Here is a 121896-nt window from a genome sequence, read left to right as displayed (position 1 = left end):
TGCTTTTGTTACAAGAAGTCTCGCTTCTTTATTAATAGTCTCTGCCCACTGAACACATTTCTGAAAATGTCACATTTTTGCAAAATGTGTAAAATGCGGCCTGTACGTTTCCCCATAAGAAAACACATTTCACACATTTTTCAAAAATGTCACATTTTTCAAAAATGTGTAAATTCGCCCCGAACATTTCTGTATTTTGCGATGATTAATCGAGATTTCTATCGATGTTGTGAAAAATGTGAAAGTATCATAACCATAAACAGCTGATACATCAACAAAGGCAAGTGGTAAATTTAAATTTTAATTTTTAATATTCCCACAGTTTGTAACATTTAAAGTTGGCCAAATCCCGCAGAGTCCATTAAATGGAGCCCCTCCTTCGGGGCCGTATTATTTGACTTTTAGGAGGAAATCTGTGCGGCGCTTATGTAAATTAAGGCAACTCGATCAGCTGTTTATTAAAATAAGCGGTACTTTTCCCACTCACATGTTACCGAAAACCGGTGGAACACCAATATGTAAAACTTGAAAATGTGACATTTTTAAGCCCAGTGGAGAAAGGCTATAACATACAATCGATTTTAGCGACACTATCGACGATAATGTGATAATATATCGTGATATACCGAAAAATGCCCATAACTAGTATTGAGTAACGCTGTGACAACTTGGCGCCACTAAAATGTTTTTGTAGCCTTGCAGAGGTAATTAAAATTTTTTCATGAAATGTGTAACGCTTATATGTAGACATTTTGAACCCATAACATAAATACACTCTTGATTTTAGGCATTTAATAGTTTTTGCTCTTTATATAGCACAATTGTATTATTTATATGTAGCTATGTACATAGGAACAATTAGTCAAAAATCAAGTTTTTTTTAAATTGTTGGAATTCTGTCGAAAAATTTATTTTTGTATGGATAATGTTCTGATATTCGAGATACATACCTTGATCACACTATTTGAAATGCTTTCTTGAATAGGTTCTGTCATTATTGTCCGATCTTTATGAAATTTTTGGGCCGTCAATATGGCATCCAAATGTGTGTAAGTATCAAGGCCCAAGACTATTCCTCAAAAATATAAAACAGTTTGTACTAACTGACTGATTGGTTATCAACGTACAGCCCAGACTATAATAAGAGCCAGGAAGCTGAAAGATTTACTGTAGTTACCCTATGTGATGAAGGTGCAGCTTAGACGGGGTTTTTGGAAATTTCACCTGCAAGTGTGAAAAAATCGCGAAAAACGTTTGTATGAAACTTTTTTGCTTACCATTCGATCGACCCTAAACTTATTATCAAATATCTTTGTTCAAAATCATTTGAGGAGTGTTTCCCTCTTATTGTACATCAATCTTTCTATAGTGGATATGGGGGTCAAAGGTTTGGTATTATATTCGGGTTCAAGTTCACTTCTAAAATTATGTAAGAAAATTCGTTTGAGTCCTGATTCACACTTTTTGCAGAATTTCAGCTTCCCCGGTGGAAAATGCCGATCATTGTTTTTTTTTGATAAAGTTTTAGAATCGAATCGGCTTAAAACTTATTTTCAAAGTCCTGTTTCACACTTTTTGCAGAATTTTAGCTTTCCCGGTGGAAAATGCCGATCATTGTTTTTTTTTGATAAAGTTTTAAAATTTAATCGGCTTAAAACTTATTTTCAAAATTCTACACCGGAGGAGACAACAAATTTTTTTTTCGCATTTATTTTTATTAACCCTAGTATTACGTTTGCTTTTAGTAGAAGAAGGTTCGGGGTATCCTCTAGTCGGGCACTGCCGACCAGAGAACTCAAACATTTTTTTTAATAATGTTAATTGTACAGCTTTACTCATTAAATGGGTAGTAAATCAGTAGATAGTAAAAAATGTGTGTTTATATTTTTTGGCTTAGGCCCGAGCTGGTTCTGCCTAGTGCTACTGTGTATGTATGTGTGTATGGTATTCATGATATACTGAACATCAATACGTAAATACATGTTTAAATTAAAACTAAGTTGCTATTTATGCGAAACATCAATTAACGTTATCAATGTAAAAGGGGTATTTTCTCGACTAGATCAGTCGCAGTTGATTTCTTAGACCCATTGCGGAATTTAAAGTTTTGAATATCTTCGATATTGTTCATTAAATTTTAGGGGCTTAAATAAGGCCTATATAAGTATGTTCATCCCAAAACGCAACATCACACATATATAAATCAGTTTATTTTTATACCCTTGCAGAGGGTATTATAATTTTGTCGTGAAATGTGTAACGCATAGAAGGAGACATCTCCGACCCCATAAAGTATATATATTCTTGATCAGTATCAACCGCCGAGTTGATATAGCCATGTCCGTCTGTCCGTCTGTCTGTTTCTATGCGAACTAGTCTCTCAGTTTTAAAGCTATCTTTATGAAACTTTGCAGAATTTCCTGTTGCACGCAGCTCATATGTTAAAACCAGCTGGATCGGACCACTATATCATATAGCTGCCATAGGAACGATCGGTCGAAAAGTAGGTTCTTGTATGAAAAACATTTTTGTTTATAAAGTTATCTTGACTAAACTTGGTATTTATTAGTTTTACTACGCTCCCCATATATATGCAAAATCCTATTAAGATCGGACAACTATATCATATAGCTGCCATAGGAACGATCGGTCGAAAATTAAGTTTTTGTATGGAAAATTTTTGTGTTTTTCAAGATATCTTGACCAAACTCGGTACTTATTAGTTTTACTAAACTCCCCATATATATGCAAAATCCTATTAAGATCGGGCAACTATATCATATAGCTGCCATAGGAACGATCGGTCGAAAATTAAGTTTTTGTATGGAAAATTACTATGTTTTTCAAGATATCTTGACCAAACTCGGTATTTATTAGTTTTACTACGCTCCCCATATATATGCAAAATCCTATTAAGATCGGACAACTATATCATATAGCTGTCATAGGAAAGATCGGTCGAAAATTAAGTTTTTGTATGGACAATTCTTATGTGTTTCAAGATATCTTGACCAAACTCGGTATTTATTAGTTTTACTACGCTCCCCATATATATGTAAAATCCTATTAAGATCGGACAGCTATATCATATAGCTGCCATAGGAACGATCGGTCGAAAATTATGCTGTTATATGGAATTTTTTTGGTTTTTCAAGATATCTTGACCAAACTCGGCATTTATTAGTTTTACTATGCTCCCTTCACTTATGCAAAATCTTATTCACATCGGGCTACTATATCATATAGCTGCCATAGGAACGATCGGTCGAAAATTAAGTTGTTGTATGGAAACCTGTTTTGTTTTTCAAGATATCTTAACCATACTCGGCATTAACTATTTTCCCTGTGCTTCTTAGATACGGGCAAAGCACTATGAGCATTTTGAAAAGGTTGGGTCTGCAAGGGTATTAAATCCTCGGTGTGCCGAAGATAGCACTTTTTTCTCGTTTTAAATTTTACATGGAACGAGGTGAGGTATTCAAACTGATGAGGCAGGTCACAATGGCTACATCTATTTAGTTTTGCAGGGCATATAGACTTTCGGTGCCGAAAGGAAGACATATTGCCTATAAACATTAATAATAAAGAAATAAAAATCGTCTAATTGAGTGAACTATCGGTAACTTAATGATGAGCCGATGATCGTTTTCGATTAAAAATTAAGATTACGATCGATTTAATTTTCCATTTGACTTAAATGTTATCGGCTAACAAAAGCTATATACACATTTTTTGATTTTGGTTATGCATGATACAGGGTACCAAATATATTATTTTTTAAATAAGAAATTATATGACATGTATACTTTACAAATCAAGGCGACATTTTTAGGCCTATTGAACGATACTTAGCTCTAAGTCTTATAGATACTCAACACGTTCTGTACAACTTCTATTTTCTATTTAAATCTACGAAATATTGTATAAAATCGGGGTTGGGGATCTACATATGTATATTCACCGAGTTCATGACAGGTTTGGATTGCTTGAAACAAATTGATTAACTTGATCAACAAATTTATTTGCTAGTTTTGGCATTGTGGATTTTAGTCTTTTCTGCACAATTGTATGATTCTAATTTTAAATCTGTTCTAGCATTGATAACGGATGAACATTTCATTAAACTTAGTATATACCTACCCGAATGTAAAAATATTTGAAGCTAAACTCACACAGAACAAAAATGTGATATTCACTGTGATATTTAACAAAACATGAAAAAGGGACTGCTACGGTTTCCTGAAGATTTTATACGTTTGTAGACATTTGGTTACGGCTTTGAAGATATGTGAGAAAATACCTTGAAAATAGACTATTTTTTCAAACAAAAACTCCCTTTTTACCGATTTTGCTTATGTAGCTATATAATATAGAAGTGCGATATTAATAGGACTTAGTCCATATGCAAAGACCAAAGTGAAACTAATAAATTCCCAGTTTGGTAGATATTTTGATAAACAAGAAAGTTAATCATATAAATACTTATTTTTCGATCGTTCCTTTGGCAGCCATATAATAAAACGGTGTAAAGTTGTTAGTATTTTGCATAAACGTAAGGAGAATGGTTTAACTAATAAATATCGATTGTGAAACAGATATTTTAAAAACAGAAAATTTGTTTTTGAACACAATTTTTGACCGGTCGTTTATATGGAAACTATATGATATAGTGGTCTGATGTTAATAAAATTTTACATATATGTAAGGAGCATAATAAAACTAATAATTTACGGCCTTGGTCCGAATTAGGTAAAAATATCACGATAAACAAAAAGATTTTATATATTAACCTACCTTTTAACCATCCGTTTCTATGGATGATTTATGTTATATTGTGGTCCTATTGGCCGGCTCCGACATACATACATACATATGTACTACCTGCAACAGCAAGACGGACTCATGCAGAGTTTCGAGGCGGTAGCTTTAAAACTGAGACACTAGTTTGAATAGAACAAGACAGGAGGAAAGGCGGACATGGCTACATTAGCTGGGCTGCTGATACTGATCATGAATATATGTATGTACATACATACATATGTATATACTTTATGAGATCGGATATATCTTCTTCTATGCGTTACATATTTCCTGACAGAGTTATTTCACAATCTGCCAGGGTATACAAAGATTTCTGATGTCACCAGCTATAATTTAAGTACATATATACATATGTACATATGTATGTATGTATATACGGTGATGCCTATGTATAAATGTATAAGTGCTTATAAAAAATATTAATAATTGAAATTTAATTAGTTAAAATCAACTACAAAAACAGTAAGTAAGTGTACATCGACATTTTTAAAATAGATATATGTGCATACATGCACATATGTATGTATGTACATAAGTAAATATGTACACATAGCGGTATTTATTACGGATCACATCTTTTTAACAGCTAATCGAACTGTCCCTTAATCGGTGTAGGGTGCTTAACGCCGTATATTAAATGCGCAGAACATCGGCACTTCTACCAACCAACAACAAAACGAAAGGTCCACTGTTGAAACAAAAACAATAATAATTAGTATAACAAAAACAACGCAACAAAATGCCAAACGAAAACAAACAAGTAAAAGTGCTCTAGTCGATAATGTCCCACTAGGAGAGATACCCTTCCCCCAGCTACGGGTTACCATACATACACATGTTCTCACTTATGTACATATGTATACATACATATGCGCATACAAAATCGAAGCGCACGCCGCACATTTAAACAGCAGCTGTGTTTCTTCGATTTTTAAAATATTCACTTGATCATAACTTCTGATACATCCAAAATAAATAGACACAGTTATCAAAAAAGTAAGATAAACGTTAACTGTGCTGTATTTGTGTCTGTATAACAAATTTAGTGTTCTTAGCTTTAAGAAGTATTTCCAGAAATCTGGTCTAAAATCAGTATTAATTAATGAGACGGAAATTTTTTACCGCCGCTCAATCGAGTATACTCCTCTTACTAATTTGGGTACAGGGTATGAAAAGCAGGCAAAGCAAGCAATTGACGACCGGCTTCTCTTCTTTTCATGCTTTGCAGCTACACACAAACGACTGCGCGTCAGCAGCTGCGCCACGCATGTGTTCATTCAATAGCTCCGCCGCCTCTCTTGTCTATATAAAAACACTCACACAAATATGAATATTTCGAATGTTGCCGATGGCAGCGCAGGCGCAGCTCATAGACGGCAGCGACGTTGGCTTCTTTACTGTCAATGCCTTTGCGTCGCGTTTAAAATGTCGCATTCGCCGACGCTTAGAGCTCAGTCTAAAAACAGCAGTTAGAGCGATTGACCAGTCAGCTGCTAGTCCTGCTACTAAAACTAATTACAGGCGTTTGTTTGTGTTTCGAATTTTGTTATTTTGCTTATTCGTGTTTGGAATTCGAACTTCTGTCTTTCGTTCGCGTTTTGTGTTGCGCCAGCTTTTATCGCTGCAGAAAAAAATCACAGAATTAAATAATTAAGTCATAATTATAGGACAACAAAAACAAAATGACGCAACCGGTAAAGTTCTATTTCGATTTTTTGAATCAGTCTAGCCGATCTCTCTACATACTTTTGGAGGCATCAAAAATTCCATTCGAAGCGATACCTATTTCTATTGTCAAAGGTAAGTTGAGTACGTGCCCAAATGCTCGTCATCAACCTTTACCAGCCCATAGACACACTCGCACACAAATGCACACTCACACACATACAGTTTACTACTTAATAATCAATTCAAATACAATATATGCATATGTATGTAAGTATATGCACTAAAGTCTATTTCTGTCTCTTTCTTAGTGAGTCTCTGATATTTTATGAGTATTTTCAAAAATTTTCCACTTGTTTAAAATTCCTCTTATCAAGTTCTCGAAAGGGAAAGTGCAAAACTTGTCTACATACATAAATATGTACGTATGTAATAGACAGGTATGAACGTTTAATGTCACTTTTAAAAAATATTGTAAGCTAATCCATGATAATCTATTATAATTGAAATAGAAACATAATTTATAAAATTTGTTTTGTTAGCCATTATCATACTTGTTGTAAGAAGTAAATCTCCATTATTCTCATATTAAAAACTTATTAAAAACTTTGAAACGTTATTTTAAAGTGCAAAGTTCAACAACAGCTATCTTCTGAGTGCTGAAGATTATATACCTATGTACTCACATAATAGATTGCGGTATATTTGTACATCACCGATAAAAAAAATTAAGTACTTAATCAATCTTTCATATTTAGGTTATAACATATAGTAGTACGCTGATGATGCGACTTTGCTTAGGCGGCACAATGAAGTTAGAAAATTGTTTGTCACATATATGTATAAAATACAGTTCAATTTTTAGCAGATTGTTCCTATGTGAGCTAAATGATATAGTTATTCGTTATTGATAAGATTTTGTTGAACTTTTATGTTGAAAACATATAGAACTTTCAAGGCTATATCAACTCGACTGTTGATACTGAATGCATATAGTAGTATATACCTTAAATGGGGTCGGAGATATCTCCTTCCATGCAAAGTGCACTTCCTATAAACATTTCATTAATTTATTATGTATCTATGCTCACTAGTCAACCATAATTGTGGCTTTTGGAAATAATTATTTATACATATGTATGTACATATGTATGTAGGTCGCCAAAAATGTATTACGCTTGGTGTGCTCACATAAATACATATGCATATATAATTTGTATATTTCAGTTCAAATTAATTGTTTGCACCGCCATGATTAAATTTATACATACACATATATATATATATATACATACACACATATATATATGCGAAATGCATTATAAACCGATACATTGGTTACATACATACATATGTACAGCTTGAGGCGAATGTTTGCACTTATACACATATGTACACCTGTACATAATATATATATACTAGCGGGTATAACCCGGCCTTGCCTGGGCACGTATGTTATAAAATCAATGTTCTCAATCAAATTTGAAATGATTTTGAAACTGATCGGACGGTAAACAAATAACTTTCATATAAACGTTTTCCGCCAATTTACTACTGTTGCGAGTGGAATTTCCCAAATCGCTGAAACACGTATTCATTACATTCATATGTAGAGCTTTGAAAATAAGTTTGAAGCAAATCGGACACAATTTAAAACTTCGCACAAAAAATCTTTGAGTCGCATTCCACCCGAAAAAGTTTGGATTCTGCGAAAAGTGTGAAACACGTCTCAAATGATTTTTCTTATAGATCTTTAGAAACGAATTTGAGCGCGAAACGTCACCCACCAAATCTTTGACCTCAATTTCCACCAAGGAGGAACGGATTTTTCGAAAAGTGTGAAACACCCTTTAAATGAATTTGAACAAAGATCTTTGAAAACAAGTTTGGGGCCGATCGGATGGTAAACAAAAAACTTTCATACAACCGTTTTCCGCCAATTTACCACTGTTGCGGGTGGAATTTCCCAAATCGCTGAAATACGTATTTATTAAGTTCTTATGTAGAGCTTTGAAAATAAGTTTATTGCAAATCGGACGCAACTTAAAACTACTCCCAGAAAATCTTTAAATCGCATTCCTCCCGAAGAAGTTTGAATTCTGCGAAAAGTGTGAAACACGTATCAAATGATTTTTCTTATAGATCTCTGGAAATGAATTTGAGCCCGAAACGTCACCTACCAAATCTTTGACCTCCATTTCCACCAATGAGGAACGGATGTTCCTAAAAGTGTGAAACACCCCTCAAATGAATTTGAACAAAGATCTTTGAAAATAAGTTTGAGGCCGATCGGATGGTTCCATACTTGCGGGTGGAATTTCCCGAAACACCGTCTTAACGTGCACCTACATCACATAAGGTAGCTACAGTCAAAATTTCAGCTTCCTAGCTCTTACGGTTTGGGCTGTGCGTTGATCACCAATCAGTCAGTCAGTCAGTCAGTGAGTCAGTCAGGACAAACAGTTTTTTATATAGAGATATATTTGCATGTATATATATATATATATATGTGTATATATATATATGTGTATAAGTGCAAACATTCGCCTCAAGCTGTACATATGTATGTATGTAACCAATGTATCGGTTTATAATGCATTTGGCACCCAGCTGCAAAGTTTTCTTTTGTGGCAAAAGTATGAAACGCGTTTATAAATAGAATCAGAAATATTGACACACTTATGATAAATATAACAAAGAAAAACAAGTATAAGTACTTTACTCGGTAGTGCCGGACTAGGATATACCCTGTACCCAGCATCGAGAAGCAAATGCTACTAGTCAGAAACGTGATTTTTAAATTATTGATGAATAATTACTAGCTATGTTAGATTTTGTTATTGGATACAAATTTTAAATTCGTATCTTGCGTATTTTTAAAATGAGAATATATTAATTTTATACCCTGAACCCATTGAAAATGGGTAAAAGGGGTATTATGTATTTGTGAAAATGTATGTAACAGGCAGAAGGAAGCATCTCCGACCCCATAAACTGTATATATTCTTGATCAGCATCAATAGCCGAGTCAATCTCGCCATGTCCGTCCGTCTGTCCGTATGTATGAACGCAAGGATCTCAGAGCCTATAAGACCTAGAGACTTTTTTATTTTAGCTGTAGGTCCTCATAGTCCCCGCGCAGATCGAGTTTGTTTCCGATAGTCGATAACTTGCCCCGTTTCCAAGTAATCGATAAAAATCTATATCGAAATTCTTTTTTTGGAGCAATTTCGGGAAATAATAAGAGCTAGAGTCACCAAACCTCACATGTAGCTTCTAGAATAGTATATATATATCAAGTGTCTTTCATTCTATTCCTATCGCCACCTCCCCGGTACCACCACAAAGCTTTAAATCAAGTTAATTATCAAACTTGTATTGCCTATAAATTTCAGCCACAATCTATATGCAATTGACTTTTTGAGAATACACAATTATTCTATTCTACAAGAAGATGTACTGTCGAAAATTTCATTAAGATCGGTTAAGAAATACAAAAGTTATGTGCGCACGTGTTAGCAGCAGGTAGCGCAAATTCCGAGAATTTCTGTATACATGACACACACACATTCATGCGCGTCTGCTTTGAATTCTATCAACAGCATTGCAATTGCGACTGTATTGTTTTCTTTGCTGTTATTTTAATTGGTTTTTTTCTCATTAAAACTCAATTATTGGTGTGGCTCTGAGTAGACGCGGCGGCTAGTGGTGCGGTTAGTTGCAAGTTCGAACCCTGCCAAGGGAACAATGTTTTTTTTATTTTAATTTTTCTTTATTACTACTAAAGCAAACGAGCGCGTAGCGGGATCTGCATTTGGTGTTGGAATAAGAAGGTTCAGGGTATCCCCTAGTTAGGAGGTCCCGACTAGAACCTTGATTTATTTGCAGAAAAGTGCAAATTGCCCAAATCATTATAAAGATCTTCCAAGAACAATTTGTTTACCCTGAACCAATTGAAAATAGGTAAAGAGAGTATGATGGTTTTGTGCAAATGTGTGTTATTTTGTTTATTTTATTTTATTTTGTTTATTTAAAAATGATTTTCCTATTTATTTTAAGTTATATTTATACCCTTAACCCATTAAAAGGGATAAAAAAAAGATTTATTTTACATGTATAAATAAGCATGTCGAACCTAAAAAAAGTATATATATTCTCTTTTCGTACGACGAGTTAGCCCAATTTAGTAATGTCCGTCTGACTAAAATATCATGACTTTAGATTTAAAACTGGTAGATATCGATTTGCTTAGTTTTTCCGCCCCCTAATAGGTGTGACTTAAAAATTGTTACACTTTTACGCGAATATACACGAATTTATACATCAAGTTTCAAATATCAATCTTGAATAGCGACGAAAAAATTACGTTCATGCGGGCATACGGACTGACTAGCAGACAGCAAGACGGAATACTCAGTTGTTGCTTCTATTTTTAGATAAAATGTAACTAAGGTCATTGAGTTAGTACATTTTAAGCATTAATTGAGCCAAGCACTGTGCAAATTAAGACACTCAACTCGTGCACATACAACCGAGTCTGCATCTGCATAAGGCTGTCTGCTCTGTAGACAATCTTCAATGCAGTGTTTCGGGGCCAGTGGCCAGTCGCCAAATAAATATCACTCGCAAAAAGTGAGCTTAAGTGGCAAAACTATTTAATAAAAGTCGTCGTTTTTCGAAACTATAGAGCTTAAAGTCCAACTGCGAGCAAGTTTGGCTGCACTTGGACTACGACAACAAGGAAGCCACCGGGTAAGCTCTCAGTTTATCTGCAATTTGCATGTAACAAATGCGGATGTTAGCGATCGGAAAACTCGAGATATTCATTTCTTTAAAATGCCTATTTAACTTATAAGTATATAAGTATTTAGGGCATAGTTTAATGCTCGATCTAACAAAGCAACGTCATTTAACTTGACTAAGTCTATAACTACAACCATAGCTTGGGCCATGTTTGACTTGGTTCAGTTTGCTTTTTATTTGGCAAAGCGGTGAAAAGTACAAAGAAACAGTATTTTTTCGGTAATTTTTAAATACTTTTATATACTGCTTTCTTTATACCCTGAACCATTTTAGAAATGGGTATATTGGTTTCGCCCAAATGCATGTAAATGCCAGAAGAAAGCAACTCCGACCCAATTAAGTAGATATATTCTTGATCAGTATCAATAGTCGATATCAGAACCTAACACATGGGTCCTCCTTATGCCCGCGGAGTACGAGTTTTTTTCTTTCGATATCGATATCATGTTTTTGAGCATATCTTAAAGCTTATAAGAGTAAGAGACACTAAATTTGGTATATAGACTCTTGTACAATATAAACAGTAGGATTATACATTTGGATTTCCCCCCCAGTTCCTTCCGAAATTGATAAAACGCAGTTTTAGCGGTATATTCTTTGGCTTTGGAAATTAGACACATTTAGATTTCATAAAGATCGGACAATAAGCACCGAAGTATATCGGGAAAGATTTTCCCATAGTATGTGGCTAAGAGAAGAAGAAGCGCAGCTGCAGCGTAAGCTTCGTAGCTAGCAGCGTGCGTGCGTGTGTGTATACTTGTGGCATAGGAAGTTAAAATGCATGTGACGTCAGCTCGACGTGGGGTATCGGGAATCTCTTAGTTTAAAGTAGTCTTAGTATTATTGTATTAATATTGTGTAAAAAGGTATAATCGTTATTGCAAATGTATATAACTGGCAGAAAGGGCATGTCTGACCTTATAAAGTTTTTATACATAATCAGGCCGATGAGCTGAATCAATTTAGCCATGTTCGGGTGTCACTCCGTCTGTATCTGATACTACACAAGCTAGAGACTTAAATGCATAATTCTTCTATAGCATACGCAAAACGAATTCATCAGTGTTTTCAATAGATACCAATCTGTCTGTCAGAAATATATATTATCGAGTAAATAAGTAAGTAATAAGTATAAGTAATAAGTATGTTTGTTGTGTTTTAATTTTTTAAGGCGAGCATTTAACGGGCGAGTTTCGAGACAAAGTCAATCGGTTTCGCAAGCTGCCCGCAATCACCGATCAGGGATATCAGCTGTCCGAGAGTGTGGCCATCTTCCGTCATCTAGCTCGCGAGAAGCTAGTGCCCGAGCACTGGTATCCGCACCGTTATCTAGGTCGCAGCCGCATCGATGAGTATCTTGCTTGGCAGCAGTCAAATATGGCAGTGGCCTGTACCGATTATTTTCAGCAAAAATGGCTGGTGCCTTACCTGCAGAAAATACGACCTTCCGATAGTGCGGTAAGTTTATCTTCTTTCTTTGTAAAAGGGTATAATGCTTCTGGGCCAATGAATGTTGTGTAACATGTTGAAGAAAGCACCTAGGTAGAAGAAAAAGACCAAACCATACTCGTCTGTCCAGAACCTTTAAAAGCTAGAAAGCTGAAAATTTGAACGTAACTCCCCCATGCCAGCACAGTAGAAGTTTATTTAAAAACAGCAATTGCTCCAGTTCAACGTCTATAAAAGTCGATATCAATATCCTGCTTTTTGAGCATATCTCAGAGCTTATAAGAGCTAAAGGCATCAAATTTGGTATACAGACTTTCGTTAACTATACTCAGATCTAGAAGACCCAGATCCTTCGTCTCCACCTAAAGTTGTTAAAAACTCATTTGTGGAACTATAGCATTGGGAGCCGGAGCACTCTTACTTGTTGTAAATGAATGCTTAAAAGCAGTCTCGAATGCTTCCGCTTTCCGCTGGGTACGCTGTTTATTATATAGATCGGACCAAAATAAACGTTCGTCCAAACAAACTTTGACATTCATTACTTATCTGAAAAGTGAAAAGCACGTTTGAAATGAATTTTCCCGAATTATTTTGAAAATGAGTTTGAATGGATGTCAAACTGTTACAAGTGGTACGAATGGTAAACAGTTACAGGTGGAATAATTCAAAATCCGTCCTTAGTATGCAGTTTTAATGTAAGTCTTAGATCACATAAAGTTTGGGCTGTCTTTGTTTCAGTCTTTTAGGAATAACAGCTATATATGTACATACATATATTCATAAAAATATATAACACACCCCAAAATTCATACATTCTATGTGCAGGTTAATGTAGCTAGCAAGCAGCTGGAGCACACACTTAACGACTTTGAGGAGCTGTTCCTGAATTCTCGAAAATTCATGTTGGGCGATAACATATCCTATGCGGACTTGAGTGCAATCTGTGAAATTGATCAGCCCAGTAAGTATTTTTTGTACAAGTTCTGCTTGCCACAAATAAATCTCGCATTCACTCATTCTCTTTTATTTCTTCTTCTTCTTGTAGAGTGCATTGGCTTCAATGCCTTCAAAAATCGAAACAAGCTGGCGCGCTGGTATGAAATGGTGCGCGAAGAGCTGGGACCCTATTACAAAAATGTCCACGAAGAGTTCAAGTCTAAGTTAAAACTGAACAATGTACAGCAGCAGCTCGGCGAGGCGCACGCCCTAAAGCAATAACCAATTACTAGATATATTTTATATATATATCTTTATATATCCTGTACACATTAAAAATTGTGCTTATAATATGTACCAGAAGGAGGCACCTCCGTTCCCATAAAGTATTTAGTATAGCCATGCTTGTCTGTCCGCCTTTTTGTCTGTTTCTATGAAAACTGGACCGCCGGTTCTCGGGCTTTCTGGATTAAACTTTGCCTCGGTCTATCAATTTAATTAAGTCAGTGTCTGTACGTTGGTCGAAAATTGAGTTCATATGAAAAAAACGTTCTGGTTTTTGAAATATCCTAACCGACCAGATTAAATTCTAGATAAAATGTTAGCGTAACTGTTCATTCATATATATACCGTAGGAATAATCGGGGGAAAATTGAGTTTTAGATAGAAACATAACGTTCATCTAAATATGTGCTATATGTGTGCAAGGATAAATATTATTCGGCCTCCGAAAATAATTGTTTATTTTTGTTTTTTTTTTTTATTTCCTTATGTAGAAGATTATTTAATAAAATGTTCACTAAAGACGCGTTAGCTGTTAGTTATTATATCTGTAAATACTTAGAAAATAATGTTCAAATACGATATAATATTCCGAAAAAATTAACCTAAGATGGCCAAGTGTGCTTTCATAATTTTTTACAAGTGAAGTTAAAGACTAAAATTCCAAAATATATTGACATACTTTTACCACAGTTTAAGTGTTCGGCTTAGGACTGAAGCTATAGAGTAACTAACCCCAAATAAATAAAGGCTCTTTTATACTTGTTTCAGCTTTTTATTCCACTGTAATTAGAGCATTGTGCAGTTGGTTGCACCCAACTGTAATGTAGTACTTGTTGCAATTTACCATTAAATTTGTTTTGTTTTTATTTTTATAGTTATACTAAAATACCTTATATGTTATTGTACTAAGTGAGCCGCATCTAATAAGATATATGTTCTCAAATTTAAATTCAAAATAAATTGGACTTTAAGCAAAGTTTATCTATTGTTCTAATCGAATGCATTGCTTAGCTCAGTTTGCGAAGGGAAAACTAGTATATTGGTTTTGTGCAATGTCCGTCATGCTGTCCGTTTGTCTGGAATCCTATCCAAATGAACGCAACGTTTCCAACGATATTTTGAAATCAAAGTCTTGAACTCGTATATTTATTTACATCCGTGCTCGATAAAGTGTTAAAATTGGTTGGCCACTTATGGGAGGGCAGGCACAAAAATCGATCCCACAGTTCTTCAGTGGAGCCGTCAATACGACAAAAAAAAGTATTGAGTATTTATTACTCAATGGAACAACATTGAGTAATAAGACTTATGTTTACTCATTACTCTATGGAACAAGATAAGAATATGGCGTCTCATACACCGTAGTATAAACAAGTAAGAGGTGTTAGTCGGGAGCTCCCGACCAGGGGATACCCTGAACCCTCTTTAGTAGTAATAAAGATAAATTTATAATAAAAAGTTCCCTTGGCAGGGTTCGAACTCGCAACTGACCGCATTACTTGCTGCCAATCGTAATTGCAATGCTGTTGATAGAATTCAAAGCAGACGCGCATGAATGTGTGTGTGTACATGTATACAGAAATTCTCGGAATTTGCGCTAGCTGTTGCACGTGCGCAAAAAAATTTTGTATAATACTATAAAATATTCGTGTATTCAAAATGACAATTGCATTTAAATTGTGGTTTAATTAGGTAGGCAATACAAGTTGGTTTACTAACATGATTTATAGCTTTTTGGTGGTAGCGGGGAGGTGGCGATAGCTATAAAATGATAGATACTTGATATATATATACTGTTCTAGAAGATACATGTCAAGTTTGGTGACTCTAGCTCTTATTATTTACCAAAACCGCTTAAAAAACAGGATTTCTATATCGTTTTGTATCGATTACTTGGAAACAGGGCAAGTTATCGAATATCGGAAACAACTTAGTCGCATGGACTAAGAGGACCTACAGCTAAAATTTCAAGTCTCTAGCTCTTATAGGTTCTGAGATCCTTGCGTTCATACATACGGACGGAAGGACGGACAGACGGACAGACGGACAGCCGGACAGACAGACGGACATGGCTAGATCGGCTCGGCGGTTGATGCTGATCAAGAATATATATACTTTATGCGGTCGGAGATGCTTCCTTCTGCCTGTTACATACATTTGCACAAATACATTATACCCTTTTTACGCATTTTCAATGGGTTCAGGGTATAAAAACCAAAAAAAAATTAAATATAATATATATACTAGCGGGTATAACCCGGCCTTGCCCGTGGCACGTATAAAATAATTTTTCTCAAAAAGCTTTGAAAATGATTGTGAAACTGATCGGACGGTAAACAAATACCTTTAATGCAACCATTTTCCGCCAATTTACCGCTGTTGCGAGTGGAATTTCCCGAATCGCACACGTATTTATTAAACTCTTATGTAGGGCTTTGAAAATAAGTTTGAAGGACCAAACTTAAAACTTATTTACAAAAATTTAAATTGTTCTTTCCACCGAGGATACTGTGATTTTGCGAAAAATGTGAAACACGTCTCAAATGATTTTTCATATAGATCCTAGGATATGAATTATGTATATATTTTATTTTTTATAATTTTTATTTATACGTTGAAATGAGTCGATCTGTCCATGTCCGCAGTCTGCCCATCTGTATGAACGCGTCGATCTCAGAAACTACTAAAAGCAGATGTTTGACATTTGAAACATTTGAACCATAGAACGAGTTTAACAGGCAGAAGGAAGCATCTTCATCCACATAAAGTGTAAATATTCTTGGTCAACACCAATTGATCTAGCCATGTTCCTATGTCTGCCTGTCCGTCCGTCCTTATGAACATGTCAATCTTAAAAACCATAAGAACTCGATATTTCAAATTTTGAAGGAACTTGTGGCCATGCTGTCCGACCTGCTCCGTTCCCATGAGATCGATAAGAATCCATATCGAAATCCTGTTTTTTTAAGCTTAGCCACCCGATTTGGAATGTCGATTGGTATGGTATACGCAGATCTTGAATGTTTCAGTTTTTAGACATTTCCCGACAACATTGAAGAGATAGGCATTTATAGATGTATAGTCTTTGTATTTACACACATTTAGATGGCATACTCATGCCCTAAAGATCCGACAATAAACTCCGAAGTAAATCACGAAAACACATTTTGTAGTGTGGTGGTATGGAAAGAAGCAGCGCAGCCGCTGCGCAGCCGTAGCGTAAACTGTACAGTAAACGGCGTGAGTGCGTGTGTGTAGAAGGAAGCTAGAATGCTTGTGACGGGAGCTCTCTTTTACCCAAGTAGGGCACTCCCGACTAAAGCTCTCTTACTTCTTAAAGTTAGAGCCCTTGGAGCTCGCACACATTTGGAAGCCGTATGTATGCCCTGAATTTCATTAAGATAAGACAATAAACACTGTTGCTACTAGTTAAAGAACACATGTATGAATCATAGTGCATTTTCACATATGGAGTGCAGTAAGTGCCGTGTGTATGTGTGTGTGTATATGTGTATTTTTGTGTAAGTGTGTATAGAATAAAGCTGAAAGGTTTGTAAAGGTACAAAGCTCGGCGCGTGGCTCAGAATATCTCCTACTCGAGCGCACCCGACTAGAACACTTTTGCTTTTCCTTCTTAATTCCCTTATACTTTAGATTTACATTTAAACTTGAAACATTTACAATGTAGTTTGAAGCACACAAAAATTGTTGAAGTCCTTTACTTGCACAACGAATCTTAATTCATACATCCATATGTACATACATATTACTTAATTTCATCAATGATACATTGTTGTTATAGCTGTTGCTGTATGCTTTTGTGCAATAGGAACACGGTCGGCTTGCTTATTTACTTCGTATTAGCCAATAATTTTTTTGGAATTGTCTACCTAATTATATATAGTACTTAATACGTACGAACAAATCGATTCATAAACCATTTTCAAGTGTGTCTTTATTTTAGTCAATTTGCCAGAAAACACCAAAAAAAAAAAACAAGTGAGAATATTGCAATTGAAATCCCCGCTTAATCTTGTTTTCAGTCAAATGGGGTCGAGCCTTGAAGATTATGAGTGCGATGTGGAAATGACGACATCGTCTGTTATTTCACGATGTGGTTAGTAATTCCAAAAACATAACATGGCCACTCCAAAACAATGAATTTAAACTTGAAAACATACAAATTTTGACATTTTTTAGTGGAGAGAATGGGGGATGTTGGATCAATACAAGAATTTTATAGGTAAAAATACGAATAAAAGCGACTTTATTTTAAATTTTTGTATGGTTTATACTTAGATGAAGTTGAGATTAACAAGTGCTCTGAAGATCTCTGAAAATCAATAATATTCAGAGTTAGCCTATAAGTCTAAGATGTGTTTTGATATTAATTTTTTTTTTGGTATTTTTTGGCACTTTGATTTCAGGCGATCTAAGGATGACCTACTAAGCTGCAGTTTGATTAAAAGCTTACATCTATAGGTGTTTGAACTATCTCTGCCGTTTTGTGGGGGCGGCGTGTATTATTCCAGTTGCTCCCCGTGCCCAGATTCTTCGATGGTATCCTCATCGTGCTCATTCAATAACGGACTGTCATCACCTAATCGGTTGGGCGGGAGTCCGCTTCCTGGCGTTGTTGGTGCCGAGCGAGATATCCAACCCTTACGGGCCACCCGTCCGCGGTTAACAAAAAAGTTAGCACCGCTGACAACGCTACTAATGGGGCTCTTGAGCACACAGCGTTGGGCAGGCGGTGGCGCCATTACGGCCATAGGTATATATAAAGCCTTGTTAGGCAGCTTCGACGCATAGAACTTTTTTCCTTTACTGGGAGTCGCTGATGTCGGCGTTGTTGACATTGGTGTTGATGCGGTATGTTGCAATGTGGCGGGTCGTGTTATTGGCTTGGACAGCGTGTGCTGCAATCGTGGTTTAGCACCACCGGTAAGCAGCAGCTGTTCGTAGCTGACGTCCGCTTGTAGCTTACTTATTTGGTCGAGTATTTCGCGCACCTCGCCGGTTGGGCTAGTAGCTTGAGGTGGAGAGCCAGGCGTGCCAATATTTGAGAGGCTACTTACTCCAGACACAGTGCTTGCTGTTGTGGGTGCCGTTACCGCTGCAGCCGCTTCGTCCGCTGACACTAACTGGCAGCAGTTTTCTAAACTGTGCAGCGGATTGGACTGTATGCAAGCATTGTTGTAAATGGCTGGTGTGCCCCCGGCTGCTAATGCCAGGCTGCACAATGAAGATGTCTGTGTGGCCCCTCCACTTTCAGCTCCACCCACATCTAGTTCAGCCACTCCTAAGCCCGCCGCACAATTGCTATTCACAAATATATCACTGAGGCTACTGCGGCTGTTTACCATATAGCGGAAATGTTGATCGCTCTGCGACTGCAGAAAGCCTCCTCCAACGCCACCGGTATGCATAAGGCCAGGCGAGTCAACGGACGTCTCACCCGGCGAGAAGTGTCCGCTGTGCGAGTTATGTAGCCGTGTACTATAATGCGCTGTGCCAGCGCCAAGTCCTATATTTCTGTCCACTGCAACGGTAGCATAGTGAGCTCGTGGCTGATATTCTGGCTCTACCAGCTGGGATGCAGAGCGTGGCAAGCCGTATTGCGGCGCTGCTAATTGCGAGTTGGGTGGAGGCTCTCTGTTTGCACCGTAATGTAGGCTTAGCTCAGGGCTGGCCGCTCGAGAGTAGGGTGGCGGCACCAATGTGTTGGCCTCGTTGATATTGCAAATGAAGCTGGAGCTAAGCGAGTCAACAGTGCTGGCGGCACTCAGTGAGCCCGTTGGACGCACAATGTAGTTGCGAAAATATTGCACCATCAAATAGCTGGAGCTGGCATTTCCCTTGCTATTTTCGTTGTTGCATGTAAAAACGAGCGGATACAGATCCGGTTTCGATGCCACCTAGTAAGTAAGTGAAACTCATTTTAAATAAAAAACATATAAGAAACTGTCCAGGTAATTGAAAATCGACTCCCTCAAAGTAAATTGAAACTTACCTCCGTGTACGGCGGGGGCGGGTGATGAAACGAATTGCAGCGACTGTATTGCGGCGGTGCATAGCAGGAGCCGGCCGAATCTCCCTCGGATTGTGTGTGATGCTCCGTAAAGCCCCAACCGCAGAGTGTACGTCGCTTTTTCCACAACGAGTAGGCACAAAGTATGGCTAAAATGACGGCCACCACGACGCACCTAAGAGGGAAATAACGTATAATTACGATTGCTGAGAGGTATACTGAATTTATAGGAAGCTCTCTTACTGCTCCGTTTGCAGCTGGCGTGTCTGTATGAAAAAGCCCATAAAAAGAACAGGACCAGGCACAACTTTAGGAACAAGAAAAGGCGCGGTAAGAGGGCTAAGATAGTAACGGCCGGCTGCGTTCGTAATCGAATTCCAACTAAATGAGCTGCTTGTTTCTTGGCTTTTCGGCGACGCTACATTTGATTATGTGAACAGGCGTCCGACAAACAAAAGCGAAATAGCGGTAGGAACAGTGACAGACAGTGTCTCATTAGTTGGCAATGCCATTTGCCGCTTTCTGTCTCGTCTGGGGATCCGGGGCTGACTTGCATAAGGCGTTGTCTTGACTTGACACAACTCAGTCAGGGGCCAACTTGCTGCCAATAATAATACTCATACTCGTGTTTATATTGGTGTATAGCACACAATGCGAATCAGCCCCGGCAAAGTAACCTTGTACGCTTTGCAGAGCTTCTCGTCACAGGGGACTGTGACTGCAACCATGATGATGATATATATGTTATTTTCTGAACTTTCTACTTACCAAAAGAACCAATGGCTGACAAAGAATAAGTTCAGTACATTCTCCGACGGTGGGGGCAGCTGTCGCGGTCCACTTTGATATGGTGGACAACAACCCTGGGTGCAGCATTCGCGTGGCAGCGAACATATGTGCCCGCCCTCGCAGAAGCGAGCCGCGACCTGCAAAGTGCAATAGAAAATAAAGGGCAATCGAAGATAGGCTTGTTTGTGACCATTGTATGCTACAAGCAATAATATCTATTAATAAACATAAGATCTCAAAGAAATAAAATTAGTTACTAGAATGACCAATTTCAATGTAAAATAGCCCAGAGCTTAATGACATTAGCAAAAAAAGGAACCAAAACAAAAACATGCTAGAGTGCTCTAGTCGGGAGTGCCCGCCTCGGAGATACCTTGAACATTCCATTCAAACATACACAAAAAAGCGCATACATACGCAAAAATAAGCACGCAGTTTCTTCCCTTAGCCCCAAAATGCATTCTTGATTTACTTCGGTGCTTATTGTCGGATCTTTTTCAAATCAGGACATTAATTTGTGTAAATATCAATACACAGAATATACATCCTAAAATAGGTTTTCTTTAATTTGGTTGAAAAAAGGGAACATATCCAAAAAATTAAATATATATACTATACGAGTGCCTTATTACTAAATTACTACTACTACAAGGAATGGTAAAAAGTTAGGATAGCTATATCGATTTTTAACGATGCAAACTGGGCACTAAGACGAGCTACGAGCTAAGTATGTATATAATAGGTATGTATTCTTGATCAGCATCAAAAGACAAGTTCATCTAAACATTCCGCCTGTTCGTAGATATGAACGCGTCGACCGCAGACCGCTATAGAATCCAGAGCAACCAAATTCCAAATATAAGTTTTCAAATACCATACGCAGCCAAGTTTATTTCAAATTTTTGATAGTTCTCCCCGTCGAAAATCTGGCCAATGTTCTTATGGACTCAAAAACTATGAAAGCTAGATGAACCAATTTTTGCATGTTGCCGTTCGTATTACCCTCAAAATTTAATAAGAATCCATTGGATTTTAGGTTTCTTATATGGACACATTTAATGTTTTGGGACGATCAAGAAATGAGTAACAGTCTGTAGTAAGCATCTCTGACCTCATTACGTATATATATCTTATTTATATGTCTATCCATCTGCTCGTCAGTAGGTATTCGTCGATCTATGTAACTAAAAGAATCTAAAATATCATTCTGACACAAGATTTCGGAGCCTTTAAGAATTGGAAACGCAAAATGTTGTAAATATGTTCTTGTATATATAGGTTGCGTATATTTATTTGTTATTTTTGAAGCTGGAAAAATCGCATTTCAAGGGATACAGCCAAACAAACGTGTGACGGTTGCTCGGCACCATTCAGGTAGACGGTATCTTTTAGTCGGGCACTACCGACAGCGCACTTGCACTGCAACACTTTTAATACCCTGGATCTATTGAAAATGGGTTAAAAAGGACGATGGTTTGTGAATATATGGTATAACAAACAGGCACATGGAAGCATCTTCGACGACATAAAGTGATTATATTCCTGATCAGCGTCAATAGTCGAGTATGTAGCCGTGTCTGTCTGTCCGAAACCATAGCAGGTGGGCTTCAAATTGTGAGTGTAGGTCCTCCTGGTGCCAGTGCACTACGAGTTTGTTGCAATCCATCAATTTAAAATAAATCAAGAAAGCATTTTCTTAATCTTGGGGCTATGGAAGAAGCAGCTCAGCCGCAATATAAACTGGGCAGCACGCGGCGTTCGTGAGTATGTGCAATGTTTATGCTCGGTGTATATGTGTGTAAAAGTAAGCTAAAGGGAATCTCCTAGTCGGGCACTCCCGACTAGAGAAATCATACTTTTTTTTTATAATTTGGCAAAAGTTACGTGAAATAAGGCCACAAAATCATTGCGCTAAATCAATTTGTTTGGCGACTTACTTGGACGGGCAGCCATAGTAGAATGAAAAACATTGGAAATAATTGGAGCATCGTTGAAGCATGAAACCACATGGTGGCCACACTGTTGTCCGACTGGCGCCAAATGTCGATTGGGGTGGTTTGCTTGTCTGGGGTTGTTGTGTAGCTGCAGCCTCCGTGGTTGGTCGTGTGATTTGCTTTTCTGTTTTGTTTTTCTTCAGTATTTTCGCTGCTTGATTGTTTGAGATACTTTTTCGTCTTAAAGATTTTGGTGCCGTTTTCCTTGAAAAAAAAACATACACACGCACGCCCACACACACAGGCAAGATACACGCCAGTCGCTACATGGCAGAAAGTTTTGTTTTGTCCTTGACAGAAAATTCAATTTTTCGCTGCATACTTTAGGTCGTCGTCGAATGAACTGCTTGCCTTTGTGCTTAGATTTAACCACAGTTGTTGTTTTATGACGTTAACTGAATAAAATATTTATTGCAACGTTATCTACTCAGCCATTAAAAAGTTAGTGTGCGTGCAACAGACAGATATGTTGGTGTGCAAATAGATGACAGCATAATAGCACTTACGCGAACACACACGCAAATATTCTGCAAACTTTAATTTGTTTTTATTTTTTCTTGGTTGATTGTGTTCATCTTAATACACACAAAAAGTCACACAATCGCGAAAATGAGAAACTTTTCTTGTTTTCGTGTAACAACACTTAATGACCGTTTCTGTTTTCTTTATTTTTTTAGCTTGCTTTTACTGGGCAGAAACAGTATCTGTTCTCGCTGTTGTTAACATGGATACAATTCGACGAGTTTGCTGTTGTTGGTAGGCAGTGTGCAGTAAACAATTACAGAATACTAAAATATTTTTGCGCACCAGGGAGCAGGTGACTGTCACTCAGAAACAGGGATGTTGAGACTGCGACAACAGTGGAGTGTCAGTGCAAAAGTGAGAGCGAGTATAGGGTCGCAGTCGAAGTTGTGTTCGTAATCGGACTTGGAATTAAGACTTCATTGTCGATTGTATAAAATCAAGTATAGAACGCGCACAGCAACAACTGGAAATGGCTAACAAAATAAGAAACAGCGACAGGCTTGCCAAGGCAACTAGGTATGCAACCAAACTTGTATCTTTTTTCATAAAGACTGCCAACCCTTACAGCTGACAAAAGCTTTAGGTGAGCTTTAAGCTAACAATAACCCCCATTCATTATTAGGTATATAGAGACGAAGAGACACTCTGAGCTTTTATTGCCACTTTAAAGAATTTGCGTCGTACTTGGGCTTGGTTTGCAAATGCAAAATCAAACACAAAAACTCAAGAACATTTGCCATAGCAAGCGACAACAAATCTGTTCAAAAACAACAACAATGCGCATGAAAAGCGGGTTTGTTTTAGTCCTTTATTTTGATATAATGGATGTTTGTGTGCAGGGTTTCGGATCATAGAAAACAATGTGCAAGAAACCAGAACGAAGAATGCTGCTGAGTTTGTTGCAATATTCTGTGTCTCTCCGTCTGCTATTTTGCCATTTAAGGATGTTGCTGCAGAGCCGAGTCCTGGCGGCATTAGGTAGACTATTTTTTTGTTGCCAGAAGGCCGTATTCAAAAGAAAAGGTTACGCACACGTTGCGTCTACACCATATACAAATTGTGACGTCACAATTTATCATGGATTTTTTTCCTGTGTTGTTTAGTAAACATTCGTACATTTATTATGTAAATCACACGATTTTCACAAATATATGTGTGTTAAGGCAGACTTCCCAACAACTATTTGGTACGTCGGGACAAAGATACCTTCATTTATTGTTATAGTAAATAATGTTTTAAAGAAAATTGGAGATTAAGTTTGAAGACAAAACCGGTTTGAAGCCGATCGATGAAATTTGAACTTTTGCCCTTATAAAATTGTATCCCCTTTTTCCACCCAGCGGGGGTTTTTGCGGAACAGACCGACAAACAGACGAACATGGCTTTATTAACTTCGATGCTGATACTGAGATTAAATACATCAAAGATGTGGAGATAGCTTTTTCAATGAGGTACATATTTTCTGGAAAATGTAAACTACTTAGGTATTGCATCTGATTGACACATTTCCACTCAGTTGTTACATCATTTATACACTCTCAATAAGACATCAAAAACACTAGAGATTCGCCGTTCATAATTGTATTGTGAATTTTGAAAATGGTTAACATTTTTATACAATTTGTCGTTAAAAAGAGTCTGTTTGTATAAGCCATTAATTTCGCATTTAATGTATTAAGAGAAATCGCCAATTGTTGGTTCTTAACATCTAAGTTCAATATAAGAAGCGGTTAATGTTGTCTTTTTAGTTTCGCCTAGTTTTCAGTCTACGGTGGTGGATCTGAAAGCCTATTAAAAGTCCTTGTTGCTTTCCCAGGCATTGTGCACACCATGGTAGCTGTTCTGCTTCTGAGCAGGTGCGTTACGACCGAAAGGGCTCTTAGGATTAACCTGCAGGATGTAGTCTCCCTCGATGTCGTAGGCAGCGTCAATGCCCATGTATGCCCGCTTTCCAAATCCATCATTCTGCTTGTACTGTTTCAGCGAGTTTGCGGGGACAGCGGGGAAGCTACGCTCGTTGCCAGGGCGAACAGACTCGGCAAAGTAGCGGGTGGCACGCATGGCGGCCTCCACAACGTTTTCAGCACCGGGAACACCAGCTCCCAGTCCATTGGGGTAAAAATCAACATCACCGCTGCGAATAGGCGTGCCCATGCCGTAGACGGAAGTGTGGATGGCATCAACGAACTCGGCATCGCCACGGGCCAGACCGGTAAGTGTGTTGCGGTTCTTTGCAACAATGTTGCTGGGGTCCAGACCAGTGACACGGCGGAGCTTATGGCCAGTCAAGCGGGTGAACTCGTTGGCAGCAGCGCCAGCAACATGAGCGCCTACGTTTTGACCGATCATATGAATGGTCTCATGGGGCAATTGCAGTTGGCTGGTCAGCTCCACAATCCACTTGCCGATCTTAGCGCCGGTCTTCTCAATGTCCAACATAGCATAGCGCTTGTAGTTGGTCAGGGTAGAGCCCAAGTCAATAACCTGTCGAAAATATTAACGTTTGTTTAGTTCAGTAAATGTTAAAGGGGTTTCGCTGTTGTGCCAAAAAGCATGTTCTCACAATAATGTCGCCGGTGTTGGTGTTGGCGTTCTTGGCCTGCTCGCTGTAGTCCTCCTCGCTGGAAGTGCGCTGACGCTTGTTGTCCTCATTGGATTCACTGTTGTACTTTTGAGCTTGCTGCTGCTGTTGCTGCAGATTGTATCGTTGCATGTAAGCCTGGACGAGCTTGCGAGTTGCCTTTTTCACAGTCTCGCTTGTCTGAGGAAGTCCAGTAACAATGATGGTAACCTCATCCTGTCCGAAGTTCTGTTTCTGCTTTAAACGCTGAATCATTTCATTAATTGGAGCTACGATCTTGTCACCATTGGGCTTGGGCACATAGACCTGAATATTGTTTGGCACAAAATTGGGCTCGACGTCGTGATTGATTTGCGATAAATGATCTATCAAAGATCAAGAAAGGCATCAGCACCGCAAATAAGTTTATAGGTTAATGTTTAAATACATACACACTTGCTGTAGCAGCTCAGCGCCCTTCTCTAGGGACATGTTCTCCAATCGCTCCAGGGTTAGCTCATCGACAGAGGGAATGGCCTCCAACTCTTGTACAGATAGCCACTGCGATGGTTTCAGCGCCTGGTTAACGGTATTGTCGTGCATACGGGCGGTGGGGCTGGCCATGGCAGCTACAGCCAGGCAGGCCAGAAGGCTAAGCACTCTTATTGGATTCATGGTATTCTAGATCAGGCGCAACTAGGACTTCAACTACTGCAGAAACTACTATGAGCTCTCGATGTTGCTGTGAGTTGAACTGTCTTCTAGTGTTCCGAGCTCCAGATTTTATAGCATTTTAAGCCATTCATATTTTGCATTGTCAGGAAATTCGGAACTTGATTGATAACTGCAGCGTTGCAATTTTTTGGTATATTCATATAAATACGTACCAAACAGGCATGAGATTACCCACAAATTCGCATACATGAAACTACGTGTGCACCTATATGTATGTATATACATATGTACATACTTATACATATGTACATGCACGTATACGTATATGTAGTTTGATAGCCTTAGGCTATCAAGTCATTTGTTAAACATTGTTTAATGCCTGCAACAAATATTAAATGCTTGATAACAAAATGCCTAAATGGGCAAAATGTTAATGATTGCAGTACGAGCTATAAATACAAAATAATACTGGCTATTATTGGCGGGAGTACCCGGCGTTCCCCAGCTCAAGTTAATAATTTTGAGCATTTCGCTGGCAGATGTTTGTTTAGCACATTGCTAAAACATATCAACACAAAACTTTGTAAGTGTTTTGTTTAAGCTCGCTTAAACTCGCGACGTGCTTAAACAATTCAACAAATGTTTTATGTCGACCCGTGGCCGACACTTGACCTTGATATTTCTTATCATTATTCCTGTTGGTAGCCTAACAACAAATTATCGTCAAGTAAACGCAACAAACTTCAAGGCAAGAAACTCAAAAGCCGTGTGTATAAAAACTGTTATTTTTTGTCAAGTAAGCTAGAAATTTCTAAAATTGCGAAACTGGCGCCAAGTTACACAACATTAACGTTAACGTTTGTTTATAAGCACGCACAAAAGAATATATATGAGCATTATCTTTTATTTAAAAATAACATGATTTCTTTTTAAAAGCACAAAAAAGAAAACAAAAATAAAATATGAATTGCTTCAATAAATATATAATTAATATCAACAATGACAGTAATCAGCAACTAACATTACTGTTATACCCTTAGTACGGATGGTATTATAATTTGTTCATGAAATCTGTAACGCATAGAAGAAAACATCTACGATCTTATAATGTGTATATACACTTGATCAGTATCAACAGCCGGGTCAGAATGGTTGGGTCCGTCTGTCTGTTTTATCCATACTAGTCTCTCAGATTAAAAGCTACCGTCATGAATTTCTGCATAGGTACATCTTTCTTTAGCAAGCAGTACATATGTCGGAATTGGTCGGATCAGACCATTTTATCATGCAGCTGCCAAATGAGCACTCGGACGAAAATTAATTTCTTGTATGAAGAACTTTTTTTTTATTAAGATCTTATCAAATTCGGCTTACTGAATCATATAGCTACCATATAAACGATCAATCTAAAATTAAATTTTTGTTTGAAAAACATTTTTTATTTTTCAAGCACGTTTGACCAAATTCGGCATTAGTTAGTTGCACTATGCTTCTTACATTTGAGTAAAATCTTATCAACATCGGCTCAGTATATCATACAGGTTACCTAAGAATGCTCGGTCAGAAATTAAGTCATTGTCTGATGAACTTTCTTGTTTATCAAGATAACTTGATCAAATAAGGTCATTATTAGTTTTACTATGACTTTTACATATTAGGCAAATCCTATCAACAATGTATCAACAATTATTCCACAAGAGTATTTAATGTTCGGCGTGCAAAAGGTAGACTGGCCATATTCAAACACTAAAACGTTCACTGAGGGTTCATGTGAGTTTTTGTGTTTGTACCAAATATTGAGTAAGTTCAATATATATATTTAATATATATTAAATATAGTCAATATATTATATATTAGTTGCGATCTTTCGACTCGTTCTTATTTGTTGTTTGTTTGTTGTTAAATGGTACTCAGTAAAGGCAGTTATTAAATCGTAAGTTCATTGTCTCATAGTTACAAAAGAAGCACTGTGCAGCACTGCATTTACGAGGTGCAACTTTTGAAACAAACAGCACATCAAAGTTGCCAAATTGGCGGTGTCGATTGCTGACTTTAGATTGATAGGGGCAGCCAATTGACGATCACTGATAAAGCGAAAAATATGAATGTGGAAATTACCGCGTCACCAAATCGATGATTGCAGAATTTCCATTTTTCATATATTGTTGTCTAGAATTTCAGCTTCGATTCCGAAAAGTGCTGAGCAAGATGCAAGCACCATGCACCCGTCAGCTACCTAGTGCTTCCGCTGGGCGACACGTGTATGCTGACAGTCAATGAATGTGTTATCGTCAAAACAAATCTGGGGCTATAAAACCGATGTCTGGACAGCTCACTATATGCAGTACAGCTTGGTACGGCGTCTCGACAATAGAACTACAAAGCTTTGGTAAAAATGAATCCTCTGCGCTCTTTGTGTGTTATGGCCTGTCTTATGGCCGTGGCTTTGGCTACGAACAACCATAAGCACTCCAACTCGCTGAAAAACTACGAGGATCCCAGCAACTGGGTCAGTCCAAGCGAGATTGAGCAGCTGCCAATCCTCAAGGATGTCACTCTGCGTCGTCTCGAAAGCATGACCGTTGATGAGGGCGCCACTTTGCTGGACAAATTGTGTAAGTAACAGACTACAATGTAAGGATCGAGTGATTTTCATGACACTTTTCAGACCACTTGGCGCAATTTAATCGCATCTTCAAGCCTGATTACGTTCCAGAGCCCAGCAAAATCAAGGGCTACATTGTTGGCGAGCGCAGACAGAAGATCGAGTTTAACCTAAACAACTTTGTGCAGACAGTGAAGCGTCAGTCGAACTTTGGTAACGATGAGGTGACCATTTTCATCGAGGGCCTGCCCCAGAGCTGGAACCACGTGAACAAGGCCAACCGCAAGCTGGTCCAGGCTTTTGAGCAGCGTTACAACCTGCAGCCCTATCCCGGCCAGCAAGAGAGTTCTGAGCAAAAGACCAGTAGCGAGGAGCAGGGACAACAGCGCCGCAAGCAAAACCAAGAGCAGGACGACAACAAAAACGGCGATCTAGTGGTTATCACATTGGGCGATCTCATCGAAGATTTTGAGCAGTACGCTACCCTGAATGTTGAGCGCATCGGCGAGATTATTGGCGATCTTCTTGTGCAGCTTACCAACGAAGTGAATGTGCCCCAGGAGATCATACATCTGATTGGTCAGGGACCCGCTGCACACGTTGCCGGAGTTGCTGGTCGCCAGTACACACGCCAGACTGGACACAAGCTGCGCCGCATCACTGGCCTGGACCCCACCAAACTGTACGCAAGGCCGGAGAACAAGCTGAGCGGTCTGGCTCGCGGTGATGCCGACTTTGTTGATGCCATACACACCTCCGCTTATGGCATGGGTACCCAGGAGCGCCTTGCCGATGTTGACTTCTACCCCAACGGACCAGCAACTGGAGTTCCTGGCGCTGACAACGTGGTGGAGGCATCCCTACGCGCCACCCGATACTTTGCCGAGTCTGTTCGCCCAGGCAACGAGCGCAACTTCCCAGCCGTCGCCGCCAGTTCTTACAAGGAGTACAAACAAAACAACGGTTATGGCAAGCGCGCTTACATGGGCATCGCCACCAGCTACGACATCCGCGGCGACTACATGCTGCAGGTGAACTCGAAGAGCCCCTTCGGCCGCAACACCCCTGCCCAGACACAGAGTGGATATCACGCTGTCCATGAAGCCTGGAGGCAGCAGCAGCAAAAGAACTTCGCTTAAGCGGAATCTGCTTTCGAGCCCTCGAAGCTAACATCAAAAACTAGAAAACAACAAGACGCATTTCCTTTCATATTGATTGCCTATATTACGCATAGTTTTCAAATATAATTTTGCATATTTAAAAAACCTCAATTTTCCTTGTCTATTTTCTACTTACTTCCAATATTTCTACGTGTTTTCAGCCTTTTTAGTGGATAATCAAAACTCTCTCTTAACGCACTTAATTTTACATACTGTCACAAATATGGCTCAAGAAAAAATTGCAGTCGGGTGCAACTGGCTAATTATAGATTCATATTCATATACTGAAGAAATATAGACTTCATTATATATATATATCTTTATTGAGCAAATGCCTCTTCGTAAAACGTTTAATTAAATATTACATTCATCGTAATTTCTGTGTTACCAAGCCCTTCGTTTATAACAATTGAAAAAAAGAACAAATAAAAGTGGTTATTCGTGGTGCCGGAATAACCCTATATATGTAGCAGGCTTGCAGAATATTTCTTTACTTATTTACAAGGTATTTCCATATAAAGGATCGTGTGCCGACCAATTATTACTATAGAAGATATGGGAGATATAAGTAATTTGATTTTGATACGAATTAGTTCATTTATTAAAAACAAGAAAGAGCGGACTTCTTCGGCACGCCGAAGATTAATTACCCTTGTAGAATTGATTGTTGGTCTGATGTTGATTAGGTTTTGCTCATATGTAAGCAGCATAGTGAAACTTATCAATGCCCAGTTTGCTCAAGATATCTTTATAAACTAGAATATTTTTCAGCCTTGAACTTAATTTCCGTCTGAGCTTTCGTATAGAAGCTATATGTAGCTTATTTGTAAAAAGCATAGTGAAACTAATAAATGCCGAGTTTGGTCAACCGAGAACTTAACTTTCGCCCGATCGTTTCCATAATAGCTATATGATATAGTAGTCCGATTTTGATAAAATTAAGCTTATATGTAAGGAACATAGAGAAATTAATAAATGCCTTGCTTTATGAAGATATCTTGATAAACAAAATGTTTTTCACAGAACCTACCTTTGGACCGATCAATACCATGGCAGCTATATCACATAGTGGTCCGACATATTTACTGCCTGCAACAGAAAGACGGACCTCTGCAAAGATTCATGACGAACGGACAAAAAAGCAAACAGGCAAAATAAAAGTATCATAAACAAGGGGATATAAAGTGACGATATGTGGCTCATTCATTAAGAGCTTAATGACACTTATATTCGCTGGGTGGCGTTTGAAAAAGAAGCAAACTTTGCATGTACAAATTTGTTCCAATGGCAGGTTTTTTGATCCGCCCAGCTGATATACATATGTATAATAGTCTATTGTGCCTAGAAATATACAGACGAACAGACTGACAGATTCAAGACCTTTTCTAAAGGTATAATAAAACATAATACATGTTTAACGCCTAAATAACATTAAAATATCTATATAATTACTTGTTACACACATATATAAAACTATTCACAATAAAAAATTATGTGCAAACATGTGCAAGAAAAAATCAGTTAACTCTTTTTGGAAGTGCCGTTGGGCCGCAAAGGCGTGTATTCAGTCATTGACCCCTCCCAGGCGCTTCAATTATAACAGGCTCTCTCGCTGGTTGCCGCCCAGGTGCACATACCGCTGTCGCCATCGTATCCGAGACCCTTGGGGCAAGTGTACTCCCAACCTACAATGCCGCCGGTCTCATCGAATTTGGCACAGGAAATGAATTTACGACAGCTGAGCGGATGAGGAAAATTGCCTTGGTCCAGGCACTCGATGATGCCTTGCCCATGTACAATTACCTTCGGTAGCGTTTGTGACTTGGACTGGGACTGGCTCTGAACATGAAGACGGGCTTGTTCATTGCGGCGTCGCGACTGCTTTGTAACGCTCGCGCGGCTTTGATCATAGATCTCGTAGTCAACAGCACCTGATCGACGGTTGGAAGCAGATGTGGCCGTGGCCAGTTCCGGTTTGGTAGGCGGCCGGTTGTATACCTCAATGTACTTGTGCGGCCGTCGACGGCTCTGCTGACGGCGGGATGCTGGCGGCGATGATGCCGACGTTACTGCTGCTGCAGATGTACCAGGTATGGGTGTGGTGGACTGTGGCCGACGTGGGCGTGGTATCATCTGACGACCTGCATAGTAATTCAAAGAAAGAATGAGTTTCTAAAACTAAAAGTATATTAGCAAAAGCGACTCACGTGTGGTATTGGTTCCGTCAACGCTACTGTTGCTGTTGGGTAGCTCAAAGCTTAAGCCTGGACGTAAATGTTCCGAGATTTGATTGAAGCGACTTGTGTGTATGCTGGACCTAGCCACCTGATCATCATCATCCTCCATGCCAGGCAAATAAGTAGTCGTATCTATCGATAACGCTGTGGTCGAAATTCGTGGTGGGGTTGCAGTAGAGGTTAGCGTTAGGCGGCGCTTAAAAAGCGGGTTTTGTGTGCGCGGCGCATCCGTGGCTAAACAATAAACATAACGAAAGTGTAGTTTTTTACTAAGCTATAACATTGGGCATCGAACAAAATATTCGAAGGTTGCGTTTACATTAAATTCAAATTGTTGGGCTTCTTTCCTTAAGACGAGAAGAGAGAAGAATGCTGTATTCGGGACACGTGCACACGCACGCCGTTTGCTACGCAGTTTCTTTCCTTTTCACCGCTCTATGCGATATAGCTTCGGTGTTTATTAAATTTTCTGGTCATAAATATGGCATCTAAGTACTACCTTAACAAGTCTAAGTGAGGTAACACCATAGCCCAATACAATATTTGTAGTATTGCGATTTTATCCCATGTTTCCCACATTCAATATAACACTTTTTGTTTTCTTTAAATCATAAGATAGAACCTAATAAAATTTCAAATTGTCTTAAAGATACATATGTACATTTATGCACAACATATAACCACATGTGCGGCCAACTGTGTAACTTACCTGCGGAACATTATTGTATATATAATAATGAATAACTTATATTTTTGTTATCCGATCTTTATGAAATGTTAAGGTAGTAAATATGGCATTCAAATTTCTGTATGTGCCCAATTAAAAAAGTTTAAAGCTCCAAAAATGAGTTGATTTTTGTTTTGAGGGGTGTCCCAAAAAGTGAAATATTCCTAATCGGTGTACGAGACCCCATCAATTTGGCGAATCGCTTATATCATTCTTACTTGTTGTTTGTATATTCAATTTTGTAGAGGAGGCATCCAAAAAGGCAATTATTTTGAATCGGTGTATACTTTTAAATATCCTGGATTCCAAGTTTGACATCTCTAGCTCACATATTCAATCGTGAGTTGATATAAATTTGATATTTTCTTGATCACGTATCTAGATCTTAAAATCTCTGAGAACGCCGTATTCCTACATATGAACAGACGGATATGAGTAGATCGACTCGGCTGTTGATGCTGATGTACATAGTATTCCCCGGCTTTACCCGAGGCAAGTTTTTTTAAGTTTAACTCGGAGTCTTAAAATCCGCACATGTTAGCCTTGTGGTAAGAACCTTAAATTTATATAGTTGCGGTTGGAATTTCCGAAAACACTGAAACACATTATAAAACCGATTGGATGAAACTTAAAGCTTCTCCAACCATCTTTAAATCGCATTTTCCAAAGAGGAAAGTTAATTGCTGCGAAAAATGTGAAGCACGCCATGAAGAATTCTTAATAAAGATCATTGAAAATGCGGTTGAACCCGAATCTTTACCCACCAAATCTGTTGCCCCAATTTACACCAAGAAGGCATGGATTTTCCGAAAAGTGCGAAGCACTTCCCAAATAAATTAAAACAAAGATCTTTGAAAATGAGTTCGTTGCCGATCGGATAATAAACATAAAAGTTTTGAACAACCATTTCGTTTCACATTTTCGAGTGGAATTTCCTGAGAACCCCGTCTATTCGTGTAAAAGTACAAGCTTAACTACCTGGTTCATACGGTTTGGGTCGTGCGTTGATCACCCATAAGTCAGTCATTCGACAAGGACAAACAATTTTATATATAGAAATATAGTCGGGGAATCTTTTCTCTGCCCTTTTTTATATGTTCGAATAAACACATTAAACCTTTTTCATATCATTTTATATCTTTCACAATTTCAAGGTAAGAGTCACCAAACATCTACAAATCTGAAAAAAAAAACAAAATCTTAAGTCACAGCATCAAAGTGATTGCTGTGGACTCCTGAGTCAACATACGAATATTAAAGAATAGTCTCTACAACAAACTTGAATCGTTAATAAACTGTTAACAGAGTATTGTTTAGTCGATTGCATTAGAGTGCAATTTTTTTAATTGCTCTAAATTGTCAATGTGCTTCATTATAAAAACATCTTATTTCAAAATCATAAGTTTTACTAATCGTCTATTTAATTGTAACCGAAAATATTTGTCATCTTTGAAAGAACACCCGTCGTGAAACCCCATAAACCTTCGTTATACATTAACAGCAGCTAACGATATGGTCTTGCAGTTTTCCCAAATTAAGTTTAGGTCATTTTCTCTGCCATTTCTTACCGTTTTCATCGCCACTTGTCGAGGATGCCGTTGTCGTCAATCGACGCGTCTGAAACTGACGACGCAATGCATAGCTGGCTGCCTGGAATTTATGTTGTTTTTGCGCGTTGTCAATGCTGCTGCTGTTACTGTTGCTGCTAGCTGCAAGCGGCAATGTGGCTGACGAACTTTTTAGTTTGCTTAGGTTGCTGTTGCTGCTTTTAGTGGTTGCTGCTGCTGTCGTAGTGACTGGCTTACTACGCAGACGATTATATTTAGAGGTCGTCGTCAGTTCTACAGTTTGCGTGGTTGATTCAGACGCTGCCGTCGGCGTGTTGATTATTCGCCGGCGCACGCTTAGCACGGGACGTCGCGAGACACTGGTGACAGCGGCAGCAGCAGCAGTGGCAGTTGATGTCGAAGGCACAGTTTGTGTTCGCAGCTACCAGTTGAAAGACGATCATCCAAGTTGTTGTCGGAGACGGCGGTTTGTAAAGTTTGGTTTGGTGGGCACATGAAATGAAGCAAGCAATTGGCATTTAACATTTTATAATTAAATAAAATTTTTTTTTATTATTGATAGATCAGTTCTCTTTTTTAACTTGCGTGTCTGTGCTTGTCGTGTGTGTTGTGCGTTATTTTATTTGCTTCTGTGATCTCAATATCATGATATCCGCGATGTGCAGTCACAGTCAACAGCAATCTAAAAGCAAGCTACATGCTCAACAGTTAAAGAAATATGTGTACATGCATTTGCACATAAGTATTTTACATTATTAATAAATAATTAGCATTGGTATTAATACTAGCAATGAAGTATTATTATATGTATATACTAATATTTCTGTTTATAATGTGCAATAAAGTGTTAGGTCTTGCGTGTGTGTTCTTTCTTACTAAGACGGGGAATTGGAATATTTTTAAATATTTGTATTAGGAGATGCCAAAAATTTACTTATAACTTACAACAAATTACTTATATATTTCTACTCTAAATCCTTCTGCATTTAGCCTACCCATTTTTTGTTTTAGAAACTTCAGTGAACGGTCAAGAACTAGCAACTCATGAGTGATGGTTAAGTGTCATAATGAACAAATGTACATTTACTCATGAACTCAATAATCTAGACAGACGTAAAAATGCAGTCAGGCATTTTAATTGAAGGACGTTAGAATGCCAGAGACTATATTATATATGTATATATAAGATCACTGTGCACAAGATGAATCAGTATGCCATCAATTTGATACCAGTTTGGTTAGCTGGCTGTTGGGTATTGTTCAGCGACCACTGTGCATACATTATGCATACATGTAGCCATGAAACTATACCTATGCATAAAAAAAGTTATACAAAAACTTATGGAATAAAAGCTGTGATGTAAGACTTGCCAGTATATGGAGCTTTTTTAATGTCAATGTCGCCTGTATGCGTATGCGGTGGCACGCCCTAGAGCCGCTTGCGCAACGAATGAAACTCGATATGCCGAGATGAAGATGAGCCCGTATCAGCTGGCCGGACCGGCTCATTTGGCAACGGCGACTGCATGCCATTGTGATTACATAAGACTCTTAGCTCTGTTGCCGTTAAAAGATGTGCTCTTTGCTTTTTATGATAGCCTGTTAGCTGGTGCTTTTGTTGGCAGTTGCTGAAATGTTTGCTACCAAACTGGTTATATTTACTTAAATACCGTGCAGACGATCGGAGCTAGATCAAGACACAGCCAGAAGTGTATACGGTGAATGCTTGTCAGGGCGTCGTCATTGTAAGACGAGAAAGTTGCTCCCAATACAAAAAGTTGTTTGGCTGAACACCCAAAGCAGTGCCAACTTCGATGCATGTGTTAGGTGAAAGATACAAAAATTCCAAGCCGCCTTAAAGTGGCTATTAATATGGGGATTCATACATGCTGATGGAAATTTGAATAAATACAAGTGACTACAAGAATCCAAATTACTTAGTGGGTATGGCAACAGGAAGGCCGAATACATATTTTATGTTTTAAGCAAACTAGGTAGAATAATTGTTTAGTTATATACCAAGATATAAGTTGCGTTCTCGCAAACCGAACTGCACTTGAAAAGTTCCTTAGGTTAGAGAATCCAGCCTCGTCATGTTTGTGTAGGTAAATTAAAATGTTTGCAAAAATAAATAAAACGAAAGCCAAAAGCCACTGAAAAAACAGCCACATAAACAATATTCATTTTTTATTATAATAATAGATTATTATAATACATCTTTTTTGACTCCGTAATAAGATCTTCATTAGCTCTTTGGGCTCTAACCAATGAAATCAACTATGGATTTCCAAATAAAAATCTGTCAGGGAGCGCATTTTTTAAATGTTTGTATACAAGCTTTATTGGCCTGTTTGCCTTGGACTTTTATTATACCCTGAACTTGTTGTGTAAAAAGGGTATAATAGTTTTGTGCAAATGAATGTGGACTGCAGAAGGAAGCAACGCCGACCCCATAGAGCACATATATGCTTGGTCAGCAAGAATAGTAAGGTTGATCTAGCCATGTCCGTCTGCCCGTACGTATGAAAAAGTTAATCTCAGAACCCATAAGGGCTAGAGACCTGAAATTCTGAACGTAGATTCTCCTAGTGACCGCGCGATTTTGTTTCCGATAATTGATAGCTTGCCCCGTGTTCAAGTATAAGAATCGATTATCAATATCAATATATATTTTTGCACATTTCTAAGGTTTTAAGAGTCACCGAATTTGGCACGTAGCCTCTCGTATTGCATACACAGACTTAGTATATTTCATTTTTTGGATACAACCCCTTATCCCGCACTACATCCACACTACAATTTTAGGGCTTTTTACGAAAATACGAATATCCTATATAAAGATAATTCCTACTAAGGAGCATTTTATCAAGAATGGTAACAAAACACAGAAATTATTAAAGAAAACATTATTAAGCCAAGAGGCAGCTCACGAATGCACACATACCTTTGTATGCAATTGGGATTGTAATGTATGCTGTGCTATGTGTAGTGCTGCCTTAAGTTCCGCTCTTCCGGAATAGTAGAATTCATGCCATGACTGTAAGGTATGAGACGATAGCAAGTAGTTCGCTCGATTGAAAGTGGCTTAAAGTTCGTTCGACACAGGGCATACATATATATGTATATATACATATATATATCTCTATATATAAAACTGTTTGTCCTGACTGACTGACTAATTGACAGACTGATTGGTGATCAACGCACAGCCCAAACCGTAAGAGCTAGGGAGCTGAAATGTCCACTGTTTATATATATGGAAACCAGTAGGAGTACACAAGATGAGTTTTCGAAAATGTAAGCAATAAAAGCAGATTAGTTTTTGAAAAGAATCGAATCATTTATGGGCTGGGCCCTTGGTTTGTAAACTTTTCTCGTGTGAGTTTAAGCGAGTTCGAAATATGGCATCTTTATGAGTGTAAATACCAATTTTCAATACTATATCTACAAAAGTTCTGTGAGGAACGGGAGGAGGTATTCAGTGAAATATTCTAGATCTGTGTAAAATATACCAAATATATACCTTTATACCAAAGTTGGTGCCTCTTTTATCAACTCCGATTTCTTTTCATAAGCCAGGATTGGGCTTTTGGTCGATTTTATGGAACACGGGGGAAAGTATTGATGAATTGAATGAAACTCTTACTGCGCGTGCCTGTTCTGGGTCCGACGCGTTCGTACAAGTGACGGACGGACTGATACACAACCGGACATAGCTAATTCAACTCGGCTATTGAAACTGACCAAGAATTTATATACTTTATTGGATCGGAGGTGCTTCGTTCTGCCTGTTACATACATTTGTGCATAACTATTAAAACCATTTTTTATCAATTACAATTAGCTGAGGGTATTGAAATAAATGGTTCGTTACGGCCTCAAACTGATTATTTTTGAGACAATTGGTTTGATTAGTTATTCAGTTTGCAGCCTTCATGTGAGTATATATGTTTTTATTAAACTCAAGAGTCATTAATTTTGTATTAATGAACTCGCGGATTCGTTCTGATATTATTTTTTTTGTATGTCGACTCTTTGTTCCTAATTTATAATATTCATGTTTCAGTCTATTTTTAATATATTAATAAATAGTCCTAAAAATAAAATCTTGTGATTCTTTGAAGGAATATCAATAAAAATGTAACTAAAAGCTTTCTAAAAATATAAAAATGTGCTGTGTAATAAGTATGATTTGTTTATGTATCTATATTGTTGTGAGTCTTCTGTATGTACAAATAATTTTTGGATACTGACGCTGAACATCAATATATGTACGCATATGGTCTATTGTATTTGCATATAGCTATGATATGCGTATATGTTATTTTCTGGGGTTTTTATATACAAAATAAGTATGTTTGTTTTTGGGTTTATTAAGGTTTATTGTGCATAAATATTTAACGACTAAAACTAAATGCAATAAACTCAAAGTAATTCAAAATAAAAAAAGATATTTAAAAATTTTTAAGCGAAATTGATTTAAAAATGAAGGGACTTAAATAAAATAGAGTTTATTTTACAGTTTTCCGCTTAGGGTCGTTAGAGATTGCATTGAACCAATTGGAAAGGCATTGGATTTCATACTGCATGTGATTGTGTGGGATTGTATATGTGTGTATGTTGTGTGTGTGTGTTAGAATATATGTTGGTGTGTGTATGTATATTATTGTTATTATAAATGGCAGCTTGAAGAATACAAAGTTTAAGTGTTCAAAAGCAGCAGGTTTTTACCACGAAACGGTCATAGGCTACCATTTGGTAAAATTTTATGAGAAACTATTTTTTTATTATTAAAAATGGTTCCAATTCTGAAGGACAAAATTACGCCGATTATTTACAGGGCGGCAAGAGGTTTAACTTAATGCGTTTGTCTCTGTACAAAATAAGACTAGAAGTAACTAACTACGTTTGGTGGTGCAGCAATTAAGGAGCCACCGTGGTTGTTGTCGCTGTAGTGGTTGTTGTTTTTGTTTTGCGATGACGTTGCAGTGGTCGTCGGCCACGCCCACGACGCGCCTGCTTTCGACGCACCACATGCGTTTCGGTGCTGTAGCTGACTTTCTCGCTAATGTTGCTAATGTTAGTATGTGTGGTTGTTGTTTGTGTTTGGCTATTGTTGTTGTTGTTGTTACTACTGCCACTAATAGCGCCGTTTGTTAGTGTGAACGTTGTCTGTGCATATCTGTTATGTTTATCAGATAGGTCCGAAAGCTGATTACTGGGCGCCTGCAACACTGATGCATGGCGCACAGAAAACGCCGAATTCGAGTCGGGGGCGAGGCTGGGTGCGTTGATAGAGCTGGGTGGCAACGGGGTGCTGCTGTCTTCGATGCCGTTTCCGGCATTGGCATCTGACTCGCCCTCCGACGCTTGCACCTTGCTTAGTATGACCTTGTCGAGATTGGCTATCGAGATGATTAGGGGTGAGGATTCATTGGATTCGGGACGAAGTAGGGGTACAATGGGTCTTACGTATGTGGCTGGCAGGGCAGACGCAGCTGTTGGTGGTACAGTTGTATTAATTGTATCCAGGTCTGAGTCCATGAGGGGCGTGGTGTCGGCATTCCTATCGACGGCGTTATTGCTATCGACGCTCAGCTGTTTGGCCTTACGCGCCGAGTCAAACAGCCCTTCAAGCGAAATCGTGGATGTTTCGAATGCCCCACGGATGACCTCCGGTAGCAGCGATTTGCCGCTGCGATCCAACTCGAAGTCGCCTTCAGTCTGTGGCAGACTATTGCGCACTGGAGCTGAGCTCTTGGGAACGCTAGGCTCAGTAGGCGTGTAATCCGCTACGGTACTGTGGCCATCGTTGATTTGGATATCACTCCCATCCACCAAGTGCACATACTTCACTACACTGATCTCACCTAGCTGTTCCACATGAGGAAGTGACTCGACGCGCAAGGCGCCAAAATCTTGATTGGCCTTGGATTTGCGTTGGGCGGCCTTGGCTTGCTTCGAGTTAATTTCTACAATGCGATTGATTTCGATAAGCTTATGCTTGGGCTCCACAGCGGTAGTCTTACTGCCCAGCGGTCGCCCTGTAGGCTCCAGATCCTCTTCATTTTCACCTTCAACCAGGGTAAATACGTGCAGTAGCGTCGTTGTTGGCGGTGGTGGTAGCGTTGTCAAAGACAATGTTGCCTGTGCTTTGTCCTGTGGGGGTGAAGAGATGTTTGTGGCTTCATTAGCATATTCATGGAACACAATTTGTGGCTGTGCAGTTTCGGTTTCAGTGTTTGTGGTGTCTGTTGACTGTGTTGATGTAGGATTTGTTGTTGGTGTGGTTGGTGTGGTAGTCAAGTAGCCCTGCCTCTGTAGCAGATGATCGTAGGCATCCTCACTTTCAACCACTTCGGTTTCTAGTTCTGCGTCAGTCTTAGCGGCTACCTTCGGCTTAAGGGTCGTATGCTTCTTGCTGTGTATGTCAAAGATCTTTTTATTGCGTGCATTAAGCGCATCAATATTAAGATCTTCAATCAGTGGATTCTCGCTAGTGATCTCCGGTGTCTCTGTTGAAGGACCCGTGTATTTGCGCTCGTAACTGCGATTGTTGCTGGGAATGAACGGAGCTGGTTTCAGAGGTGTTAATGGAGTCGTGCGCTCATAATTGTTAGCCACAGGGCGTAGAGTCAAATTGGGAGTAGCCACGCCAGGAGGACGATTTACCACACGTGGGCGATTGCTTCCACCAAAGCGATTGACAGGCGCAGAGGAGGAACTGCCTATAGTACTGAAATTGGTCTGGCGATTGCGTGGATTGAAAGGTACATTACCACTGCTGGCATTAGCGCCACTGGCGGTGGGTGCAAAGTTTGGTCGATTACCGGGCGGCACACGATTGTCCTTGGGCCGATAGGTGGGCGGCGTATGGAATTGTGGCTTGCTGGTACTATCCCCTATCTGCTGCTCCTGGCTGGAAACAGGTTCTTGACCTTGTTGTTTTCTTTGCTGTTCTTCTTCCTCGTCATCATCCTCATTATCTTCGTCCTCGTCTTCGTCGTCATCATCATATTCTTCTTCGCTTTTATCATTCTCCTGATCTTGCTGATGTTGTTTGTTTTTGGGAATAAAAGGTCTTCTCACCGCTACCTGACTGCCCAGCGGGGTAGTATTTATCAGCGGCTGTGGGTGCTCTTGCTGTTGCTCGTAATCCACATCGTCTCCGTCGCCTTCAACCTCCTTCTGCTCCTGCTTGAACCGATCGGCACCTGGCAGTCGTGCACCCCTAGGATCGCTACGCACAAAGCCCTCGCCTTTGTTTCGTACGTTGGAGTTAAAGGGATCATAGCGTCCGTTTTTGCGACGCACAAACTTAGCTGTGGGTCGTGTGCTGCTAAAAACTAGAGCCGCTTTAGTGGGTGTGGTGGCAGCTGGTGGGGCATAAGGGCGCTTGGCTACTAGCTTGCGTCTAAAAACCGGACGCTGCGATGACGCAGGTGTTGAGCTTGAAACATTAAGCTCCACATCATCAATGTTGACTGGAGTGGTGGTGTTCAAAGGCGTTCTTTCGACTAGCAATTGCTTAAGTCTATCATTGATGACACCCTGCTCCCCACTACCACGTGCTTGCTCTGCCTTTACTTTATCGCGCAGTTGCTGCAATGTAGAGTTACCGTCACTTTCATTCTCCTCATCGATGTTTTTTTGGTCTTTTCCCCGCAGTCTATTGCTTATGACACCATCAGTAGGCTCGCCACGGGACTGTTGATTTTTGAGTCGATTTCGAAGCCTCTGTAAGTCAATAGGTCGCCGCTCCGGCTGAACCGACTGTTTCGGGGAATCTTTATTATCTTCGTCCGCATCCTTCACTAGTTCAACATGTTGTGCAGATCCGAATCGTGAGTGGCTGGGTAGAAATGGCTTACGCGTGGTTGTAGTTGTTTCAACAGCAACTGTCTGCTGATCTTCACTGCTTGCTTCTTTTGTGGCTAGCTTATTAGAATCGTTGGTTGTGTCAACTGGCCCAAGTTTCCGCACAATCTTTCGGAATTTTTTCGCAGGCGTGTTGTTGATTGGGTTAGTGGTATTGTTTGCTATTGTGATTGTGTGATTGGTGTTCTCAGAGTAAGTGGAACTGGCGCTATTAGTGGTGCTGGCTGTACTATTGCTACTATCAATGGGCTGAAGTGGTCGCCGATATTTAAGTACGCGTATGCGTTTTAGTTTTGGTTTGCCGGTTGTTGTCGTTGCTGTTGTGATTGTTGTGGGAACGGTTGTAGTCTCAGTTGCATCTTCATCTTCTTCGCTCTCTTCTGTTTTTTCAGTTGATACGTCATCGATAATAGATATTTTAGTTACCTGTACGCGACTGCGTGAGCCGAAAGATAAACGCCGTGTGGTTGATTTTGCCGATGTTGTTGATGCTGTTGGTCTGGCTGTCGTTGTAGTTGTGGGCCCTCTTGTGCGGCTCACTTGAAACCGATTCTGAAAACGTCGTTTAGAATTAACGTCATTACCTATGTCATTTAATTTACGCTCTGGTGCCCCACTCTCATTATCATTATTATTCTTATCCGTCTCCTCAATATCTGCATCTAGACTATCTTCATCTTTAGTTTTATCGTTATTTTTAACATTACCGACTGTGACTTGAAATTTATTGTTTGTGTAAGTGTTTTTGCTGTCGGTGCTGTTGTTGTTTTTGTTAGCATTAGAAAACTTAAAAGAATTATTTAAATAGTTAGCTACGGTGCTATTACCACGTGGTGTTCCAAAATTATGACTAGCTACTTTATGTGAGGTGCTTTGATATGTGTAGTTGCTAATATTAGGCTGTGTGATATTATTTTCAGATACGTGTACTATAGTGTCATTATCCTGAATGTCGTCAATATCTGCATCATCGTCTTCGTTGTCGTCGTTGTCTCCATCTTCGTCTTCGTCATCGTCATCGGTATTGTCGCTGGGTTCGCTTTGGATCAAAGTTAGTATTTTTGTCGGGTTTTTAGTCTTTGCAGTTTCTGTATTCGTGTTAGCAATTCGTTGTCTACTGGCAAGTAACTGGCTTAGAATTGAGCTGGAAGTTCTGCTGCTGGGATTATGATCAACGGCCTCTTCGAACTCAACGTCATCTTCTTCATGGTCTTCGACATTGTTGTCGTTATCGTCTTCCTCTTCTTCTAACTGCTGATTTTCATGTTGGGTGGCATCCTCACGATTATATAGATTTTTATTGACTGCTACTATACTGCGAAGTGTACTAGAGCTCAATCTTGTCCGAGGCGCTGAAGTCCGACGTGTCCCAAAATTGGGAGGACTCCGCCCAGTGTTTTGGCTGTCCTGTTGTCCTTTTTCGGAAGCAGGTATCTGGCTTAGCTGAGGTCTAATTAAGGCCCGATGACGGTTCGTTTGCAGAAATCCCCCACGTACTGTTATGCTATTCGAGTCAGGCGTTTTATCGTCAGTATTATCATCAATGCTTGCATCATTGTCGGTATCACTATCAGTATCGCTTATTAATTTTTCAGTTGTTGTTGGTTCTCTGCTGACTGAAAAGCGACTGCGTGTACGGCTCAGTGTCGCATATGGACGACGTGTGCTTACATCGACCGCTTTATCCGTTCCAGTCGTTGTTATTTCTTTTGCTGAGCCTTCTGTGGACGTTTTATTAAAACGGCGTTGTTTTAAAAGATCACGTGGTGGTGTAGGTCGGTTTCTGTTGTTTCTTTCCACTGAAGTTGTTATTTTAATATTTCCAAAACTACTTATTTCTTCAGAGTTAACTTTATCTTCTTGGATATCGTTAGTATTTTTTTGACTCGCGGCTGTGGTTGAATTATACCGTCGACGTACCAGACTCTGGCGTCGTAGTGATGATCTTCCACTAATAGTAGTTGTGGCTAAAGTTGTGGAGCTGATACCATTAACAGAGATATACTTTTCTGTATTTGAATTCTGTTCAGCACTGCTCTGGGTTTTTGGAGTGGGTTCCGTTGCATTGAAACGGCGGCGTATCAGAAGATTACGTCTTGATGTGGTGACTTCTATAGTTTCACCGATAACCTCGCCATCTCCGGAGCTACTGATTACATCAGAAATGTCTTCATCCTCAATGACCTCGCTGATTTGATTAACTGATGCGGTTGATATTGTTGTAGTGTTGCCACGGCGAATTAAAAACGGATAACGTGTATTTTCATTGCTTTCTGTTTCTGATGTTGGAGTTGTATATTCTGTACCACTTCTGGACTTTTCCCCATCGTCCTTGGCTTCGTTACTTCCTTCATACCTTGTGGATGAAGCAGATTTCGTCGCATTCAAGCGTTTGCGTATTATGAGTTTTCTCTGATATGTAGGTCGCTCAGAGGTTGTGTCTGTGATTGCACTCGTGGACACACCATGATCGGGAGCATTAATTTTGTTAGAGCTACTCTCTTCTGCATTAACATCGTTGTACATACCTGTATTTGTTGTTATATTGTGTACATCTGTATTTAAGCGGTTACGCTTCAAAATCTGACGTCGTGGTGTGGGACTCTCAACAGTTTTGACTGTTGTTGTTGATGTAAGGTCCTCAATATTGAGACTGCTGGTAACGCCAACATTGTCTTCAAATTGCTCGATTTCTTTACTCTCTTCATAATTTGCATTTCTCATCCCGCTGGTTGTTGTATTAAAGCGGTTGGGGAGCGTATGTTCCTTGCTGATGACGGCAGTACCGATTCCAGTTGTCGTAGGACTGGTAACGGTAGTCATGTCTACATTACTGACAACTTCATTTTCATCACCCAACTCAGCCAGAAGTTCGTTTTCGTCACTATGGTCATCACTTGAATATGTTACACTATCAATATCGGTTGCACTATTTGTTGAGTTTTCCTGTGACACTCTTTGATTGATACTAAGATTTTGACGAGGTGTCGCCCTAGTCGTCGATGTCGTTGCCGACAGCAGTTTATTAAAGCTACCATAAACTCGTCGCGTGTTGCTATCTTGACCTGCTATGGTTGGTGTCTTGATTCTTCTGCCCCCAAAAAGCTGAGAGAAACTAGGGGCACTCTTCGTGGTTACCTCTAACTCATTTACTTCCTTTGGTTCATCATCCGAATCTGGACTAGTTGTCTGCTTCGGACGCTTGGGATTTAATCGGCTATAAGTACGTAAGGCATGGGAATCATTTGTGACTCGCTGCGCATCCGCTAATATGGACACCTGTATAATGCGTTTAGTTTCGTTTCGACCTGCCGTTGCCAGCTTTGATTTGAAAGTTTTGCCTTGTCGATATGAATTTATATCCAAGGCGGCGTTCGTTTCCACGGAAAGCTCATTACTATCATCTTCACTATCTTTGTCCATGGGGTAAGTATCCGTGGTTATCTGCTGCTTTTTGCCAAGCTTACTTTCATTGAATGTTTCCTCAGCATTTTCAGTCAAGTTAGCCCCCGGGTGGCCTACACTGACCCGGGGGTTTTCAATAAAAAATGACTCAGTTCAGAATTGATTTCGCGCGCCTGCTCCATAGCCAAACGATGGTCATCATCACTGCTAATGTTTTCATCCTCCTCTAGTGAATTGGTCGGCGTCCCATTGTCACTTACATTAAAAACATCATGAATTTGCTGTTGTATGTTTACCGTGACGTTCTCGACATCAGCTGGCGCTGGAGTCTTGTCAATGTATGTAATGGGCGAATCCTTCACGTATTGATAGTATTTTCGACGATGATAAATTGGCAGTGAGAGCTTGTCGTCATGGCTAGTTTCCTTGCCAGGTTCAGACTCAGGCGTGCTGCTCACTATGTCAGTTTTGTTACTATCCGTTTGAATACTGTTCAATCCATTTGTTAAATTACTTTGTAGATCATTCAGGTTATCACTGATGTCTGTTGTTGGAGGTTTATTTATAGTTGTTGTTGTAGAGCTGCTGGTCCTTAAACGGAAAGAGTTTTTTTTAGCAGCTAGCTGCTGCGAACTTGTTGTTGGCTCTTCTGTTGTTGTTAAAACGCTCGGTATAGTTGTTGCTATGGGTCGCTTGAAGGTCAGCTTACGTCTGGTCGAAGTCGTACGTGTAGATTGCTCTGTGGTTGTTTTCGAAGTTGGTCGCTGGAAATCTTTATTATCAACTAATATAGATTGCGGGGTCGTTGATGCTATTGTTGGCGGACTTATGGTTGTGCTGGGTCTTGTGGGTCTCAAGCGTGGGCGAACAGTAGTCACCGCACTTTGCCTGGTTGTAGTTTCTAAGTCCGAATTGTCTACATCATAATCGCTATCGTAAACAAACTCCTTTATTTCTTCGTGCTCTATAGTTTCTTTAGGCTTTTTCAACAAACGTCTGCGAGTCTTTGTCACGGTCGGCTGCGATTGTTTAGTATGCTTTCCTTTCATAGCAAAGTCCAAGGACAATAATGAGGACAGATCATTACTACGAAACTTTACTGAGCCACGATTTCGTGTTACGGTGCGTGGTGTTGTACCGGCCACCGATTCACTGACCTCATCAGAAATATACTCATATTCGGCCGGCTTCTCTTGAACAGTTTTGGTGTGCACACGCTTTACGACCTTTCCATTATCAATTGTACGCACGTAAGTTGTACGCGTGCGTGTTAAACCATTGCCCAATGATTCAGTTTGGCTGGAGGTGCGATTGCGCACAGTTCCAAGTGAAGTGCGATTGATAAGCTTTGCACGCATTAAGTTCTTATCGGCTATACCACTTATATCCTCACTATTTGGCACCGCAGTCGTGTTATAATTTTTCTCCGTAACTTCTTGCTTTTTAAAAGCTTGCTGTGGCGCCTGCTGGTCGTTGTTTCGTACACGCTTGTTTTCATCAGCTGCTAACAGAGATGAGAGATCCCCTTCCTTGCGGGGTCGATAGTTGCCTCTGACAATGACACGCCGCCTTGAAAGCGGCGTGGTGTTATTAATAACAAGATCTTCACTTGCGTCTGTCGTACTGGCTGTTGTTGCTTTCGCCGTTCTAATTTCGTTGCGAACGGGTGGACGTCGGGTGTACGTAGTAAATGCTGTTGTGGTTGTGGACATGGTTTTCGGAGCCGTCTCTGTACTGCTTGTCATTTGGACTTGGAATGAAGAGCGGCGTGGGTGTTGGTTAACTGATTTAGTGCTAAGCTTCTCAGTGAAGCTCGTTTGGGTCTCCACTTTAGCTATATCCTTATATAAGGATTCTATCTCAGACGTATTAGTATTCTGTGGCATTGCTGTGGTTGTTGTAAGGTTCGTAGTATATTTCGGTTGTTCAGTTGTTGTGGTGGTGCTGCTTTTAATATCGGGCACAGATCGCGTTGTAGATTCTTGAATGGTTGTGGCCATCTCAGAAGACGTGCTTACCAATTTGGAAATATTATTATTTTCACTACCAGCTTCAACATCTGTTCCGAGGGTGGTTACCTTTGAAATTTCGACATTATTTGCAAGCAACGTTGTCAATAAATTTTTTCGCAGAGTTGCACCCTCAGTGGCTACCTCCCTTGATTCTTGCTCAGTTGCTGTGTTGCTATCGTCAGAGCTGTCATTTAAAGCAGGCGCTATAGTCTTACCACGAGCCACTACAGGGGGCTCATCGTCAATTATTTCAGCTGCAATATTCTCATCTTCAATCGTTGTCTCCGTAATCAGACCTCCTCGTTGTATGGGCAGATTGTCTTCTGACTGCTTCACTTCACCTAGGTTGCGCATAAAGCTAGAACTGCGATCTTCACTCAAATGGGCTCCACTGCTATCGCGAATTATTGAAGTGTAGTGTACCTGTTTATCGACACTGCCGCGAATAGAAGTACGACTTATGCTTTGGTAGTTACGTTTGCCACTTGAGTTTGACGCTGGGTCGGTCTCATTGGTGACTTTAATTTTTGAGTCTCCATGATTAGAAAAGACAGATTCATCTTCAGCAACTGTTGTCTGTTTTATTGCCCCAACGTCGTTAAATAATTTAGTGTTGTTTCCTATTTTCTCTTCCACCTGGTTGTATGTACGAGCGATGTCTTGATAGCTGCGACTTGTTGTTATCTGCGAAGTTTGTGGCGTCGTGACTAGTGCCTCGATTTCATCTTCATCTGTATCGTTTTCTTGCTCCGATGAAGTCGAATAATCAACCGCTAAGCGCTTGCCAGCATACCTACGTGAATCTTTATCTTTAGCATTGAATGAATTGGGCGGCTTGACCGTACCTGCTGAAATTGGCGTAGGTCGGCGCGTATATTTAATTTTTTCAGTGTGTTGATCGTCATCTTGAGTACTTAAAGTAGAGGTGCTAACTACATCATGCCTTATTATATTGCCACCATTACCAGCTACGTCTAAATCTACTATATTTTGAGTGCGTATTGCGTTTGTTGTGTTAGATTTGGGTGTTGTTGGTTGGGTTTTTGTGCTAGGGTCCAACAACGTTTGAGTATTATTGGCACTCACCTTGGGCCTATCCACTTTGGATAGACGCGTTTTGCCTATTCCCGCAACATCATCATGTCGAGTATTGTTTACGTTATCGCTATCATTATCGTAATTATTAACAGTACTGTTTGTTGTTATGGTAGGAAGTGGTTTAGTGGCATTGGGACGTGTGCGACGTCGGGGATAACCAAAGGGTCTTGGACTAGATATGCCGCCCAGCGTGTTGATGTTAGTTGGGCTTACAGGTAGTTCGGTTGTATTCAGTTCAAGTTGTGTTCTTTGTGGTTGCCTTCTACCAGAGTAGGTGCTTTTAATGATATTTACAGTAGGATCAGTGCTACTGAAAGTTTGAGAGTTACCAAAGTAGGGACTAGCATCGTTGACTGCTGCTGCATTGCTTTTCTTTGAGTTGTTGTTGGTCGTGTTTATGCGTCTTTGACTGGTTGTATACTTAGTCTTAATTGTTGTTACCTCGTTATCAACATTGGTTATTTGATTGTCGTTGTCGTCTTCGTCGTTGTCAATGTTGTTGTGTTCATGATTGCCAGTGGTTCTTATTTTGGCTTGTTCAGACTCCGTCGTAGTTACTGTTGCGGTTGTCGTTGGGGCCGCAACTTGTGATAAGTTGTTAATTTTTAAGTCAAGTGCTGGTAGGTGGACTGCATCGCTTGGCTCATTGGCCGGTGGCAGTGTGGTAAATTGTGACTCTAAGAAATCGGTAATACCATCAGCCACGCTCAAGGAGTCGATGCTGGTGGTTGGTGTTTGGATAGTGGATAATACTGGGGGTGTGGGTGTGGGTGTGGGTGTTGGTGAGGTAGTGGTGGTAGTATGGATGTAAGTAGTGCTAGTGCTTTCAACTGGTTCAGTGGTTGTGTTAATGATAGTGGTTGTTATAGTGGCTATATCTGATTGGATGCTGATTGATGCAGTTGTGGTTGCTGGTACATTATTAATTTTCACAGTGTTGCTTCTATTGTTGTTGTTGAGGGTGCTGGCCTTGGCAGTCTCAGCGCCTGTAATTGTTGTTGTTTCTGGTGGTGTTGTTGTTGTGATTGTTGTGGTTTTGGTTCTGCGGCCAATGCTCGCGTATTTACGTGTATTTGATGTTGCAGTGGTGCTTTGATTTCTTGGTACCGTTACTTTTTTCTGTTGTGGCTCATCCTCGTATTCCTCCTCGTCTTCAGCAGAATCATGATCATTAGCATCAACTGCGACATCAATTGCACCGCTGCTCTTTGTGGGCTGCGTCCGTTCAAGGTATTTATAGCTGCAGATAGAGAAAAAGTGTGTGTAAGTGGAAAGCAACAATAATTTTGTCTGCATTTAGTTACCGATAGGTGTTCGAGATAATTTCTGACTCAGAAGCTGTGCTTTGCGGCCGTTCTGTGCTACGTCCACGAGTACGGCTTAATGTCGCATAGTGTTTAGTCTGTGTTTGCTCCTTAATAACAATGGGCTGTTCGGGCTCCGTCACTGATTCAATGGGCGCTGTGGACGTTGTGGTAGGTCGGGAGCGTCGTAAACTAGTGTACGATGGCGTGACAGAGCTAAGCGGACGCCTCGTTGTATTCACCGGATCTTGCTTGGAGTCAGCCTCTTCCTCACTCATACTGGCATCATCTTTAGAGGTAACTTCATCTTCTTCCTCATCGCGCGTGGTGCCTCGATTGCGATTAATAGTCACATACGGCTTACGGTCCTTAAGAAAGCCATCAAATTCGGCAAGCTTTTCCAGGCCCTCGTTTTGTGGTCCCTGACGGCTGTTGCCGCGCAGTACCGATGAGTATTTTGAATTGTTTGTTTGCGAGCTGTCATCGCCGGCGACGGCAGCGCTGGTATATTCAGCAGATTCAGTAGGCTTTATTTTAACAACATTGAGGCGTTGACGTGTAAATGTGCCCAATGTTTCAGGACGATTTAGAACACGATCATACAATGACTTGCTAATTGTGGAAGGTGTTGTCGGTGCGCCGCTGGCCACGTTCTCTTTCAGAGTTATAGAGCCGTCTTTATTTCGCAGTAAGTGTTTCTCCAGCTGCTCCACGCCACCGACCTTACGTATAAGATCAATTAGCTCCTTTATGACTTGTGGATCCTCCTCAGCATCGGTGGACTTGCTTAACGTCTGTGCGTTATCGTCGTCCTCTTCGTACTCTAGCGAATCTTCCGCTGACGCTGCGGTAGTGGTTGTTGTGGTGGTGGGATTTGTGCTAGTGATACGTGGGTAGACCGGTCGAGCCACGGGTGCTGCTGTGATACGATTGTAGCTACTGGTAGGGCGTAGTGTTGTTGTCGTTGTACTGCTTGTCGAGCTTATAGGGCGTGCAGTTGTCAGTCTGTGATTATACATTTGATACAAAAATATTTATTTTATATATATATATTATATAGACATCAGTCACTTACTTCTGGGTCTTGCATGGCACATTGCGTGCAAAATCGCAAGAATCGGCAGCGGGATTAAAGTAAAGCCCAGAAGGGCAGGTGAATTGATGAGCCACAATGCCCAAGCCAGAAGGACCGCTATCTAAACACCAGTAGTACTTCTTGCAGTCGCGAGGATGCTGGAAAAAGCCCTCCTCCTCGCATTTGAAGTCAGAGCCGGGATCGGGCGTTGTGGGCGGTGGTGGCGTCGTCGATGCTCGTCCACCAATGTACAGCGAGGGTCCCTTAGCATCGGTCAGTTTTATAGTGGTAGTGGACGTTGTCTTTGTGGTGCCTCTATTCCCAGGTCGTCGAGTTGCACTGGGCTTTCTTGTGTTTACTTCGGAGGTTAGGTGATTTCTGGTGCTGGTGATGCCATTGTCCCGACTTCTAGAGCGTAACGGCTTTTGCGGGCCATTTGACTTTGCTACTTCATTAATGCCCAGTCTGTGACAGTGCGAAAAGGAAATGTTAAGTGTGTTAGATCAAGTGAAGTTGCCAAATTAAGATTGTAGCAAAATTATTGCATTGTTTTTTTAATTTTTTAGAAGCCCACTGGAGGCGAATGGGAAAAACGATATCAACAATACATTTTTGCGGGTAGACTTTCTAGCTTTTATTGAATTGTGAACGAGAATTACGCAGTCATTTCTACCCAACCGAACACTCTTACTGCCAGCATTAGACGAAGCTACATGTCATGAAAAGGCGTTTAAATATTTATTGGGTGCCAGACTACGTGGTACTCCAAAAAAGAGATTGCTGACGAATTAGCAAGAAAGCCCAGCTCACTGCGGCGTAAATAGGATGACGTTCGAAAATTAAATAGCAAACGAGTATTACTGACAACTATTCCTGTGCACAAGACATAGATATGGACTTTTAGGTAGCTATGACAAGAAGCGAACGGTCTGAACATGAGCAAATATTCACCTAGACTTATCACAGTCCTAACCGGATATTTAAGATTGTACAAGCACCTATACAAGCTCAAAATTGAGGAGAATGAAAGTGTGGGCTCTGCAGAAGAAGAAACTCCAGAACACGTTCTAGACAATTATCCAACTATAAGCAGGTTAAGACTCCATAGCTGGCAGGTAAGAATATCAATATTAGAGAGGTGAAAGATTTGAAGCCTTGGAAAATCATTGAACTTTTACATATGATATGACTGGACAAAATTCTATAAAGACCCAGTTTATACTTGACTCAACCAACTAACAATTATAAAAAGTAATGTATGGAATGAAGTCGAAGGGTAACATGTCAACATGCTGTTGGGTACTCCTTGTCGGGTACTCTCGACCATACCTATCTTACTTTCTTTAATCAATGCTAAGTAAATATCACAAAATATTGCATTGTCGCATGATTTCTTATAAAACATAAATGGTTTATTTAGCTTTTTTATATAATACTTACCCAAATGCCTCAAGCATAGCCTCCTTGGCAGCCTCAATCAAAGGATATGGCTTTCCAGTGCATGTCCCACGGAAATCATCATTATCTATGGCCCAAAACATAATACCACCCAATCCATGGGCGACCACATACTCTGCTTTCTTACGCACAATGGCCTCATCATCGTAACCCACCCATTGATTGCGCCTATAGGCATACGGACCCATGACATTTTCGTTGGGCTGCACCACAGTCCATTCGGGATCTTCTTTAAGTGTTTGACAAATCTGTAATATAATTTATAATATAATCATCGGCATAGATACATTTGGAGTTCCTGTGGAATATCTACCTCATAGTATGCCAAATATCCCTTTTCTCTGGTAGCATCACCCTGTTCGCCAGGTCCCTCCGAAGGGGCACCGAGCTCAGTGCTCTCCTCATTAATGAGCGTGTAGGAACGTCCGTAGGTAGGTATGCCCAATACCAGCTTGTCACGATCGGCTCCAGCTTTTAGATAATATTTGATAGAATAGTCCTGTTAGGTGAAAATATATTATTATGTGTATATTAGAGTATATATATTAAACTTTTCATCCGGACTAGCTGACTAACTGATTGGTGATCAACGCACAGCCCAAAGGTCTAAGGATCAGTCCGGAAATTCATTTGAGATATGTCTTAAAGATTTTGCAAAATATACACCTCTGGACTGGAAAAGGGTCAACATAATACTTGTTTCAACGATTGGCAAATTCTACCTGGCAGAAGGAAAACGGTTGTATCCGGTCGGCATTTAATCTATTTTAAAAGATCTTTGTGAACGTCTATGTGTGCCTAGTTTCAGACGGTTGCGGTCTTAAGATAGTTTGCAAAGATGATCATGCTTTTTTTAGACAAATTTTACACTTTTTGGAAAGCTCAAAGTAAATATTGATTCCAAAATTAGTACTTAATTTAATGGGCTTCAAACTAATTAAAAATTAAAGTTTTCCATGAGCAGTAAATGAATGAAAAAGTGAAGCCTGGGATTATTATACATATATTTATTTATATGCATTTAGGTGAACAAAACTATTTCGTGGCACTTACAATATTTAACTCTGCATCATAGTTATATTCGGAATCATCCTCCAGAGAGTAAAGAGGCGCATGATGATTTACCGATGGTTCATGCGAGGAATGAAAATCATAGGTTAGGACGTTAAACCAATCCAGATATTTGTTTAGCTTGGGCACATCGTAGCCCTTGTCAATATATTCAATGCCGGCTGGCACAGCCATGGTAAGCAGCAGCCTCGAGCGTCCAGTCTTCTCCGCCTCGCGTTCAAACTCTGATCTTAATTCCTGTACAAACTGCGCATAGTTATCCCGGTCACGCGACTTTCCGCCTTCACGATGTGCTGGATATTCCCAATCTAAATCAATACCATCGAAATGATTCTGGCGCAAGAATTTCAATATATTCTTTATGAACTGTTGTCGCCGATCGGCACTAGCCACCAGAGGTGAGAAGCGTGAAGAGGCCTCGTTCCAGCCGCCAATGGCAATCATCGTTTTCAGCTGCTTGTTGTACGTTTTTAAGCCGGTAAACTTAGCATAACCACCTGATGAAGTTGAAGTGAAAATTTGATTTGAGATGAGTTCGATTTTGTTTCAGTAATGTAACATGGGTTTACCTTGTTCTATATCCTGATACTTGTCAAATGGCTTCATTTGATTATCCTTGGTGAATCCACCGAATGCGTATACCAAATGTGTACACAAATATGGATTTATATTTTGAGGATTAAATTTAGCAGTGCCTGGTCGGTAGACACTCCAATTCGTATAGTAACAAACCACTCGACCCTCACTGCTCGCAACTGTAATGTTAAATTAAAATTAATTGCTTTAGTTTTCCATCGATTGAAATGACCCAATCTTTAAATCTTACCATTAATGCAATAGGCCAGTGCGCACATGAGTAAGAGCGATTGCCAGCCTACTCCAGGCCGAAACTGTATAGCAAACAACAGTAAAACGAATAAGTCAAAGTCGGAAGTGATAAAGGTGCACATTATTGTAAAAATACTTTAACATTGACAACGGCTTCAATGGACTGAGATGCGGATATACATGTGAGACAATCTTCAGTGACAAAAAATATCAAAGCAATTCAACCACGACAAATTCGCATGAAGGTCGACGTGAATACTGCATTCATCAAAACACGTTACACAACCTCACGAACTTAATATGCTAATTAATTAATTAATTTAATGAAAAACAGCATCATCTTAAAATCAGTTTTTATACCCTGAACCCATGAAAATGGATAAAAAGAGTAAAATGGTTTTGTGCAAATGTAGCTAACAGGCAGAAGGAAGCATCTTGACCCCATAAAGTATATATATTATTGGTCCGCATCAATAGTCGAGTATCTAGGTTGTCCGTCCGTCTCTCCGTATGTATGAACGCGTCGAACTTAGAACCTAAAAGAGCTAGAGAAATTTTAAAAATAGGCCCTCCTACTGCCCGCGCAGTATGAGTTTGTTTTTGATAATCGATAAATTGTCCCTCTTCCAAGCAATCAATATCGGAATCATGTTTATTTAAGCATATCAAAGGTTTTAAGAGCTAGAGTTACCAAATTCGACATGTGGCTTTTCGTATAATAAATACAAATCAAGTTCATTTAACTTTTTTTTTTTTTTTTGATAACACGATGGGGGGTCCCTTAAGACACAACAATTTTAAAGCTAAGTGCACGCTCGCTTGTTCGAGCCTAATACCTTTTTACCTATAGACTGTGTAATATCCTTTTGCCCAATAAATTAGTAAGATTGCATGCTGTGCTGTGTGTACTATGTGCTATTTTAGTTCAATTTTTTTTCTTAAAAACAAAATTCTTGATATGGCTGTAAGCTATGAGTCTTCGGCATGAGAAGGTACTAGAGGATTCCTAGTCGGGCACTCTCGAAGAGATCACTCTCACTTGTTTGTGATTGGTTTGCAGTTTTTCTTTGATGTAGTGGGAGGGTTGGGTGGAATTAGAAATTGTCGTTTAGGGCGTTGTAAATGAGGAAGTAGCGCCACAGACTCCAATAAATACTTTTAACATGTTATTTTTTTAACGTTTCTAAAAGAATTTTAAGGCATTGAGGGCAAGTAAAAATATTGAAATCGTAGCCTGTTAGAAAGACTCTGACTCTTAAATATTTATACCCGTTAACAAAGTGAAAAGTCTATTGGTTTTGTGCAATATCCGTGCGTCCATATGAACGCAAAATTTTTTGCCGCTATTAAAGTTAGAGACTTGATATTTGGAATATCTAGTGCATGCCCGCGCTGGAGTATTAAGAATATAACAGGTACTCCGTTTTCAGCGGTTTGGATCTATGTACGAATATTAAAAAGTCGGTTGCACCCGAGGCAATATTCTTATTTGTTTTATATTTATTTAACCGCATTTTTTAATCAAAATGCCAAAGTTTGGTAACATCATAAAAACAACAACGCGAATGGTTTAAGTTACATGCATATATATATTACACAGTCTACCTTACAAACAGTCGACTTTTGGCCAGCAGCGCACAATATAAACCTGTAAGAGTGCTGTATACGACTGTGCCCGACTAGAAAGTACCCTGTGCCTGTCTGCACCGAGATGCCACAACAAACATTGCAATTGCAATTAATTTCTTATATTTTGGGAAAAAAGGAGGTATTCTAAAAGTGGGAGAATCCATATTTGTGTATACGAATCGAGATCCTGCGTACCATAATTATAATATTCAATCTATGCTTAAAACTCAATATATATATATATATATATATATATATATATATATTAACAAAATAGAATTTGATATCCACTTTTAATCCGTTGGACTTCATAGTTTCCAAGATGAATATATAATACAGACAAATATGGCATATTATACCCATTTACAATAGGTACGAGGTATAATTATATAAGCAAACCAAACAGCAACAAATGGTAGCAGCTTGTTATGGAATGTGCGTGTATGCTGGCCATGCTGGTTTTAGTTCCACACACATAAGCCGACTCTTATTCATCGAAGCCACAGTAAGTTTTACACACACCCTAAAGAGAAAAAACTTGAAAGATTTGTATTTCAGCGAAAAGTAGTAAAAACGCCAAGTGTGGATCATCATCATATGCAATATGCTGATGTTGTTTTAGGCTAATGGGCACAGGTAGGAGTATGTAGGTGGTTCACAGCATTGTTTTTCATGGTTTTTATTTATTTATTAAAGCTGCTGGAGGAAATAGCAGGAAGCTAACTCTTTATTTTATGATTAAAATATCTGCTATTCAGCTGAAAATTATTTCTGTTGAGTAGCTACAATTTATAATTATCTTGCCGTAATATCGATTCGAAACAAAAACTTTAATATAATAACAAGTCTCATCTCAATACGTACTAACACGATTGCTCCATGTGTATTTGTGCGACCCAACTTGCACTTCATTTATTGACTGACAAATTGGATTATTTACAAACAAAACACGTGAAAATAAAACCTCTAGAAAAAAACCACAAGTGAGAACTTTTAATCTGAAGGCCTTGGGCAACCACAAAAATAGTAAGTACTAACTTCAAATGAATAAGGAATATATGCTTGGTGAAATATAAAAAGTACTTAAATTGCAAATTTTTATTTTTTATTGAAAATGGTAGTTTTTCGTATATTTTTCTAATAAATTAACTTTTTTTCACTTTTAACTTTTTCTGAACTTGTATGAATTGAATAAGTTAGATGCATATTAAAATTTGGTAATTATAAAAGGTACTTTGGGTACGGCCAATAAATATTCCTAAGTCATGCCCACCCAAACGATTGTTCAATATTAAAGGTTACTGCCTTGGTTTTTAAAATGCAAAATCTAGTTAATTGATATAAACGGGGAAACTACTTCATATTTAAGCCACATTTGCTATAACATTGTTGTGCCAACGGTTAAAAAAAAAATGTTATTGCGGCTCAACAAAAAGCCATCAGCAATACTTAAGCCACAAAGCTTTCCCCTTAACCCAAAGCCGTAAATCGTTAGCCGTATCCATATCCGGCATAAGTTGGAGTGTGCCATATGTTAGCCACTTGGGGAACAAAACATTGAAGTAAACATTTTCTCGATTGACGTAAAGGGGTTGTGTATCAATGTATGGATATGTGAATTTGGGTAATGGTATATTTACTCAGTATCAGAGTGATGACCAAAATACATTTGATCGGGCCTTTGGCCATTATTGAAAATGGCTAAACACCTAGCAGCAGCAGTGGCAACAACAACAGCTACAACAAAATATGTCTATAAGACGACTTTTAATTTACATTCCTACATGGCCATAATTTACATTGGTTGGTGCTGTTGTTATTTTGTTGTCACACACATTGCCTAATATTTCTTTTTATCGATGGCGAAATGAAAAGAGACTGCAGGTTGCAACTTGCAAAAAATTTATTGCGTACATATGTATGTACAAATTTCAGTCCGAAAAAAATAAAACAACAAATATCTAAATAAAATGCCAACAATTCGGATTGCACATTGCGCATGTGCATTGATTGGCCCGACTGTTGACAAATTTGCCGATTTGTCGCCAAATGCATAACAGACAAGGCAAAAAGAAACCGATTTATGAGAGTGTGTATGTACTTAAGACAAGTGGAACAATTTCCAAATAGTTTGCGAACCAAAACCGACTCTAATTGAGTGAAGACCTTTGCAATTAAAAGCAATGTAATGTGATGTGTAATGTGTTTGAGAATCACTTTCAATGAGATACCCTTAATTGGCGAGGCGAAGAGAGCTGATGATGGTGCTGGTAGCTCCCAATCCGCAATTTTTGCCAGTAAGTTTGCCGATGATGTCGATAAGTTGCAACACAACGAACAAACGGCCACACAACTGTGCCAATTTTTTTTATTTTCGAGTCTACCCAAAGCAGCAACTGCAACTGAAACTGCAGCTGGAAGCCCGTTTTTTATGTAAACGCCAGCAGCGATGGCCGTTATTGCATTGTCTCATCTAAAGTTGTCTCTGTTGATACGCTTGTTGCCGTCGCTACTGCTGTTAACTTAGTTACTATATCTTCAGATCTGGTTAGTGCTCCTACTTCTTGGACAGTATTTGCTCCCGTTGTTTTGGTTTTCACCTTACATAAAACCTGTGTCGTGCTAGCCTTGACAAGCAAACAACTAGTCTGGAATGCCCGACTAAAAGATATCCTGAACCTAGAGGCAAGTTGCCTTAGTAAACACTCTAAAGCAGTTTGTGTCTCCCTTTTCCCCACGCTATGCGAAATGCCTTTTTTAATGATGCGAGCTAAGATATAAGAAAATAATAAATTTTCAATTCTAGGGAGAACGGAAGGACGTATCCAAAAAGTGATATTGTATACTTTAACAGCTTACTCACTAAATCATTATAATTTTCATGTTCTGTCCAAAAGTACAGAAAATGTATTAGTATCACAATTTTGGAAATGCGGCAAAATATTGAAATATGTACTTTTGTATGATAATCGATCATAATTGAAATAAACTCAACTCGTCGTTCTGATCAATAATATATGTTATATATATACTATTTTATGCGATCGGAGATACTTCCTTGTGTTACATATATTTGCAATAATCTATTATACCATTTTCACCCGTCTACCATTTTCCCCGGACTACAACTAGAGGGCTCAAGTCGGGAGTGCTTGACAAGAAGAAACCTTAACAAACTTTCTAACTCCTTTCTATACATAACATATGTACATACACAAATAACATACGCACACGCACCTACGCCGATTGAGGATCAGTTTCCGCTGTGATTATCATTAAATCTTAAAGGCTTAAGAAATGTATGTATACCAAATCGTTCAAAGTTCCCATAACCGGACACCCGTCACGGTGGTGTTTTTTGTCTGACTGAAATGCCACTTATAGGAGAGGCACTCTTTTTTTATAATTTATTTTATTGCAGTAAAAAACAAATAAGCGGCTCTAGTCGGGAGCTCCCGGCTAGGGGATACCCTGAAATTGCGATGCTGTTGATAGAATTCAAAGCAGACACGCATGAATGTGTGTGTGCACAGAAATTCTTCGAATTTACGCTTGCTGCCGCTAATACAAGGAAAGTCAAAACACGTTTTCCTTAATAATGGTGTTTCTTAACCGATCTTGGTAAAATTTTCTACAGTACATCTTATTGTGTTATAGAATATTTGTGTATTCTCAAAAGGCAATTGCATTTAATTGTGGCTTATATTGGTGGGCAGCATAAATTGGTGTTTTTACTTGATTTATAGCTATGAGGTAGTAGCCAGGAGGTGGTGATAGCTATAAAATGAAAGATACTTGATATATATATACTATTCTAGAAGTTACATGTCAAGTTTGGTGACTCTAGCTCTTATTATTTACCCAATTTGCTCAAAAAACAGGATTTCGATATCGATTTTTATCGATTGCTTGGAAGTGGAATAAGTTATCGATTATTGGAAACAAACTCGTACTGCGCATGGACTAAGAGGACCTACAGCTATTAAATTGCAAGTCTCTAGCTCTTATAGGTTCTGAGATCGTTGCGTTCATACATATAGATACATTATACAGATACATTCATACAGATACATTATACCCTTTTTACCCATTTTTAATGGTTCAGGGTCTAAATATATATACATTTAAAGCACATAAAATTATAAACATATAACGCACATTAAATCTCAAATCTTCACATCTTCAGATTTTCTTTAACGAAATCTAATACTTTTTCTCTGTGACACTTAATTGCGTTCCTTCTGCCTTCGTATGAAAGATATTTTGGACGCTTATTAAAATGTATTGTCCGCATCAAATTATTAGAGCGTCATCCGCAATGCATTTCGTATGAAACCGAATCCAGAATCAACAAAAAATTTAAAATACCCGTACTATCTCGAACTCCATGTACAAAGTTATGTTTTAGAAAGATATTCGAAAGTGAGTTTAAAGTCCATTGAACAAAGAGTTTGAATCACCTGCTTACGCTCATTTTAACTCCGTGGTAAGAGACTTGAACTTTCGGTTAATTAATCTTTAACCCGAATTTTATTTTTAAAATTGGTGGATTTTATGTAAACTGTGAAGCACGTATCAAACCAATTTTCCCAAAAATCATTGAAAATAATGCCGCTCGGACAAAACTGAAAAGATGCATATAACCTCTCACATATATTTTCTGCACAAGAAGGGTGGAATTTCCGAAATGTGTGAATCACGGCTCAAATGAATTTTCATAAAGATTTTTGAAAATGATATTACACCTGAAAATTCGCCAATTCAACCTTTTTTTTTGTTTTTTAAATGTTTTTGCTTTTATTTTGCATTTATCATTCAAGAGAGGTGGATTTTGCGAAATATTTGAAACCAGTCTCGATTGAATTTGAAATATCAGCTTCCTAGTTCATACGGCTTAGCTGAGAAAAGATGCCTTCATGCAAACATTCTTAGTTAAGAAACCTGGCCCACATATCTACTTAAGTCTGGTGCAGGTTAATCTCCATCAGTCCAGGTATACCATTGGAAAACTAATAAATGCCGAATTTGGTGAAGATATCTTGAAAAACAAAAAAAAAATTCATACAACAACTTAATCTTCGACCGATTGGTCCTATGGCAGCTATATGATAAAGTGGTCCGATGTTGATAGGATTTTGCATATATATGAGTAAAGTAAAACTAATAAATGCCGAGATTGGTCAAGATATCTTGAAAAACAAAAAAATGTTCCATACAACTTAATTTTCGACCGATCGTTCCTATAGCAGCTATATGATATAGTGGTCCGATGTAAAAAAGATTTTGCGTAAATGGAGGGAGCATAGTAACAACTTAATTTTCGACCGATCGTTCCTATGGCAGCTAATGATATAGTGGCCCGTATAAATAAGATTTTGCATAAATGAAGGGAGGATAGTAAAACTAATAAATGCCGAGTTTTGATCAAGATATCTTGATAAACATAAAAATTTTCCATGCAACAACTAAATTTTCGACCGATCGTTCCTATGACAGCTATATGACATAGTGGACCGATATTGTTAGGATCTTGCTTATATATGGGGAGCATAGTAAAACTAATAAATGCCGAGTTTGGTCAAGATATCTTCATACAAAAAAATGTTTTTCATACAAGAACCTATTTTTCGACCGATCGTTCCTATGGCAGCTATATGATATAGTGGTCCGATCCAGCTGGTTGACATATGTACTGCGTGCAACAGAAAGAGGCACCTCTGCAAAGTTTCATAAAGATAGCTTTAAAACTGAGAGACCAGTCCGCAAAGACAGACGGACATATAATTTGCCAAAATTGCTCAAAAAACAGAATTTCGATATCGATTTTTTCGATTACTTGAAAACAGGGCAAGTTATCGAATATCGAAAACAAACTCGATCTGCGCGGGCACTAGGAGGACCTACAGCCAAAATTGCAAGTATCTAGCTCTTATACTTAGGTTCTGAGATCCTTGCGTTCATACATACACACAGACGGACGGACGGGCAGACGGACGGACGGACAGACAGACAGACGGACATAGCTAGATCAACTCGGCTATTGATGCTGATCAAGAATATATATACTTTATGGGGTCGGAGATGCTTCCTTCTGCCTGTTACATACATTTGTACAAATACATTATACCCTTTTTACCCATTTTCAATGGGTTCAGGGTATAATAAACGTGTTAAGTACATATGTATGAAAAAGATTGAATTAAAATAGCAGTATATATACACAGCACATCAGAAAATACACATGATTGTACATATATGTATATAAAAGAATGTACAAAAATGGCGCGCACTTCTCGCCAACAGTCACGTGTTTGGCAAATATTATGACACATGTTCACTAAAACCTTCTGTAGCTCTTAGCCGATCATAGCACAATTTGCTGCGATATTCTTACTGTGCCATGGAATATTTGTATTTTCGCAACAACGCAATATCCTTAATATTGTGGCTGTAGTTGCTGAAGAATTTTTATTGAGTCCAGAGCAGAACTGTCGCTACAAACACGTAAGCTTCCTTCTATACATACCATATGTACAAATAAAAATCAAAACAGCAAGCTGGTATTTACCAGCCGTATCCGGTCCAAGTTTTATGCTTTAAATTTTAGACATCAATTTTCCACCCATGTCTAGTCTATTGTTAGTCTGAAAATTTATATTTAACGTAGATATTTGAAAACAAGTAACAGGTTCTAGTCGGGAGCTCCCTACTATGGGATACCCTGAACCCTCCTATTCCAACATCAAATGCAGATCCCGCTACGCGCTCGATTGATTTAGTAGTAATAAATAAAAAAAGAAAAAAAAATTGTTCCCTTGGCAGGGTTCGAACTCGCAACTAATCGGACCAGTTGCCGCTGCCTGTACTCAAGTGCCACACCAATAACTGAGCTTTAATGAGAAAAAAAACCAATTAAAATAACAGCACAGAAAACAATACAATCGTAATTGCAATGCTGTTGATAGAATTCAAAGCAGACGCGCGTGAATGTATGTCTGTGTACATGTATACAGATATTCTTGTAATTTGCGCAGCAGCTATGCTGCTAACACGTGCGCGCATAACTTTTGTGTTTCTTAACCGATCTTAATGAAATTTTCGACAGTACATCTTATTGTAGAATAGATTAAGAATATTTGTGTGTTCTCAAAAATGCAATTTCATATAAATCGTGGCTTAAATTGATGGGCAATACAAGTTGGATAATTAACTTAATTTATAGCTTTGAGGTGGTAGCGTGGAGGTGGCGATAGGTATAAAATGAAACTACTTGATATAAATATACTATTCCAGAAGCTACATGTCAAGTTTGGTGACTCTAGCTCCTATTGTTTGCCGAAATTGCTCAAAAGACAAGATTTCGATATCGATTTTTATCGATTACTTGGGAACGGGGCAAGTTATCGAATATCGGAAACAAACTCGACCTGCGCGGGTATAGGAGGACCTACAGCTAAAATTTCAAGTCTCTAGCTCTTATAGGTTCTGATATCCTTGCGTTCATACATACGGACAGACGGACGGACGGACGGACGGACAGACGGACGGACGGACAGACGGACAGACGGACATGGCTAGATCGACTCGGCTATTGATGCTGATCAAGAATATATATACTTTATGGGGTCGGAGATGCTTCCTTCTGCCTGTTTCGATAGTACATCTTATTGTAAAATAGAATATAGAATATTTGTGTATTATCAAAAAGTCAATTGCATGTAAATTGTGGCTTAAATTGATGGGCAATACAAGTTGGGTAATTAACTTGATTTGTAGCTTTGTAGTGGTAGCGGGGAGGTGGTGATAGGTATAAAATGAAAGATACATGGTATATATATAGTATTCTTGAAGCTACATGTCAAGTTTGGTGACTCTAGCTCATATTATTTTCCGAAATTGCTCAAAAAGCAGGATTTCGATATCGATTTTTATCGATTACTTGGAAACGGGCCAAGTTATCGAATATCAGAAACAAACTGGATCTGCGCGGGGACTAGGAGGACCTACAGCTTAAATTTCAAGTCTCTAGCTCTTATAGGTTCTGATATCCTTGCGTTCATACATACGGACAGACGGACGGACGGACGGACGAACGGACAGACGGACAGACAGACAGACGGACATGGCTAGATCGACTCGGCTATTGATGCTGATCAAAAATATATATATATATATACTTTATGGGGTCGGAGATGCTTCCTTCTGCCTGTTACATACGTTTGCACAAATACATTATACCCTGTTTACCCATTTTTAATGGGTTCAGGGTATACAAAACTTCACTAAAACTTCGCTCACCAAATCTTTGAAGGCGTTTTTAGCACGGAGGAATGGATTTTCCGAATAGTGTGAAACACCGCTCAAATAAATTGTAACTAAGTGATTTGAAAATAACTTTGAGAAAGATCGAATGGTAGACAAAAAAGTTCATACATCCATTATCCGCGATTTTACCACACTTGCAGGTGGGATTCGGCAAGCCCCCGTCTTAGCGTTCACCGTCATCCCATAAGGTAACTATGGCCATAGCTGTGCTTTGCTCACCAATCAGTCTGTCAGTCGGGGCAAACCGTTTGCCACACACTATGGTATATGATATACGAAATATAAAAATTATAAATCTAGCTTTTGTTTTCGAGATCAACGCGTTCACATAGATGGACAGACGCACATCAGCTTTTCGTCTAGATACTTCACGGCTACTTCTGTTGGTTAAATAAATTTGAATTAAATCATTGTACCCGTTTTACTCGTATTCAGTGGATTTAGAGTATAAAAATGGCCAACATGATTGGATGGTCACGGGCGATAAGGTGGTGCATTTAGCTTTGCATTTTGTGCAGATTTATGCCGTGTGAATATTTAAGTCTCATTGTTGCACAATCACCCAAAAAAAAATGCAATGTTATCGTGAGAAAGTTGGCAGGCCATTCTAAATTTTGACCCAAGGTATTTTTAATTAAGTAACAATGAAAAAGAGTGCTACATACATATGTATGTATACATGCACAAATGCATAAATACACACAACATATGGAAGTATGTATCTACAAAATTAAATTTTATATAAGAACCAAACGAACGAAAACGATCTTATTATTTTTCCGTCCTAATCTGCCTGTCAAATACACTTGCAAAAAGCTATTATACCCTTTTTGCTCATACTCAGTGATAATAGGGTAAAAAAAAAAATGGCCAGTGTCTAAGCAAAAGTCTTAAGCAATAGCAGCGTCTGCGTCAACGCCAATGACTCCGACGATGCCAAAACATCACCACAGATCTAGAAATCTGCAAGCGCGTTAACTTTCATTATTGGCCGCCGGTTTGCCATATATACTGCTCGTGAAATGCAGCTGATCCTGTCTTCTCTAGATGAACACCAAATAAAAACACTTGCAATAGCTAAAAAAGCCAATCATGAGCTAGCAAATGCTGCAGCTGACAACGACCACGCAGAAGTCACTGAGTCAATGTCAGTGGAGTGCAGTCATTGACTTTGGTTGGATGCAACCCGGTTTATACTCCTTGACTTTCTTCATCGCATATTGGCGGTACTGTGAGCCGAAAAAAGCGAAAGTTGCCATAATCTACGAAAATTTTGATGTCGCCGGATGTCCAGCAACTAAACAGCCAACACACAAACGCGACGCGGTTAGTTTCGGCGAGGATAAGACATGGGGTTTGGGTCAACGTTAGCAATGGCCAACGACGCGCTCAAAAAAGAAATTACAATTTTACGTTTGGCAAAGCAGTTTTTCTAGACAACTTGTCTGCTCGGCTCCTTATCATTGATGTGGGACATTGAATCTATCTATAGACTGCGAATTAAAACATGTTGCTGTCGACAGAAAGTTGGTTATGGTTGTTATTAACGACGACCAAAACCAGCAACTAGTCACATCAATGCCTCGCTGGAAATTTATACAAAGCCTTGATATCTGACTAAAGTTGAACAAAAATCTACCCATATTCTAATATCTCATACCAACCCGTCGACTCAACAGAAAAGAGTGAGATCCACTAGTGGAAAGTCCGTCCGTTTTTCGGGGAAGGGCTAACTAATCAAGTGGTTTCGTTCATCAGATTTTGCTCATATCAGAAGCATAGTGACGTCTGCTTCTATGCATGAATCTATTATAACACGCTCAACAGGCCCTTTAAAAATGCCCAGATTCAACAAATTTGACAATCTGTTAGTACGTTTCTAGTGACACTGCGTTTGCCGATTGCCTCCACAATCTCTATAATTAAAACTATTAGTTCTGAAAACCGATAATGCTATGGAGCTGAAATAATTACTCTAGTTACCTTTCGTTATGGAAGTGCACGCTAAAACGAGGCTTGAGAAATTCCATAGCACGTATGGAAAAATCGAGAAAACGGTTATATGAAATGCATCCGATCGGGCGGAAAACTTTAATTCCAACTTTTCGTTCTGTAATCGATGGACTTCCAACTTATTTTAAAATATCGTTGAGTTTTGCATGTGGAAATGGTTAGAAATTGAATGTGTATTATTTGAAGCAAACAAAAACTCGTGCAGATAAGGCAGAGAAATGCCAGATAGTTATTAATAAATCTCAAAAGGTGTTTCGACTTTACGTTTGCAACCATTGCATAATCTTTTTCTCTACACTACATATGTATTGTGTGACAATTCATATTGAATTTTACAACAAAAAATTTGAAACCAGAGATTTTTTTCACTTCTAATGCATGAAAATGATAATAAGAATTTACATTTGCATAGGAAGACTGTTTGGAATTTGCAAGGCAATTATTACTCCCGAGTAGACAAACCAATTAACCAATGATTGGTGACTGTAACCACTAACCATACAATACAATGCATTGTATGGTTAGTGCTGTAACTCTAAAGAAGTGATAGCCAATATCGATTATTTCAATTTTCAAATTCTGTGGGTGTATCGGTTTGTGCCGTTTAGTCGGCCTTTGTGAGCGTTTATTAATCTGGTTGGAAGTAGAAGCTGCATTTCTGTGAAACGTTTCTTGTGTACCATCGAATTGGTTTTAAACATTTTTCAAAGATATTTGTTAAAATTCATTTGAGACGTTTCTTACACTTTTTTTATGTGTGTAAAATGATAATTAAGACGTGAAGTTCAAGGTAGAGAAAGAATTTTAATATTTCCGCGGCATGGAATGGTGGTTAAAGTTATAGCTCAGGCATCAAGTAAGGTAGATATATAGAAATACTAGCGGCCTAGTATAACCCGGCCTTGCCCGTGGCACGAATGTTAAAAATCTACGTTCTCAAAAAGCTTTGAAAATGATTTTGAAACTTATCGGACGGTAAACAAACAACTTTCATGCAAACGTTTTCCGCCAATTTACCAATGTTGCGAGTGGAATTTCCCAAATCGCTGAAACACGTATTCATTATATTCTTATGTAGATCTTGAAAATAAGTTTGAAGCAAATCGGACACAACTTAAGACTTTGCACAAAAAATCTTTGAGTCGCATTCCCCCCGAAGAAGTTTGAATTCTGCGAAAAGTGTGAAACACGTCTCAAGTGATTTATCTTATAGCTCTCTGGAAATGAATTTGAGCGCGAAACATCACCCACCAATCTTTGACCTCCATTTCCACCAGGGAGGAATGGATTTTCCTAAAAGTGTGAAACACCCCTCAAATGAATTTGAACGAAGATCTGTGAAAATAAGTTTGAGGCCGATCGGATGGTAAACAAAAAAGTTACATACAAACGTTTTTCGCGTTTTTTCCACACTTTCGGGTGGAATTTCCCGAAACCCCGCCTTAACGTGCACCTACATCACATAAGGTAACCACAGTGAAAATTTCAGCATCCTAGCTGTTACGGTTTGGGCTGTGCGTTGATCACCAATCAGTCAGTCAGTCAGTCAATCATTCAGTCAGTCAAGACAAACAGTTTTATATAGAGAGATATTTCTGATATATTTTTATTGCTGTACTGATTTATATATTTTGAATGACAAGTATATAGATTAATATGTTAGACCTATTTAAAACAACTGATTGAAACATTGTCATCACATTAATTTAAACTTCTTTCGAAACAAACTCATGACACAAAAATAGAAACGTTTAATGTCTAAGCTGTTGCAGTAAGTAAACTTATTTATTCAAAGCAGAAACCGAGACCTAAAGAGAACTCAAAGACTTGTGACTCACGGGTGAGGAATTTCAACGACATTGACAGTATCAAGTTAACTTTAAAATTAAATACAACAGCGAAGCCAAAATAAATCAAATTGTAAGACTTTTAATAAATAATAAATTTTGCGTTAAGATGCAATGCAAACAATCTTTAAACCATTTAACATTTGGATTGAAAATAGTTAATAAACCATTTGCATTGCTGCCCACAGCTTCCCTTATACATCCATATTTAACAAGCGAGCATTTAAAGTGGTAAAATGGATCGAAATTAAAACCCAGTCGGCTTAAATAAAGTAAAAAGGTTTATAGTTTCGTGCAAATTAATGTAACAGGTAGTAGAAAGTATCTCCGACCACATAAAGTATATTTATTCTCAGCATCAGAAGCCAAGATGGTTTAAGGACTTAGGTCACCAACTTTTCAGTTAGTATACACAGATGAAGATGATTTAATTTATGCTGTGTGTGTGTGTTTTTTTTTGTGTATGTATGTATTGAGGGAACCTAGACCACCTTGATGCTGGGTATTGGTATCTCCTAGGGGCCACTTTCAATTAGAGCTCTCTTACTTGTTTTCACATGCGCACGTCAACGTCACACGTGAAATTTGAAAAGTTGAAATATTTACATACAATTTGTCAACTAGTCACTGGATTAACGGTCTTTGCATGGGCCAATAGCGATAAAGTTACGTCAAACCACGGATGGCTTAATGAATACATCATGATTAGTGAAAGCAACAGTAAACAAAAGTGTGATACGAATGAAAGGCGAAAGCCAGGTAGAATGATTAAAAAGTGCGAAAATTTCATAAACACAAATGGATCTGAACTAATGCAGTCATGATGTTAATTATAAGAGCTCGTATAAATTCTATCAAAGTATAATCGATTGTTGAAAAAAGGAAAGCCCACAAGTCTGCAAATCTCTTGCAACTCAAGACAGTCGCATCATAGTCTTAACTCGAATTCAACGCCTACCAAGCTGATTAGCAACCGTAAAGGTTTGATGTTTTAAAGTATATTGCTGAATTTAAATATTTTATAAGCTTTTCATTGAAAAGGCGTATCTACTAGTTATGTAATATTAGCAAGACGCATGTCTTACATACAAAACTATAGAAATATATAGCGAAGCAAAAACAAAATAAAAGAGATGCAGAAAAGGGTTACGTAAGCTTCAATGTGCCCTTTTAAATTCACGAGCAGGTTTATCTTATATTTATGTGTGTGCCATTGTTTATTGTTGTTGTATTGACCACATTCAATTATGTCTAAATCATGTCGCTGACAGAAATGTGAACTTAAGTAATTTTTGGGCATCGGAAAGACATCATGATTCAAAAATATTTTTTAAAAGCTGAGATTAAACTGATTATAAATGAAAACCATCCAGTTGTGAAAGAAGTATATTTACTTTTTGTTAAAAGTTGAAAGCTGTCTCGCAAGTTCAGATAGCGTCTGGGAAATCTACGACGTTAACAGTAATGAACGAAAGAAAGAGCGAGGTGATATTCGAATAGAGCTAGAATAAGATAAGGGTTTTCATTAGGCCCAACAAAGATGCCAAACTGAGAAAAAGAGCTTTTCCGATCATTGAAAAAATTGTTATGCAAAAAATAAGTGAGAGTGCTCCAATGGGTGGTGCGCGACTATCAGATACCCTGTATGTATACCCACTAAAGCACACATACACACACACGCCGCTGCAGTGCATTTTATGCTGCGGATGATGCTTCTTGATTTTACTGCAGACTATGGCATATGTATTTTTGATAAAGGCGGTGCCTATAATCCGGTCTGTATGAAATATTAATGGAATATATATCGCATACAAAAGTGTATTAATACCAATCGCATGCGTCAACCTTTACAAATGAAATGGGGGATCATTCGAAAAATCTATGCACGTTTCGTAAATCACAGTGCGATATATGATGTTTCAGGATTACATTGTGAAGACAATAACACAGTCGGTTCCATCCGACTGCAACTATGTTGTGCCAACTTTAAACTTACAACTCGATAATCAAATGTCATAAGTCATCTTATTTTTGCCTATGACAACTCGATTTACATAAGTTGTACAGCTTCAGAAAAGTTTGAAGTAAATAGTTGCAAAATTTATATATATATTTTATTTGCAATAGTTGCAAAATCCCAATAATTAAAAATCGCCATAATTATTGGGATTTTGCACTATTGCAAATAAAATATATATATAAATATACATACTTACTGTTCAGTCATTATTTAGTTCGTTTAGATTGATTCATCGTTTGTGTGAAATAACATTCTTTAAGTAAATACCAATTGAGGGTCAGTTTGACTGTTGTTCAGCTGGCACTATAAGTCCCTGGAATTTCAGCTGTGTGCTGCATGGCAGTTGGCGTAGACAGCGAAACCAAAACAAGTTTAGAAACCAACAACGAGGCAGTACGGCGTTTATATGCTTTAAACGATAATTTATAACTTTGATTTTGCTTTACTTTGAATCGCGAAGCATGTCGACCTTCAAACTGACATGAAAGAGTTGCACACTTACAGTTACGAGTATCGTGACACAAATACAGCTGTCCTCTCTTTCTTTTCTCCCGCTCTCTCTCTCTCTCTCTCTCTCTCTCTCTCTCACACACGGTCTCTCTGCCACTATCTCTCGGACCACTGAGGAGGTGTTCTCTACCTACCTTGTAGGTAGCTGATCAATGTTATAAAAATATATATTTACATGGACACATTATGATGATTCCGATCCTAAAAGAATATATGTTCTTAGTCAGTATCAATAGCCAAGTCGATCTAGAGAAATCCATCTGTCTGTCCGGTCTGGACTAGAGTCTTGAAATTTTGAAATAAGTTAGAAGCCAATCGGAGAAAAACTTAAAGTTTTGCTCAAAAAGGAGGGTTGGAGAGTTAGATTTTACGCAAATTGTGAAACATATCTCAAGTTATCCCGACAGTTCACACACCAAATCTTTGCCACATTTTTACTAAGTAGCGATGAATTTTTCGAAAATTTTAAAATAAACAGAGATCTTTGAAAATGAGTTTGAGGTCAATCGGATGGTAAAGAAAAAGTTGTATAAAATTATTTCCTACGATTTTTCCACATTTGTGTGTGGAATTACCTAAAATCCCGTCTTATCGGAAATTCCTTGTTCTGTGACATACATTAGCCAAAAATCAATAAGCGCTTTTTCAATGAGTACAAAGTATATAAAAAACCAAATACCGTTCCATTTGCTATTCGCCCACGCATTGAAGAAAAGATCTCGGGCTCGCGATACAGCTTGGGACTGATTGTTCTTCTCTAGAGGCTCGGCGTGCGGTTGATACTCAACAACAAAATGGGAGCAAGATATACTGGGGCGCCTATACGGCAAAAAAAACCGTCAACCACTTTTTGTTGATTTGACGACTCTATGCATTGGATACTTAGTGATTGTAGGCTAATGTTATCTACCCGATCGGAGCAAATTGGTAACTTGTTTTTTTGATTTAATTAATTTATTATTATTATTAATTATAGATTTGCGTGATAAATAAAATGCCTGTGTTTTTATTCCATATGTTTTTACCATTGTTAATAATTATTAATTAAATAAAATTAAAAACTATTCACATTTTGTTCAAAAATATTGATAGTGAAATCAAAATCAGCTGCAGGAACGTACCGAACTTTGGCAAAATCGAAAAAATGATGAAGTGATGTCATACCGCAATATAATTTTCAACCCATCTGCATACTGGTTGAAGAAAGAGAACGCATAATAAATTTAAAAAAAAAAACACTATACCAGTTCCATTATACGCATACTGAGTGCATGTGCAGAAGATTGAAAAAGATAATGTTTACCAAAATGTTGTTTATTTATTATTATTATCAGTTAAATGTCGTCACATTTTAAAAAAGGATTTTTGGTATAACCAAAAACAAAATAACTACTTAGATGAGTAACCTCCATACAAAATTTGTTCTGTGGCTTTTCAAGTGAATTTACGCTCTTCAAAATCCAGCCGAGTGGCTTTTCGCGAATGTTTAATATGAAAAATATTATATATATTAGATACAATTACTTAATTGTAAAGGCAAAGTTTAAAATAAAATAATTTTAAATGACATAGCCCGCATGCATGCAGTAGCTCACGTAAATTGGGGTTTCTTTTATTTTTGCACAGTGTATGCTAGAGAGAAGACCCTGTCCCAGCTAATGGCGTGCAAGCACCTACGTTTAAGTGTGTGAATTGTGCATGTATAATTGCATTAATATATGTATGGGTTATTATTCACTGCTTTGACTTTGGCTGCCGAAAAACCTTATTTTGCTAGTTTTCTTGCTCAAACCATGACCCATCCCTAGTTTGTATTTAAATAGCTTGTGTGCTAAGGTTGGGCCGGTGTAAAATCAGCATCTTTTAAGCCCGTGACAATATTTAAATAAACATTTTAAATTAAATTAATAATAATATTATTAAAATTCAAGTATCAGTTAATATAACCTTTGTGTCGACTCAAAATATTCCCCCAAGGACCAACACGAGGAAGTCATCATGATGTTCCTCTGCGATACTCTTCTTAGTATTTATATTATCCTTGGTATAGCCATAAGCCAGGCAACGATAAATAAGCATGAGTCCTAGCTTCGAAAAAAAATCTAAATAGATTTATTTCTTACAATGCTTTTCACAAAGTAAGTTTTGAACTACTTTAAAATGTATTTGCTGGTACATCAAAAACATTCATTGCATTTATATATAGTGCATTCCGTTTGGCATGATGATATATCGCGTTAATGGTAAATCTTTGGCAGCCGTCGTTTCCAGTTAAACGATAACTAATCAAATTCGAAATAAAGCCGAATGATTAATGTTTGTACGTTCATGTATGTAGATGTATATAATCTACCAATATTAACCCCAGCATTAGCAAAGACTTGCGTGACAAAATTAAAGTCGAGCAAGTCAGTAACTCCAATAGAATCTATATTAAAGTACGGCAACAACAACGTAACGAAGTTTTTTTCAACGGGCCAACAATGAACCTGGAAGATACATTGCAAACAGTGGATGCAGGGATGGATTTGCTGGCTGCTATAAAGTTTTTGCTGGAATTTAAAAGTGGCTAATTGGCAAACCGGTAACTTAATCAGCACAGAACTCATACAAAGATGTCCAGCAACTAGCCCGTCAATTAAACTACAAGGTAGAAGCGCGTGTGATTCAATTTAAATAAGCCCCACAAGTCACAAAGCATTTGCTGCTTTTGACGTTTGCTCACTCAAAAAAGTTTCCCATATATCCCAAATGGGAGAGTGTACAGCATTGCATATAATTTTCGCTAAAGTTCAGTTCAGTTCGTAGTTAAATAATAAGTTCAGTGTTATTGTCTCTGTTCGCAGGCCCACAACACAAAGAAAAATACAATATGCAACATAATTAGTAACAGGCAGTAGATTTGCCTTGTTGTCGCTTTAAGTGTTGCCTGCATTTGCTATTTAACGCCCACAGGCAGAAAAGTTGACAAGGGATAGGCAATACGTTGCAACGTCTCGAGGGTGCATCATTTCCGCTTTTAAATTTTGATTCCGAGAAAATGCTTGCTTTTACCGAGAAACATGGTGCCAAGCCATGGTATGGCATATGTTTACATATTTTTACGTATGGGACACGCATATTTCAGAGCTTACATCAAAAGTTAATGAAATTATGAATAGTGATTAAGGCTTGGACAATTGTCGCAATAAACTGGTTTCGCCCCGCCCCTAAAGTCGAAACGTTATCCAAAATATTTATATACCGAAAATTTACAAAAACAAAACAAGTTTTTTCTTTTTATTTTCGCATGTGTAGCTGCGATGTTGTGAATGCTCAACCAAAAATTTGCATGACAGTTAAATGTCCGTGAATAGTCGATGGGCCATCAATTACATCTGGCCTGATATTATGAGCAGCCGCTCAGCAGAAGGCGGATGTGAAAGAAATCATCAAAAATAGTCAACCAAAACGAAATGAAACTAAAATTGTCTGCCAGACGCTAAAGTAAAAGTATATATTAGCTATGTATACATATACATATATGCTCCTAGGCACTGCATACTTGAAATACATTTATCTGTATACATACACGACGAGTAAGCATATTGTTGTTGGCAAAAATCTTTAATATGCACGCTAGGTGTTCAGTACGAGATACAGATAATTACGGCAAATTCAATTTGATTTTTGAGGAGGAATGAAGTTCGAAAGTTTTTAATGGGGCAATGCGTTTGTTAGTTATACAAAACAATTTGTTATATAAGACAGCAAATATTATAGCCGAAAGCAATCAACATAAATATTACCAAATGATTTGATAACGCGATATTCTAAAGAGCGCCGAATACTAAATACACTTGCGGATATATAGTAGATGTCCGCTTTATTTTAATTCTTAGAATTTTGTCAATACAAAAACTAGATTTTATAGCTATAACTGTAGCATATATCATATGTCATTATTGTCATTAAAAAATAGTTGTAAATATTTTTCAGATATGGAAAAAAAAAGAAGAAGAACTTAAAAGTCGAATTAAAGTTTATGATACAAAATACACCTAGATTTTAATTACCGATATAATTTACCCATACGAGAGGTAAGCTGGCAAGCATCTAGAAAATTGAAATACAAAAGGTTAACAGCAGGACTGACTGGCTTTAAGCCATGGGCTATAGAACGGCATGTTTTTTATATAACGCACAACTCTTCGCCATCTGATTGGCACGGAAGAGTGAGAGAAAGAATGACCAGTAGCCGCCCGAGTTGACTACTTTGAAGAACCCCAAAAACTACCAATAGACATTTCAAAAAAAAAAAAACTTTGATAAAGTCCATGACTAACTAAGACTAATGAGAAAATATAAATGCATCAATTGCTTTAGTTTCAGGAGAAAAACATGTTTGAAGTGGTAGAAGATGGTTTCATATATATATATATATATATATATATATATATATATATATATATATATATCCATTTAGAGAGCCAGCTGAGTTAGACACAGCTAGGTGATTCTTGCTGTTAATTATGCAATCAAATCGAAGGAAAAAACCACAAAAATACTTTTGGAAACAAGTTTAACAACGAAAATTAATGCAGAATGAAATCGAAATCACAATTTAACAGAAATAAGTGTACACAACGATATATACATATAAGTGGATGACTGAAGATGCTGGCTACAGAAAACCTGTTGTAGAACTTTTCGATCTTTTTGTGGTTTGGTTTTTTGGCAAGAGATATACAAATTGCGATATAGAAATGCGTGGTGAATATATCAAGTGGTGACAACGTGAACGACTTCCTCGAATAGCTTGGTTTTATACTGCGGTTGGCATTTTCAGCACTGCCCTTGGGATGGCGCCGCGGCAACAACTTTCGCCTGGCGGACTTTCAAGGTTGTTGGGGCGATAATCCTGTTGAACACATAACCATCACGCAGAAAATACACGGCTCAACGCAAGCTCAATGGAATGTTGCTAAACGAAAAGCAACAAGTTTTCGATATGACGAAAGATTTGCGGCAATTGCCCACAAAATGAACAAAATGATTTGTGCCAAACACTTTGAAAACTTACCGGAAGCATTTTGGCGGCGAGGCTTTTATGGTCAACGTTTTATTGTGCTGGTATGCAGTTGAATATTTTCTACTGCTTTTGACGATGTCGTTTATGTTGTAATTATTGTGTGGTGATGTTGGTATTCGGTTAAACGCATTCAACGGGTGGCCTTCTTATTTAACGGCGACGACAGCAAAAGATTTTCCTTGATTATTAAATTTTATGTGATACGAAAATATTTTAAAAATGTATGCTAAAAGTGGGTCAAGTAAGTTATTGCTGTTTTAGTAATTGCTGTTCACGATGATTTTCTTCTTCTTTGGCTGCTACAGAAACTTGGTACAATCTGTAACGCCTGCGCAGATCTGCGAAGTTTTATGCTCTGCTGCCCAGTAGCAGCAACAACAACGGGAACAACGACTGAAACAGCAACAACAAAAACCAGATCGAAAATAAAAACTGTTACACACGTCTGCGCATTTAGTTTTTCACTTTCGGCAGGCTGTGCTTTTACCACTATTCAGCACATTCATTTTTTCAAATACGCTTTCGCATTGGATATTATATTTTTTATCTAAATTTTGTTTTTAAATCTATACACTCAACTCAAAAAACAAAACAAAAATAATGAATGATAAAGAATTAAATATTGACAAAACAAGATGTGTTGAACATTTCCAACTTTGGTAACTGTTTCAATTTCGATTTCGTTTCGCGAGCAATCAACTAGCAAAAATACCAGTAATGTGAAAATACCGCTAAGCCAACATTACCGTTCAAGAGTCGCCGTTGCACTAAGTTCGTTTTGTACCCAAAAAGCGTAGCCCAGGCTTGAACAACCGTACTTGGCCAGTTGCTGAGAGGGGCTGCAGCAATAAGCCAACAACATGTTTTTGTACTGCGCAGCTGTGAAGCGGCGACTTTGCGACGTGGGCATAGCGCTGTTAAAAGCAGCTGTTAGCTAACAGATAAACGTTGGGCGCATTTATGTATAAAGTTTAATTCGTATTCGTAAGTTTACATGTATAGATAAACAAGTATATTATGGCGAGAAATAAAGCTGAAGTATTTTGTTATCGAATTTTTAATAATCTTGTGGCTACTTAAACTTAGAAAATCTTATGAAACATTTACAAAAATTATTATGTGGTTGTCTTTACCATATATTTAGATTTCATTGCAGCTTTGTTTCATTGGCTCATGTTTAAGGCTAATTGAACACAAATAGTAAGAGTGCTCTAGTCGAGAATGCCCGACTAGGACCGTGAGGCCAGCAACAACAAACATTCTTGCTTCCTTCCATGCATACGCACATGAACGCATGTACGTAAGCACTAACATGTGTAAGTAGCAAAAGTAGCAAAACTGAACTTTTAAAGTATCTGTTCAAACAATTTTCGAGTAATGCATAAAAGTTCATGTCTAAAATCTATATTTATCGTTTTTATGAATCTGAGAGGCGATATCTAGTAAAAATAAAAAAGTTGATCTGCATTTCGTACAAAAGATATTTCATATTTTAAACTTATAGCTAGACCGAAGCGTTCGCATGGACGGAAAGATGGTCATGATTAGATCGATATAGCTCACCGTCCTCTTCAAGAATATAGAAAATAATTCCTTCTGCCAGTTACATACACATGAATACAAACTTTAAACTCTTTTTACCCATTTGGTGTTAAGGTCCTTGTAAGTAATTAGCAAATTTATGATTTAGGAACAAAAATGTTTTTAGAAGCAGTTTGAATGTTTGCGAAACAATCGAAGCCTGCAAAGTGTTCCAATTCACCGCCCTCTGAAACATTAATTTACTGCATGCATTATTAAAAAGATCTAAATCCTGTTGTATCATAAAAACACATAAATAAGAAACTTGGCAAACAGACATACCGACATGGCTTTATGGACTAGGCTGTTGACACGGGTCAAGAATACAAATAAGAATATATAGAAAAGGTTGGTAGAATTTTAAATACCATTGCATGGGTATAAGAACGAATAAATTTAATTTCAAAGCAAAGCAGTATATACTGCTTTATTCAGAATACTATGTCACAAAATTATACTCTTTTTCCGATAAGGCCGAACTTTTTTGATACATTGAGGTTGCGGAATGAGGTAAATACAGCATATGTATAATTCTAAAATTTTCCTTTTCATATCATATAGTCAATCTTAGAATATTCGTATAGCTTATGATCTTTATCTCTATATATAAATCTGACTAGCTACTGAATGAAGCTTGGTGATCAGCTGAAGCAGCTGAAATTTGTACTGTAGTTACCTTATGTGATGGAAGTGAACGCTAAGACGAGACTTTGAGAAATGCCACCGGAAAGTATGGAAATATCTCATTTTCAAAGATATTTGTTAAAATCCATTTCAGCGGTATTTCACATTTTGGGAAAGTCAATCCCTCTTTGATGGAAACGGGGGTCAAAGATCTGTTGAGTGCAGTTACGGGTTTATATTAATTTCCAATAATTTGATTCTCAAAATCCGAGCTGCGCCGATGAAAATTGCGAGTCAAACATTTTTTTGGCAAAGTGGTGTCGAAGTGGCTCAGCGATTTCGGAAATTCCACCCGCAACAGTGGTAAAATTCGGGCTGCAAACGGTTGAAAGAAAGTTTTTAGTTTACCATCTGATCGGCTTCGAAATCAATTTCAAGGATCGGTGGGAAAATTGAATTGGAACGTGGCTCGCTGAGTGAAAAGTTATATCTAATCTATATGTTTTTTAATTATAAAACTTGCCACGGCTTATGTGTTCATATCATATGGTCAATTTAGGTATATTCCTCATCTGTGATCTGTGTCGAGTTCTATCCTAATACAATGCAAGCTAATGCTAGCGAGAAAATCGACAGCTTTAATTGGAAATCCATAGCTCCTAACTGACACTACGCTTTTTATGCCTAGTAAATGTGTATTTGTGTTATAGATGCTAATCTTGGAGGGATTTTTTTATATATCCACAAAAGTGGCTTAGCTGTACGAAAGTGATAGTGAACTCACCTCTCAAAAATAAGTTAAAAACGTAACAGCTAACAAAATCCTTAGAAAAAACTGGCTTGTCATTTTCATGTTCTAATTGTTAAAGAAAAGCCAGACGTCAGCATCGTATAATATAGTTAAATTGATCCTTATTGTCTCCTTAAGTATATTGATTGTCTTGTGTTTCGCGTCATTTTATAGTCTTAACTAGGTCAATTGCTACAGGTGTTGTATTTATTGTGAATCTTGTTTGACTTGCTGGTAAACGGGCTGGACTTGTCGCGCTTGGAGAGAGAAAAAGAGAAAAATAAAGAAAGAGTACATGTTTTAGGGCTTGGCCGGAACAAAAATCAATGCAGCTCTATAGCTGGTATAACTGCTGTTACTGGTTTTCGAATACTGCGGACGCGTGTGGACGACCTTTGCTACTGCTGCTGGCCACCGTCCAGTATATCAGCAAAATAAAAACCTTTACATAATAGTCATTAAATGCTGTCATCGAAATGCCGATCGCTGCGGCGGCGCGAAATGAATTTCAAATATTAGACCAAGCCATTTGGTTGTTTATGTGGCTTTTACTCTTTGTTTTTGTCTATCTCCCTCTCATCGGCCCACCTCGTAAAACTTTTTTCTTTGTATTACAGCCGAATTTCGTCTCTCTTACTCGGTTACACTCTTTCAAAACTTATTTGCGTCTTTTTTCAGCTGTGCACCTAATATATTTACTATCGACGTATGTATTTCCACAAAGTGAAAACGATTTTATTGGGTTTGTGCAATGCTCGTCTTGCTGTCTGTTCGTCAAACCGTTAATCAGTCTGCCACGCCCACACCTTCACAAATTGCGAAATTCGAAATTTTCTAGATAATTCTCTTCAATCTTACAAAAATACACTTTTCAATTGATTTCATCAGTTATTGCTGTGAACAGAGTATTCTTACATCGGTATTTACCATGGCTAAAATAACACCGGAATAATAATGATACTATCGATGGTTATACCAGACAGGTAGTACATCCGCTGCGCGTCTCTAATGTGAACGCACACATCGAACTCATCGGAAGCCAGCAGCCATATGGGTTTTGTAAGTCTAAAACTGTAACTCCAGGGCAATTACTCCCAATCGAAAATAAAATGTACTGTGTATAGTGTAAGATGGACTTTTTTAGAGACTCTAACACAACGTTGAATAGATCCAATAAGAAGGATCAATATTCATAAGCACCCGAGTTGATATAGCCATGTCCAGTAAACTGATGCAAAATAGTCTCTTAGTTTTGAAACTTACAGAAGGCGCATCTTCTTGGTGCAGCCTTGCTTTTCACCCAATAAGTTCAGATAGTATTGCGCTCCGCAAAAATATTGAAAAACAGTGACAAAATACGGACAAGTCCACCCAACAGTGGCGTTATAATACATTTAAAAGTGAATTTAACCCCAAAAAAATAAAAAACTGCGTAAATGTGCCTTATATAAAGAAAGACCCGAAAATCAAAGCTGCAAATGTGCAATATGCCCAAGTGCAGGGGCTTCCAGCCCCGCTCACTGAAGCAAGTAGATCTCCACCTGTCGACATGAATGAGGCGCACCTGTACACCCCAGAGGGATGGAGAATCTACAGCTACTACTCCAGCAACACGGCATTGTGAGCACAACAGCAACCACAACAACTACAACCACCGCGTCCTCAAGTAGCGGCTGCAGGACCGCTGCCTCCACTGGTACAAGCCGTGCAGCACTGAAACCCTTTGGAATACTCCCCATAACCAGCAATTAGGCTTTCCAGCTCACCCCGGTCGATACATATGCCGCTCAGAGCTCTTCCCCGGCAGCTGCGTCTTGCAGCGCTCTTTGCATCCAAAACCCTGCTCTGAACCCTCTAAGGAGTAATGGTAATATGCCAGCCTTCCAGGAACCGCTGGTCAAATGGCAAACGACTGAAACAAAAAACGGTGAGGAACAACGCTAAGGGCCGGTGCCGTCAAAAAAGGGGAAGTACACACAAAAACGGAAAAACCAGCAAGGCAGGTGAAAGTTACACTGCGCCCAGTGCCTCCCTGACAAATGGGAACAGATATGCTCCACTTGCGCCCCAGGAAGAAGCCTCTGACATCGAAGACGACGAGATTGGAAAATTGGAAAGGAAATTGCCGACGAAGCTCCGCTAGCTCATGCCGATTCCAAGCTGCAAAAAAGGACCCCAGGCATCGGCCCATAACAGTTCCTGGAGTTAACGACATCGTCGCAATGGATGACTACGAATTTAAGGTCTCTCCCTCAAGCGCCCTGAGAATCTATGCGAAAGATTCTGACACTCATAGAACCATTATTCGCAAGCTCACTGAGGTCAGTATCCAGTTCACGCACTTCTGTCTCAAAAACAAAAGTCAAAAACTTGGCCGCTTTTACGCCCAGAAGCCAAATCGAAAGTGCCTTTGCAGCACACGGCCACGTTGTGATAAACCGATACAACCGGGGGACCAGGCTACCCATAAGTAACGCCAATGCTAACCCCACAAACGATTTGCCAAGTCGCAACTACTAGTTTGTAGACCTTAAGCAGGCTCCTAACAATAGGAACGCGCTTCGCATTAGCAAGGTTGGCCGTCAATGGGCCCCAGTTGAGCTCCTGAGAATGAACAAAAGCATCATTGTCTCAGAAACCCACCTACACGCCGGCCTGTAATTCACCATGGAGGAATATGTTTGGTACCGTGCGGGTCACCCAGTAGGTCGAGCCAGAGGAGGTGCTGCGGTACTTGTCAAGCAGGACTTGGTGTACTACCAACTACATCAGGTGACCTCCAGCACCACACAAATAGTTGCTATTATGGTGGGGACTCCTTTGGGCGAAATACATGTAGCTGCAGTGTATCTACCACCAAAACTGCAGCTGAGCTAGATTCAATTCTCTCCTTGATCAGCTTGGTCAAAAATTCATCGTTGGGGGCGACTTCATTGCCAAACACAGGCTGTGGAGAAGCTACAGAGCTGACAGCAGAGGCATTGCGCTGCATGAAGCGCTCACCAGCTGCTCAGCCCAGGTCTTGGCCACCGGGAGACCTACCTACTTCCCGTACAATGGGCAAAGTACTCTTTCGCGCATTGACTTCTTTATATACAAGGGTATCCCAAACAGCGTAATATCAGTTCGCGAAGAGTATGAGCTGTTATCCGAACATCTACCACTCCTTGCAACGGTCTCTACGTCTGTTCAAAGAACCCCAAAAAAGCGAAGGCTTGTCACCCTCCAGCCGAACATACAACGCTTCAAAGCTGAACTAAATGGACTTATAGATCTAAACATGCAGAACATGACAGCCGAGTATGACGACGCTGCAGTTGAAACACTGTTGGATTAAGTACATACCGCGGCTGCCAACGCTGCGCCAGCAGAAATGTACTCTACTCTTACAAGTCAACTTACAAGGACGCTTCCCCCCATCGTTGAAGGCCTTCTTTTCCTGAAAAAGCGACTGATGAGGGAGTTCGTCCGTACCCAGGATCGACAGGATCTATCGCCGTATCGCCAACAGGTTCAGGAAGGAGCTAACTTTACTGAAAAAAAAAGCCTCTTGCTGGAGAAAGCAACGGCAGACGAGAGCTCCGAATCCGCGCTGTGGAAACTTACCAGTAGATACAAGCGGCAAGCTGCTCCAAAGTTCCCCGTTCGACATCCCAATGTCACTCACGGTGTCACCAATCACCTTCCAAGAAGTGAAGCAGGAGATAAAGAGCCTAAAAACAACAAACTCTGGGGAAGATCGGTTGGACAACCAGACAATTAAGCTACTACTATACAAGGCGGTGCTTTTTCTCGTCCCCATTTTCAATGCAACTTTTCGGCTAGGTCACTTTCCAGTGGCCTGGAAGAAGGCACATATCATTATGTTGCACAAGAGCGGAAAGCCCCCTAATCAACTGATATCCTGTCGCCCCATCAGCCTCCTGCCTGACTTTGGTAAGACTCTGGAAAGGTGCATCCTGAGTAGGATCCTGGATACCCCGGAGATAAAACGCTTAATCCCGAAGTTAAAGGTTGGGTTTCGACTCAAACACGGTACTCCTGAGCAACACCATCGGGTCTCAAACATTATTTTGGACACAATGTGCTACTGTCACTCACACCCTCCGCAAAGATTCTTGCCCCGGACTTTTTCTCCATGGCGAGTTCTTAGAGCAGGTTGAGTAGCTCTGGACAGACGCCTTACATTCACGAAACATGTCACCGAAATAACCAACAGCATAAAAATGAAAATCAGGAGTTTGAGCTGGCTACTGAACCCCAACAATAAACTCTTACTCTGAAGCAAGGTCCTTATATATAAAGTGATCCTTGCCCCTGCGTGGCAATATGGGCTCAAAGTTTACGGTATTGCCGCAAAAAGACACCTAAACAAAGTTCGCATCATCCAGGCCAAGAGCTTGCGAAAACGTTCCGGAGCCGAAAGGTATATTTGTACACGGGACATTGCAAAGGACCTTAAGGTCCCAATGATAGGTGACGTTATCAACGGTCAAGCAGCGAACTACATGATAAAGTTCCGCAACCACCCTAACGTCCTGGCAAGGAACCTGCTAAGGAGGTGAAGAAGAAGAAGGCTTAAAAAGACCTATCCTATAGACCTGGCCAAACGACGCCTCTAATGAAGCAAAATAAACATATACATAAACATCCTACACAATGTTAATATTTAAATTAAGCTATCTTTAACCAAAGCTACTTTTTCTATGAACGCCGATCCTCACGTTGATGAAAGTTGCTAATCTACAGTAACTGCATATCAGCTGTAAATTAAAGAATTTTAATCCCAAAACAAAAACCATACAAACGTCACAGCCAGTGTCAGAGAGATCTGTTTTTCAAGATATACATACATATAATCACTAACCAAAGAACATACATACATATATGTAGAAGAGACATGTCGTACAAGAAATGTGGGCACAAGAAAATAGGTGACATCTGGTCCAACAAAAGAGTAAGATATACATATGATGTCTTTTATTCGCTTACACTAAAGGAAACTGCTTTGGCTTACTCTCTTCCATATGATTTGTGCGATAGAACGGCATCGCTGTTTATTTTTATCTCGCTCGCACTTACTCTCAGTGCTCTCAATGCTCTATTTATGTCTACGTACCGTTTAAATGTTTATGTGTGTATGTGTCCGCACAAGCAAAAATGCCCACAAATTCAAATCATAACAAGTAAGAGGTTCTAGTCGGGACCTCCCAACTAGGGGATACCCTGAACCCTCCCAACTAGGGGATACCCTGAACCCTCTTCTTCCAACACCAAATGCAGCTCGCGCTACGCGCTCGTTTGATTTAGTAGTAATAAAGAAAAATTAAAATAAAAAAAAAAATATTGTTGTGCACCACTTACCACTGCCTCTACACAAGGGCCACTTTTGTGTTCCTTAACCGAGCTTAATGAAATTTTCGACAGTACATCTTATTGTAGAATAGAATAAGGAATATTTGTGTATTCTCAAAAATTCAATTGCATATAAATTGTGGCTTAAATTGATGGGCAATACAAGTTGGATAATTAACTTGATTTATAGCTTTGAGGTGGTAGCGGGGAGATGGCGATAGGTATAAAATGAAAGATACTTGATATATATATATACTATTCGAGAAGCTACATGTCAAGTTTGGTGACTCTAGCTCATATTATTGCCGAAATTGCTCAAAAAACAGTATTTTAATATCGATTTTTATCGATATCGACTCGGCTATTGATTCTGATCAATAATATATATACTTCATGCTTCCTTCTGCCTGTTACATACATTTGCACAAACACAATATTCCCTGTTTACCCATTTTTAATGGGTTCAGGGTATAAAAAGGGAGCGAGTCAAACGCGTGCCAATAATGATATTTTCTTTTGCGCCCATGATCTGCCCATTCACACACATTTGTGTCTGTGTGTGTGCTCGAAATTCAGAAATACCTAAATATTGTCAAAATTGCATCGGACAGGCAGGCAGGCACCAACAGGCACACATGCGCATAAATGCTTCTATTCATATACAAAATATGCAAATATGCAAGTGAATAGCAAGTCCAAAAACTTTTAAGTGGACACATGCCAACGCTTAGGTACCCTTTCCAATAATAACGAGCTAAAATGCAAGAATTTCGCATCGGTGGCAAACCCTTTCATTATTTCATATTACTCGTCCATTCAAATGGGAAGATATTTGAGAAAAATTGTATTTGTGGGCATTTTTGCTTGTGCGGACACATACACACATAAACATTTAAACGGTTCCTAGACATAAAGAGAGCATTGAGAGCACTGAGAGTAAGTGCGAGCGAGATAAAAATAATAAAGCAGTTTCCTGTAGTGTAAGCGAATAAAAGACATCATATGTATATCTTACCGATTTTTTAGTGCCCACATTTCTTGTACGGCATGTCCCATTTATATGTTCTTTGGTTAGTGACTATACTTACATATATCACTCACCATACAATGCATTGTATGGTTGGTGCTTATATCTATGTATGTACATATATCTAGTCGATACTCGATAAATTTTTCTCTTAATTTGTAAGTTACTTAATTTATTGGGTAATATCACTAACCAAATAACATATAGACCGGACAAACCGTACTTTTGATGGTGACATTCGTTATTTCTGCGGCTGGTCCAAACTCGCCTTCGTTTTTGTTCGGGTTCGAGACATGCCCGCATGCTCTCAGAGCAAGAGAGTAAGAATACATATGGCCTGCGTCGTGGAACGGAAACGCTGTCTTTTTACTCGCTCACTCTACAAGAAGCTGCTTTGGCGTACTGTTATCCATATGATTTGTGCGATAGAACGGCATCGCTGTTTTTTATCTCGCTCCCACTACAGGAAACTGCTTTGGCTTACTCGCAGTGCTCTTTCAATTTGTCTATGTACCGTTTAAATTTTTGTGTGTGTATGTGCCCGCACAAGCAAAAATGCCCACAAATTAAACTTTTCTCAAAAGTCGGTGGCATTTAAAAGTATTTGGACTTTTGGACTATCATTATTGGCACGCGTTTGAATTTATGAATGCATTAAATGCACACATGCCACCGCTTAGGTACCCTTTCCAACAATAACGAGCTAAATTGAAAGAATTTTGCATCGACGTGGCAAACCCTTTCGTTATTTCATATTACTCGCCCCCTCAAAAGGGAAGAAATGCCACCGACTTTTGAGAAAAGTTAATTTGTGGGCATTTTCGCTTTTGCGGACACATACACTCACAAACATTTAAACGCTACATAGACAAATTGAAAGATCACTGAGAGTAAGCCAAAGCAGTTTCCTGTAGAGTGAGCGAGTAAAAAGACAGCGATGCCGTTCTACGACACACGTCATATGTATTCTTACTCTCCTTCTGTGAGAGCATGCGGGCATGTCTCGAACCCGAACAAAAACGAAGGCGAGTTTGGACCAGCCGCAGAAATAACGAATGTCACCATCAAAAGTACGGTTTGTCCGGTCTATGTATATGTTATATGGTTAGTGGTTCAGGGTAGGTCCTATTAGGGCACTCTCGCCAAGAACACTTGTTTAACAAACTGTTCATCCAAATAGATATTATACGTCATGAAACCGTTAATAAGCTTTTAAAATTGTACGCAGAAGATTTCCTTTGTCTCAATTATGTATTCGAAAGTTTTATTTCTTTGAACTCTAGTAATTTAATATAACAAAAACACTTGAATACTGTTTTAGTTTTTTAAAAAAATTAAGTTATTGGCTTGGCCTTTTGTCCAAATTTTACAGTAAGTCATATTCATACATAGGAGCAATATGGCGAATGTATTAGTTGCAACGAGTCAGACCTGGCCTGTTCCTTTTATTTTTTACGTCACATATGTGAAGCAAATCAATAAACTATGTGAACGGAAAACAAACATACACATGTTTTCTTATATATACATACATACGTGTTCAACCCAACGCAAGAGGACAATAGAGAGAGAGAGAGAGGTAGAGAAAGAGAGAGATGTACTTTATGAATGCAATGTAGCATATATAAGAAGAGTGGGGAATGCGCAAATTTGACTTACATTTTGCAAGTTAGAATCTGTGCTTTCGTCACTAATTTTTACTTTACCGCAAAATGTGGAATATTATTGTACTAGCTTTAACATTAATGAAACTTGTTGATTCATTTACGCTGCAGACCGCCACCTGGACGAAATATGGAGTTTGTTAGGGCTGGTATCTTGGCGGAACTCTTCTTCACCTCATCAATTGCATGAAGCATGCGCTGCGGCTCAGTTAGAAACCAAATCCACAAGAGTTTGCTGTAGCGCCAAAGCTTTTCTTTGTCCTAAATTAAAAAAGCCAACTTTCAGAACTCTGGAATCACATGTTCCCTTGCTGACTTACCATACGCTCTAAGATCTTTTCCTGGAACTGAGTGCGCAAATGGCGAAGCGACTCTTCAAAAAGCATCTGCTGCTGTGCGGCATCAAACATGGGGCATAAATACTGAACGTGCTCGAACATAGGTTGATCTAGAGGCGAGTTGTAGACGAAAGGGCATAGCGTTTGCTCCAAACGCTTGCTGTAAATTTGGAATATGTCCTAGCTATATGAAAAAATCAAATAAATGATAAATGTTTTACTTACAGGTCGGCCAGCTGCTCGAGCGCGTGCACTTGTGACTTTCCGCTCAACATGCTTTGCAAGGAGTAGGCTAAAAGACGGCCAAACTTCTCATACTCATACAAGCAGATCTTAGCTTCAGCTGAGCGAACATTCTGGCCAAGGTGCGTGGACAGTTGACAAGCGATTTTATGTAACAATTGTGCATAGGTGCCTCTGGGGCAGGCATTTAGTGAACGCATTGTTTGTATACGTTGCCAACTCGTCTTCGCGTGACCACAAATACCTATGGAGCTGTCTGTACAGTTTCGTTTCTTTTCCAAGTCTAATTGTATAGCTATCCAAATAAGTTCGGCGTTGGATAGTGCATCGGAAATGACACTTGTCAGCTGCTTGTCATTTTCGCGGCGACGCAGAGCGCGTTCCAATTTCTGCTTTGTGTTTTCGTATAGGACCAGCTCCATGCGTTGATGTGTGTGCTGCTGTACGTGCGTGGCCAGGGCATTTACTAGAGTGTCGTGTGTGTTCTTTAGATGGTTTTCGTTGAGCAGTTGCAGGTCATGTGTTTCACGCACCATGTCAGCAAAGCTGATGCAGTGAATTTGATTCAGATCAATATGATCTATCAGTGCTTGTGTGGCTTTTGCCTTGGCCTTTTCCTTTATAAATTCGAGAGTGTAATATTGAATGCTGTGTGTGTAATGTAATTGTTTGTATGATTATTGTATTTTATATATGTATGTATACTCACGAGTTTTGTAAATTTTCTAGCTTGCTGTTAAAATGTTGCACGTCCACTTCAGCGCTCTCAAAATCTACGATTTCCTGTATTTTGAAGTTTTCCTTCATATACAGAGTAAAATACTGCATGAATGAGTCGCATTTAAGGAAATACTGGTCAAGCGGCATCTGGTGCATAAATAGCGGCGGCACTTGTGGTAAGGTGAAGCCCTTGTTGGTATCTTCACTGAGCTTACAATTCTCCCGCTGCAACTCCTCTAATTGGCGAGCTTTGGCTTGGCACTCGATTAATATTTCCCTTTCCGTATTGTGCAGTAACAGTATTGTAGACTCTAGCTCACTCAGATTGCTTATAAGACTGTGCTTTGTGTTCCTTTAACGAATGGTAACTGTAGTTCCTATTCTATATGGTCGTTTTGTAGATGTGAATAATAGTTGCTTACTGCATTTCGTCGATTAGTGTGGAATAATCATTGGTTGCCTCCTCAATTACATCTACTTCTGCAGCAAGCGCGTCTACATCTTGATTCGTGTACTTGAGCAGCCCAGGATTTTCAGATTCTATCTGCTGCAGTTTCAAAATCCTCTCAGATTCGTGTAGCCATTCTCCGCGCTGCATCATTTCGTCACGCTCCAACAACTCCCGTGCTGTGAGAATATTGGAGTCGGTAACATTCTCCGACAAGAAATTGAAAAACTTTTCAAACTGTTCGTCGTAAATTATCCATTGATTGGAGCTGTCGACGCCTAGTTTTTTAAGCATCTCCGAATTCTATTGGAGAAACAATATCTTCTATCATATGATCTTAGTAGATCTTAGTTACTTACGTTCAGCAAATCGCCCATCATCAAGAAGCGAAATACAGATAATTTCATACAATTAAATAGATCCTGCTGCCATACACAGAGCAATGCATTAGAGTTGCCGTGCAGGGTAATTATTTAGCTTAGTTTAGGCAAAGAAGTGATTATATTTTGTTAAATCTTAGTAGTTTTATACAAAAAATTGATTTTCGCTGGCGGGAAGCCTATTATTGTCAAAAAATAAATATTGAAGAATCAAGACGTCGTGCTAACAGTGCCAAACTGAGTTGACTATCGATAAAATGATGGGTATTGTTACTCTATGGGACATCGATTAATAACCTCTGTCCACTGACCACATCACTTACATATTTCTGAAAATGCCACATTTTAGCAAAATGTGTAAAATGCGGCCTGTACGTTTTCATATATGAAACCCCATTTTTGAAAAATGTGCAAATTCGCCCCGAAAAGTTCGTGATTTTGCGATGATTTATCGAGTTTTCTATCGCTGATATTGCAACGAAGGCAAGCGGTAACATTAAATTATAATTTTAAATTTTAATAATCCCACAGTTTTTAACATTTAAAGTTGGCCAAATCCTGCAAAGAGTCCATCAAATGGAGGCTTTAATAGCCTTTCTCCACTAGGCTTAAAAATTGTCACCTTTTCAAGTTTCACATATTGGTGTTCCACCGGTTTTCGGTAACATGTGAGTGGCAAAAGTACCGCTTCTTTAAATAAACAGCTGATCGAGTTGCTTAAGTTTACATAAGCGCCGCAAAGATTTCGTTCCAAAAGTCAAAAAAAACGGCCCCGAAGCAGGGGCTCCATTAAATGGACTCTTTGCAGGATTGGGCCAACTTTAAATGTTAAAAACTGTGGGTTTATTAATATTTAAAATTATAATTTAAAGTTACCGCTTGCCTTCGTTGCAATATCAGCTGTTTATGTGTTCAGTGGACAGAGGCTAAAAGATAAATAATTTTAAAAAACGATTATTGTTTACTTTCCATAGGAAAATTTAAGAGAATGAAGATTTTGGTCAAGTTTATGTAGCTCTACACAAGGAATCGATTTAAACAAAACTAAACTTTACGAAAATAAAACTTGTCCAACGTTTAATAATTGTCAACTATCGGTACAACTTCATGATGAGCAGATGAAATGTATCACCGGTAATTGTTCAGTTTAGGTCCCTTAGAAAAGATGGTCCAAGTGAGTCGGGCTTTGGTTTAATAAATTATGAATTTATTAAGATTATTTTTTTTATGACGGACTGTGCCAGCTTAATTATTTTTAAATAAATTAAACAATTAAAAATAGTTACCTATAAAAGTCATGAAGACATAGCTTCATGTTTTTTGTTGAATATACGAATTTGGTGTTCACGACAAAAAAACGTTTAACATATCATTGTTTATATAATTGCCATTATTTATATTATTACAAGCAAACTGAAGTTTAAAATTTTAACTGCAAATTTTAGAATTGCTCAATGTATGTAAAAGGCCTGTCGAACTACACGCGTCTCTAAATCTTATCGATATCCGAAGTGCTTTCGATAGTGAGAAACTATCATCTGATAGCTGTGTTACCGATTGGCTACGCTTTTTGTTGTTCTGTTGTGCAGTGAATTAACTTATTTGGTACTGTTATACTAATTCATTTCATATTAAATTTTTCTAGGCATTATGGATAATATTTGCCACCGGAAATCAATTCCTTGTGCAAAACTAAATTTATTAAGGTAGAACCTTGTTTTTTGGGTCGTTATCTATCGGAACTAAACTATTTTCAACCGCCCGAAATGAATTACTTGAGTTAAAGGAAATATAATATAAGCAATCCCGACCCGAATGTAAATGCTTCTTATTATATATATTATATTATTATACTTATTCAAATAAGCTTAAAACTATTCCAGACTTTCCGTTGTTTGTGAAGTTGGTCTCATACAAAATGTGCAGATGCTTACGCGCTCCGCAACTCTGCTGCCATTGTTGCCGCACTTGAGTTCCCACTTTTGCCGCATGCACGGCTGCCTGTCAGTTCCTGCAATGGAAATGTTGAAAAAAGTAAAAATTGTGAAATTAATTACAAATGTGCTTGCCTGCGTGCAATGTGCTGCGAAGATGTGTGATATAGCTACTGGCCAAATGTATTATTTCTATTTTGGATAATTTGCGGTTTACGGGCTCCGTCGGAATTAGACCGCGCAGTTCCTCGTATGCAGCATTCACGCTAAAGAAACGTGTGAAATAATTCTCCAATTAATCGTACTCTACTGTTACTGCAATGATGACCCACTTGAAAGTACGGTGCCGCTCCCGAGCGTTGATCTTCTGCCTGGGCACTGCTGGCTTGCGAGAATTGCAAATAAGTGAGTCCTCCGAATCAGCGCCGATATTGCTGCCACTGCCATTGCTATCGGCGTTGGCAAAAGACGATAGAAGATATGATGAAAATTCAAGCACCTCACTAGCGTTGATGGTAATGTCCATATCCATATCCATATCCATATTTAATATGTGTCCACATGAGTGTCCCTACATATGTGCACTGTATGGTTCCCAGAGTGCGAATGAGCCGACGGAAGTGAAGCAACCTCTTTGGTCAGCTCGACGAGCTCTGCTTTCCAGCTCAGCGGCAATAATTATGGGCTGCTGTTTAAAAAATTAAGTCATCAACGTCGCAAGTGACGACAAATTGTGCATGAACAGCAGCACCCAGGCAGCAATAAATAAAACGATACAACAAAACTAAATATCCCAACAGTACTTATGCGCACTTGTCAAAACAAACGCAATGCTTCTTCTCCCTCTTTCGCAAACGTCCGTGGTCGCAGATTGCTCGTCTCGCACTACAACACAAGGCGCGTGCTGTTAGCCCTGAAGCTGCGCCGCCGCCGCCTGCACAAGCATTTAAATTGTAACATTTTAATTGCTCGTAAGCCGCTTGCAATGGCGCGTCGCAGGATAAGCAACCGCAAATTGCTGCTTTATAATTTCAATGTTCATTTACATATATATGATAATTTAATTTAGCTTCTTCATTATGCTCTCGTCGATCTACGCTGCCCATCATCACCATTGCCAACTAACTACAAATTTAATTTCTTTGCATGTCTTCCAGCCCGAAACGGAAGTGGCACTTAAGTACGTTTAGCTGCTTCACACGCGTAGACCCCATGCAGTGCGTAACGTTGACTCTTTTGTTATTTAAGTACTTTGAATCGGGGCAAACTAATTTAGCGATATTAGCCTAAAACAAGAAAGGTTCTAGTCGGGAGCTCCCGACTAGGGGATACCCTGAACCCTCTTATTCCAACACCAAATACAGCTCACGCTACGCGCTCGTTTGCTTTAGTAGTAATAAAGATAAATTAAAACAAGTAAGAGGTTCTAGTCGGGAGCTCCCGACTAGAGGATGCCCTGAACCCTCTTCTTAAAACACCAAAAAGAAATCTGGTGTTTATTGTGTCACTTTGTGCTAAGCACGGGCCTCCTTTTTGAGGCCGGATACGACTCGAACACGAAACAGATTAAGGCTCGACCTAGCACGGTTTTTTCCAATATGCATACATACATTTTTATACCCTGAACCCATTGAAAATGGGTAAAAGGGAATAATGTATTTGTGCAAATGTATGTAACAGGCAGAAGGAAGCATCTCCTTCCCCATAAAGCCTATATATTCTTGATAAGCATCGGTTGCCGAGTCGATCTAGCCTTGTCCGTCTGTCTGTCCGTATGCATGAACGCAAGGATCTCAGAACCTATAAGAGCTAGAGACTTGAAATTTTAGCTGTAGGTCATCTTAGTGCCCGCGCAGATCGAGTTTGTTTCCGATATTCAATAACTTTCTCCGTTTCCAAGTAATCGATAAAAATTGATATTGAAATCCTGTTTTTTGAGCAATTTCGGCAAATAATATGAGCTAGAGTCACCAAAATTGACATGTAGCTTCAAGAATAGTATACATACATATATCAAGTATCTTTCATTTTATACCTATCGCCACCTGCCCGCTACCACTACTAAGCTATAAATCAAGGTAATAATCCAACTTGTATAGCCTATCAATTTAAGCCACAATTTATATGCAATTGACTTTTTTAAATTACACAAATATTCTATATTCTATTCTACAATAAGATGTACTGTTGAAAAGTTCGTTAAGATCTGTTAAGAAACACAAAAGTTATGTGCGCACGTGTTAGCAGCATAGCTGCTGCGCAAATTCCAAGAATTTCTGTATACATGTACACACACACATTCATGCGCGTCTCCTTCGAATTCTATCAACAGCATTGCAATTGCAATTGAATTGTTTCTGTGCTGTTATTTTAATTTGTTTTTTACTCAATATGATTCAATTATTAGTGTGGCTTTTGGGCAGAGGCGGCTGCAAGTAGTTGCGAGTTCGAAACCTACTAAGGAAACTAGTTTTCTTTTGTCTTTTGGCTGGTGTGGCTGTTGATTAGAGGCGGCAGCAAGTAATGCGGTCAGTTACGAGTTCGAACCCTGCCAAGGGAACTTTTTTTTTTAATATATCTTTAATACTTCTTAAGCGAACGAGCGCGTTGGTGTTGAAATAAGAGGGATCACGGTATCTCGGGAGCTCCCGACTAGAACCTCTTACTTGTTTTTATTTAATATTAGTTGTTCACAAGTTATTTATACCTTAATATTACAAACTCTGAATAGAAAAGATAACATCCGATTTGTTTATTGAATTATTTATACATTGAAATAGGGGATATGGATTTCTCACCATGTTAAAGACCATTCGTCTTTGATAATCAACTTCTGGCGGCGAGTCTAGCTATTTCGAAGCAGTTGATGGCATGGAGCTTTTTGTTCTATCATCTTTTCCAAAGTATGAATGTATGTTATTATTAAATTGCAAAATTAAAACAACATAACAAAAATTTTATATAATTATATTATTAAGTAGTATGTATAATATACGTATACATTTGTGAATATAATTATGTTACAGAATTTATTAAAAATATATTTATTTTTTTATTATTTATATTTTGCTGTTATTACCTCGATTTTTCTCGAAATTCAATTTTATATCCAAGAGGTGGTATCGTTTCCTTAAAATCGTCACCTTTCATATACTTTAAAGTGTCATATGTAAAATGTGCTTCCAAATAAACAAGAAACAGATTACAGAGATTATAAATTATGCAATGCGTACATGAAAATCAACGCCGATCTACTTGCATAAACATACACACATGCAGTTGCATCCATACATACATATGTACCTACATACATATGTATTTTCGTCGTCTTAACGGCGGCGTCTTTGCTATTTTCTAGCGCGCTTAATATCGTTACTATTCTACATCTGTGTGTGTGTACACACACTTTATATGTGTATGTATCTATATAATATACATACATTATGTATGTACATTTGTATATACATATATAAAATGTGTACACACATAAAACACAAAAAACCTTGCGGCAACAGTAAAACATGGTGGTGGGGGAGTGATGGTATGGGGCTGCATGTCTGCTGCAGGCGTGGGCGAATTAGTATTCATAGATGAGATACTGGACAAAACAGTTTATTTAGGCATATTAAAGGAAAACCTTAAAAAAAGCGCCGAAAACCTAAACTTACCATCAAACTTTACATTTCAACACGACAACGATCCCAAGAATTCGGCCCACGATGTTATAATGTGGCTGGCAAATAACAGCGCACATGTGTTGCCACATCCGCCACAATTCGGCGGATTTATGGTCGGGCGGTTTTCGCGAAAAGTATGAAACACAACTCAAAATAATTTTCACAAAGATCGTTGTCAATGAATTGGAACGCGAAACTTCACCCATCAAATCTTTGACCCCCATTTATACCAAGGAAGTTCCCAAACCCCCAACTTGGCCTGCACCACCATAATATAAGGTAAGTACAGTTGTGGTTAAAACTTTCGAGCTCTTTTGGTTTGGCCTGTGCGTTTTTAACTAATCAGTCAATCATATATCATCATATATATCAAAATGTATGTATATGTGTTTATTATACCCTGAACCCATTGAAAATGGGTAAAAAGGGTATAATGTATTTGTGCAACTGTATGTTATAGGCAGAAGGAAGCATCTCCGACCCCATAAAGTATATGTATTCTTGATCGGCATCAACAGCCGAGTCGATCTAGCCATGTCCGTCTGCCAGTCTGTCCGTCCGTCCGTCTGTATGTATGAACGCAAGGATCTCAGAGCCTATAAGAGCAAGAGACTACAGCTATTTTAGCTGTAGGTCCTCCATGCGCAGCACGAGTTTGTTTCCGATAATCGATAACTTACTTCATTTGCAAGCAATCGATAAAAGTCGATATCGAAAACCTGTTTTTAGAGCAAATTGGGTAAATAATAAGAGCTAGCGTCACCAAAGTTGATATGTTGCTTCTAGAATAGTTTATATATATATCAAGTATCTTTAACTTTTTACCTATCGCTACCACCACAAAGCTATAAATCAAGTTAATAATGCAACTTGTATTTCCCACCAATATAAGCCACAATTTAAATGCAATAGACTTCTTGCGAATGTACACATATTCTATGACACCATAAGATGTACTGTCGAAAATGTCAGTAAGATCGGTAAAGAAAAAACACAAAAGTTATGTCTTTTGGCTGCGCACGTGTTAGCAGGAGCTAGCGAAAATTGCAAGAAATTCTGTATACATGTTCACACACACATTCCTTAAATTCTATCAACAGCATTGCAATTGAGATTGTATTGTTTTCTGTGCTGCTATTTTAATCCGTTTTTATACCTTGTGCCCATTAAAAATGGGTAAACAGGGTATAATGTATTTGTGCAAATGTATGTAACAGGCAGAAGGAAGCATCTCCGACCCCATAAAGTATATATGAATATTCTTGATCAGCATCACTAGCCGAGTCGATCTAGCTATTCGTCTATCTGTCCGTCCGTCCGTCTGTCTGTCCGTCCGTATGTATGAACGCAAGGATCTCAGAACCTATAAGATAATAATTTTAGCTGTAGGTCCTCCTAGTCCCCGCGCAGATCGAGTTTGTTTCCGATATTCGATAACTTTCTCCGTTTCCAAGTAATCGATAAATCGATATCGAAATCCTGTTTTTTGAGCAATTTCGGCAAATAATATGAGCTAGAGTCATCAAACTTGACATGTAGCTTCAAGAATAGTATATATAAGTTAATTTTGAATACGTGTGTTTTATTCAGGAACAAATCTAAGACTAAACATTTGGGAACTTAAAGCGACCCTAGCTAGTTGTGGGTTCGTTGGCAGAGGCAGCGGCGACAAATCTGTAGCGACAGTTTGTTGGCAGAGTCAGCGGCGTCGGCGTAGCTGAACAGTGCGTTGGTGTTAAATTTGCATTGTTAGCTTTATGCTGGGCGACAAAACTACAATCGATGTCGCAATGGTCAATTCGCTTTGTCGGCAATACTTCGATTCGACGGATGTTTATGGAACTTGTTGTTTTAGGATTCTTTGGAATTAATTATTTGTGTCACAATGTTGTATGTGATGAGTGGTATTTTGTTGTTGAATTGTTCCGTTGAAATCGTTTAAAAGTACGATGCTGTCGTCTATTTCTTCCACCTTTGGTATGTGGTCAGCGTTGCTGAACTCGCACAGCGATTCTTTGCCCTGCACTAACTTAGCAATGCATTTTGATTCGTTAAGATTAATAGTTTTTGCTTTTTCGGAAAAAGTTACAAAATTGAAAGATTTACAATTACTAGAAATATATAATATTATGTTGTCGTATAAGAAGATTTCATTAGTGTCTAAATGTACAATTGATTCGTTTCTTATTACAGGTTTAATTAACAAGTGTTGGTATGTAATTGCCTCTAATTGTGGGATTTTAATAATGTAGATTATGGTTGTTTTATTGTGTAGTACAGAGATATCGACAAATTCTAACATTTCCTCTGCTGTCAAAGAGGTTATATTGCTTATTTTTGACTAGTCGATTCAGCTCTTGTTTTTTGCGAATTATTGAGGTGGTCAGTTCTGGGTATTATTACGTTTACGGACTCGAATTTCTTTTCTTTAATGGGAATGCTCATTCCGTTTTAAATAAATAATTTCTTATTGTTTGTGTCAATGACTAGACCTAATTCTTTGAGACTATCGTTCCCTAATATTGCGTCAAATGTTTTTAATGTTGGTAGCAAGAAAAATTTTACAATTGCCTTTGGGTCATTAAATAAGTTGGCCATTTTGTAATGGGTAATTTGTACGTTGCCTCCTACTGAGACAGCGTCGAATGGATTCTGATTTAACAAAGGGTTCGGCACTAGTTTTGATTGAATGCAATTTCTATTGGAGCCTGTATCTATTAATATTTTTAGTATCTGTCCGCTCCTCAGCTTGCACTCGAAATATGGCAATGAAGAGTCTGTTATTCTAAAAAATGTAAATAAGTGTAGTCGTATTGATTGTCGTTGTTGTCAATGAGCTCAGTGTATTCTGTTAGGGTATCACCGTAGTCTGTTTGTTCTTCCTGAACTGCAATTGTCTGTTCGTAGCTAACCATTGGTGATTCCTCTTCTTTCGTCTCTGTCTGTTCTTCCGTGTTTGTCTGTATATTAAAATGTCTTTGTCTTTTTGCCAAATCATTGAGTGGTAACGGGGGGTTGGTCTGGAAACAAGGTAAGGGACTTGTTGGAAAGTTGGTCTGGGTGGAAGTGCTGGTCTTTGTTGGAAATTCACATTGTTGGGTATCTGGCGTGGTAGCATTAAAGGTTTCTGAATTTGCTGATTTCTAAAGACGGGCTGCTGTATCTTAGTCGATGCGTAGTTTGACCGGTATGCTTGATTCTCTAACTTCAAGCACAAGTGTAATGCAGAGGGCAAATCGGTTGGTTCTTTTATACCTAGTAGGCGTGATAAATCTCCACGGAGACCTCTAATAAATGTATCTAATGCTTTATCTCTGTATATTTTGGTCATAAGTTGTTCTGATTCCCTACACAACTCCAAACAACTAATCTTGTTCAATATCAAAGAGAGGTGTCTGTAAACTGCTTGATGGAATTCTTCGACTGATTGATTCGGGCCTTGGATTATTGTAGTCATCTGATATTCTAAAGTACCTAAATCTCGCTTATCTGCATAATGTAATGTGAGACATTTGGAAATAGCATTCCAATTCAAAGGGACGTTGTACGATTCTAATGCAATGTCTGCTTTGCCTATTATTTTGTTGCGAACGGGATGCAGAATACCAAAGTACTTTGCTGTACGTAAGTTTTTAACATTCTATCTACACTCTTTTTCCATGATCCGAACTCGCCTGGGTCACCGGAAAAATCACGCAAGCTTTTTACAATGTCAGGGATTTTATCTAGGTCATCTAGATTTCTTTAGTTTTCAGTAAAGATTTCTTGGTTTTCTGCACTAGTAAAGTCGAAAGTTGATTTTTGATTTTGTTCAAAAATGTGGGTAATTATTCAGCTAGAATTTGACGAATGGTAGCTGCTAAATCTGGTTCTTCTGCTATGATTCTATGTTGTTGGTGTGTTTCCTGCCTTAGCATTTGTCTGTGTCGTTGCTGCTGCAAGATTGGGTTTGCCGGTTGGGGACCTTGTTCTGTGTTCATCATTGGGGGTCTTATTAAATTGCTTGGTTTTGCCATAACATTTTGATTGTAAGGGAAAGGTAACTTGTCGATATCTACAAAGCCTAATAGTATTGACAATTAATATATTTAATTTTTGGAAGTTTGTGATTGGAGGAATTAGGTTTTTTTTTTTTTGATTTAGATTTATTTATATTAAAATGTAATTTGCAAAATTTATTTTATAAAAACCAGTGGCTGGTTTTGCCCTTTTACCTTGGAGGGTCCTGTGTAGGATTCGCAAGATTGCACGAATTTAAATACGCTTTATTAAGTTGCCGTGCAGTGATTTGGTTTGTGATCGTTTTACGCTTGCTTTATAATTATATATATTTTTTTTTAATGTAATTTGTTATAACACTTTTTTTTTTTAAATGATTTCCTTCAATCGCTTCACTTTCACTTAATTTAATTATAGTTTGGTTTCGCTTAATTCTATGTTTTTTCTATATTTTATTTTCACTTAATTAACTTACATTACTGGATCTGATGTGGCTACCCTTCCTGGTGGCCCGGATGTCTCCTGTTCGCTCTCTACTAGGGATCCTGCAGCTCACACGAATAGAAGGTGTCCTGCGGGCTTGCCTGACAAGACTTGTAGTCCACCTAAGAATCAGTGAAATTTAATTCACCGACCGTGCGTAGTATTTGGTTTCCTTAACTAGGAAGAGTCTCATCAAATACTTGAAATTGGGCCAACGGAGTCGCACAGAAATTCATTTGCACTAATCGAACTTAATCGGATTTCCTCTCGTTGGTCCCTGCTCGGGCGCCAGTTAATTTTGAATACGTGTGTTTTATTCAGGAACAAATCTAAGACTAAACATTTGGGAACTTAAAGCGACCCTAGCTAGTTGTGGGTTCGTTGGCAGAGGCAGCGGCGACAAATCTGTAGCGACAGTTTGTTGGCAGAGTCAGCGGCGTCGGCGTAGCTGAACAGTGCGTTGGTGTCAAATTTGCATTGTTAGCTTTATGCTGGGCGACAAAACTATAATCGATGTCGCAATGGTCAATTCGCTTTGTCGGCAATACTTCGATTCGACGGATGTTTATGGAACTTGTTTTTTTAGGATTCTTTGGAATTAATTATTTGTGTCACAATGTTGCAATGTTGGCATTGCAACATTGCTCGTGTTAAATTATATGTATATCAACTATCTTTCATTTTATACCTATCGCCACCTCCACGCTACCACCTCAAAAATACAAATCAAGTTAATTATCCACCTTGTATTGCCCATCAATTTAAGCCACAATTTATATGCAATTGAATTTTTGAGAATATACAAATATTCTTTATTCTATTCTACAATAAGATGTACTGTCGGAAATTTCATTAAGATCGGTTAAGAAACACCAAAGTTATGTGCGCACGTGATGCAGCATAGCTGCTGTGCAAATTCCAAGAATTTCTGTATACATGTACACACACAAACATTCATGCGCGTCTGCTTTGAATTCTATCAACAGCATTGCAATTGCGATTGAATTGTTTTCTGTGCTGCTATTTTAATTGATTTTTTTCTCATCAATACTCAATTATTGGTGTGGTTGTTGAGTAGAGGCGGCGGTAAGTAGTGCGGTCTGTTGCGAGTTTGAACCCTTACGAGGAAACTGTTTTTTTTTTTTTTTTTGGCTGGTGTGGCTGTTGATTAGAGGCGGCAGCAAGTAATGCGGTCAGTTACGAGTTATACCCTGTCAAGAGAACAATTTTTTTTTTATTTTAATTTTTCTTTATTATTACTAAAGCAAACGAGCGTGTAGCGCGAGCTGCATTTGGGGTTGGAATAAAAGGGTTGAGGGTATCCCCTAGTCGGGAGCTCCAGACTAGATCCTCTTACTTGTTATTACTGCTAAAGCAAACGAGCGCGTAGCGCGAGCTAAATATGGTGTTGGTAGAAGAGAGTTTAGGGTATTCCCTAGTCGGGAGCTCCCGGCTAGAGCCTCTTACTTGTTTTTGTATACAGATATGTAAGTATTTACATAGATACATAAAGGCTTTTGACACGTTTCTCTTATTCATGTATAAGTTCTTAAGACGTGGACAAATTTGAAAAACACCATTTTGAGAGGAGCGGTGAAAGATTTCCCAAAAGTAACATTTTAGGGATCTGTGAATACCTCATTGAAGAAAAACAGTCCAAATCGGGCTTGTCGTAATATTTATGGCAACCATCTGGGCCATCCAATATAAAGTTTTATCGTCGGTAAATACCACGTTTCGGAATTCATCTGCCCACAGTTTGTATTTTTCGGCAAAGGTCAGTCGAGCATTGCAAGGGTGACAATAAACTTGGTACAGTCTATCGCGAGGTATAGTGAAGGTTCTTATTTTTTACTAAAATTTGGTTTGGTACCGTCTTGTGGTGAAATTAAGATGTAAATTGAATTTTATTTCGTTATACAACAAACGTTGAAATTGTCATTTGCATTTTTCCAAAAAAATCAGGATATTTTAGGAGGTTTGAAATTGTATTCGATTAACTCCATCTTCAATGCCCATGATTTTTTTTCCTTCCTTCTTTACCTTTTTTATTCCACGTATATATATGATTATAGGACATATATATAATTTACTCAATTCAAGTATAATTAGCTTTTCAGATTTGTTGGTATAGAGGGGGGCACCAAAACGCAAATTAAATTAAGTAAAAACGAGAAAGAAGTGCTATCTTCGGCACACCGAAGATTTAATACCCTTGCAGACCCAACCTTTTCAAAATGCTCATAGTGCTTTGCCCGTATCTAAGAAGCACAGGGAAAATAGTTAATGCCGAGTATGGTTAAGATATCATGCAAAACAAAACAGGTTTTCATACAACAACTTAATTTTCGACCGATCGTTCCTATGACAGATATATGATATAGTAGCCCGATGTGAATAAGATTTTGCATAAGTGGAGGGAGCATAGCAAAACTAATAAATGCCGAGCTTGGTCAAAATATCTTGAAAAACAAAAAAAATTCCATACAAAAGCTTAATTTTCGACCGATCTTTCCTATGGCAGCTATATGATATAGTTGTCCGATCTTAATAGGATTTTGCATATATATGGGGAGCGTAGTAAAACTAATAAATACCGAGTTTGGTAAAGATATCTTGAAAAACATAAAAATTTTCCATACAAAAACTTAATTTTCGACCGATCGTTCCTATGGCAGCTATATGATATAGTTGCCCGATCTTAATAGAATTTTGCATATATATGGGGAGCTTAGTAAAACTAATAAGTACTGAGTTTGGTCAAGATATCTTGAAAAACATAAAAATTTTCCATACAAAAACTTAATTTTCGACCGATCGTTCCTATGGCAGCTATATGATATAGTTGTCCGATCTTAATAGGATTTTGCATATATATGGGGAACGTAGTAAAACTAATAAATACCAAGTTTAGTAAAGATAACTTTATAAATAAAATGTTTTTCATACAAAAACCTACTTTTCGACCGATCGTTCCTATTGCAGCTATATGATATAGTGGTCCGATCCAGCTGGTTTTGACATATGAACTGCGTGCAACAGAAAGAGGGAATTCTGCAAAGTTTCATAAAGATAGCTTTAAAACTGAGAGACTAGTTCGCATAGAAACAGACAGATGGACATGGCTATATCAACTCGGCTGTTGATACTGATCAAGAATATATAGACTTTATGGGGTCGGAGATGTCTCCTTCTATGCGTTACACATTTCACGACAAAATTATAATACCCTCTGCAAGGGTATAACTACTACGGTATACAGCAGAAATTTCATCAGGTTCGATTAAGAAACACAAAAGTTATTAAGGAGAACGTATACTCACGCGTTCGTTCTTTTTCTAATAATATAAATTTAATTTCGATTGCAATTGCATTATGCATTGTGTTGTGTATATGTGCTTATATTTTAATGAAGCTTCGGTTTTGGACTCGACGCGAACAATCTCATTTTTTAATGCAGCTTACAAAATACAGAACCAATTTTAGAGACAGGTCCACGACCATGGCAGAACATACAGTGCATGTGCATGATGTGCAAACAATTAAATTACTTATTACGTACAGCAATAAATAGTTAAACAAACAAGAACAAACTAAGTAATACGCCTTACCTGGGCCTCCACTGCAGCGGCGAGATTGACTAATAGCGAGTTAGTTTTATACCCTTGCAGAGGGTATTATAATTTTGTCGTGAAATGTGTAACGCATAGAAGGAGACATCTCCGACCCCATAAAGTATATATATTCTTGATCAGTATCAACATCCGAGTTGATATAGCCATGTCCGTCTGTCCGTCTGTCCGTCTGTCTGTTTCTATGCGAACTAGTCTCTCAGTTTTAAAGCTATCTTTATGAAACTTTGAAGAAGTCCTTCTTTCTGTTGCACGCAGTTCATATGTTAAAACCAGCTGGATGGGGCCACTATATCATATAGCTGCCATAGGAACGATCGGTCGAAAAGTAGCTTCTTGCATGAAAAACATTTTTGTTTATAAAGATATCTTAATCAAACTCGGCATTTATTAGTTGTACCATACTCCTCATATATATGCAAAATCCTAAGATCGGACCACTATATCATATATCTTGACCAAACTCGGCATTTATTAGTTTTCCCATGCGTGTTATATATACGCAAAATCCTATTAGGATCGGACAACTATATCATATAGCTGCCATAGGAACGATAGGTCGAAATTAAGTTGTTATATGGAAAATTTTTTTGTTTTTCAAAATATCTTGACCAAACTCGGCATTTATTAGTTTTACTATGCTCCCCATATGTTTGCGAAATCCTATTAAGATCGGACCACTATATCATATAGCTTTCATAGGAACGATCGGTCGAAAATAAAGTTGTTGTATGGAACATTTTTTTGTTTATAAAGATATCTTCATCGAACTAGGCATTTATTAGTTTTGCTATGCTCCTCATATATATGCAAAATCCTATTAAGATCGGACAGCTATATCATTTAGCTGCCATAGGAACGATCGGTCGAAAATAAGTTGTATGGAAAACCTTTTGTTTTTCAAGACATCTTAACCATACTCGTTTAATTAACTGTCATTAACTATTTTCCCTGTGCTTCTTAGATACGGGCAAAGCACTATGAGCATTATGAAAAGGTTGGGTCTGCAAGGGTATTAAATCTTCGGCGTGCCGAAGATAGCCCTTTCTTCTCGTTGTATTTTTCGGTCCGGTTGTTGGTACCTTTGCCCGAGAAATAGTGACTTTCAATTTTTCGGACCACTTACAACAACAGCATAAGCATGAACTCGGCTATGATAAAGTCCCGTCCGCTGGTAGCAACGCCCACCCTAATATCAGCAGCTCAAAAGTAGTCACTCCTACAGCTTCTACCTTCACAACTGACACTCGGATAACAGAAAAACACACAGCACCTGCAATAGTGCAGCGCTATTCAATTTGAATCAAATGGAGTGGGCAGCGCAGCCGCACTTGCGAAGAGTCACCAAGCAATGCTCGCCAATAATCTCTATTAATAAAACTGCTTGTAGACTGATAGACTGATTTGCTATAAGATCCAGGAAACTGAAATTTTGTACCTTATGAGATGGAGGTGCATGCTATATGGGGAATTCCGCCCGAAATGTGAAAAAATCGCGAGAAACGTTTATAAGTAGTAACCAATCCGATCAGCCTCAAAATCTTTTTCAAAGATCTTTGATTATATTCATCTGAGTGGTGTTTTACACACTTTTCAGAAATCTTATTGGTGTAAATCGTTGACCCACATCAAAGATTTGGAGGGTGAAGTTTTGCGTTCAGGTTCATAAGATATGTGGTCTTTATGAAAATGAATTTAAGACGTGTTTTATTATTTTATTTATTTTAAAAGATTTTTGTGAATATCCATCTGACATGTGTTTAACAATTTTCGCAAAATCCACCTGGAAATTCCAGCCACAACTGTGGTAAATTGGCGGTAAACGGTTGTATAAACATATTAGTTTACCGATCGCCGTCGAACTCATTTTTAAAAATCTTGAAAGTTCATCTAATATACATTTCACACTTTGGGCAAAATGCGCCTCTCCTAACTGATAAATGCGGTGAAAATGTCAAATTATTCGGGTGTAAGCTCATTCGGTCTTAAGAAAATGAATTTGAGACACTTAACACTTTTCAAAATGCAGGCTTCCTTGGTAAAAAATGCCGGTCAAAAATGTTTTTCGGGGAAGTTTTGTCCGATCGGCCTTAAGCTCGTTTTGAAGGCCCTAGTGACTTTGGAAATTCTTCCGCAACAGTATTAAATTGAAGAAAAAGAGTTTTATGAAAGTTATTTAACTACCATCTGATAGGCATCAAAATTAATTTCTAAGATCTTTGGGAAAATCCAATCCTCTTGGATGATAAATGCGGGTAAAGGTTGTGAGGGAGAAGTCTTAAGTTTCGTCTGATCGGACTTAAACTTATTTTCAAAGTTTTAAATAAAAACTTTGGAGGAAAACTCATTATCAAATACCTTTGTGAAAATTTATTTGATATAGTACATATTTCGTTCATTCCATCGCTCTTGGAGGGAAAATGTGGTTTAAAGGGTGTATGAAGGAATCTTTTTTTTCGGCTCCAAGATGCCCACCACAAGACAAACATTGAGAGAAACCGCTGATTCCAACTGTTGGTTGCCTATTCGTTTGAAATATTTTTAAGATAAAACCCAAGTCGTTGAGTTTGAGATGGAATGGAATTGAGTAATGGTAGAAAATGGGTGTAAAACTTACATCTAAAATTTGACGCAGAAAACTAGCCACGGGCAAGGTACCTTGTCATTTATAAAATTACTAGCGGGTATAACCGCTAGCCCGTGGCACGTATATTATAAAATCAATGTTTTCAAAAAGCTTTGAAAATTATTTTGAAACTGATCGGACGGGTATTAAACAACTTTTATGCAAATGGGACAAAACTTTTTCCAAATGATTTTTCTTATAGATGTTTGGAAATAAATTTGAGCACAAAACGTCATCCACCAAATCTTTGACCTCCATTTCCACCAAGGAGGAATGGATTTTTCTAAAAGTGTGAAACACCCCTCAAATAAATTTGAACAAAGATCTTTGAAAATAAGTTTGGGGCCGATCGGATCGTAAACAAAAAACTTTCATACAACTGTTGCGGGTGGAATTTCCCAAATCGCTGAAATACGTATTTAATAAGTTCTTATGTAGAGCTTTGAAAATAAGTTTGAAGCAAATAGGACACAACTTAAAACTTCGCCCAAAAAATCTTTAAATCGCATTCCCCCCGAAGAAGTTTGAATTCTGCGAAAAGTGTGAAACATGTCTCAAATGATTTTTCTTATAGATCTCTGGAACCCACCCACCAAATCTTAGACCTCTATTTCCACCAAGGAGGAATGGATTTTCCTAAAAGTGTGAAACACCCCTCAAATGAATTTGAACAAGGATCTTTGAAAATAAGTTTGAGGCCGATCGGATGGTAAACAAAAAAGTTACATACAAACGTTTTTCGCGATTTTTCCACACTTGCGGGTGGAATTTCCGAAACCCCGTCTTAACGTGCACCTACATCACATAAGTAACTGTTACAGTTTGGGTTGTGCGTTGAACACCAATCAGTCAGTCAGTCAGTCAGTCAGGACAAACAGTTTTATATATAGAGATTTCACGAATACAATAACTCATACAAATTTTAAAAAAATTATTCCCAACACTCAATTTCCCCCACCTTTTAAAAATTTTAATCGAATAAACATATGTAATATAATTAATATAATTCCAGCGGTCAAGTTATACTTACCAAACTCGGCATTTATTAGTTCCACTTTCCAATATTTATATCTGCATTATCGGATAACTATTTATCATATAGCTGCCATAAAAAAGAAAAATAATTTTTAAAAATAGTTGTTTGGAAAACTCTGTTGTTAATCAATCTTTACCCAAACTGGTATTTAGTTGGTTTACCATCACTATATGATATAGTTCTATGGGCAGAATCGGTCAAAAAAATGTTTTTAAAGATATTTTGACCAAACTTCGCATTTACGATCTTTACAATTCTCACATGTTTTTAAGCCAGAACTATAAGGATTTTAAATCTTCGGTGAGCAAAATTTAATCAATTTAGTTATATTTCCTCATTTTGTGGACGTAACCCTGTTTATTTTCTAAAATTCCATTCCAATGAAGTTTTTAATATTATTTCCATATATATAAATAAACTACACTGGGTAACATTTCCAAAACGTAACATTTCCAAAACGTAACATTTCCTATCTTTTAACAGTTCTTTAGCAGTTGCATGTTTTTACCCTGAACCCATTGAAAATTGGTAGAAAGGGTAGATAAGAGCCAGAGACTTAAAATTTGGAATGTAGGTCCGCCTGTTTCCGATAATCGATGACCTGCTTCTGCACCTGATATTGAAAAACGTTTTTTTAAGCAAATCTCTTAAGTTATAAGAGTTAGAGCCACCGAATTTTCCATGTTGCTTTCTGAATAGTATAAATGTATATATATATAAAAACCTTACATATTATAGCTACTGCCACCCTCCGCCAACACAACAAAGCTATAAAATAAATAAAAACCAATTAATTCCACATTCTATATGGAAAGCAATTGCATCTTGTCGAGGGCAAGTGGGTGGCAGTCTTGCGGCCTGTTCGCCATAGATCGTGGGGAACGCAATGGTTAGCTTATCTCTATATATAAAACTGTTTGTCCTGACTGACTTACTGACTTACTGACTTACTGACTGACTGACTGACTGACTGACTAACTGACTGACTGACTGACTGACTGACTGACTGACTGACTGATTGGTGATCAACGCACAGCCCAAACCGTAAGAGCTAGGAAGCTGAAATTTTCACTGTAGTTACTTTATGTGATGTAGGTGCACGTTAAGGCGGGGTTTCGGGAAATTCCACCCGCAAGTGTGGATAAATCGCGAAAAACGTTTGTATGTAACTTTTTTGTTTACCATCCGATCGGCCTCAAACTTATTTTCAAAGATCTTTGTTCAAATTCATTTGAGGGGTGTTTCACACTTTTAGGAAAATCCATTCCTCCGTGGTGGAAATAGAGGTCTAAGATTTGGTGGGTGGGTTCCAGAGATCTATAAGAAAAATCATTTGAGACATGTTTCACACTTTTCGCAGAATTCAAACTTCTTCGGGGGGAATGCGATTTAAAGATTTTTTGGGCGAAGTTTTAAGTTGTGTCCAATTTGTTCAAACTTATTTTCAAAGCTCTACATAAGAACTTAATGAATACGTATTTCAGCGATTTGGGAAATTCCACCCGAAACAGTGGTAAATTGGCGGAAAACGGTTGTATGAAAGTTTTTTGTTTACGATGCGATCGGCCCCAAACTTATTTTCAAAGATCTTTGTTCAAATTCATTTGAGGGGTGTTTCACACTTTTAGAAAAATCCATTCCTCCTTGGTGGAAATGGAGGTCAAAGATTTGGTGGATGACGTTTTGTGTTCAAATTTATTTCCAAACATCTATAAGAAAAATCATTTGAGACGTGTTTCACATTTTTCGCAAAATCTATACTCCTTCGGTGGAAAATGCATTTCAAAGATTTTTTTGGTGAATTTTAAGTTTTAAGTTCACTTAAGGGGTGTTTCACACTTTTAGAAAAATCCATTCCTCTTTGGTGGAAATGGAGGTCAAAGATTTTGTGGTTTTGTGTTCAAATTTATTTCCAAAGATCTATAAGAAAAATTATTTGAGACGTGTTTCACATTTTTCGCAAAATCTAAACTCCTTCGGTGGAAAATGCATTTCAAAGATTTTTTTGGTGAATTTTAAGTATTGTCCCATTTGCATAAAAGTTGTTTGATTCCCGTCCGATCAGTTTCAAAATAATTTTCAAAGCTTTTTGAAAACATTGATTTTATAACATACGTGCCACGGGAAAGGCCGGGTTATACCCGCTAGTATTCATATATTTCTGTAAATTCGGCTATTGTTTGTAGCTTCTCTGCAAGTATCTTTTTAAAAAGAATGATACAAAAGCGAATGGAAATTAAAGTTGTTTTTTCAAAGCTCTTTATACTCTTGCAGAAGATTTTATAATAGTATACTAAAACGTGTTAGGTATAGATGCAATATTTTGGATCACGTTAAATATATATATTCTAGATCAGAATTAATGGTCATTTCGAAGTAGTCATGTCCGTCTGTCTGGTAAACAAAACTAATTTTCAAGCAATCGTCATGGTGCTTTGCATAGATCTTTCTTGATGTTGCAGACAGTACATATGTCATGAATAAAAACTATTTTTTTGGTAAGATATTTTGACCAAACAAGCATGTCTTTGCTCCTAGTATATAAACAAAATTCTATCAACATTGTAATATGAGAGTAAGTTAGTCGCAATATAACCATTTATGCGGATATAGTGTTTATATGAAATCAACTAATTACACTTTATTTTGAGGATACCCTAAACCGTCACCTGTCAACATCAAATGCACCTCGCGCTACGCGGTCGATTGCCATAGCTTTACACTTTTTATACCCTGAACCCATTGAAAATGGGTAAAAAGGGTAGAATGTATTTGTGCAAATGTATGTAACAGGCAGAAGGAAGCATCTCCGACCCCATAAAGTATATATATTCTTGATCAGCATCAACAGCCGAGTCGATTTAGCCATGTCCGTCCGTCTGTCCGTATGTATGAACGCAAGGATCTCAGAACCAATAAGAGGTAGAGACTTGAATATTTAGCTGTAGATCCTCCGAGTCCCCGCGCAGATCGAGTTTGTTTCCGAAATTCAATAACTTACCCCGTTTCCAATTAATCGATAAATCTCGATATCGAAATCCTGTTTTTTGAACAATTTTGGTAAATAATAAGAGCTAGAGTCACCAAGTATGACATGTAGCTTCTAGAATAATATATATACATATATTATGTATCTTTCATTTTATAGCAATCGCCACCTCCCCTCTACCACCACAAAGCTATAAATCAAGTAAATAAACCAATTTATGCTGCCCACCAATATAAGCCACAATTTAAATGCAATTGTCATTTGGAGAATACACGAATATAACATAGTACAATAGAAAATTACATCAAGATCGGTTAAGAAACACAGAAGTTATTAAAGAAGAGCTGCTTTGGCTGGCAGCATGCGCAAATTCCAAGAATTTCTGTATCCACATGTATCAACAGCATTGCGATTGTATTGTTTTCTGTGCTGCTATTTTAATTCGTTTTTTTTTCATCAAGACTTAATTATTGGTGTTGCTGTTGGGGAGAGGCGGCGGCAAGTATTGCGGTCAGATGCAAGTTCGAACCCCGCCAAGGGAATTTTTTTTTGTTTTAATTTTTCTTTATTACTACTAAAGTAAACGAGCTCGTAGCGTGAGCTGCATTTGGTGTTGGAATAAGAGGGTCCAGGGTATCCCCTAGTTGGGAGGTCCCGACTAGAACCTCATACTTGTTATACCCTGAACCCATTGAAAATGGGTAAAAGGGGTATAATGGTTTTGTGAAAATATATGTAACAGGCAGAAGGAAGAATCTCCATAAGGTAAATATATTCTTGATTACCATCAATAGCTTATTTGTAAGGATGAACGCGTCGATCTCACAATCTATAAGATGTAGAGACCTGAAATTTGACCGTAGATCCCCATAGTGCTCGTGCATTACAAGTTTGTTTCCTATAATCGATAACTTACCCCGTTTCCAAGAAATCGATAAAAACTGATCTTTTAGGTTTTAAGAGCTAGCAACACAAAATTTGACTTGTAGCTTCTGGGATAGTACATGCAGATCAATTATCTTTTATCTTTTTATCTTTATAAATACCGCTGCATTTGGTTTTGGGAGACTTTCCGACTAGCATTATTAAAATTTAATTTAATTAATTTTGGCGGCGTTGAACTCGCAACTACCTTCACCCGGCCGACCTACTCGTCATCGCCACATACCTTACAGCCATACCAATCGCGCACTTATCTGAGCATACAATTTAACCGCAAACTGATTTTTTATAGAATTAAAACCAGTACGAAAGCTATAGTCGAAAGTGCCTGGCTAGCAATTTCCATAAGCCTTCTTTTTTTTTACCAAACTAGAAGGTCAGTCTTTAGAAGGCGCCTTCGGAGGCGCCTCTCACTTATGGGGTCAGCCAGGACCCTGGCGGCCGCGTTCGGGCTATTAATGTTTTACTTTATACTTTGCAATTTCCTTTATTTCCCCTTTCATTCAACAACCCAGATCATTTAACGTGTTTTTTAAGTGAACATTTTTATTATATATACATGTAAAAATTTACTTAAGCTGTTAAAATTCATAGAAACACATTTTCTTAAGGGTACAAAAAAAAGGTATTCGTTTTAAAGTTTGGTTTTAAAAATAATTGTATATATGTGGATAAACATGAACTGATTTAAATTGTCAATAAATTTTGATTTCTTATAATTTTGTGTATGTTTTTGTATGATTGATTGGCGCTTTTCTAAGCAACAAGTGGTCATAAGGCATGAAATAAAGCAAGACATATGTAATATAAAAATTTGTATATTTTTTTTACTTTTACTATATTATATTAGGTTTTAAAAATAATAGTAAATAAAACACCACAGTCATGATTTTTTTAAGTGAACAAAAACATTTGTAGTAGGGACATTTTTGGAAAATTGCAAATGTTCGTAGAGCAAAATATTTACAAAAGAGAAGCCATAGTAAAAGTAAGAGAAAAATATAAAGCAAGATAGTTTTGCGTTAGTCGTTTGTTTTGATTTTATCGTGTTTTTATATTTCTGGGTATTTTCTTCGTTATTATTTCGTACAAAAAAAAAATAAAATAAATAAAAAGTTTTTTTTCGCTTTTATGTATTGCAAATTTAGATGAACATTTTTTTCTACCTTGCGCTAGTAAGAGTTTTGAGTTGAGTATATATTTATAAAGATTAGAAATTTTGCTAAAAAGTTGATTTTTTCAATTATCAAAAAAAAAACACAACATTATAAAGTGTATGTGATGGTGGAAGAGTATCAAGTGTTTGTGCGCGTGTTTATGTGGGCGTGCAGTTGGCTGCGTTGACTCTGTACAATTGGGTTGACTTGACTAAACCGGGCCCGCGGGGATGTGGCCAAGGGAGATTATATCAGCGCCGTTATCAATTTGGCCTTGAAGTTCACAAACTTTTCGCTCGTGGCGGCAACACGCTATGGATATTGAGAGAAAGTTGTAATAGCACACAAGTCAAACCATTAACCATTTCAAATTCTTACCAATATTAAGTCTTGTACCAGATTGGCCAGACCTCGATTGGCTAAGACAACGAGACGTGTCACTGGGCCGGGAATACCCTCGGTGTAACCATCTGCGGTACGAGTGCTGTCACTGCTAGCATCCGAGTCATCTGTGCTACTGCTGCTGGAGCCGCCGCCGACGCTATTGGCGGCCTCGTCGCCTTGCTGGGTCTGCACACTGCCAGAGAAAAGCTATGCGAATAGGCCAGGATAGTGAGCAGGCAGCGGCAAGGACTTAAGCTTGTCTTGTACTCACGCGCACCACATCCAGCAAAAAGTTACCGGAACCGCCACCGCCGCCCAAACTGTTGCCACTAGGCGAAGCGCCCGAACTGCCGCCGCTTGAGCCGCCAGCCAAACCAGCACCTCCGAAACTCAGGAACCTTTTAAATAAATTACTTATGTTTGTTCGAGTGCATTTTGAAAGTGAAAGGGGGGGGATGTGAACAGAAGTGTTTAATTAGTTGAGTCTCTTGGGAATAATTTTAATTTGTATGGGTTAATGTGTTTGTGCAAAAATCCAATATTTCTGTAAATCCGGTAACTGCTTATAGCTTCACTGCAAGCATCCTTTTATTTTGTTTGTATATATTATTTTGTTTGCCAAGAATCGGCCAACAACTTTGGCTATAAACTGACAGCTAAAGTATCATTTTAAAACGAATTATACAAAATACGAATGGGAATGCGTATTTAAATATTCGTTGTAAAGCTTTTTATATCCTTGCAGAATGTTTTATTATTGTATACCAAGGAAATATCTTGGTTTACATAAAAAATATATTTTTTGATTAGTATTAATGGCCATTTCGATGTAGCCATGTCGGACTGCCTGTCAAACAAAACCCCGCTTAAAGCAATCGTAATGACACTCTTCATATGTCTTTATTGTTGTTGCAGACAGTACTTATGTATGTCGCGCCGGACTACTATGTCATATAACTCCCATGTGAAAAATTGGCCAATGCTTTGGCTTATGAATGAATACATATTTTCGGTATCCGAACCAAACGCAACGAGAATTTTAGGACTCTCGGTATTGAAGTTTCCATGTTGGACGCGTTTATTCATACGGACAAACGGGCAGGGCTTTGTCGCCGCGGCTGTTGATGCTGATTTAGAATGTATTATCTTTATGGACTCGGAAAAGCCTCCTACCTACTGTATCACGCATTTGCATAAGACTATTTACATTTCATTTACGATTTTCAATGAGTTCAGGGTATACAAAATTCAATCGGAATAAAATAGAAGTTTTATTTTATCGGTATACACGTGCTGTAAATTGTGTTTGGTTATTTAATGAACAGTAATATTGTGATGTGTAAGTTGGGCAATTATGATTTGGTGGCTCATGTTATAACTGAATTTTTTGTCGGGTTGCCGCTTACCTCTTGTTGCGATCATCCAGATCAGCAGTATCTTCCACAGAGTCCAACGACAACTCATCTATGGCCGGGGATTTCGATTCTGATAGCTGCAAATCGTTAGTGCTCAGCGCTTTGACATCGGTGGATCCAATGTTGCTGCTGCTACCGGTATTAACCGTTGACAGTTCATTGTTAAAGCTCAGCTGAATGGGCTCGTTGGACTTGAGAGGAATGGGAGCCTGGGCCACAGGTGAGCTTAGCGATTGCGCTACTGCAGCGGCTGCTGCCTCTGCTTCTTTAACCTGGCGCGCAACTCTTATGGTTTCCTCAAGTTGTTTATTAATAGCCGATAGATCGATTTTTGTATCGGTGGCACCGTTCTGTGATCGGAATTGGTGTGCCCGTAGAATTTGCCGCAGAATCGTTGCAACGGATTTCATTTGTATGGGCATTTTTAGCATTGTAAAGAATTTCGAATTTGGAGTTGATTATGTGCATTTGGTATGTGTGATACATTTGGATTCAGTGTATGCGTGTTTCGAGTTGCGGTTTGCGGTGGATTGATTGGTTTGCGTAACACAGGATTTGGCGCAATGTAGCGTACGCATAGTGTTAAGTTTATGCATTGGTATTTGTTTGTGTGTAATATATGTATGTGGTGGGTTTGAAGTAGCATGAATACAAGGTTCGGTGTTGTGTAGGCAAAGTGACATCGGACATTGGTCAATGTGTGTGTGTGTGTGTGTTAATTTTTCGATTACATAATGTTAGGTAGGAGATTATTGTTATTTAAGAGATTGTTCCACATTTTGTTTGGCATTATGGGTTACGGGTTTGGCCAGTTTCGTATACGATGTTGTCATTCAAATATTTGATTGATTAATTGGTGATGAAAAAATGCACGTGCACAAATGCAATTGGTGTATTTTTGTATACATTTTACAATATTTTCGATTTATTACGTTATTATATTGATTATTATATTTTAAATTGCAGTTGATGATATCATTGCGAAAGAGTTTTTCGATTTTGATATACAGATTTTATATCATTTTTCAGTTTTGTTGTTTTAGGTTTATATTATTGTTTTTGGTTATTTGCACAAATCGAATCGGTTTAATGGAACATGAAAATAAAGAAAAAAAGATTCAAAATAAACAAAAAAGAAAACAAAGGCAGATAGATAAATGAGCAATCAATACAGGAATTTTAACGCCACTGAAAGCACAAACGGAAGAGCGCGAGTGTTGTTGCAGAATACCAATAAAATCTAAGCTTAGACCATGGATATCAGAGCAGCGACAGGGTGAAAATGTTAGAGAGAGCGTTCAAATATTGCGCTGAAAATGTTGGTTTTCCAATAACACAGAACATCTCTATGCGAAACTAAAAGAAGCTTTTTAAAACTGAATAAAAGATTTTACAGATAACAGGCAATTTATCAGATGTTATAGAATATAGTTAGTTATAAACTAAAAACGTAACTTGATTTTAAGCCCTACGTTAACTCCTTATAAATTTATTATATGTTCTATGGTCTGAAGTAATAAAAAATGCATCATCCTCGTATCGAAAAACACATTTCTACATTATGGTAAAAAAAGAATACATTTTACTGTCTACAAGAAGTAGAAAATTTTCTATGGCTTATAACAATTTTACATTGGAATTTTTAGTCAATCTATAAGAGATAAAATTTCTATTTTGTAAAAACAAGAGTAAAATTTTCCAAAATCTATTTTGTAAAATTAAGAATATTAATCTTAGTTGTAAAAAAGCTTTTTATCTTACAAAGGTAATTTCTCTGACCTCAAAAGAATTATTAAACGCATGCAGTAGGAATAGGGAGCACGAAAAATAACTGCCTGCGAAAGAATTCTAAACAGTTATCGAGTTGAGAATGCGTGTTTAAATGATACCGACTATGCGACCGAATGAAATGCAATGTGAATACCCTGTGGAACAGTTGAATAATCAAAAGCTATATACTGTCATGATTGCACTCATAAACACAATGTATGCTCATGCGAATGTTGTGAATACGGTCGTGAAATTCGTGAACGTACCCATGAATTATGAATGTTGATAGTGCACTCATTGGCCTTGAACGAGGACGAAAAATGAGCTCAGCAAAGTCAAACAATTAAAAGTATTTTTGTATTTTTAAAATATAGAAAATACACATAACGACTTTTACAATTAATTCAAGTTAAATGTTAATATAAAATCACCTATTATTTTAAGGAAAGGAACGTAAAAATACATAAACAAATTCTTTAAGGAGAGACATGTAGAGATATATGGAGAGAAATGAAGATAGATACGTATACAGAGACAGAGAGTGAGAGAAAGTGAGGAAGAGATAGTTATAGAAAATGCAAATAGAAACATACACACTTTAAAAACATGTTAAGGGATAGTTCGAGAGATAGCGACAGAGAATATTTTGAATGCAGTAAATACGCCTTTAGAGCAATACAGCATTGCATAAAAATGTCAGTATTATTAACATCTTATATAAATTTGTTCATGGTATATTTTCTATTTTGCCGGATTAATATTTTTGTGTTTGGTTGTTGTTGTAGTATTGCCAATTTTCGAAGCTGTTTTGAAAACACGGAACAAAATTTAATATAGATTAAAAGTTGTGCCAATTTATATGGTAATTTTGATGCATCGCTTAGTTGTTGTAGCAAATTACACGCACATTTTACTTTCGACGAGTGGCCCCCTCTGTGGTGGCGTCACGGTTGGATGCAGTGGTCGTGATGCTGCTGCTCTTCTCATTCGTATCAACCTCGTTTTCATTGTCGGGCTCAAAGGTGGGCAGTTCAATGGTGACTCGTGTGCCACTTCCGCTGCTACCAGCGGTGGTGTCGCTCTTGTTCTCCTCGTCATCATCATCAAAGTCTGCATCGAAGGTTTCGCGTGCCGCATTCGCGCTATTGCCCTGGATGGCGGTGCGTAGAACAGTTGGGCCTAAAGTGCGCAGCAGCTTGGAGATGATGCGGTTCGCTTGCTCATCGATTTGCTACAACAACCAGGTTTCAATTTGAAGCGCGGTTTTCGATGGATTGTTGTGGATTGCGGTGCGTGTGCATTGGGTACAGTTTAGAGAATGGTTAGTTTATTTAATTCTTTTATTGTATTGTAATAAGACTTGTGGGCGGATTAATATTGCGGACTGGGCTCATTATGAATACTGACTTAGGACTACACATATATATCAAATTTGGCAAACGCACAAAAAGAAATGTTTAAAAGGGACATTGGGTTAAAACTGTTTTATAACTGGTTATGTTATAAATTTATTAACAAATGATGTGACTAATTACTTGCTTCATTGCCTTTTGCTTACGTTTCACAGTTTGATTCGGAAAAGACATGGTAACTTTAAGGCTATTATTTATGTTAATGATTAGTTAGTTGACAACTAATTGCTTTCACCAATAGCTTAGGTTATTACAAGAAAAAAATGTTTGTTGTATTTCGATTCTGACTAAACTATCTTTAAAACCGATCCCTGAAACAGCATTGTCTGCCTAAATATCATAAATGTGTTTAAAGTTAATGAAACAGGCAATGTTAGCTGAATGGAGCCTGAAGCACTGTTGTATTTGTTGTGGTTGCTGCTTGCTGTTCTTGATGTTTTTGTTCTTGTAATGCACTAGCGAAAATTTGTTGAGTGTTCTACATATATCTGTCTCATTTGCTATTAATCATACACGGGCAATAGTTTCGTAATGTTGTGGTTGTCAATTGTTGTCGCCACTGTTGTTGTTGTTGGCGGTGCAAGAGATGTTGTTGTAGTTGTGGTTGTTGTTGTTAAATTATCTCTGGTTGTAATAAAATAATTGGTAGAGTTTAATAATCGATTTATATCGGCTATAATTGTAAGTAATTGTGGTTCTTCGATGATATTGTTGTTGTCTTTGTTTTTGGGATACTGGGTGGAGGTAGTGAATGTTGAGGTAGGTGCTAATTGGGAATTATCAGTAGTTGTTACACTCGTCACTTCTCTTGTTGTTGCTAGCATTTCAGTTGCAACAGTTGCAGTTGTTCCTCCTGTTGCGCTTGTTGGCTCAGTGCCCAGAAAGCGTGACAACAGCTCGGAGGGCACATCTGTCCCTATTGTTAATGTTTTGGTGGCAATTGTTGTTGGGCTTGGGCTGGGACTAGGACTGGTGGTGGTACTTGTTGATATTGATGATAATGTTGATGCTGTTACATTTGCTTGGCTCTTACGCGCACTCACTTTGTTCACTGATGTTTCTGCATCTGGGGCAAGTGTAGGCAAATCAATTTTGACCCGCGAGCCGTTTTCATCGCTGTTTAAAGCCCCATCAGACGCTGGAGTTGGTGCTGCAGAAGCAGACGGTACATCATCATCATCATCATCGGCAAAGCCGTCGTCATCAAAGTCGGCATCAAAGCTGCTGGAGGGTGTCGTGCTGCCCCTCGCACCACCACTGCCGCGATTTCCCGCTAGAACGCTATTGAGCAGACCTGGCCCGGCTACGCGTATTACTTGAGCTATAATGCGATTAACAATCGAGTCGATTTCCTAAGAACGAGACAGAGAGGTATGCAAAAAACTGTGACAGGCTTGCTTCCATCAATCCATCATGACTTGATATGATGATTTTTTGTTGTTGTAGCTGTTGTTTTTTTGTTTTTTGCGTCCATGAGTTGCTGCGATGTTGAGATGATATAGTTTTTTTGTTTTGATGTTTATTTTTATTTTGATTTGGTGCTGTTTTTTGGTACTTGCTGCGGTACTTCTGTTGTAGTGGATTGTCTGGGGCGCTTTAGAAATTTGTGCACTGCAACATTATGATTGGCCAATTGTCTGATGTGCGTGTAGTTGAATTCAATTGCTGATTGGTTTGGCATAGGATTTTTTTTGGTTTCGTGTATTATTTAAATATGATGAGCTTTTGTAGGTCGCATGCATAGGTAGGTGGGCGGTATCATGGTGTATTTTTTAGGGAATTGAATATGTGCATAAGCTACTGGCAAGTGGAGTGGCACAGGTCTAGTTAAAGATACGAGTATATTGAGGCATGCAGCTTGATTGGGTAAATGAGATAATCAACTAATCGACGGAATTTCAAATAAATGCCAATATGCTAGCGCTTCATATTCTACGGGTTATCTTTAGTTGTCCTTCTGATTGCTGTCAAAGTCCTCTTCGGGCTCAAAGTTGGTAAGCTCCTCGGGTAGGCGTTCATAATTATTATCAGTCGGTAGAACCGTATCATTATCATCACTAGTTTTGCGGGCAGCACCTCCCGCAAAGGCGGGATTTAGAACTGTGCCCAAGACGACAGGCCCAACGCGTTGCAGTATATTATTGACTAGACGATTGATTTGCATATTGATTTCCTAGGAAATGTTCAGGCAATACAACAATTAACAATAACAGAGCTGTATGCCGCTCCGAACAGCTAAATGGGTTCATTGAATGTATCTATGTTAATATATAAATCAATATGGACGTTTCGCACCTAACCTGACTGAAATACTGCTTCTGGGGCTGCTCTTTTCGAACTATTCTTGATTATTATACGCACCTTTGTTATGTCGGGGAAGAGTTCGCGCAGCAGTCCAATAGTTCTTTTGTTGCGATCGGCTATCAATTGATCTTGATCTTTTGCGCCAAGTGTCAAAACATCGATTTCCTGGAAGGAACACAAACAAATTTCAAATATAATGCATTACATAATTCAAATGGCAGAGAAATATAAATATAAATCGCAGACCCAAACTGACCGAATCGAGTAAGCAAATCCCAAAGATAACTACCCACAAGCAACTCAACAATTGACGAACTTTCACTTTGCACAATGAGGCAGTGAGTTGGTGATCTCGTCTTTGTGTGCCTGCCATTTGTAATCACGCTTCAAGTGCACATACACTTCTGATCGAAATCATGTACACTACCATAATTTGCCTCAAAGCTGATATACCTCTAACTGAAAGCAGCACTGCAAATCTATTTATATTTTAGCTGTGATATTTATTTACTTTAATGTTGAATGAAAATATAAATGTTTTATTTTGTTACAAGCTTATTGCGATTAACAACAATTTAGATGTCCCAAATAGGGCTATATTCAAACCGAGCTAAAATTGGTTATAGCACTGTGCTTATACCCTGTACTCATTAAGAATATGTAAAACTGGGTATCATAAAGTTGCGTAAATGTGCGAACGCACATTTCAAAAACATTCTCAGAACAACAGAAGTTTTCGTATATCATGTGCATATAAAATGCATTTAAAATCTATAGCTTATTTTGTTCATCCTCGAGCATATTTCGGCAATTAAAAGAGCTTGAAACGTGTAGCATGCATATATCAATAATAGTTTGAAAACTTTGAAACTTCTGATAGTTTTAGAGCTACATAAATATAAAGTTATCGCTTAAGTGTAGAAGGTTCGTATTCTGCTGATTCCATTTTGCTAGTGGGCTTTGAATTCTCCTTAAGTCGTTTGTTTGCTGATGAACTCGGCCTTAATCTCTTACTCACTCAGCTCTATTTATGCTCCCTCAATAGACTGAAGTCATTTTGCCTAGAGTTTCGACAACAAAAGGTTATTTAAAACTTGCACAGCTCCCTCAGAAAGTTAGACACAGAGTGTTAGAGAGAAAGAGAGAAAAGGGGGGAAGAGAAAAAGAAAGAAAGAGGTATAGAGACAGAGAGGGACACTGGATAAATGACTATACAAGTCTAGGAAAATATTGCATTAAAACATTTTAAGTGAAGGCATATGAAATGACTTGGACAATCTACAGCACGAATCATTGGACAGTCAGTGCAGGCAATGATAATTGAAGCAAGCCATTTGCAAGCTCCAGCATAAAAAATCTTATATGCATTCGCCACTCTTGGAGCTAGAGACTTTAAACTTTGAATTTATATTCGGGCAAATTGAAAAACTTCGTCCCCCAAAAATGAATATATCGATAGTTTCCTACAGCCAAGCCTGGATAGCTACAGTGATAACAGACCAAAAGTCACATATCGAAAAATCAAAATTAGCCTTTTGGTTGATATTTTGCAATATATCGATTTCTTGCCAAGCTTTTTCGCAATTCTTGCAGGAGACACCCTGCAAAACCTTTGCAAACTCTACAAACAATCTAGCTTTCTTCAATACATTCTAACCCATATCATATTTATACACATACGCACGCTGCGTGGCGTGCGGCTCTTACTAAATTTTACACGAAGTCTCAAATTTTATACTTATCGATATCCTGACCTGGACGATGGGCTGAGTTGATTTAGCCATGCCCGTCTGTATTGACACGTCTATCTCGGACAGTACAAAAGTTAGAGTTGTCGCAAATCTTATGATTTTTTTTATTTTCATAAAATCGATTACTATTTATTTTGAGACAAATTTCGAAGATTTTCTGAGCTATATACTCCACGCTTAGTGTGTAGGTTCTCGTATTGTATAACATATATACATATCTCTTTTTGGATACCATATTTCCCTAAAGTTGTAAAAACTAATTTTGAATACCAAAGGGCTTGTACTTTATTAAATGGACACGTTTGTATACCATGTTTCTTGAATTCATTTCCCATGTAGAAGAAAGCTAGAATGTTGGTACCGGCGGTTGGCGATGGGTTTAGGGTATCTCCTAGTCTGGCATATTATAATTAGAAGATGCCATCGCTGATGTTATTATTGCTGGGATAGTTGTTATTGTTATCAGTGTTTATTTGTCTCAAAAGTCAGTGCGGAAGTCGCTTTATACACGGGCGGAAGGTAATGCCAACGAAAGACTAACTTTTCTTAGTTTTGACAGCAACCTGTTTTGCTATTGTCAGCTTCACTCCGCCATCCACTCTCTATTGTGCATTGTCACCTCTCTCTCTCTTAATGATCCATCAAATTTAAGCAGTTTGTCAACTAAGTGCGACAATTGTTAAGTTTTAACGAGAGAAGGAACAACTCTCGACCCAAAGTTGTTTAATGAATTTCAAATTGGCGGAATTCACTCGCGTACAATTAAAACTTAGTATATTCCAAGCAATCTCATTAAAGATAACAATGTGAATTTTAACTAGCCGATGCATTAATGCGTTG

General features: G+C 38.3%; 9 protein-coding genes across 24 annotated transcripts in view; 3 read left to right on the top strand and 6 right to left on the bottom strand.

The window, feature by feature from the left end:
* The first annotated feature begins 6346 nt into the window (after nt 1-6346).
* On the top strand, nt 6347-14717 carry GstT4 (Glutathione S transferase T4). Its single transcript, XM_064699150.1, has 4 exons — nt 6347-6621; nt 12461-12747; nt 13564-13699; nt 13784-14717. Exons 1-4 carry the CDS (start codon nt 6504-6506, stop codon nt 13954-13956), a joined length of 714 nt encoding a protein of 237 aa, XP_064555220.1. The 5' UTR covers nt 6347-6503; the 3' UTR covers nt 13957-14717.
* A 3248-nt stretch (nt 14718-17965) lies between these two features.
* On the bottom strand, nt 17966-23827 carry LOC135440120 (uncharacterized). Of its 3 annotated transcripts, XM_064699125.1 has the most exons (5): nt 23280-23827; nt 22717-23168; nt 20759-20916; nt 19973-20165; nt 17966-19877 (listed from the first exon to the last, which is right to left on the bottom strand). In XM_064699125.1, the coding sequence occupies exons 2-5, from the start codon at nt 22786-22788 to the stop codon at nt 18483-18485; spliced, it is 1818 nt and encodes a 605-aa protein (XP_064555195.1). In that variant the 5' UTR covers nt 22789-23168; nt 23280-23827; the 3' UTR covers nt 17966-18482. The 3 variants fall into 3 exon arrangements, with proteins under 3 accessions (XP_064555195.1, XP_064555194.1, XP_064555196.1); XM_064699124.1 differs by having other exon boundaries at nt 22717-23827; XM_064699126.1 differs by lacking the exons at nt 20759-20916; nt 22717-23168; nt 23280-23827 and adding an exon at nt 20234-20421.
* A 1112-nt stretch (nt 23828-24939) lies between these two features.
* On the bottom strand, nt 24940-26624 carry Yp1 (Yolk protein 1). The gene is made up of 3 exons (XM_064699127.1): nt 26311-26624; nt 25862-26244; nt 24940-25782 (listed from the first exon to the last, which is right to left on the bottom strand). Exons 1-3 carry the CDS (start codon nt 26531-26533, stop codon nt 25090-25092), a joined length of 1299 nt encoding a protein of 432 aa, XP_064555197.1. The 5' UTR covers nt 26534-26624; the 3' UTR covers nt 24940-25089.
* Nucleotides 26625-28866: 2242 nt separating this feature from the next.
* Yp2 (Yolk protein 2) lies at nt 28867-30410 on the top strand. The gene is made up of 2 exons (XM_064699123.1): nt 28867-29149; nt 29203-30410. The coding sequence occupies exons 1-2, from the start codon at nt 28930-28932 to the stop codon at nt 30276-30278; spliced, it is 1296 nt and encodes a 431-aa protein (XP_064555193.1). The 5' UTR covers nt 28867-28929; the 3' UTR covers nt 30279-30410.
* Nucleotides 30411-30603: 193 nt separating this feature from the next.
* Nucleotides 30604-76544, bottom strand: Cht6 (Chitinase 6). The gene is given in 13 exon segments (XM_064699159.1): nt 30604-32770; nt 34832-35190; nt 39234-39235; nt 40304-46099; nt 46234-50464; nt 50529-51533; nt 51604-52068; nt 53044-53309; nt 53375-53560; nt 54115-54629; nt 54702-54887; nt 54959-55022; nt 76367-76544. Coding segments are annotated over 13 exon segments (13965 nt in total). The 5' UTR covers nt 76376-76544; the 3' UTR covers nt 30604-31889.
* Nucleotides 76545-87161: 10617 nt separating this feature from the next.
* dgt3 (dim gamma-tubulin 3) lies at nt 87162-89745 on the bottom strand. Its single transcript, XM_064699153.1, has 6 exons — nt 89525-89745; nt 89140-89468; nt 88707-89069; nt 87980-88645; nt 87737-87914; nt 87162-87677 (listed from the first exon to the last, which is right to left on the bottom strand). The coding sequence occupies exons 1-6, from the start codon at nt 89570-89572 to the stop codon at nt 87513-87515; spliced, it is 1749 nt and encodes a 582-aa protein (XP_064555223.1). The 5' UTR covers nt 89573-89745; the 3' UTR covers nt 87162-87512.
* A 1335-nt stretch (nt 89746-91080) lies between these two features.
* Nucleotides 91081-121896, top strand: part of LOC135440134 (uncharacterized) — a 78111-nt gene continuing 47295 nt past the window's right edge. For all 4 annotated transcript variants that reach the window (XM_064699157.1, XM_064699156.1, XM_064699155.1 and 1 more), the window contains exon 1: nt 91081-91150. The gene's annotated coding sequence lies outside the window, so the exon portion shown is untranslated. The remainder of the gene's footprint in view (nt 91151-121896) is intronic.
* LOC135440136 (transcription factor 15) lies at nt 91175-92153 on the bottom strand. The gene is made up of 3 exons (XM_064699158.1): nt 91812-92153; nt 91615-91745; nt 91175-91556 (listed from the first exon to the last, which is right to left on the bottom strand). Exons 1-3 carry the CDS (start codon nt 92021-92023, stop codon nt 91420-91422), a joined length of 480 nt encoding a protein of 159 aa, XP_064555228.1. The 5' UTR covers nt 92024-92153; the 3' UTR covers nt 91175-91419.
* LOC135440127 (keratin, type II cytoskeletal 1) overlaps nt 112045-121896 on the bottom strand; it is a 23798-nt gene continuing 13946 nt past the window's right edge. For 4 of the 11 annotated variants that reach the window (XM_064699136.1, XM_064699138.1, XM_064699135.1 and 1 more), the window contains exons 3-7: nt 119363-119470; nt 113811-114169; nt 112676-112817; nt 112399-112611; nt 112048-112332 (exon numbers count right to left, since the gene is read on the bottom strand). In XM_064699136.1, coding sequence (XP_064555206.1) covers nt 112267-112332; nt 112399-112611; nt 112676-112817; nt 113811-114169; nt 119363-119470 — 888 coding nt within the window. In that variant the 3' untranslated portion in view covers nt 112048-112266. Of the gene's footprint in view, nt 112333-112398; nt 112612-112675; nt 112818-113810; nt 114170-114628; nt 117626-117949; nt 117971-118044; nt 118354-119362; nt 119471-119561; nt 119772-121059; nt 121105-121896 lie in introns of those variants that run through there. The other 7 variants (XM_064699140.1, XM_064699141.1, XM_064699139.1 and 4 more) reach the window with 7 other exon arrangements.

The sequence above is a fragment of the Drosophila montana genome, unplaced genomic scaffold (genome assembly GCF_035044405.1).
Source record: "Drosophila montana isolate Dmon_TW-CO22-7 unplaced genomic scaffold, ASM3504440v1 contig_855_1, whole genome shotgun sequence".
In the NCBI taxonomy this organism is placed as follows: Eukaryota; Metazoa; Arthropoda; class Insecta; order Diptera; family Drosophilidae; genus Drosophila; species Drosophila montana.
This window is presented reverse-complemented; position numbering and strand designations above follow the sequence as displayed.

Bases quoted from the DNA above. Each gene is read 5' to 3' on its own strand.
- GstT4 (XM_064699150.1), top strand. From the start codon at position 6,504: ATGACGCAACCGGTAAAGTTCTATTTCGATTTTTTGAATCAGTCTAGC. The intron at 12,748-13,563 runs GTAAGTTTATCT...TTCTATGTGCAG, and splicing joins TACGACCTTCCGATAGTGCG to GTTAATGTAGCTAGCAAGCA. The intron at 13,700-13,783 runs GTAAGTATTTTT...TTCTTCTTGTAG, and splicing joins CTGTGAAATTGATCAGCCCA to AGTGCATTGGCTTCAATGCC.
- LOC135440120 (XM_064699124.1), bottom strand. From the start codon at position 22,788: ATGTGGTTTCATGCTTCAACGATGCTCCAATTATTTCCAATGTTTTTC. The intron at 20,917-22,716 runs GTAAGTCGCCAA...TGCACTTTGCAG, and splicing joins TACTATGGCTGCCCGTCCAA to GTCGCGGCTCGCTTCTGCGA. The intron at 19,878-19,972 runs GTAAGTTTCAAT...CTTACTTACTAG, and splicing joins CGCCCCCGCCGTACACGGAG to GTGGCATCGAAACCGGATCT.
- Yp1 (XM_064699127.1), bottom strand. From the start codon at position 26,533: ATGAATCCAATAAGAGTGCTTAGCCTTCTGGCCTGCCTGGCTGTAGCT. The intron at 26,245-26,310 runs GTATGTATTTAA...GATCTTTGATAG, and splicing joins TGAGCTGCTACAGCAAGTGT to ATCATTTATCGCAAATCAAT. The intron at 25,783-25,861 runs GTGAGAACATGC...TATTTTCGACAG, and splicing joins CCAACACCGGCGACATTATT to GTTATTGACTTGGGCTCTAC.
- Yp2 (XM_064699123.1), top strand. From the start codon at position 28,930: ATGAATCCTCTGCGCTCTTTGTGTGTTATGGCCTGTCTTATGGCCGTG. The intron at 29,150-29,202 runs GTAAGTAACAGA...GACACTTTTCAG, and splicing joins CACTTTGCTGGACAAATTGT to ACCACTTGGCGCAATTTAAT.
- dgt3 (XM_064699153.1), bottom strand. From the start codon at position 89,572: ATGAAATTATCTGTATTTCGCTTCTTGATGATGGGCGATTTGCTGAAC. The intron at 87,915-87,979 runs GTAAGTAAAACA...CCAAATTTACAG, and splicing joins CTCGAGCAGCTGGCCGACCT to CAAGCGTTTGGAGCAAACGC. The intron at 87,678-87,736 runs GTAAGTCAGCAA...TTTTTAATTTAG, and splicing joins AAAAGATCTTAGAGCGTATG to GACAAAGAAAAGCTTTGGCG.
- LOC135440136 (XM_064699158.1), bottom strand. From the start codon at position 92,023: ATGGATATGGATATGGATATGGACATTACCATCAACGCTAGTGAGGTG. The intron at 91,746-91,811 runs GTGGGTCATCAT...ACGTTTCTTTAG, and splicing joins GAGCGGCACCGTACTTTCAA to CGTGAATGCTGCATACGAGG. The intron at 91,557-91,614 runs GCAAGCACATTT...TTTCCATTGCAG, and splicing joins TCGCAGCACATTGCACGCAG to GAACTGACAGGCAGCCGTGC.